The following is a 109342-nucleotide window of genomic DNA, read 5'->3' as shown; positions in this document are numbered from 1 at the left end:
TTTGAGAAAGGAAACAAGTATGGTGCGGTCCAAGTGGAGAGAATAGTAGGTGTGGTTGAAGAGGCAGACAGAAGCCAATCAGATAGGAACCTGTTTGCCATGGTTGGGAATTTGGGCTTCATTCAAAGTGCAATTCATGCGCCATTGGAGAATTTTAAACCCGGAAGTGTATATTTTTTAAAAAGATCATTCTATCCCCAGGCTCTGTACTGAATGTTGGGGAATATTGCAGTAACAAAGTTGTACCCCCTGCTTTTATGGAACTTGGAGAGTAGTTATAACAGAAATTTGATAGTCTTAAGAATAACATGAATATATTAATAAGTAAAGTCATAAACTATAACGAGATAAGGAAGAAGGGGAGCAGGATGCTAGCGCAATGCAAAAATCAGTCCTGGAGCTGATAGCTTTCTTGACCAGTGGGAGGAGCAGGTCTCCATTGGGAGATAGGATTGTGAAGGAATAGAGGCGCTCTCGTCCTTTGAGTCCTGCTCTGCCAAGCGTTGTGCCATACTTATAACACACGTTAGCTTATTTAGCCTGTACGACCTAGCTTCCTAAAGATGTAAGTGTGTAGGGTAAGCCCTGACATTTGTGTGCTTTTTTCTTTTTTATAACACAGGCACCTATCTTCAGCTTTGAGTGCAGAGGCTTCCACTTCAAAGGTGACTATCTAGAGTAAACACAGGGCCAGCCACACAACTACTATAGATAAAGAGCCAGCCTGCCTCCACCCACTGAGGCTCCTTTGTTTTAGAGATACTGGTTGATTTCAGTAACTTACCATTTGGGCTACTTGATTTTTTCTTCTCTTCTGGGGCTTTAAATTCCTGCTTTTTAAATTCACCAGTGTTCACCAGGTCAACACCCTTGACCCAATAAAAGCAGCATCCCAGGCCTGTGAATGCTCGCTCTCTCTCTCTCTCTCTCTCTCTCCTTAACCTTGCTGTGTGGCCCTAGGTGTGCTGTGTAATTTTCAGGTCTTGCAATAATAAACCTTATCTTTTCAAAGTTTCCTGGTGGTTATTGCTGAAGGGCATCTTGAAATCATAATAAGAACCACAAGGGCGGTCCAGCTACAACACTGGTTATGGATAGGCTGAGACCAGTACAAAACAAGTGACAAGAACTGGTATTTCCACCTGACCAGGCGGTGGCGCAGTGGATGGATCGTCAGATTGGGATGCGAAGGACCCAGGTTCGAGACCCCAAGGTCGCCAGCTTGAGTGAGGGCTCATCTGGTTTGAGCAAAGCTCACCAGCTTGGACCCAAGGTCGATGGCCCGAGCAAGGGGTTACTTGATCTGCTGAAGGCCCACGGTCAAGGCACATATGAAAAAGCAATCAATGAACAACTAAGGTGTTGCAATGAAAGAATTGGTATTTCCTTTTACATAAAAAGAGCAAACAGGTTACATCATCTTAGATTAAAGTATATTACATTATGAAAAATGGAGATTATAACACAAAGTGAAGATTGAACAAGATTATGTAATGTAAAAATACTTTGCGCATAGCAAGTGTTCGATTTACATTGTTAGCTGTTTAATTATTATTTGCATCATTCTAACAGATGACTTAAAAATTCTTCTTAGGGTGAATATGTCTTTGGAAAGAACAGTGATCAGCCATTATAGGTAGAAGATGTGCTTGACCTGTGGTGGCACAGTGGCTAGGGTGTCAACCTGGAACGTTGAAGTCGCAGGTTCAAAACCATAGGCTTGCCTGGTCAAGACACATACAGGAAGCAACTGCAAGTTGATGCTTTTTGCTCCTCCACCCCCTTTTCTCTCGCTCCTCTCTCTAAAATAATTTTTTAAAATTTTTTTTTGTATTTTTTTTTTCTGAAGTTGGAAACGAGGAGGCAGTCAGACAGACTCCCGCATGTGCCTGACCAGGATCCACCCGGCATGCCCACCAGGGGGCAACGCTCTGCCCATCTGGGGCATTGCTCCATTGCAACCAGAGCCATTCCAGCACCTGAGACAGAGGCCACGGAGCCATCCCCAGCACCCAGGCCAACCTTGCTCCAGTGGAGCCTCGGCTGTGGGAGGGGAAGAGAGAGACAGAGAGGAAGGAGAGAAGGAGGGGTGGAGCAGCAGATGGGCACCTCTCCTGTGTGCCCTGGCTGAGAATCGAACCTGGGACTCCTGCACGCCAGGCCGATGCTCTACCACTGAGCCAACCGGCCAGGGCCTCTCTAAAATAAATTTTAAAAATATTTTTTTAAAAAGGAAGAAGATGCAACCCAAACCAGTGATTCTTAAGCATGAGTGTGCATGGATCATAGATCTAAATATAAGAGCTAAAACTATAAGACTCCTAAAAGAAAACATAGGATTAAATCTCTATGACCTTGAGTTAGGTAGGCAGTGGTCTCTTAGCCATAACACTGAAAGCTCAGGCAGCAAAAGGAGAAATAAATTAAGTTTCATCAAAATAAAAAACTTTTATGCTCCAAAGGGCACCATCAGGAAACAAATCATTAGCCCTACCAGATACCATGGTTGGTTAGAGCATTGTCCCAAAGCACAGAAGTTGCTGGTTTGATCCCCGATCAGGGCACATACAAGAACAGATTGATGTTCCTGTCTCTTGTTCTCTGCCTTCCTTTCACACTAAAATCAATCAATAAAATATTTATCATGCTACAATATGGATGAACCTTGAAAATATGCTAAGTGAAATAAGCTGGTCACAAAAACCCATATATTGTATAATTCCATTTATATGAAATGTCCAGAACAGGCAAACCTATAGAGACAGAAAGTAAATTAGTGGTTGCCACGGGCTGAGGGGTGGGGGCAGGGAAGGTAATGGGAAATGACTGCTACAAGATTTCTTTTCATACCAGATTTATTTTCAGGTGATGAAAATGTCCTATATTATACTGTGGTAATGGTTTTACAACTCTGTGAATATGCCAAAAACCATTGAACTATATATACTTTAAACAGGAGCATTTTATGGTATGTGTATTATGTCTCAATATTTTTTGAAGATTTTACTTATTGATTTTACAGAGAGAGGTGGAAGTGGGGCAAGAAGTATCAACTCATAGTTGCTTCCCTTGAGTTGCTTGCTTCTCATACATGCCTTTACCTGGCAAGCCCAGGGCTTCAAACTGGCAGCCTCAGCATCCCAGGTTGATGCTCTATCCACTCACTGAGCCACCACAGGTCAAGCAGAAGATGGTTTGGGGTTTTTTTTTTACATTTTATTTATTCATTTTTAGAGAGAGAGGTGACAGAGAGAAAGGAGAGGAGCAGGAAGCATCAACTCTTATATGTGCCTTGACCAGGCAAGCCCAGGGTTTCAAACTGGCAACCTCAGTGTTCCGGGTCAATGCTTTATCTACTGCGCCACCACAGGTCAGGCATCAATGTCAATTCCTTAGCTCTACCCTAGAGACTGTGATTCACTAAGTCTGGGATGGAGCCCAGGAACCTGCATTCTTTTTTTTTTTGTATTTTTCCAAAGCTGGAAACGGGGAGGCAGTCAGACAGACTCCCGCATGCGCCTGACCGGGATCCACCTGGCATGCCCATCAGGGGGCGATGCTCTGCCCATCTGGGGCATTGCTCTGCTGCAGCCAGAGCCACTCTACCACCTGAGGCAGAGGCCACGGAGCCATCTTCAGCAACCGGGCCAACTTTGCTCCAATGGAGCCTTGGCTGCGAGAGGGGAAGAGAGAGACAGAGAGGAAGGAGAGGGGGAGGGGTGGAGAAGCAGATGGGCGCTTCTCCTGTGTGCCCTGGCCGGGAATCGAACCTGGGACTCCTGCACACCAGGCCAACGCTCTACCGCTGAGCCAACCAGCCAGGGCCGGAACCTGCATTCTTAATTTCTCCAATTTATTCAGATGCTGGTGGTTCAGGAGCCAATACTTTGGAAAACATGACCCTGGAGGCATGGCTAACCAGCAGCTTATGCAACAAAAAGATGAAAATATTAATAATAACTAGAGTGCTTACTAGGTGCTAAATGTTAATTTATGCAATGTATGTTTATCTCATTTAAAATATATACTATTATGGGTACTATAATTTCCCTATGACCATACATGTACATAAGGAAACTGAGACACAAAGAGATTTAGTCATTTGTCTAAGCTCACACAGCTAGTAAATGGCATGACAGGATCTGAATGGCAGCTCCTGACATTGTGGTTAAGCTGCTCTGCCTGAGAAAATGAGAGGAATTGGGGCTGGGTTGGGTTGGGTTGAGCTGGGTTGGGTTGTTTTGTCGTAGCTGAGAAGGAAGGGTAGAGAACTGAATGGAGCAAGATAATAAACAAGCAAGGTGATTTCTCTCCTGAGAAACCAGAGATCCCAGATGATATGTGGGTTACCTAGGAGGAAGAAATTGAGGCTCTGAGGTGTTAAGTAACCAGCTTCAAGCCACACACCTGGGTAGCTTTTCCTTCAGCACTTATTGAACACCTACTGTTGTCAGATCCTGCACCAGGCTGTGGACATATACCATATTTCCCATGTATAAGACACACCCTTTTCCAAAAAGTTTGGGGTCTAAACACTGGGTGCATCTTATACAGTGGTTGTAGATTTTTTTTTTAATATTTTATTTTTATTTTTTATTATTATTATTATTATTATTTTTAGAGAGGAGAGGGAGAGAGAGAGAGGAGAGACAGAGAGAGAGAAGGGGGGGAGGAGCTGGAAGCATCAACTCCCATATGTGCCTTGACCAGGCAAGCCCAGGGTTTCAAACCAGCGACCTCAGCATTTCCAGGTCGACGCTTTATCCCACTGCGCCACCACAGGTCAGGCTGTAGATTTTTTTTTATTGATTTTTAGAGGGGGAGAGAGAGAGAGAGAGAGAGAGAGAGAGAGAGAGAGAGAGAGAAAGGGGAGGAGCAGGAAGCATCAACTCCCATATGTGCCTTGACCAGGCAAGCCCAGGGTTTTGAACCGGCAACTTCAGCATTCCAGGTCGACGCTTTATCCCACTCCGCCACCATAGGTCAGGCAGTGGTTGTAGATTTTATACTTGCACTTCTCACTTTTTTGTGCTTGTTTTTGTGCTTGTTTTTGTGCTCATTGTTGAAGACAGTGATTCATCATCAGACACAATGAGGACAAGCTAATGGATGGGAGGTTTTTTTTGTTTTTGTTTTGTTTTTTACAGAAAGAGAGAGAGTCAGAGAGAGGGATATATAGAGACAGACAGGAACAGAGAGAGATGAGAAGCATCAATCATTAGTTTTTTGTTGTGACACTTTAGTTGTTCATTGATTGCTTTCTCATATGTGCCTTGACCATGGGGCTACAGCAGACTGAGTAACTCCTTGTCCAAGCTGGTGAGCTTTTGCTCAAACCAGATGAGCCCGCGCTCGAGCTGGTGACCTCGGGGTCTTGAATCTGGGTCCTCCGCATCCCAGTCCAATGCTCTATCCACTGCGCCATCGCCTGGTCAGGCTGGATGGGAGTTTTGACAGTGATGAGTTGTATGAATTTTATGATGAATAAAACTTGAGTTCAATAACTTTATGTAATACTTTTTTTTTTTTTCAAATTTCAGGCCCCCAAATATCAAGGTGCATCTTATACATGAAGAAATACAGTAGTTTATCTAGTATATTTTTTTTTATTCCAGATAGCAAACTGATTATGGCCATCTTTAATATAAAGGAAATTCACTCAGAGGTAGCTCACTGGGCCAAAAAGAAGACTGAGAACCAGACTTGGAATAGTCAGGTTTCAGGTAGGCAGCAACACAAGGCTGGGTAGTTTTGCTCAAACCAGATGAGCCCGTGCTCAAGCTGGTGACCTCAGGGTCTTGAACCTGGGTTTTCCGCATCCCAGTCCGACGCTCTATCCACTGTGCCACTGCCCGATCAGGCTCCAACTAGTTTTTAATGGTCTCACATCACCCATTCAGGGGTCAAAGTTCTTTATTTTTATTTATTTATTTTTGTGTGTGACAGAGACAGGGAGAGGAACAGACAGACTGGAAGGCAGAGAGATGAGAAGCATCAATTCTTTGTTGCGACACCTTAGTTTCTCAGTAATTGCTTTCTCATATGTGCCTTGACCGGGGAGCTACAGCAGACCAAGTGACCCCTTGCTCAAGCCAGCGACCTTGGGTTAAAGCTGGTGAGCTTTGCTCAAACCAGATGAGCTCGCGCTCAAACTGGCAACCTCCGGGTTTTGAACCTGGGTCCTCCCTGTCCCAGTTCACACTCTATCCACTGCACCACCGCCTGGTCAGGTGCATCAGTTCTTCATTGCAGCTCCTTAGTTGTTCATTGATTGCTTTATCCAGAGTCAAAGTTCTTTAAAGAGCATGAGATTGTTTGGGATAGGTCATATGTCTGCCATATCTGCTGTATGTAGGACAACTAGAGAAAAGAATCTGTGAGAAGTCGGATGATGAATATATTATGCTTGCCTTAACAGTGGTCGGCAAACTCATGAGTCAACAGAGCCAAATATCAACAGTACAACGATTGAAGTTTCTTTTGAGAGCCAAATTTTTTAAACTTAAACTATATAGGTAGATACATTCCTTATTGAGGTAGCGCCCGTACATAGTATTTTGTGGAAGAGCCACACTCAAGGGGCCAAAGAGCTGCATGTGGCTCGGGAGCTGCAGTTTGCTGACCACAGCCTTAGGACAACATACCCTGAGAGCAATTGAGTGAAGTCATTTGAGTGAAGACTAGGGTGATTAATCACTAGATGTAGGGGGGAAAAAAGGCAAAATCTACTCATAATGATGGTGATATAGTCATACAAAATAGAAGTAATCAGACAAATAAAATAATTAGAGGTTGTGATTAGACCTATGAGGGCAATGGACCAGGAATAGGATAATGAATAATGAAGGGCCTACTATAGCCTGGATTGGGTAGTCAATATCACTGCCTGAGGAGATGATATGCAAGCTGGACCATAAAGGATGAGAAGGAGTCACTGATATAAAGAATTGGCAATGGTGAATGGTGTGTATGGACAGGAGAGGAGTTAGGTTACAATGACCCTGCAATGTAGAAGGCCAACGTGCAGTGAAATGAGCAAGAGTTGGGACTGGAGAAGTAGGCAAGGGACAAATGGCATTTGAGGACTTTAACTCCATGTTGAATTTTTGTTCTAAGAGCAATGGGAAGTCCACTAATGGGTTTCAGGTAGAGTTGGAACATGCTCACCATTTAGAATTTAAAACTACCCCTCTGCCAACGGAGTGAAGAAGATTGGAGGAAGCGAAACTGGCAGCAAGGAAACCAGTGAAGGAGCTGCTTCAGTCAACCAGGAGAAAGACGATGGTAGCTTGGACCAGGGTGGCAGACAGTAGTGGATGAACTCGAGAGAGATTTTGTAGGGAGCACTGATCAATTGTTTCCCAAATCCTCCTATATCTTCTCCACAGCACTCAGACTTTAACTCCTGTAAGGTCTGATAGTTCTCTGAAACCTTCATTAACAAATGGGAGAGACAGAAACTCAGAGCAACAATCTCAGATTGATGAGTAAATAAAACCTTTAAACACAACCAAAGGTATTTTTACTTCCTGGTTGCCTGATAGCCAGCTGCCATTATGAATGACATGAGTAACCAGCCAGGAAAGAATGTTCATTACATACCAACTGTTTTTACAAAAACAAATGGCCATAGCCTGACCAGCTGGTGGTACAGTGGATAGAGCATCGGACTGGGATGCCAAGGACCCAGGTTCGAGACCCCGAGGTCACCAGCTTGAGCGCGGGCTCATCTGGTTTGAGCAAAAGCTCACCAGTTTGGACCCAAGGTCACTGGCTTGAGCAAGGGGTTACTCGGTCTGCTGAAGGCCCGCCGTCAAGGCACATATGAGAAAGCAATCAATGAACAACTAAGGTGTCGCAATGCGCAACGAAAAAATAATAATTGATGCTTCTCATCTCTCCATTTCTGTCTGTCTGTCCCTGTCTGATTCTCTCTCTGTAAAAACAACAACAAAAACAAATGATCATAGAAGTCCTTTACCCTGAGAACACAACATTACCTAAACCAGAAATTCAAGAAAAACTAACTAAAATGTACGAGAACACACCAGATAATTATCTTTGTCTTCAGAGTTGAACCCACTTCAGCAGTGGCAAAATAATAGACTTTGGTATTAACAATTTCTTGGATTTTATAAAGAGAAATCAATCCAGCCTGACCAGGCGGTGGCGCAGTGGATAGAGCGTTGGACTGGGATTCAGAGGACCCAGGTTTGAGACCCTGAGGTCGCCAGCTTGAGTGCGGGCTCATCTGGTTTGAGGAAAAGCCTACTAGCTTGAACCCAAGGTCGCTGACTCCAGCAAGGGGTTACTCGGTCTGCTGAAGGCCCGCAGTCAAGGCACATATGAGAAAGCAATCAATGAACAACTAAGATGTTGCAACGCACAATGAAAAACTAATAATTGATGTTTCTCATCTCTCTCCGTTCCTGTCTGTCTGTGTCTACCCCTCTCTCTGACTCACTCTCTGTCTCTGTAAAACATAAATTAAAAAAAAAAAAGTTAAAAGTTAAAAAAAAGGCCTGACCTGGGGTGGCGCAGTGGGATAAAGCGTCGACCTGGAACACTGAGGTCGCCGGTTCGAAACCTTGGGCTTGCCTGGTCAAGGCACATATGGGAGTTGATGCTTCCTGCTCCTCCCCCTTCTCTCTCTCTCTCTCTGTCTCTCTCTCTCACTCCTCTCTCTCTAAAAAAAAAAAAAATCAATAAATAAAATATTTAAAAAAAAAAAAAAAAAGTTAAAAAAAAGACCTGAAAAATATCAACTCAAGAAACATAAGAACAGAGTGGGGAAAAGTCAGGATTGTCTATAAAAGTTTTTAAAAAAAGGATTAAAGATACAGCATTGGCTTGATTTGTGTTTAATTCTACAGATTTTTTTTTATCAGAAGACAATAAATCATATAAAAACTTAAAAACAATAGCAAGTCAACAAATGAAGGTGAGTGGAAGTCAATAGCATGTAGGGGAAAATAATTAAAGGCATCCTTGAAAAAGTGAGAGAGGCCTGATCTAGTTCACTGTCCACATTGGGAAACTAAGGCTTAGAGAGGAGCAGCACCTGACCTAGGACCACAGCAAGTCAGTGGTGGCACGGGGCCCAGAAACCACCATCTGACTCCTATCCTGTCTGCCTCTTGTTCCTGGACTGTGTCTCTGATGAGGCCCGCTGGAGACCCACACAAGTTCCCGCCTCAACCCTTAGACCCAAGTATTGTAAGGTCCCAAAGGAACGAGAGATCTGGCCTTACATGATACTTTAAGGACAGGTGCCTTGGCAGCACCATTCCCCTGCTATCATGTGGACAGAGAGTCTGTCAAGAACTAGGCCACCTCCTAGTAAGTGTTCTGGAGAAATTAGAAAAGATTGGATCTTAGTTCCATATTTGAGCCACTGGACCAAGCATTTCAACCAAATTCCTTTTCTAGTTTAATTCAGTTTGAGTTGGGTCTTTAGATACTTGCAACCAAGAGTTCTTAACCAATACAACAGGAGATGGCACTCAGCCTCCCAAAGGACTCATAATACTTCTCTGGCTTCAATTACTATTTATATGTTGATGGCTCTCTCTCCTTTCTCTAAAATCAATAAATATAATCTTAAAAAACAAACAAACAAAAAAGAATCAAGTCCTTAAGGTGGCTTACAAGGGCCAGCATGATCTATCCCTCTTACCTTGCCTGAGAAAATAACCAATAGTCATTCCCTTGGTACATTTCTACTTTGTTCACCCCACCGGCTACTCCCAACAGTATCTGTCCACACTGGGCAAAGACCTACATATCCTTCAAAGCCCATTCTTAGAGTTTCCTTCTTTATGAAGACTCTTATTCCATTAGGGAGTCAGTTCTTTCTCGGTGCTCCCAAAGCGTTTAACAGCTACCTCTTTCCTGCACCTAATAATCACTATCTGATAATTCTGTTACCTGAAGTTAATGGAAGCCTGATTCTTCTGTTCAGTATGTCTACTGAATCTTTCTCTTGGTGGATTGTTTCCTTATGTATTTCATCAGACTTTTCCTAGTGAATTACCTAATGCATGGAAGGGCTTTATATATAGGAGTTCTAGCCTGCAATTTGTGGGGGAGGGGGGCTGGAGGGAGGGCAGAGACCCAGAGAGGATTTGCATTTGTGTCTGCTAGACATTTGAGAAAGAGTTTTGGAGTAGGTCTCCTTTTATGTTACTTTCTCAGCCTCAGGGATTGATATCTACGCAGGTGATGTAAATAGGAACCCTGGACACTCTGAGGACTGCCATGGGGTTTCAAATTCTCAGGAAATAGTTTCTTTCCCCCACCTAAACACTGGGTCAAGGTGGACACAGAGGACACAGAACTTTTTTGTCTCCTTTCCTAGAAGTCAGATGCTTGCTTGTTTCCCCCTAGTCTACTCTTGCACTGTGGGTGTAGACCCTCAAGGGTCCTAAATTTACCAAGGGTCTCAGTTCCAACCCCAAACTTCACGTAAGCCCGCAAGCCCAAGGCTTCATCCTCCCAGTTGTCTGTTAAAATCTTAACTATTGCAGATCCAGTTGTGCATAAAAAAGGATGTTTATTGTTTTTATTCCCAGCATGTCCATGTGTTACGTAGCAGGAAGTCCCAGATATTTTCAGAAAAGGAAGTCCAACTCAATATTGAGTAGACAGCATTGTCACTGTCTGTTTACTTATTTATGTTTTCCATGAGTAGCAAGCTTTGAAAGGACGGGATCTGGGTCTGACTCATCTCTGGGTCAAGGCACCCAGCCCTAGACCTGGCACGGAGTGAATGCTCAGTGCATTTGTTGATGCCAAACCTGCACTCAGACACCCCAAGAGACGGGGAGCTCACTTTCTCCCAAAGTAGCCTTTCCTTTGGAAAGGGTGGTGTTACCTGAGCGACCACCTAGCTAATGGGAGATACTCTGCCCCTTGTCTGTATTCATTCTTCCCAACACTCAGCTTGTCCACTCAGATTCTGCAGAGGTGGGGGTCTCAGGGTCTGGATGATCCCAGTCATAACTGGGGCTTTGGGCTTTGATTCAAGAGGAAGCATGTGGGCCAGTTCTAAATGTAAACCTGAAGCGCCACTAGTAAAAGTCGATACTGGCACAATACTTTGGGAGAGCAATTCAACAGCATCTATATAAATTTAATATATGTAGACTTATCATCTTGCAATTCACTTCTCTGAATCTATTGTATTCATACACAAATAGGCATTAGAGCATTGTTGTGATAGCAAAAAAATTGAAAACCAGTCAATGACCTATGAATAAGTGATCAACTAAATATGCTATGTACAGCATACAATGGGAAACTGTAAGACTTTATTTTTCCGTAGTGAGAAGCGGGGTGGGGGGGATGCCCATCTGGGGCGTTGCTCTGTTGCGACCAGATCCATCCTCAACACCTGAGGCGAAGGCCATGGAGCCATCCTCAGTGCCTGGACCAACTTTGTTCCAATGGAGCCTTGACTGTGGGAGGGGAAAAAAGAGATAGAGAGGAAGGAGAGGGGGAAGGGTGGAGAAGCAGATGGGTGCTTCTCCTGTGTGCCCTGGCCGTGAATCGAACCCGGGACTTCCACACACCAGGCCAATGCTCTACTGCTGAGCTAACCGGCCAGGGCAAGACATTTTTGTTATGAGGTAGATCTTCATGTACTGACATAGGTAGAACTCCAAGTCATGTTGTTGAGAGAAAAATGTAAGTCTGTAGGACAGAGTATATAATTTAATATATTTATGCAGGAACAAACAAACAAGCCTACAAGCAGTAAAAATTGTTACATTCTAGAAGCTATTTGGTGGTACCTGTCATCTTTTGCATTGCTACTTAAACTTTTTAGAGAACCTGACTGACTGATCCCCACTAATAGACATTCATATTACAAATAAATATGCAAAATCTTGCATAAAAATATCACTTGCAGCATGGTCTGTAGTAATAAAATATTGTAAAGAACCTTTCTTCATTAGGAGACTGGTAAATATTGTCCGTACACACACAGTGGAATACAATGCAGGTGTGAAAGAGAGTGAGGCTTTTCTCCAGACTGATAAGGAAAGGTCTGCAATATATGCTGAAAAGTGGGGGAGGGGGGAATTAGGGGCAGAACAGTGTGTCTATATACGTGCAAATATATATATATATATGTATACATGCATTGGATTTTCAATGCACAGAATATTTCTGGAAAGAATCATAGGAAACTAGAGTTGGCAGTTGCCTCTATCAGGGAGGAGACCGAATGGTTGGGAACGGGGGAAAGAGAGACACCTGCTTTTCACTGTTATTTCATATGGAACCTTTGGAATTTTGAACTATGTACCTGTAATTAAGTAAATAAAAAAATTTAAAGCATAATTCTAAACCTAGGTTGTGTACAAAAAGGAAAGAAGGGTGCGTTCCAAATTAGGGACAGTGGTGGAAGGTCTCAGGGGTGACCTTGACTTTATTTTGACTGTTTGAATTTTCTGTTTATATTATTTTAGAAATTATAAAGGTTTCTTGGATTTGATACAATATTTATGTACATGGTTGGATCATTTAAAATACATTTTAAGCCTGACCTGTGGTGGCGCAGTGGATAAACCGTCGACCTGGAAATGCCGAGGTTGCCGGTTCGAAACCCTGGGCTTGCCTGGTCAAGGCACATATGGGAGTTGATGCTTCCAGCTCCTCCCCCCTGTCTCTCTTTCCTCTCTCTCTCTCTCCCCCTCTTTCTCTCCTCTCTAAAATGAATAAATAAAAATTAAAAAAAAATTAAAAAAAATACATTTTAATTTTTAAAAATAGACTTCAGGTAGATAGAAGACAACCACACTCAGGCAAAGGAGTGAGGCTGACTCTCTTTCTTCTGAAAGAAGTATTCACGTCATGCCCTTTGGACCTGCTTTCCCCAAGGACACCCTGGCTCAGACGAGCAACAGAGGCCCATAGAGGGACAGAGAGAGTCACCCAAGGTCAAACAGCAAGTCAGAAGCAGAGCCAAGACAAGAATGCAGGGCTCCTGATTTGAAATCATATTCCAGGCCATTCAATACATTTTTCCCAAGGCAAGCTTTTATTCATCGTTCAAAGTCTCCTTCAGATGATCTCTCTTCCAGGAAGCCTTCCTTGAATTCCCCCCCCCATTTTTTATTCCTCTAGCACCTTTGCCTACCCACTGTTCTAGCTTTTATCTCCCTGTATTATAATGTCTCTAATTACGTTTCTGTTTACACTGAATGAGATTCTCAAGTACAGAAAAAGTATCTGTCTCCCAGAAAGTAACTAGGCATTCCTGAGTGTGAGGTGAACTAAGAGCATGCAGTGCTCAGACAGGCAGACAGTGTAGTTTGGGAAGCTCTGAGGAGGGAGAGGTTAATTCCTCTCAGAGAGATCTTGGAGACCTTCCTGGAAGAAGTGCTATTTGGCTAATAGATATCTTGGAGTTACATCCCACATATTCAAATTACTTAATTTCAATAATATGACTTTGGCAAAAGAAACAAGACAGAAAAAATAATTTTTCCCAATTACAACACTATTTTTATGAGCTTCACAAAAATATTTGCAGTAAAATTAGTAACTCAAGTTGCCTCTTAATTTTCATGCAAAAAACTTTTCCAACACATGTGCTGCAGTTTTCTATTGTGTCATAAACCTCCGCAAATGTAGGGGCTCAAGACAAGACCCATTGAATTGGCGTGATCACTTCATAAGGTATATAAATGTCTAATCACTGTGTTGTATACCTGAAACTAATATAACATTGTATGTCAACTGTAATTGAAAAATTGAATATTTTAAAATTTCTTTATAGCAAGAGAGACAGAGAGACAGATAGGACAGACAGACAGGAAGGGAGAGAGATGAGAAGCATCAATTCTTTGTTGCAGCATCTTAGTTGTTCACTGATTGCTTTCTCATATGTGCCTTGACTGAGAAGAGGGGGCTGCACCTGAGCCAGTGATCTCTTGCTCAAGCCAGCAACCTCTAGGCTCAAGCCAGCGACCTTGGGCTTCAAGCCAGCAACCTCTAGGCTCAAGCCAGCGACCTTGGGCTTCAAGCCAGCAACCTCTGGGCTCAAGCCAGCAACCATGGGGGCATATCTATGATCCCATGCTCAAGCCAGCAACCCCATGCTCAAGCTGGTGAGTCAGTGTTCAAGCCAGATGAGCCCACACACAAGCTGGCGACCTTGGGGTTTTGAACCTGGCTCCTCTGCATCCCAGACCAATGCTCTATTCACTATGCCACCACCTGGTCAGGTGGAATATTAAAATTCTTTTAATAAAAAAGACTACCCGCCTGACCAGGCGGTGGCGCAGTGGATGGAGCGTCGGACTGGGATGCGGAAGGACCCAGGTTCGAGACCCCGAGGTTGCCAGCTTGAGCGCGGGCTCATCTGGCTTGAGCAAAGAGCTCACCAGCTTGGACCCAAGGTCGCTGGCTCCAGCAAGGGGTTACTCGGTCTGCTGAAGGCCCGCGGTCAAGGCACATGTGAGAACGCAATCAATGAACAACTAAGAAGTCGCAACGCGCAATGAGAAACTGATGATTGATGCTTCTCATCTCTCTCCGTTCCTGTCTGTCTGTCCCTGTCTATCTCTGCCTCTGTAAAAAAATAAAAAAAAAAAAAGACTACCCATTTATTAGTTCACAGTTCCATAAGTCACAAGTCCAGGCTCAGCTTATCTGGGTTCTCTGCTCAGGGACCCATGAGGCTGAAATCAAGATGTTGGCCAGCTGTGTCCTCATCTGGAAAGTCAGCTAGGGAAAGTTTGACTTCCAGGCTTCCTCGGTTGTTGGCAGAACTCATTTTCTTGTGGCCATGTTACTGAGATCCCCATTTTCTTGCTGTTAGATGAGACCACTCTCGACTTCTAGTGACCCCTCTTGGTTCCTTGCTGTGTAGCCACCTCCACAGCATGGCAGTGGCTTCTTCAAGGCTACCATGGGAGTGTTAGGCAAAAATACTATTTTTCATATATAGGCTTTAGAACTTTTAGGCTAGTTATTATTGTACACATATGCACAGACAACATTTCTATACACAGCTGAATATACAGAAGCATGCACTGACACTTATCAGCTCAGTGATCTTGGGCCTCAGCAGTCTGAGCCCCTACTTTCCTCATCTGTAAAATGGGGATAACAACAGTGTCCTTCCTGGAGAGTTACAGGCACATAGTAAATGCTCGATAGACAAAAGCTGCTGATTAGTCCTGAAGAACAGAAAGGGCCTAGACCAGCGGTTCTCAACCTGTGGGTCACGACCCCGGCGGCTTTAGGCGACCCCTGTGTTTTGGTCGTTCGACCCCCGCCGGGGTCGCGACCCACAGGTTGAGAACCGCTGGCCTAGACACAGGGAGATGAGGTGTGTGAGTGGACAGGGTTCTGAAGGAGGAGGAAACTACGAGAGCAAAATCCTAGAAGCAGGAAGGCTGGTGGTGGTTTGCAGTGTGCTCAGTTGCACAAGGTGTGTGTGTGTGTTTATGTGTTGACAGGCTAAACAGTGTGGGCGAGGGCAGCTTCATTTGCACCTCCCATTAGTACTTACTGTTTCCTGTGTACCAGGTACCATGACAGGATGCCTGGCCAGCCAGCAGTGTGGGTTGCATCTGGAGGTGGGAGGGAGGCAAGGAAAGTCTGTGAGCAGGGAAGGGCAGCGCTCTGAGCTTCCGGGGACCCATCTGCTCCTAGGAGAGTCGCTGGGCACCATGCTGTGGAGGGAACCCCGCTGTCCATTCTCTCTTCCCCAGCCTCAGAGCTGGAGAGATGCAACCATTTCCCTTTAAAAGTCCTTAGTGTGGGAATTCGTGCAGGGTAGTCACCCCAGAGCAGCTTACGCAGGTCCTTGTCCACACTCACAAGCACACCCATGGAAAACCAAAGTCACCACCCCACCCTTACACCATGAGCAGACGTACTAAAACTAAACTAGCATTTGGCTTCCAGCCACCTGCCTCCTCTTCCTGAAATGAATCCTGACCATCACCTCCTCATCACCAGGGACATTAAGCACAGTTCACGCAAACAAATGCAGATGCTTGGGGCCAGCCATTTTGCAGATGGGAAACTGAGGCTCAGACAAGAAGGAGACTTGCCCAGGGACAGGGACAGGGCCAGGGCCAGGCAGTGAGCCCAGAATTGACAGAACAATGATTGAAATCTGGATTTACTACCAACGAGACTCCAGTTTTTCATGGGGTATATTCACACTCACAGAGTTACACAGAGTTAGCCTCAATTCAGATATCTCTGGGTTGAACAACAAAGCTTTTTTAATTTAATTTTTTTAAACAAACAGGCTTTTTTTGTGTATGTGTGTGAGAGAGAGAGAGACAGGGAGAGAGACAGTAACATTGAGCTGTTCCTGTATGTGCCCTGACTGGGGAATCGAACCAGCAACCTCTGCGCTCTGGGACAACGCTCCAACGGACCCAGCTATCTGACTGGGGCTACAAATAGGATTTTTTTAAAAACTGATTTTAGAGAGACAGAGAGAGAGAGAGAGAGAGAGAGAGAGAAGTATTCATTTGTTGTTCCACTTAGTTGTGCATTCATTGGATGCCTCCCATATGTGCCCTGACTGGGGATCACACCAGCAACCTTGTGATTTTGAGACAATGTTCTAACCAACTGAGCTAACTGGCCAGGGCTAACACCAAAGCCTTTGAGTAGGAGTTCAGGGTATATATGGTCCCTTGTTAAAATATAGGCTTATCTGTTGGGGGAATTTGGGAGTACGTCTACTTTAGTGGCTTAACCAATTCAATTTCTTCCCTTCTCTGTTTCCGTTTCTTCATCAGTAAAATGGGAAGAATAATATTACATATATTATGGGATTGTTGTGAACATTACATGAGTTATCAACACAGGTAAGGGCTTAGAATAAGTACCCAGTATATAGAAATCCCAATAGTGTCAACATTAGTGTTAACTCTGTAAATTTAGGGGGTGTGTAAGATGAGGGCTCTAGCGCTAGAGTGATAGGACCTTCCTGGTTTTGACTCATAGTCCAAGCCACTCACTGGGCTTCATCTCCACCTTGTCCTCTAACTAGAGGGAGGAGTGAGAAAAGAGGAGTGGTGAACCAGTTCTGCAGCAGGCTGGTACCTTTGAGTACATGCAAGGTCCTGTGAAGGACACCCCCAGGCTGACACATATCTGCCTTTTGAAGTGGGGGGGGCCTCAGGCCATCAGGGAGCTATCAGGATTTGGTGAGGGCCAGGGCAAGGCCCAAACAGGAATAAAAGGCTGGCTTCTTGACCTCTAATTCTGGGGTCCATAAAATTGGGGAAGCGCTTGCCTGACTAGGCGGTGGCGCAGTGGATAGAGTGTCGGACTGGGATGCGGAAGGTTCGAGACCCCGAGGTTGCCAGCTTGAGCACGGGCTCAACTGGTTTGAGCAAAAAGCTCACCAGCTTGGACCCAAGGTCGCTGGCTCAAGCAAGGGGTTACTCGGTCTGCTGTAGCCCCACGGTCAAGGCACATATGAGAAAGCAATCAGTGAACAACTAAGGTGTCGCAATGAAAAACTGCTGATTGATGCTTCTCATCTCTCTCCGTTCCTGTCTGTCTGTCCCCATTTATCCCTCTCTCTGACTCTCTGTCTCTGTTAAAAAAAAAAATTGGAAAAGTGCTTACATCTGGGCAGGGATTGAATGGACATGTGTGTATGTTGTATATGGAGGCTTTCAAGTGTATGTATGCATAGACACACATATCTATCCATGTATGTATATACACAGGGTGTATATACACCTGGCACCTTACATCTGATCAGAAATGAGCCTCCAGATTAGCCCCAGAAGGGTGCTTACTGCCTGGTTTTATAACCCCAGGCCTAGGGGAGGGACCCAGAATATTAAGCCCACTCCCTGGAGCCAGTGTCAGTATATGTGCCTGCTGCTCTGTAATTCTAAGCAAGTATTTTGATCTATATCTTAGTGTGCCTCAGTTTCTCCACCTATAAAGTAAGGAGCTTGGATGAATTGAGGTCTGAGGTTTTCTCCAGCCCTGATGACAAATCTCTGTAGTGGAGAGAGCTGGGTCCCAGGAGTTTCAGGAGGGGACTCTGCTGGGCTCCAGCCCCCTACTTTCATGGGTACCTTTGACTCTGCAGAGGAACTGTTGACTGGGGTCTGCCCTAGCAGCCTGTACAGGAGGTTAAGCTAAGGTTGGGAGCAGGTCACTATCGTTCAGGGTATCAGAGTATATGCCAGGAAACCCCTTTCCTGGGCCTGGGGAACCAGAACCCTGTCCCCAGTAGCATACTTCCTGGCCTAGGAAAGCCAAGTATAGACTTCTGTGCCAAGCCACCGTGTTGAGCTTTAGAGTCTACTCTGCCAGATCCAGCACAGGCCGGGTAGAGGGAGAACATGGACAGAGATTTTGCCCTTGAGATGCCAACTATCCACTTGGGCACACACACACACTTAATCATCATCACTTACTGTTTAGAGAACAAATAAATACCCATCAAGGTAGCTCTGGACACCTGGTGGGGACAGAGAAGGCTACCTAGAGGAAGAAGGGGTGAGAAGAATCTTGAAGACAGGATAGATCTGAATTCCAAAAGGCCTGAGAGGGCATTCCAGGCAGGGGGAAGAGCGTGAGCGAAAGTGTGGTTGTGGAGAGTGCCGAAGAGACAAGGAGGAGTTTGACTTTGGCACAAGGTGCAGGTAGGAGAAGAAGGGGTGGGGTGGGGGAGGCTGGAAAGAACGAGCTGGATCATGAAAGGACCCAAACACTGCGTTAAAAAGTGTGGTACTGGCCTGACTTGTGGTGGCGTAGTGGGTAGAGCATCGACCTGGAATGCTGAGGTCGCTGGTTCGAAACCCCTGGCTTGCCTGGTCAAGGCACATGTGGGAGTTGATGCTTTCTGCTCCTCCCCCTTCTCTCTCTCTCTCTGCCTCTCTCTCTCTCTCTCTCTCTCTCTCTCTCTCTCTCCCTGTGTACCTTCTCTCTAAAATGAATAAATAAAATCTAAAAACAAAAAAATTTAGAAAAAAAAAAGTGTGGTACTTTGGGAGTCACAGGAGGTTTTAGAAGAGGCAAGTGGTGTGACAGGAAAGGCATGCTCGGGATTATTTAGTTTCAGTCGGCTAGGAGGTTGAGAGAGAGAGCGTGAGGTTAACAGGAAGTAGATGTGGCAGGCAGGGCGTGCACAGAATGAGGACACTTTGGGAATACCACTCCAGGGGCCAAAACACTGCTCTCTCTCCTCCCCCTGGAAACCTCTGGGTATTATTTCCTGGCTCCTTCTCCTAGTTGCTGGGCTGAGGTGTCCCTCTGGGGTTTCAGACTAGGCGAGGACAGGATTTTCTCACCAGAAGATGAAGCTCTAGCTAGCTCACCCCGGGCCTCCTGTTGGGACAGATGGGCAGCTCTCAGACCCACCCCCGCCAGCCCTGTTTTCCTGAGGGAGAGCCCAGAACTCTGGCCCTGGAGATCCTGAGGTTGTGTATCTGTGGTCCTTCCCCAAGCATTTCCCAGGCCATTGGGAGACCTTGGGGGCCTAGAGCATAGATTTGGCAGAATGCTGAGGGTGGAAAGGTTGAAAGAACATATTAAGCTTACAGATAAGGAAACTGAAGCCTAGAGAGGTTACTCTTGGCTTCTTGCCGAGGCCACACAGCAAATTTGGGGCAGTCAGGACTAGGCCCAGGTCTGGAGGAGGTTGAAGCACTCTGGGATTTAGACAATCTGGTGCATATTAGAAAGTGGAAGGAGTCAAGTTCAGAGACTATGGGTTCAAATCCTGGCTCTGCTATTTACATGAACTTTGTGACTTTGGGAAGCCACTTGGGCTGAGTCTGTTTCCTCAATCTTTGGGGGTTGTTGTGGAAATCAAATGCTAGAGCACAAAAAGGAAAAAATACAATAATATAGCTCAGAGCCTGGCACTCAGTAACTTTTCAGTAAACGTCAGCTAATGGCCTGGCAGTGGCAACAGTAGGTCCTCAATAAATATTAAATGAATTATTGAATATGAATCCACATATATCAGTAAGATTTGTGAGCCTCACTTTCCCTGCGTGTAAATTGGGACTAATAATCAATCCTTGTCCTGTCACTTTTCTGTTCAGCCCCGGTAGCAACAGATTAAATAAGGTGTGTAAACTTCCAGTACAGAACAGCCTCTAGGTCAATGTTTATTCAGCCCAGAGCAATTCACCTCAAAGACCTAATCGGTAGCATTTCCCGTCAGCAAATCAACGCCTCTACACTCCCAGGTGCAGCCCCGGAATCAGGAAAAGGGGAAGACCCCCACCTCTCAAACCTACCCAGCTGAGGAAAAAGTGGAGAGGAAAGCAGAGAATGTGTCGAGGTGAGGAGAGACGGAAAAGGGAGGGCGAGCAGGCAGACAAGTGGTCGGGAGGAGGGCGGTGCATGGACGTGGTGTGGAGTTGAGTACAGATGGAGGGACGTGGATACAGGATGCAGGGAAAACGATCTGGGGGCACAGGGAGCGGTGAGGGCGCTGGGTTATGAGGAGGGAGTGTAGGAAGACAGGAATCCGGCAGAACGGAGTTGGACCCTTCTCACTAAGAGGTCCGGGGATCACCCTGGGGCAGGGGATCCAAGCTGCTAGCAATTGTTTCTCCGGGGGGCGCAAGGCGGCTCAGAGTTGGCCTCCCAAGCCCGAGCCACTCGCCAGCGGACCGTGGAGGAGGCGGGGACAGGGGATCCGCAGCCTGGGATTGGTCACCGCCCCGCCCGCCTGTGACTCGAGGCGGGCGGGCCCCTTTGTGACGTCACAATCAGCTGTTTGAACGTTCCAATTTGTGCTGCGAGTCTAGCAGCGGCCGCTGCACACACTCAAAGCCCGCGGGCGAGCGCAGCAGCTGCCAGCGCCCGACGCGTAGCCCCGCCGCCTCTCTGACCAGCCTCCGCGATGCAGCCGGGCCTCTGATCAGCCGCCTACCCCTGGCCGTTCAGCCGCACAACTACCTCAGCGCCACCCGGCCCGCCGCGCCGCCGGGGTACCCAGGTGAGTCCCGACCAGCTTTCGCCTGGGGGCTCCCCACACCCCCAGCTTCTGGGTCTTTGTCTGTCTTCGCTGGCGGCCGCCGGGGCCTCATTCCCGCCTCCCGATTGGCTGCAGCATGTCCGGTAAACCATGACGTCTCTCTATTTGCATTTGACATTGAGACGTCACCAAGGCCGGCACCGCCCCCCCCGCCCCCCCCCCCCCCCCGGTTCGGGTCGCGTGTCCTCCCTTGACCCGGTGGGCTCTGAGTTGGGGCTTGGCCCGTGGGTGAGGGACGCTGAAAGGCAGCGGGAACCGGAGGGGCCTTGGCAGTTTCTGGGCTAATCCAGGGGCTGGGGTCAGGCTTCTGATCCTCTACTTTCTCCTTGCGACTTCAGAGGGGTTTGGACAGTGCCGCTGGGTCTAGGTTAGGCGGGGGTGGGGGTGGGTGGAGGCGTCTTCAGGAGTGAAGGGAGGCCTAAAACTCCAGCTCCAGGTCGTTGGGTAAACGCCAGATGGTGGTGGAATCCCCTCCCTGTGGCTCCAGGCTCTCCTCCCCACCCCCGCTCCCGGGGACTAACATAATAACATCCTCCTAATCCTTGACGCGTGTGCAGTGCCTTATCTGACTTCATTCCCAGCCCCCAAGCTAAGGGTCTTATATCCCATTTCATGGAAGGGGAAACTGAGGCCCACAAAAGGGCTTACTCGTGGTCATGCAACCAATTCAAGTCATACTGAATAAGCAACAGATGCATTAGCCATGGGTGCATGCCTAGTAGGGACCTAATACAAGTAAGTTATATATCCTCCTGTCACTGTGGCCAGTATCATCTAAATTTTTTTTTTCAGTATCATCCAAATTTGATAGGGCTCCTAGGTCTCCGCACTTCTGAATCTTTTCCCAGTTCTTTGGAGATTGGGTCCCGTTTTACGGCCCTGACCCTCACTCACACTCTGAACCTTGGAGCCCCAGGGCCCAATAAAATTGCTGTCTCTCAGCTGTTTTGACCACAGCAGGGTGACTCATGGGCTGCATCACAGTGTCTCCAGGGCTGATGTTGGGGTGGGGTAGGGGTGAGAATTTGGTTCTTTTGTCACCTCCCCAGCCCCCAGAGTTGTTAGATAGAAGGACCTAACCTGGCCAGTGCTGGTGATTAGCAGGTTTGCACTGCCTCTCTCAGCTCACCCAGAGGGACGGGGAGAAAGGGTAGAAGAGAGCTGCTGACTTTCTAAGTGGATGGGCCTAGAAGCTGGATGGGCTTTGCTCAAGGATGGGCTTAGGGCTCACAAGTGCTATTCTGGGCACAGCTGCTGCAGTTATTAAAGGGAATGGTTCTCCTTGGAGCAGGGCTGGGAATGTGAGAACCAGGAAGCTGGCAGAGCTGGGAAAGAAAATCCGGGAGACTCCCCAGTGGTCATGCGAGGGGCGGGCACTGGCTGGCTGGTGCTGCTGCTACTCTTGGCTCTGTCACTGACTTGCTGTGTGACCTCTGGCAGGCAGCTCTGCCCCCACCCCTAGTCTGTTACTTCAGTCTGTCTATAATTTGAGGAGGCCCATACAGTGGGTGCTCTAGTAAATGCACGATGAATCTTGGTGTCTGAAACCACAGGCCCTTTTATAGCTGGGCAGAGGGGTTTGAGGGGATTAGTGACTTACTTGATCAAGGTCTGACTCCTGTCTGACTTCCCTATCTCCCCTGCATAATGAATATTTTGGGGGATTACTTGCTGAGATTTTTCTATGTACACTCTGGACTGGATGCTCAGTGACCTGCCCAGCTACCATTTAGCTGTCTGTCTTTAGATAGACTTATGTCCTCTGATCCTCAGGTTGTGAAATGGACTGGGTGAATATGATAGTCCCTGAGACAGCTCTTAACTTCTTTATCTTCTCAATGAAGTAGGAGGTCTTTGGAAAGAAGGGGTTCTTCATCAAGGCCCAATTTTCCCTTCCTTCTGGAAGGGCCAAACTTTCTGGATTTTTGGTAACTGAGTCACTAACTCCTCCCTGTGGCTGCAGATGGGTTGGGATATGTGGCTTGTACTGGGCAGATCCTAGTTGGGATTGCCCCAACCTTTCATATCCCCATAGATCTCCCACTAGGGAAGCCAGCACCCAGGGAGCATTTCCTTCTGGACCCACTGTGGGTCTGCAAATGTGGAACTACTCTGAGGGTATTGAGTTTAGGGGCTTCTTTGGCAAGTGTAAAAACATTCCCAGGAGATGGGAGGGGTAGCCACAAGCAGGTGTGTTAATGGTATGAGTAGAATGCCTTCAGGGAATCGAAATGTGGACATGTCTCCAGGGAGTTCTATAGGAAGTGTGGAAACATCCTTAAGGAAGGTGACAAGTGGCTCAGTTACAAAACTATTGACCATCTTCAGGGACCGATGTGGAGGGTCAAGCTTTAGGGACATCCAGGGGGCCCTGAACCCAGGTCTGAGTTAGATCAAGGAGGGGAGAGGAGCAGATCTGTAGCCACTGCCTTGGTGTCTCCTTCCTCATCTTCATGCAGGGAAGGGCTGATTGAGGCCTTAAGTCCTGGTCTAACCCTCTGTGCTGACCCGTAAGGGTTCCTGGGGCATGATAGCTCCCTCCCTCCACCATCACCTCCCACTGACCTGTTGTCTCCCTGGGGCTCAGTAACCTGATCTTCCTCCTAGCCAGGGGTGCTGCCCTTGAGCAGGAGCTTGGGAATGGGGGGTAAGGGGAGGGCCTGTGGGAATAGGATCTTCCAAGCTCATTTCACAGACAGGACTGAGGCCTGTGCAATCACAAGGTAGCGGCTCTGTGGAATTTTTGCTAGCCAGCACTTTTTAAGCCACACAGGCTCTAGCAGTGGTTCTCAATCTCTGGGCTCAAGTAGTATTGTTTGAGAAATCATCTTGAAAACCAAGATTCTTCTTCCCAGAAAAATACACATGGACCATGGCCCTTGGCTACCAAGTTAAAAAATGCCTAATCCAGACACCCAGCAAAAGTAATTGAATATAGTGATTATGGATGCTGTCTCTGACTGCATGGATTAAAATCCTACCACTTTGTTTTACAAACTGCGAAACTTTGGGCAAGTTACTCTACTTCTCTGAGCTTCAGTTTCTTCACCTGTAAAAGAGGGATAATAATTATACCCACTTCCTAGATTGTTGTGTGAGAATTATACGAAGTAATATAAATAAAGTGTTTAGTATAGTACCTGGCACAGGAACGTGAGCAATATTATGATGATGATAATTAATCACAACATTGAGCAATTTCTTCCTTGTTTGGAGAACTCCTATTTACCCTTCGAGGTCCAGCTTGGATGTCCAGTCCTCTGGAGCCCTTCCAGGACAGAGTCTGGTCATATATGCTACTCTTTCCGTGTCCCTAGAGCATGGAATCATATTAATAATAACTAGTTGATTAATTTATGGAATGCTGACCCTGCCCAGGTACTGTTCTAAACTCTTTGTGTTTGGCTCCTTTAATTCTTATTAGAGCCTAGAGGAAGATACTATTATTAGCTTATTTAATTCTTACAAGGGCCCAGAGGCGGGTACTGTTTTCATTGCCATTTGACAGATGAGACACCTAAAGTGCAGACAAGTTAAGTAACTTCCGAAGGTCACACAGAAAATAGAAAAGTCTGAGAGCAGGCTGGCCTACCGGAAAGCACACACGCCGCAAATATTCCCCACACCTCGCTGTAGTACTCTGATCTGGCACGGGGCTGGGGGGGGGGTGGTATCTCCAGCCAGGACGGGGGGGGGGGGGGGGGGGGGGGTAGGCTCCAGTCAGTGGTGGCTCTGACTCCTCTCTATGCCTCTCAGGTTTTTGCACTGCTATAGGGCGCCCCCCTGAGGCCGCTTCACTCCTCCACCATGTTCCAGCGCTTCACCAGCCTCTTCTTCAGCACCCCCCCGCCCCCCGAGGACCTCGACTGCCCCCGAGCCTTCATCAGTGAGAAGGAAGAAATGGATGGCTGGCTCATCATTGACCTGCCGGGTGAGGCCTAGGGCGGGTGCCAAGACTCTGACTCCTGGGCCTGTGAAGGTCAGGTGGCTAAGCAGCGGCGGGGAAGGGAGCTTCAAGGGGCCCGGGGAGTTCCCCCAGCCTACTAGGCAAACCAGGGCTGAGGCAGAACACTGGAAGTGGGGTAATAGGGCCCTATCCCATACAAGCCCGGAACGCCTTATGGCTGCGCAAATGGGTCCCACATCTCACGAGCCCTAGGGTAGGAGATCCAGACCCCAGGCCCGTGGGTGCCCTGTGGGTACGACAGGCGGGGCTGTGGGTCTGACTAACGATGCCCTTTCTCTCTCCGCCCCGCTGTGTCCGGTGTGTGTGTCCGTCTGTGTGTGTGTGTGTGTGTGTCCCTTCCCGCTGCGCCCCCACCCCGCATGGCCCCCCTCCTGCGCTTCGTAGACAGCTACGCGGCCCCTCCCAGTCCAGGGGCCGCCCCCGTCCCCGCCCCGGCTGGGCGCCCTCCGCCTGCGCCCTCCTTGATGGACGAGAGCTGGTTTGTTACCCCTCCCGCCTGTTTTACTGCAGAGGGGCCCGAACTCGGGCCCACCCGCCTCCAGAGCAGTCCCCTGGAGGACCTCCTCATCGAGCACCCCAGCATGTCCGTTTACGTCACCGGCAGCACCATAGTGCTGGAGCCTGGGCCCCCTTCCCCGCACCCCGATGCGGACCTGCCTGATGGCGACCTTAGCGATGGGTGAGCGGGCTGGGGCGGAGAGTGGAGTCCTAGAGAAGCTGTCTTGGAGGCCAGGGTCCAGGGTCCGGGCTTGGAGGCTGGGGAGAGAGCCCTGGTGCCCGCCCCCCACCCCCGCTCGGAGGGGCGGGGCCTTTAGAGGCGAAGGGTCCATCCAGCCTATGGGGGGGGGGGGTGAGGCCGGAGCCAGCCCAAAGGTAAAGGGGCAGGGCTTCGAGATGCGGAGAAGCCGGCTTAGCGCCTGGCGTTAGGAGTGTTAGGAGTAGAGGGTAGAGGGGCAAGGCCAGAGCGTCAGAGGGGTGCGGCTTCTGGAGGTTTGTAAGAAAGGAAGGGGCCGAATTAGAGGTTGCAAAGTCTTCCCTGGGGTCCGGTTTTTACCTATCACAGACTAAAACCGACGAGGTTTATGCCGCTTGGCTTGGAGGAAGGGCGTTGGGCGCCCCCTTGTGAGCAGAGACAGCACTGCGCCAGGCCAAGGGTGTGGTGTGGGGACACCGTGGGAAGTGTCAGTTCTCTCCTTCGCTCCGCACTGATCCGGCCCTGACCGAGCCCTGCTCTGTCCCCGCAGGGAGCTGGCGCCAGTCCGCCGCGAGCCCCGGGCTGTGCACCACGCAGCCGCTCCTCCTCTGCCGGCGCGGGCTGCACTGCTGGAGAAGGCCGGCCAGGTGCGGCGGCTGCAGCGGGCCCGGCAGCGGGCGGAGCGCCAGGCGCTGAGCGCCAAGGTGATGCAACGACAGAACCGTGCCCGCGACAACCGTCCGCGCCGGTCCAAGCACCAGGGCAGCTTCATCTACCAGCCGTGCCAGCGCCAGTTCAACTATTGAGCGTCCGCTGACCGAAACACAAATCCCTTGCCGACCCCTATCGGGGCCCCGCCACCGCAGCCAGTGTGTTGCTGGAGGGGCGCCCGCAGCCCACCCGGGGCTGGATACCACAACCTCCCTCCTTGAGTGTGTGAGGTGGGGTGATAGCCCCTTTTTCAATCCCCTCGATTTCCCCATCTCTGATTCTCTCATCCGCCTCTGAACCGCCTCCTTTCCTGCACCTCTTTCCTTCCGGCTCCCCGACCCAACACTTCCCCCTTTCTTCTCTGGTCCCAGTCCCCGTCTCAGCCCCGACTTGCTCCTTCATCCTTGCCCTCCTATCCGCTACCTCTGGCCCCCTCCTCCTCCTTCTCTGAGTCTCCTTTTCCAGTCCCAGATCTGGCCCTTTCCTCACCTTCAACTCCCACTTTACAAGCCTCGCCCTATCTCACGTTTGGCGCTACACTCGCTCCTGCTCTCTTATTATTCATTCCCAGCAATTTCTTCCCAGATAGCTGGGGTGGGGAGGAGGACTGAGACTAAAGGCTTCTGTGTTCAGTCTCAGCCTTGCCTCTCCCCTGGGGGCTGGGCTCCTTGTAGTTGCTTAGGCCTGGAAAGGTCAAGTATGTGGCAGAGGACTGTGAGATGTGAATTAGAGGGAGAAAGTAGAGGGAATGGAGCGAAAGAGACAGCCTATTGGAAATGTGGACAGGATAGACAGGTGGAGAAGCTGTAGGAAGCAGGGCATCATGGGAGCTGGTAAGTGTGCTTGCTCAGAGAGGCCAAACCCTGCTCACAGGCCGGAGCCCGGAGTCTGCCCCTACTTCTTTTTTTATAATTTCAGCTCCCAAATTCCTTCCTGAAATCTACCCCCTCTGCAGGCACCCTGAGTCTGAAAGGCTTAGTTAGTACCTTGCCACCCTACCCCCAACATGTCACCCCAAGGTGCTAGAAACTAGCTTAAGGAGAGGTGCAGGCCAGAGGGCTTCTAGGTGGGAAGAGGGCACACCCCAGAGTAAGAATGCAGAGGAACAATGCAGGGAGGACATTGTGGGTGAAGCCAAGCCGTCCAGGCACTGACAACTCGGCCAGCCGTCATCTTGCCTCTGGTTTTGTATTGCACACTCTGCCCAGGATGGCTAACAAACACTCCTGGGTAGGAGGCCAGGGGCTTCACTGTCCCAAGCCCCAAACAGTCCCCATCCAGGTTCAGGGCCTTCAGGGGGACTCTCATTTTCTCCCTGACTGTTCTCTTCCTTTCCAGGCTGCTGGGGAGAAACGGGTGCCCTGCTGTTCCCCTCCCCTTCTCCTCTAGTAAGCACCTGGAGGAGGAACCTGAATCCCTCCGGGGAGCGGGGGCAGCCCGCTTTCCTCTCCTCATGGTGGGACTGAATTTTGGGTTCAGACACCAGCAACAGCCTCTTGGGATGCCCAGAGTTGTCTCCCCTTTTCTCTAACCGTCCTTTTCTAGTCGTGCTCTTTCTTCTTTGAAACTTTGAAGATTTCCTGTTACATACTAACACCAGTCTTCCTCCTCACCCCAGTTCCAGGTCTCCAGGCCTCACAGTCAAGCAGAGGCTGGGAGATAACTCTGTATTCCTGTGAAGGCAAAGGCAGCTGCCCTGCCTCACCCTGTAGCCCCCCAAGCCTCATACGGGATCTGTGGGTAATAGACGGGATAGCCCCTTGGATGCTGGGATGGGGACAGAGGAAGCCTTTTTGGGGTCTCCTACCCAAGGGAATAAGCCCAGCCTACACTAGAACAGATCAAACTCTCCATGCTGGTTCACTACGGCCCCAGTAGCTGGCACCGTGCTCCTCTCCCCAAGGCTCTCCTTCAGTTATGATCTCATGATGATCTTTTCTCGTCCAGCCACCCCTTGGTCACTTCTCAGCCAGCTTAGGGTCCTCAGCACTTCTAAGAGCTGATACTCCCTCCAACTCTTCTTGCCTACTCCTTTGCTGCCAGCTGGGGTGTAGGCCCGGCCCAGTCCTGGACAGTGCCCATGATCCTTCTGGTGGGGGAAGAGTGCATAATAGGGCATTAGGTTCAAATTTCAAAAGGCCCCTCCCTTACCCATTATTTCTGGAGCTCCTGTAGTTCTAGAACCCTCTGATCTCATCACCTGGCTGGTTGCAAGGCTCATAGATTTTTGTACTTTCTTATAGATTCTGTAGCATTTGAGTGTGGCAATATTTTAATTGTGTATAGATTTCTAAGAATCAACACTACACTACTCAGTCTCCTGCTAGTCTGTCTGACTCCTGAAGCATCAGACCTCATCATACTGTATTGACTGTGTATGTGCCTTTCACCTTGAGCATGCTTCAGGACTTTTTTTTTTAAACCACAGAACTTGAATATAGGAGGGAACCAGAATTCACAAAGTCCTATGCAACCTTAGACAGGAAGCGGGTAGAGAGTGTCTTGACTGATGTTTTCAGAGACCCTGGAGAAGTTGGTTCCAGTTTGTGAGTATTAATGTCAATACTACCAGCACTTTGCCAAAACTGAGTATGTCAGAGGGACCCGTTTCTAGAGTGAGTCCCAATTACATCAAAGGGCAACTTACAGTAATCCCCCAATATGTCTGAGTGCTCTCTTCAAGCTGGGCGTCACTTTCCAGCCTTTGCCAGTCTGGCCCCAGCAGGGTGTCACGTGTGTATGAATGCAGTTTGCTGCTGTTTTGAAGTATGCCTGCTCCCCAGCGCCTGCCTGTCCCTGATCAATTTGCTCTGACTCATAATATCTTAGGTGCAATAAGGACCCCACCAGAGCTCTTGGATGCCTCCTCAGATCCACGTGGCTTTATGCGAGGGGACTGAATGCAGACACACTATAATCCCTTGTATCTTCCCACTTGCCCTGCCACCTAGTTCCAAATGGAACCACGTTGAGTGCATCCCTCTTGGGTGTTTTGTGTTGAGGCTGGCTGAAATGAGGAGGCTGGCTGGCCATGTTGTGACATGTCAACAGACTCAAGGACACAACCACCTCAACACAGTCATGTGGCATGCCTGTGAACGTGTGTAACAGGATTCTGATTGTTAGACTGTAATGTTATTACTCTATGGGAGAAAAAAATATCAAGAAAAGCAAATAAAAATCTATTTAAAGCACACTATGCTTTCTGCCTGAATAGTGCTAAAGTAGAGAAGCACTTTGCAAACTCAAGCACAGTATTGGCAAAGGGTATTATTACCTGGCTGGGTTTGGTGGTGGTTGTGTGTCAGAAGGGAAGGAAGAAGGTAGATAAGCTTGCTGGGAAAAGAGTGTGGGATCTGACTCATAACTAACTACGTTTAGAAGATCCTTATAATAAGACGGTTGAAAGAGAGATGAGAATAAGAGCATGACAGAATCTCTAACTCATCTTTTTGGTCTCAGGCATTGGATTATGGCACAGGTAAGGAGAAATTGCAGGGGAAGGAAGGAATATATGTCTGGCTGTAAGGAGACACAGCAGAAGGCTGAGACTCAGGCCAAGACAAGGACAGGGCCCCACACATCTAGTTCCTTGAAGGTAGCAGGGTAGGATGGGAGCAGAAGCAGCTGGTTTGAAGACTACAGATTTTTAGGTAGGAAATGAAGTCAGAAAGGGAAAAACCTGGCCATGTTGACAATCACTCCTAAGCCTGAGGCAGATGAGTTACAGGGTAGCCACAGAGTGGAATACAGTGCACAGCTTTGAACTGTATAGCACATACTGACTGCTTTTACTTGGGAACTGCCCATGGAACCACAGAACTGGACTGAAGGTGGAGAGCTGACCTAAACTGGGCTCGATTCTTGACACTGTTACAAAGAATTTTGCTGGTCAGGCTGGGCTTATCTCTTGAATGGAGGTATAAACAGTTGTTTTGGAGCAATCCATCGTTCGCCCAGAGAAGCAGTTGTATTGGGTTGGGGAATAAGTTCGTAGCGTTTTTACCGAAGACTTTTATTTAAACAAAAAATAATTATATCAATAAGTTAATCAATTATATATTCGCCATTGCTGTTTACAACCTCTTCCCACCTCTCGACCAATTTGTTGATGCCGTTCCGCCAAAAATCGCCTGGTCTGGTGTCAAAGAAGTTGTTGAGCCAGTTTTTAAGGACCTCTTTGTTATCGAAGGTAATGCCCTTCATATGGTTTGAAAGGGAGCGGAAAAGATGGTAATCGGTGGGTGCAAGGTCCGGAGAATTGCACCGGAGAATACGGCGGATGCTGAAGGACCTCCCATTCGAGCTCTTGGAGTGCGGCTTTGATGACTTGTGCAACATGGGGCCTGGCGTTGTCGTGAAGGACCATGTCGATCAGGTCTTTTCAGTCGAATAGCCTCATTCACGTGGTGTAGCTGGGCAATGTAGAGCTCCTTGTTGACCGTGGCATTCTTTTTGAGCATTTCCCAGTGCACCATGCCCTCCCAGTCCCACCAAACACATATCATGATCTTCTTTGGATGAAGGTCCGGCTTGACTCTCAGCTTTGGCGTATCTCCTGGAGCCACCCACTCCTTTCTTTGCTTCATATTGATGTATAGGCACAATTTCTCATCTCCCGTGACGATTCGGTACAAAAAGCGCTGTTTATGACCGCGTGTTGCTCAATGGCGGGCGAGATGCTGAGAAGCAATTTGAAGGCGACTTTCTTTGTTTTTTTCGTTGAGCTCGTGAGGCACCCAGGCTCCCAATTTTTCGGTAAATCCCATTGAATGAAGGTGATTGAGAATTGTTTTATGATCGCAGTTCATTTTTTCTGCCAATTCACGACTGGTTTGGCGACCGTTCTCCTTCAAAAGTGATTTGAGACGTTCTTCATCGAATTCAGAAGGCCTTCCGCTGCGGGACATGTCATCGACGTCAAAGTCGCCATTTTTGAACTTTGCAAACCATTTCCGTGCTGTAGACTCGCCTATGACACCTTCTCCATACACGTTGCAAATGTCCCGGGCTGCTTCGGTAGCTTTTTGACCTCGATGAAAAGCAAAGAAGAGCAGGTGTCGAAAATGTTGATTTTTGCCTCCTGGGTATTCCATTTCTAAGCCTCAAAAATAATAAAAAATTAAATAACTCAAAAATACAATTAACATAGTTTTGTAGAGCAGAAAGAGTTTTATCGAATGAATACTTACCCTTTGCCAAACAGCAAACAAATCGTTGTAAAATAAAGAAAATATAAAAACGCTACGAACTTATTCCCCAACCCAATATAAGGGGGGAAAAAGTGGTGTCTGGGTTGCTGATGACTTCCTGTCCCTAGAAAATCCTGGGTGGCCTTTGATCCTCTCTAAATTGGTATTTGCAATGAAAAGAAATGTGACCAACATGCAAAGCGCCCAGTATAGTGTTGCAAAGGGCTAGTTTCTTCAAGGCCATGGGTGAGTTGAGTGAGCAAGAATATGCATTTTCCTCAACTTGCCAGGTGCATCTCATGTGCAGTCAGGACAAGATGGGATTCTAATTCACAAAGAAGGCTGTTCCTGTTCCTTTATGACCCAAAGGAAAGAGCTTGCTTACCCAATAATCCCCTGCCAATAACATATATTTATGTTCTAAGACAATGACATTTATTTAACACATTCAGTATTTCACATTGTACAAATCCTTAGATTCTTTTTATTCACTGGTCCATTTCTACAACAAATACATCCAAAACACTATATAATAAAATTATTTACAACATTTTCAAAGAAGATTTCTTTTGCCCCCACTACTGCTATTCACACGGTACTTCCACAGCACAATACATCATTAGAAGATCTAAAAATGCTCACCCTGTACTCTAGGCTGCTTAGGAAATGTGAAAACTAATAACATAATCGCATTAGCTCCTCAATACATGGCAACATTTTAGAAACCTTGAACTTCATCAACACCAAAAGGGTTCAACAACTCTGCTTTCCTCATTGCACTTTACAAAACAGTCTGCAGGGACTAGGAAAGGGCCACATTATTAAAATGACTAGCTGTACAGAAATGGATTTTAAAAAGTCACAGCTCAAAATTGCTTTTTGTAAAATTCACACACATTTTACAAGTATCAAGTCGCTGTCCAGCTTGTTTACTTGGATTTTCTTCGCTTGGATTGCACCGCACTGGTCATGTCTGTGGGAGGAGAGGGAGGACATGTTCAGCCGAGGTCACTCTTCACAGCCACGTCTTTAGGCAGTCCGCGAGAACACGAGCTGACCTAAGTGGAGCACTACTGGGTCTGAGTCAGTCTAAGGGCCTCGGGAGGGGCTCTCGTGTGCAGAGGGTCTCAGGGCTTGTGTGCAAGGGCCTGGCAATTGGGGAAATGTGATACAGGCAGTGGCAGATGAAGCACACTTGCTTGGTTGGAAAAAGTGGCGGGATGGGGACAGCTGCTTTAGCTAGGCAATGAAGGCCACACACCTCATCACCAGTTTTCATCATGGAAGGACATGATGGAGAGACTGACCATGCTTTTTTTTTTCTTTTTTTTTTAAATTATTTTATTTTATTTTATTTATTCATTTTTAGAGAGGACAGAGAGAGGGAAAGAGAGAGACAAAGAGGGAGAGAGAGAGGAGAGAGAGAGAGACAGAGGGGGGGGGAGGAGCTGGAAGCATCAACTCCCATATGTGCCTTGACCAGGCAAGCCCAGGGTTTCGAACCAGCGACCTCAGCATTTCCAGGTCGACGCTTTATCCACTGCACCACCACAGGTCAGGCCTGACCATGCTTTTGATGAGAAATCAATGAGCAATGCTACAAGCAAGTGAGTAAATAAAGCCGGAGTGCAAAAACTAGCCTTTGGATCCCTCTGGAACCAAGTGATTGTTTTGCAATAGGGAACTCTTTTTGCCATGTTATAGTCTATATAAGTTTCTAAATAACATGACCATGACTCTTGGTCAACAAGTGTCTACTGTGGCCTACCCAAGTATATCATGGCTGTGGATACATACATGCATGAGAGCAATTCAGAGCAAGCCAGAGCCTGCTCTGAGTCCAGGTGAGCCCGAGAGTCCTGTTAGAGGTGCAGGAACTGAGCCATTTACACGTGGGGTAACAATGACATAAAGGGGAATGAGTGTGTTTTAATTCCTTTTATATTATAGCGCCTTGAATTAATCCAATCATCTCATATTTAAACCATGTCTCTAAAATACTTTCCACACAAGTTTCTTACAGCAGAGTACAATGAATAGTTTGCTCTCCAAATGTAAATGTTTAAAATCTTATATTGATCTTAAAAATTTACCCTCATTCTTCATGCTGTTCCATAGTAGATACTTTGGTTTTATTTTATTTTATTTTATTTATTTTTTATTTTTTTTATTTTTTCATTTTTCTGAAGCTGGAAACGGAGAGACAGTCAGGCAGACTCCCGCATGCGCCCGACCGGGATCCACCCGGCACGCCCACCAGGGGGTGATGCTCTGCCCACCAGGAGGCGATGCTCTGCCCCTCCGGGGCGTCGCCATGTTGCGACCAGAGCCACTCTAGCGCCTGAGGCAGAGGCCACAGAGCCATCCCCAGCGCCCGGGCCATCTTTGCTCCAATGGAGCCTTAGCTGCGGGAGGGGAAGAGAGAGACAGAGAGGAAAGCGCGGCGGAGGGGTGGAGAAGCAAATGGGCACTTCTCCTGTGTGCCCTGGCCGGGAATCGAACCCAGGTCCTCCGCATGCTAGGCCGACGCTCTACCGCTGAGCCAACCGGCCAGGGCCGATACTTTGGTTTTAATATGAAAACAGTATTTTAAAAATTACTTCCTATACAGGAGAAAAAAATCCTATCTAACACATTAAGTGTAAAATAAGTCAGATTTATCCACTTCAGGGAACAAGGCTGAATTTTCTGATGCCGTAGGTTAGATTCAGTGTTCTAAGTGATTTTCTTCTCTTGTATCAAAGTATTTTGAAAATCCAGACACAAAAGGTAGGTGCAAAAAGCAAAAATTCTGCCTGACCTGTGGTGGCACAGTGGATAAAGCGTCGACCTGGAAATGCTGAGGTTGCCGGTTCGAAACCCTGGGCTTGCCTGGTCAAGGCACATATGGGAGTTGATGCTTCCAGCTCCTCCCCCCTTCTCTCTCTCTCTCTCCTCTCTCTCTCTCCTCTCTCTCTCTCCTCTCTCTCTCTCCTCTCTAAAATGAATAAATAAAATAAAATAAAAATTAAAAAAAAAAAAAGCAAAAATTCTGCTGTTCTGTTAGCTATAATAATTGCTAAGAAGTGAGGCTTCCATGACTTACTCAGAAGTGACCTATGCAATGTTTTGGGGTTTCTGCTGTTGGAAATGTCAACATGTCACATTTTGAAATTATTTTCTTGCTAGTAGGTCATGTTGCTTGTGTCATTGGGTAGAATCTGTCTGATTTCTCATTAGTCTTTTGCTAATCAGAAAACAGTTAATCTGACAGGATGTTGATAATGGGGTTCATTTTAATTGCATGTAAATTAAGTCTCCCACAACCAAAACTCCTCATAATCAACTTTTACTTCTAATACTCAGCCTTGATTTTCCCTGTAGCAAATGTGTCATTTGCAGTAAAAATAAAGAGTTTTGTCTTGACTGTTTATCCTTAGAAAAATGTCGATTAATTAGGCCAACTTTGGAAGCTTCTCCTTTGTTTGGATATGAAGGATCAAGTGGTGTATCTGACATACACATATGTGGCTGGAAGAGAGGCGAAGAGTTGGGGGGGGATAAACAACCCTAGGCTTCCCCCCCCCTTCCATCTGTTACTGTTCCAGGATCTGGCAGGCTGCCTCACTTCTGAGGATGAATCAATGAGTGGGGCCATGAGTAAACACATGATCTGTGCTAGAAACTACAAAAACTCATCTTTTTCGTAGGAGGGTAGTGGATGGGAGTGGTGGGGCAGGGTACACCTTTATACTTCCATGAGGAAAAATAACATAGCAACCTGATTGTGCAGTCTTTTATAACCCTCCCTGGATAAATCTAGCCAATCTGGGTGATAGAACAAACTCACTTTGTGAGTGTGTGTGTGTGTCAGAGACAGAGAGAGGGACAGATAGGGACGGACAGACAGACAGGAAGGGTGAGAGATGAGAAGCATCAATTCTTCGTTGCAGCACCTTAGTTGTTCACTGACTGCTTTCTCATATGTGCCTTGACCGTGGGGCTCCAGCTGAGCCAGTGATCTTGGGTCCAAGCTGGTGAGCCTTGCTCAAACCAGATGAGCCCACACTCAAGCTGGTGACCTCAGGGTCTCAGACCTGGGTCCTCTGCATTCCAGTCTGATGCTCCATCCACTGTACCACCGCCTGGTCAGGCCAAACTCACTATTAATGTCTTTATAAATCTTCCTGAAAAGATGAGGTTTTTGTTTTGTGATTCAATTCTATACTTCCCCCAAATGTTACCACTTTTACTACTTCACTGAACACAGTAAGAGAACTAGAGGCAAACTCTATATGGTAAGGCATTCTAGGTGACTGCTGGTACATTTCAGGGCGTGCATCAGCCTTTTCCTAAAGGCTGCCAAGCTTACCTGCAGTCCCAAGCCCCCACGATATTGTATTGACAAAAAACCAACACATATATTGTTTAAAAATTCTCAGTTTTTTTTTTTAAAGACTTTATTTATTCATTTTAGACAGGAGAGAGAGAGAGAGAGAGAGAGAGAGAGAGAGAGAGAGAGAAGGGAGGAGCAGGAAGCATCAACTCCCATATGTGCCTTGACCAGGCAAGCCCAGGGTTTTGAACCGGAGACCTCAGCATTCCAGGTCGACGCTTTATCCAATGCGCCACCACAGGTCAGGCAAAAATTCTCAGTTTTTTTAAACCATCAAGGATCTTACAAATTAATGTAAAGGTAGATATACAAATAGTTCAAAAAACTAATAGTGGAGTTACATCATTTATATACTCATGTTTTAGAACCAACTATAATGGTAAAAAACTGGGTCAGTAGCAGTCTTTCAGGTGGTTGTCCAGTTAAATTTGTAATTTGATGAGGGCATTTTTTCAGCCTGGCTGCCTCATTTTGACTTTAATCAAATCTGGCCAAATCTAAAAGGTTCTATTAAATCTTCTAGTAGGTTGGCTTCACCTCTGAGGCATTTTAGAAATTGGCCTTGACTTGGCTCACTTCATTGTGCTTTTTACTATACTATTTCTAGCCAAGATTTCTATTTAATTGCAAAAAAAAATTCTGAAAATTTTCTTCCACAATTGCACGGCTGGTTTCTAAATGATGTCATAAGAGTGCAGTTTCAGGCAGTTATTGTTCAGGGTTTGCTCCGGTAAGATGTATCTAATTATGTCTGCTCATTTGCATTCTACAATAACAACACTTCTGTTTTAAGTATATCTCCATATTCTGTGTTTGGTTTTTTATTAATTGATTGCTTGTAGAGAGACAGAAGAAAGGAGAGAGGGATGGGGGGAGAGGAACATTCATTTGCTATTCTCCTTATTTGCGCATTCACTGGTTGCTTCCCGCATGCGCCCCGACCAGAGAAGCGTGTTGTTTCCGGATGACACTCTAACTGCACTAACCAGCGAAGGCATACACTCCATGTTTTTCATGCTTGCTTCTCAACTGGCTGGCTGTGGGTAGGGTAGGGCCCTCACCCCCCTTTGCTGTCAGAGGCATCTTAGCCTCCCCATACCAGGAACACCCACAGCTGATTACAGGTTGCTACAAACTTCCCTCATATTAGCCTATTTTCTCTGGTTTCTAACTTATTCATTGAACTTCATGTTTTTAACTACTGATCCTTTTCTCTAGTTGAAAATATAACACAATGCCTGACCTGTGTGGCGTAATGGATAAAACATCAATTAAATTTAATTAAAAAAAAAAAGAAAATATAACACAAAATTATCCACAGAATGCCTGATCTGTGGTGGCACAGTGGATAAAGTGTCGACCTGGAACGCTGAGGTCGTTGGTTCAAAACCCCGGGCTTATCGAGTCAAGGCACAAATGAGAAGCAACTACTAAGAGTTGATGCTTCCTGATCCTCTGCACCCCACCCCCCATTCTCTCTCTCTCCTCTTTCTAAAAAGTTAATAAATATAAAAAATTATACACAGGCTGACCAGGCGGTGGTGTAGTGAATAGAATGTGGGATTGGGATGTGGAGGACCCATGTTCGAAGCAGTCAATGAACAACTAAAGTGCTGCAACAAAGAATTGATGTTTCTCATCTCTCTCCCGTACTGTCTGTCTGTCCCTGTCTGTCCATGTCTCTGGCTCTCTCTCCCTGTCTCTGTAAAAAAAAAATTATACACAGAAGAGTAAATAAAAAATGAGAAAGCAAACTAAAAACAAATAATTTCTGTGTTAATGGAGAACTCATTATGCCAGGGTGGAACTACTCATTTGTGTATTTGTAAACAACACTTCTGATCAAGTATAATTTTAAAAAGAAGTTCACTGATTTGTGGGAGACAATTTCTGTGTTTGTAATTAGAAGTGTATGAGTGTATGAAAGCCAACCAATCAAAATCAAAACAACAGATTAGCAAGTGACCTATCAACCATGTGGGCCTCTCTGGTCTTGCCCAGAAATCATCCACCGCACCTGCTTCAATCTGGCAGTCTAGGAGGCCTTGGCCAGCATGACATAAGCAAACTCTGTCCTCATAGCAGGAACAAGATTAATGTCACCATTTCCCCAATAATTCAAAAATACCAATATTTCTCCTTATAAACTACTCATAATAGTTCTTAGCTTTCAAAATTCTTGTGAAAAATACTATTTCTGATTTTGTTTGTACATATATGACCAAAATCTTATGAGTAAAATAGGTAAGCCTGACCAGGTGGTGGCACAGGGAATAAAATGTCGGCCTGGGACACAGAGGACCCAGGTTCAAAACCCCAAGGTCGCCAGCTTGAGCACAGGGTCACTGGCTTGAGTGTGGCATCATAGATATAACCCCATGGTTGCTGGCTTGACCCCAAGGTCGCTGGCAAGGGGTCATTTGCTCAGCTGCAGCCTCCTGGTCAGGGCACATATGAGAAAGCAATCAATGAACAACTAAGATGTCATTGATGCTTCTCATCTCTTTCCCTTCCTATCTGCTCCTCTCTCTGTCTCACTTAAAAAAAAAAAGAGGCAAAACTCTTTTTCCCTTCAAAACTTTAAAAAGTGCCTGACTGGTGGTGGCGCAGAAGATAGAGTGTCGATCTGGGACTCTGAAGTTGCCAGCTTGAGCGCAGGCTCACCCGGCTTGAGCATGGGGTCATCAGAAGAGGGAAGAACACTTCCTGACATAGGGGTGCCATATACGCGGGTCTGTGATGAGAGGAATGAGGCTGATATGTCTGAGTTGCTGAGGGAAGTCAGATGAGGCTGAGGGAGGCTGACAGGAGCCAGGCCATAACAACTTGTGATCCATACTGACACTCTTAGATTTGACTCCTAAGGATAAAATGGCAAATCACTGAAGGGGTTTAGGCTATGGGAAAAGTGGGTGACTCTGGGCCACCTAAGATAAAATCAGAAGCTTCTTATGATGGGTATGAGGGTCAGGAAGAGAGGTGCCAAGGAGGACTTGCCTCAGAGCTAGATGGTGGTGCCATTTGCTGAGATGGGCAACAACGGCAGAGCACCTGACATTGGGGGTGAAAATCACAGGCCTAGTTTTAGACATGTTGAGTTTGAGGTCCTGTTAAGGATGTACATGCAGTTGTCTAAAATCTCTTGAGGTCTGTACTAGAAATAAATTCATGAGTGGTCTGGGAAAAGCTGTAACTAAAGAACCGGAGGCATAAATGGGGTAAGTTAGGGAGAAAATATTAAGTTGAAGAAGAAAGACAGCTCCGGATTAAAGTCAGAGGAAGGCCAACATCTAATGTCTGGGGGCAGAGATGGAGAAGGAGCAGTCACAACAGCCAGAAAACTATCGAGAGTCTGGGTCACAGAAGCCAAGGGCAGACTTAACTCAGAAAGAAGGTAACAGTAGACAGAGAAGAGAAAACCAGTCACAGAACGGTCTCGAGAGGGTCAGAGAAGATGGGATCAAAGGCACAAATGGAGGAATTGGCCGTGGACTTGAGGAGGGTCAGCTGCAAAGGAGGACACTGGGAGATTTATGTCTTGGTAGTGAGAGTTGAGGGAGTTGTATTTTCTCCATGAAGAAGTAGGAGTCTCTGCTGAGAATAAGGAGAGAAGGTAGGTGCTGGAGGTTTAAAAACAGCAGAGTGGGGCCTGACCTGTGGTGGCGCAGTGGATAAAGCGTCAACCTGGAAATGCTGAGGTCACCGGTTCGAAACCCTGGGCTTGCCTGGTCAAGGCACATATGGGAGTTGATACTTCCAGCTCCCCCCGCCCTTCTCTCTCTCTCTGTCTCTCCTCTCTCTCTCTCCCTCTGTCTCTCCCTCTCCTCTCTAAAATGAATAAATTAAAAAAAAAAAAAAGGCCCTGGCTGGTTGGCTCAGCGATAGAGCGTCGGCCTGGCATGTGGGGGACCCGGGTTCAATTCCCAGCCAGGGCACATAGGAGAAGCACCCATTTGGTTCTCCACCCCCCCTCCTTCCTCTCTGTCTCTCTCTTCCCCTCCCGCAGCCAAGGCTCCATTGGAGCAAAGATGGCCCGGGCGCTGGGGATGGCTCCTTGGCCTCTGCCCCAGGCGCTAGAGTGGCTCTGGTCGTGGCAGAGCGATGCCCCGGAGGGGCAAGAGCCTCGCCCCTGGTGGGCGTGCCGGGTGGATCCCGGTCGGGTGCATGCGGGAGTCTGTCTGACTGTCTCTCCCCATTTCCAGCTTCAGAAAAATACCAAAAAAAAAAAAAAAAAAAAAAAATTAAAAACAGCAGAGTGGGAAGAGAGTTGACTACGAAAACATAGGAAGATGGCGGGGCCGTATTACTGAGGACCTCTCTGAGACAGTGATAATGACTCAATCTGCCTTGTTATGTTCTTTTTTCCAGCAGCGCTTGTTGCTCTTGTGTACCCACACACAAAACACACAGTTAAATGAACTAATAAATAAAGGAAAGACCAAACAGAAGTCAAAGTAACTTGACAAATCTAAGGAACAGATGTAAAGATGAAGGACCAAGTCCTCTGCGCTTTGATAAGGCCCCGTTCTTCTATTTGCCCTCTAACAGCACCGCCCCCACTGCTAACCTTTAGTAGAGCTGGAGGCCGAGGCAGGCCGAGAGGACCTCTTCCGATGTCCGTTTTCCACACTTTCAGAAGCCACAATTGGCTCTTCAGTTCGGGAATTTCTCCGGCTTGGGGTTTTGGACTTCTCAATTATCTCTTTGGGCTCACTGCTGACAGACGGAAGCACAAAGTTTCCAAGGAGGTAAGGGAATCAAGTCACAGAAAACGGGCTCTTCACATAAAGTTTCATTCATAAGGCAGGAAAACTACATAGAAATTATTCCATCCTGGGACAGTGGGCATAATTACCTTCTAAATTACTGACAACTGAAAAATAAGTTTAGCTTGTTACATTAGTAGACATAAAGTACTAAAGCATGATGCCAGTGAAATTGTGGAAAACAGGTAAAAGACATGAGAACTTTACATAAAAATCCACTAACTCCCTCATCCATTTTCCTAAGATAATAATATTTCCCCTCAAAAGTTAACAGTACCTAAAATCTAGGAAATCACTAACATATACTGACGTTTACTATGAACCTCGTGTCATCAGATAATGGCTTATTACAAATCAAACTACACAAGCATGTATTCACAATACACTGATGGGGATACTGCTCGTCCCTAATTCAATCCTCTTTTTCAGTAGGCAAAGACCTTTTTTTTTTCTTTTTTTTTTAAGTAGGCCAAGATTTTAAATTGGTAATATCCAGTATTACGGAGGGTACAGGGAGAAAATCTCCTCCTGGAGTATAAACTGTGTGATCCAATGGTTCTCAACAAGGGGCAGTTTTGCCTCCTAGGAGACATTTAGCAATGTGTGGAGACATTTCTGATTGTGACTTAGGGGTGATGGTAGTGGTGGAATGCGACTAGGACTTTTAAGTGGCATCTACCAGGGATGCCACTAAACATCCTATAATGCAGAAGAGAGCCTTCCCTTCCCCCCAAGAGTTATTTGATCTAAACTGTCAATGATGCTGAGGTTGAAAAACCCCAGTGTAACTCTGGCTCAGCTATTCCACTTCTAGATGCTGGAGGAAACAAATATTTTTACAGATTCTAGTTACACACCAAGATGTCAAAGCATTTTATTCGTATTAATGAAAACAGATGACCTAAATGCTTAATAATAGGTTAATTAAATCATGGTACATCATATGTGGTCAGGAAAAATCATGTTGTAAAGGTTATATAATGACAAAAACTGTTCATGAGAATATGGTGAGTAAAAATGTTACCATATGAACTGTACAGTCCCATTTTCATAATGATATATAGTTTGTATATATGTAACCACATATGCATAAATGGGTGTGAGGTGTATATTTGTATGTACAATGCATAACATTTATATAAAAACATTACAGTGTACGTATTTAGATATAATACAACATACTAGCTGTATGTAAACGCTAGGTATCATGTTTATATATAAAATACTCTCTCTATCTGTGTGTATACTCTGTGAAGAGGACTAGGAGATGAACTGAAATACACAGAGTGAATATTACTGAGTCACAGGAATACTGCTTTACTGGTGAGTAACTTTTTCTTTGTAATTCTCTGATTCTGAATTTCAAGTATTTTTAATAAACCCTTTTCTTTTTTTTTTTAATTTATTCATTTTAGAGAAGAGAGACAGACAGAGAGAGACAGAGAGGAGAGAGAGACAGGGGGGAGGAGCTGGAAGCATCAACTCCCATATGTGCCTTGACCAGGCAAGCCCAGGGTTTTGAACCAGCGACCTCAGCATTTCCAGGTCGACGCTTTATCCACTGCAATAAACCCTTTTCTACTTTTATGGTATAAAGATGCATGTTAAAAATCATTACCAAAGCCTGATCAGGAGGTGGCGCAGTGGATAGAGCGTTGGACTGGGATGCAGAGGACCCCAGTTCGAGACCCTGAGGTCGCCAGCTTGAGCATGGGCTCATCTGGCTTGAGCAAGGGGTTGCTCGGTCTGCTGTAGCCCCCGGTCAAGGCACATATGAGAAAGCAATCAATGAACAACTAAGGTGTCGCAAGGAAGAATCGATGCTTTTCATCTCTCTTCCTTCCTGTCTCTTCCTATCTATCCCTCTCTCTGTCTCTGTAAATAAAAAAAAAAGAAATCAGGCCCTGGCCAGTTGGCTCAGTGGTAGAGCGTCGGCCTGGCGTGCAGAAGTCCTGGGTTCAATTCCCGGCCAGGGCACACAGGAGAGGCGCCCATCTGCTTCTCCACCCCTCCCCCTCTCCTTCCTCTCTGTCTCTCTCTTCCCCTCCCGCAGCCAAGGCTCCATTGGAGCAAAGATGGCCCGGGTGCTGGGGATGGCTCCTTGGTCTCTGCCCCAGGCGCTGGAGTGGCTCTGGTCGCGACAGAGCGAAACCCCCTGGTGGGCGTGCCGGGTAGATCCCGGTAGGGCGCATGCGGGAGTCTGTCTGTCTATCCCCGTTTCCAGCTTCAGAAAAATACAAAAAAAAAAAAAAAATCATTACCAAAAAAAGAAGAAGCTGATTAAATTTGCCTGTAAGGCATCAGAAGGGAAACAAAAGCAACAGGACAAAACAAGAAGAAGCCGGGTAAAAGGACCTCTGCTGGAAGCCTTCCCTGCCCCAGGCGGAGCTGTCTGTTCCGTGGTTTGGGCCCACTCTGTACCAGGCATCGGCCTGGAAGCATGTTTTATTTTGATGTCTGGTGCCATCCACCAGATTGTGAGCCCCTTAGGGCACGAACTCTGACCTATCAACTATCCCTACCCCCTCCACTGTCCACTCCTCCTGAGGACCCTTCGCTACTGGTACTACGGCTGGGAAGTCAGTAACGACGGCCCCAGAAGCTGAGGTAAGTCATGGAGTGGGGGCTGAAGCTGGGGTGGAACTATAAGGCAGGGAGACTTTCACATCCTTTTGGAAGCGGTGACAAGAGCCATCTGACTGGGAGGCCAAAGCCTCTGAGGAATCCATTAGGATTCCTAATGGAGGCACCTCTTTCTCCTGACAAAACAAGAGCCACAGCAATATTGTCCTGGGCTTTATATGGTCAGGTAGTTCTAGAAACAAATACCCACAGGATATTTTTGGTCTGAATATCTTCTTTCTCTAGTCATATAGTTCGTGTATATTTCAAAAATGCAAATGAATTCAATTATTAGCCCAATAAAAAACACAAAAAAACTAGACAAAGTAGTTTAGTAGACACTACACTTGATCTTAGCCAAAAGACTGAGAAGCGATTAAAGTAGTTTAGTAGAAATAGCAATGAATTTGGAGCCAGAGTAACAGGGGTCAAGTTTTAGCATGCATTCATTGGCCATGCTGTGTCATTCTTTCTAAGCATCAGATTCTTGATCTATAGCTCTCCACCTGTCTGCTGTAACATGCTGGTGACGTGGGAGAGCTCTGGACTCAGAAGGGCTGGTTTGAATCTCAGCTTTACCATGTACTAAGCCTATCACCTTGGGTAATTAGCTAAGCTTTGATCTGCAGGTTCCATAGCTGTAAGAGGAGATTTACTTTCCTAGTAGAATCTGTGAAAATTAAATAAATTAACACATCTAGGGAGATTGTAGCCTCATGCAGGGCATGGAATAGAGTTCAGTAAGTGCTGGCTATCATTGCCACTTCACAGGGTAGATGTGAGGATTCAATGAGAGAATGTGAACATGTTTTACAAATAAAGATGTACAAATATGAGAAATTCTTTTTTTCTTTTTCAGAGACAGAGAGTCAGAAAGAGGGATAAATAGGGACCAACAGGAACGGAGAGAGATGAGAAGCATCAATCATTAGTTTTTCATTGCGCGTTGCAACACCTTAGTTGTTCATTGATTGCTTTCTCATATGTGCCTTGACCGCGGGCCTTCAGCAGACCGAGTAACCCCTTGCTGGAGCCAGTGACTTTGGGTTCAAGTTGGTGAGCTTTTGCTCAAACCAGAGGAGCCCGCGACCTTGGGGTCTCGAACCTGGGTCGTCTACATCCCAGTCCGACACTCTATCCACTGCGCCACCGCCTGGTCAGGCATCATTTAGTTTTCAAAACTATCATGAAAGGTAGAAATTTAGCCACCAAGTTTTATTAAGAAAAATGTCTTAATATTTACCATTGAAAGGTTAGGACTAATGACAGCTCTCTACTTTAGAAGAGGTTTAAAGGCTGAAAAAGTAGATAATCTTCAAAGAGGCTTATGCCATATTCAGGCTAAGTCTGCAGAAATGATCATCTTACCTTTGTCCAGAGACTACGGCAGCATTTGCCTCGAGTTCTGTAAAAAACACAAAGGACAGAAATGAGATGTGGAGTGTCTGGTGTGTATGTTCACAGGGAGAGGCTAGGGGTCTAGGAGATTCTGACTGCCCTGTTGAGGCTAACATGTCTCTGTGCCTGGCAGGGTCCTCACCCTACATGGGACAGGGACAGAGCTGGCACAGATACAACTCGACTGTCTGGGCATAAGACACTTACTTGGTCTATATTTATTTCTACTCCACTGTGAAATAATGCTGTTTGGATCAACAGAACTAAAGTCACGCTGCCTGGTTCATATTTTACCCTGCTATAACTAGTTAGTAAAATAAGTGTCATCCCTCTCATGTAGAAGAGACTGTTTTCATTCTTAAAATATTCCCAATCCCTTGACCCGTGTTTTAAAGACAGTAATCTTTCAATATATCCTAAACCTCTGTTAAGAATGCATTCTCCTCCAAAGAACTTCATCACAGAACTTTAGAGGACAGACTGCTTTGCTTTTCTCCACCCCGCAGCTGTGACCTCCGGGAAAGGAAAAGCACCAACAGAAAACATCTTCCTCCACCCTATGCCGGGTTACGTAGCTCCATCTTTTTCTAAGACTTCCCTGGTGCACCAGACCACGGCGATCTCTCCTGACTCTGGTCTCACCCAGCCCTATACCTGTTTGTCCTGTGTGGGGGGCATTCAGCACCTCTGACTCAGTGTACACGTCTAACACACCCGACGGGTTACACGGGGACCTCCTGGATGGCAATGAAGCCAGAGCACCTAGGTCAAAATTCTGACCTCATGGCTTAGTAGCCATGTGACCTTCCAACAAATTACTTGACCTCTCTGTGCTTAATGCCTCATCTGATAACCACTTTACCCACTTCAATGTTAAAAAGATTAAGTGAAATAACACATCTAAAAATTCTAGCACAGCACCTGGTGCTTAGTAATAACTCAGAATTAGCTATTATTACTGTTGCCATACTGTTCATGTTGATGTAGTCTTCATGCGAGGAGGCTGGACTCCTAGACCTTTAATACAAGATGCTGGTAGAAGAGAATCCTTGCTTTTTTTTTTTTTTTGACAGAGACAGAGAGTCAGAGAGAGGGATAGACAGGGACAGACAGGAAGGGAGAGAGAGATGAGAAGCATCAACTATTCATTGTGGCACCTTAGTTGTTTATTAATTGCTTTCTCATATGTGCCTTGACAGGGGTGTGTGGGGGCTCCAGCAGACCGAGTGACCCCTTGCTCAAGCCAGTGAACCTTGCTCAAACAAGATGAGCCCGCACTCAAGCTGGCGACCTCAGGGTTTCAAATCTCGGTTCTCTGCGTCCCAGTCTGACGCTCCATCCACTGGACCATCACCTGGTCAGGCAAGAATCCTTGCTTCTTATTTGCTACTTAGTGCCCCATATCTGATCCATACAACATGGAAACTCCTCCCCAAGAAAGGCACCAACTCACTGAGTCTCAGATGCCTTGCTGGCCCTGCTGGAGCAAAGAAACTCGGGAGGTGTGCTCAAAATGAAAATGGTTTGTCAAAAGGGGGTGGCACAAAGAAGTCTTGCTTAGCTTGCTCTTTAGGAACAAAATTCAGTGCTTTTGAGGCTTTAACACTATCAGAGGTAATTCATGTACATTGAGATCAAAGGGGTTTGGTGGTGATAGTGAGTGGCTTTGGAGGTATTTTAAGGAGATTGATTGTAGTCAAACTTTCTTTTTAATTTATTTTTTTATTTTTGTATTTTTGTATTTTTCCGAAGCTGGAAATGGGGAGAGACAGACAGACTCCCGCATGCGACCGACCGGGATCCACCCAGCACACCCACCAGGGGGCAACGCTCTGCCCACCAGGGGGCGATGCTCTACCCCTCCGGGGCGTCGCTCTGCTGCGACCAGAGCCACTCTAGCACCTGGGGCAGAGGCCAAGGAGCCATCCCCAGCGCCCGCCCGGGCCATCTTTGCTCCAGTGGAGCCTCGCTGCGGGAGGGGAAGACAGAGACAGAGAGGAAGGAGAGGGGGAGGGGTGGAGAAGCAGATGGGCGCTTCTCCTGTGTGCCCTGGCCAGGAATCGAACCTGGGACCCCTTACACGCCAGGCTGATGCTCTACCACTGAGCCAACCGGCCAGGGCCTGTAGTCAAACTTTTGAAAGGAACAGGATTCTTGGACCAGTTATTCTGAGGAGGACACATATTTTGGAGTAAAAAGTTGGGATAGGAAACGGAATTCCCTTCCTTTTCCCTGTTGCTCCTTTTCTTACAAAAAATGAGCTTTACCATCTAATCCCTTCCCTGAATGATTTGTTCCATTCCCACCGATGTCAGGTATCATGTGGCCAGTTGGTAGCTAAGGAGCAGTCTGGGTAGCTGAAATGGTTTTGCTCATTCCTTTTTTCCAGAGGTCTGAGAGGTCTGATAGGACAGAGCATATAGGACATATAGGACAGAGCACCCTGAAGCAGGGTTTTTTTTTTTTTTTTTTAATTCATTTTTAGAGAGGAGAGAGAGAGGAGAGAGAAGGGGGGAGGAGCTGGAAGCATCAACTCCCATATGTGCCTTGACCAGGCAAGCCCAGGGTTTCGAACCGGTGACCTCAGCATTTCCAGGTTGATGCTTTATCCACTGCGCCACCACAGGTCAGGCCTGAAGCAGGTTTAAAATACAATCACAATACTTACTTTTACTGGCTTAGACTCACGAAATTAAATATGGTTGTGGTTTTCTGCTTATAAATTGTGTCAAGTGTACAAACTGCTGAAAATGAAACTCTAACCTACTTTGTGCAAAGTAGTCATACTTCACTCTTTTTTTCTGGAACCCTTCAAACGACCTATAGTGGCAATGACCCAGGCAAGTCTACCCTGTACCATATCTATGATACTTGGCCGGCTTTGCCTGTCTAATCTATGAAGGCAGTGTTGTTACTGCCATCAAGGTCCTCAGGCACTCAGAGCTGACCCAGCATCCCACAGCAATTATTATCTGTCAGATTACCATGGACTCTACCCTCCACAAACACCATCCCTAGCGCTATTTACAGCACGTTGGTCATGGGAAGAAACTTAATGCCACCCAGAAATGACTGAAATGACTGTCTCCCTGGAAGAATGGCTGCCTCACTATATAGCAGAGGTTCTCAAAACAAGCCTCGATTCCTGTCATGATAATGCAATTACTATCTTAGTGCAGTAACACTTCCCACCCCAGTGAATTACCATATTTCAGTCAGTCAGCTGCCAGATCTGTGTCAGGGTTATGGGACAGGGCAAACTCCGCAATGGAGACCCCCCAGCCGGGTGGCAGACAGACAGTGGGCACCAAGATGTTCTTCTTGAGTTCTCTGGCTGACACCAGGGAAAATAACCTCAAATACTACTCACATATCGCTCTGCCACTCAACCGAGGTCTGTGCTGAAGCAAACTGGTAAGAGAGCTCTAGCCACTTCCTGGCACAGTGAGGACAGCACCAGTTCACAGGTAACCCATCCCATTCCGAGAGTTCTTCTGAAGTGTGCCTTACCTGGTCTGGCAACAGACCCCTGCAGTGCTGTGGCTGGAGTTTCCTTTGGGATTAAACTCTGTGAAGGGGCTAAGGCAAGAAAAAAAAAATACAGTCCTTTTATTTTCTTTTCTAAACAAAACAGAAAGCATTGACTGTATCAAGGGCTAAGTAACTGCCAAAATACATCTACTCTTAGAGGGCAGTACTTGAAGTTGGCTTTGAAAGTACATTTCAAACCTTACTTAAAAAATTAACGGCTACAACACTCAGTAAGAGAGACTACCACTGGGAATACCCATTTTCCTTTTTGAGTATATGTAATCAAGGAAGGAGGTGGCCACGAGGACAAGAGCATTCATAATTTTTGTTTCTTGGGGTCAAGTTCTGTCCAATCTAAAAAAACACAAAAGCCCCCCTGAGTGGGCAACCCAAGCCACTTTCAGAGGAACAATCACACCATTCACTTTACCACTTTAAAAATTCTGTCTCATCCTCAAAAGTCTACACTCAAGACCTGAAATTAATCATATAATTTATTTTTTACTTTTCTACAGCACCTGGCAAGAGTGATGGGCAGGAAGCAGGTGGTCCACTCATATTTAATCAATCAATTTGATATGTCATTTGCTTATCTAATGGGTAGCAAGAACTTACTACGGGCAAAGCACTGTGCCAAGTACCCTTAGAAACCAAATTCCATCCTTTCTGCCCATTAGGAATTCAACATAGTATTAAAGATGAGATATACACATGGAGTACACTAGAGTGCCCTGTGATGTTATATGACGGAGATTCATAAAGTTATAAAGTGCTGCAGGAGTCCAAAACAGGAGATCAATTGTAAACTGAGAAATCTGGTAGTATACTAAAGGAAGAAATGTAAGAACTGGGTTTTGAAGGACAGAGAGAGCTTAGGCCCTTGAAGAGGACTGGAACAGAATCACCATATATTCTAGAATGAAAACTTCTTGGGTCATATAGTAAAGATTAAGGGAATAGATATGCCACAGTCACTCAAGGGTATGTCCTCTCATCCCTATACTTCAGTCTAACATCCTAGATACCCTCCTGTGAGAATTATTAATTTTGTAGATTCTCTCCCTACTTAGTAAAAAGATCAATAATGCATCTGTTTTAAGAATTTATTTCAGATGCTTATCCGATAAAGCTTAACATTATTAACTTCTACTTTTAACTCCAGTATTGCTTTCTCACATTTTCAAGATAAAAGCATATAGCAGCCCCTTGAAAAAGAATGGAAACAATCTTAACTAAAATTGAGAATTTTTTTCCAACTGCTGGCTCATCTTCCCAAGGCTCTCACATTTCTCTAGGATTATATATGATCCAGATAAAAATATTTTCTAATCACTTCATCATTATTCTCTTGGTACCAGAGGGAAAAGTTTCCTGAAAGGAAGTAGAATGGAAACATTTAATAGCAGAGAATATATTTAAGTCATATCAGGGTGCTTTTTAATTCTTAGGGCTTACCTGCCTCCCTAGAACTAGAACCAGAACCCTACAGCACCTAGTCCTGTGAAGTCTCTATCTCCTGCAAGGGCAGAGAGCTCCTGAAAAGCCTTGATCCCTCCCTGTATCTCGAGCACTGAAGCGAAAGGCAGAGAAAGGGAATTAACCTTCCCAGAGCTCTGTGAGGCAGAGTGCCGGCCACTTAGCGCTAGGCTCATTGCATCTTTGTTTAAAGTCTGGGAGGTAACCATTTTATAGGTGAAGTACATGGCTTACAAGAGGTTAAGAAGTTTATCTAACTGTGACTGGTAACCAGTGGAGCTAAAATTTGAACTCTGATCTTACCCTGAAGTGTGTGTTCTTTCTGCCCCTTCTCCTGGGTGCTTCCCACACAGAGGCAGGCACTTGAAGCATTTTGACTGCATAAACATGACAGGCACTATTAGCTGACCTAGGATATGCCAAAAGTCCTCCCTAGGGAAACAACTTCCGCAAAACTTGAGTCTCAGAAGGAAGAATGTGTGTGTGCACGCGCACATGCACACGGTGGGGGGGCAGTGAGGATGCGAAGGGGAGGAGGTGTAAGGACACCTATGCTCCCATTATTAGGCCACCTTAACGAGAAATAATCTGAACTAGACACCCATGAATGAAATTGTCTAGTTTACAAAGAGCCTGCATCAAAAAGAAAGTGGTAATTATTTTTTAAACCATTTACTAAATAACTACTATATTCTAATCTTGTGCTAAGCATATTATGTGCATTATCTCATCAAATTCTTACAATTATTCTTGTCCCTATATTACAAAGTTTTTCCTTTGTTCAGAGTAGTCAAGGAACTTGCCTAAGGCCACACAGCTGGTAAATACTGGTGCTGTGACACCAACCCAAGCCTAGCTGTCTCAACCACTTTGTTCTTCCCATCATGAAACTTGATTTTCTGGAAGGCTCTCCCTTGGAGCAGCCATTCAGGAAGGAACAGTGTGTGGGACAGAGTTGTGAGGAAGGGGCTACCTCAACCCTGCTCTGAAACTGTTGAGAGCAAGTCTACCATGATGAGAACCTGCAGAAGCTGCTCTGCATTTAAGGGATAATGTCCAACTGGAGGTTCACAATATACTGAACTCTGAGCTTTGAACAAATACTGAACTCTGAGCTTCAATCTACTCACTCCTAGATTGGGGTTAGGGCTCCGTGACATAGTTTGATATGAAGATTATGTAAAATAGTGTATGTAAAAAGGCTTTCTTGTAAAATGAAAAACTATATAAATGAAAGGTATATCATTATTTCAGATCATGTTAACAAGTAGCTTAACATGGGATTTTAAAAGCGTATTCTCCTAATACACTTCCAGTGAATGAAACACTACTATTGCCATTCAGCCCACGCTTCCTCCAAGGAGAAAAGGAGTCATGCTTTCTCTCTGGGATAGGCCATCAAAAAATGCACAGGAGGAGACGATGCCAGGCCCGAGTACATACCTATGCTGGGTAGTAGCTCTGGATGGGATCCCACCTTCTCCTCCACTAGGCCACCTGCAAGTGGGTCGGATGCTATGCCAACATGATTGTTTTTTGTGGTCGGCGCCATGGAGATGAGCTCAGAGGGTACCAGAGTGGTTACAATTGAGTGTACACTGGTGGGGAGCGTACTGCCCGGTAAGCTGGGTCCTGCTGAGGTGGAGCCCGAGCCCGCTGGGCTAGAGGTCATTTTTAGCAGAGTGGGTGCTGGGGGCGTTGGGGTCTTACTGTCCAGCTCTGTGGGTAACTGCTCTGTTCCCACGAGCCCTGGAGCTGTGGTCTCTAGCCCATGGGCTTCAGTCTCTCCATCTGCACCATGTTGCTCTTCCCCTTTCTCAAGAGAGCCTGTGACTTTCTTACATGCCTTGGTCAGCAAAATCTGGCCGATTTTGTCCACTTTTCCTTTGCCCTTACTAGATGAAACTGGGCTTCGCCGGTTGGCAGAGGAACCTGGACTATTGGTCAAAAGGGGAGAAACCATTGTCGTTGACTGTGAAGAGGGCAGAGTGCTATGATCTGCTGAGGCACTCACCTGAGGACTAGCCTCATCTGGATTCAGTTCTTTCACTTGCTGGACGGGGGGGTGAGGAGGGACAACTGGAGAAGCTGTACAAGGCGGGGAAGGAAGCTGAACAGTGGTGGCTCGTGAGTTAAGGACCAAGGGCCGACCTGTGTGTATGTTTGGAGCAGGACTACTGGAGGGAGCATTAGGCGGTACAGGAGCAGAAGAAAACTTTATGTTCTGAGGTATGTGTAAAGAGCCAACGACTGCAACGGAGGGAGGCATCAAGCCAGAGCTGGTTGTCAGTGGAGCTGCAGGAATTGTGCTTGGCTGTGATCCTTTCATAACCTGAATTATTGAGGATGAATTGATAAAGACAGGTGTAATGAACTGAGGCCGGGCGTTCGACTGAGCAGCGGACTGTCCCTCAGAAACCATAACCTTGCTGCCCACGTTGGGCATTGTGACGACTGTTGACATTAGTGCAGATTGCAGGTGAGTTGGCAGAGCTGCTGATGTGTTAGCTGAGGTTGTGATGGGGTTGGAAGTTACGAAAACAGTTATCTGATTTGGGGGCAAAGGAGCAGAAATGGAGGAAGAGCTGACAGGTCTTGAGATTACTGGAGGGATGCTTGGTGCAACATTAGAACTGACCTCACTCAATTCTGGATGCACAAGGTTTGAATACGGCTCATTACTGTGAGGTAAATTTAGGGAAGTTGAGGGTTCTTTAGAAGACGGATCCTGCAGTGTGGGAATGACAGATGCTTTTTTCAGGTCCTCCCCAGAAACTACTGGGGGTGTTACTTCCACATCTGTAAGCCCAGGGGGTTTAATGGTTACATTAGGAGCTCCAGAGTTGTCAAGAAGTTGACTTAGTGATGTTGGTGCTTCCCTCATAGCAGGAGACACCAAATTTTTGTTCTCTTCGACAGTGGGAAGTTTGTTAGACTCCGAAGGTTGCCCGTCCTTTTTGGATTGATCTTCAGGGGCAACCAGTTTAACTTCTTGGGCAGGTACTACTTTTAGCTCGACATTTACCTGCTCCTTCCTACCCTGGGAATTTTGGCAGTCGCTGTCCTGAGGGACAGCCAAGCCCTCCTTGTTGTCCTCGAGAGCGCCCCCCACAGCAGCCACAGGCATGGCAGGATTCTGAGGACTCAGTCCGCTGTTGTTGGGAAAGTTCCCAGGTGCCGGGGGATTGGCCAAAGGAGTGGGACTGACCAATACATTTCTTGGCAACTCCACATTCTGCAACAGGGCTGTATTTGTCTGAGGGGCCAGGGTAAGTTTAGGGGCCTTTGAATTTTGTCTCCCAGGACTTGGAGTGGTTTTCCTACTGGACCCAGGACTAGACCTCCGACTGTTGCTTGGGCTTGCCCGTTTTGTTGCTCCAGAATTGGGCTGCTTTCCAGAATTGACCACCACAGAATCTAATTTGTGAGTTTGTGGGGCAGCAAAGTTGGAAGGATTATTCATGGTAAGATTTGAAGGTGCCTGCCCAATGGCCTTCAAAGTTGTTGGATTGAGGCCCTGTTGATCAAAACCCCTGTTTAAATTTGGCCTAGGAGGTAAAGGAATATTAATCTGTGGGGGAAACAGTCCTGCTATAGAGGCATTGAGTCTTTCTGGCGATAGACTGATTTCTGAAGGTTCTGTGCTGGGAGGGCGGTTGTTGGGTGTTTGCGGGTAATAGGGTCTGGGGCTGGCTCTGTTTGGTGTTTTAGGCCTGGATGTTTGGGTGGGAACAGCCACATTCGGAAAGTGGTGGCCATGAGAGCTAGGCAGGGAATTTATAGGGGGTTGCTGCGGAGTTGCACCCTGAGCTGCCGGAAGAGGTGATGGTCCAGGTTTGGGGACTGTCATCATTAACTGATTCTGGGAAACTACTAAATGGGAAGGCATGTTATTTGGGCCTCCTGAAACAGATGGTGCTTCACTGCTACTCGCTTCAGGAAGTGTGGACATATCTCCCAGTGGTGAGCTAGAAGGATTCTGTGGGTTTTCCTGGTACACTATTTTCCTGGAATTGCTTCCCAAAGGAGTATTCACAGGCATTGGCATTCTCTGTTTGTCAGGTGATGGCGGCACGGAGGCAGGTCCTTGCAAACTGACCATGACAGGCATACTGCCGCTCTGCTGCACGGGCATCCTCTGGGCATCTGGGTTCAGCGGGCCTCTCGGGGGGTGGACGTTCTGGGGGACGGGAAGCCTAACTGATTTGGGGTCCTGCTGCATCATGAGCATCATCATCATCTGCTGCTGCTGCTGCTGCGACTGCGGCTGACTGGGAGGCGGCGGCGGCGGCTGCGGCGCTGGTGGCAGCTGTGGCGGTGGCTGTGGCGGCTGTGGCGGCTGTGGCGGGGGTGCCACATGCTGCATGAGCTGGGGAGGCATCTGCTGAAGCGGCCTCTGTTCAACTGGCTGAGAAGGATAACCTAAAACAAGCCCCCAAAATCAGGGAAGTTAGATTCTGAGCAAGAAAAGCTTTGCTACCTGTAGAGTACAGCCAAGCAATCCTCATTTAGGCGGCACAGACTGTGCACAAACAGCTCGGGCACGCCCGCTCCCGGGGCGCAGGGGCAGCCCCTCACTCCCTGACATAAGCAAAGGGCACACTGCTTAAGGAAGCAAAAAGCAAAGCATCATGGAATTGAGCTCTTCAGTCTGTAGGGTGTCAGGGAGGCACGACTATGCTAAGACTGACAGACTGACATTCTGTGCTATGTGCTGCAAGTGACTGAGTTTGTACCAGCCAAATGCTTAGATGAAACGAGAAAAACACCATCAGGAGCAAGGAGCTGACCACCCAGTACTGGGGTCTCATGCAGGCATAAATATTTCACTGCACTTGTGAATGAAGTAAAGCAATTAGGATTCACTTTTTCTGTTAGCACAAATTATTTTTAAGATTTGGTTCTATTGAAAACGCCAACATCGAAGATAGCCTTTTAACTCTTTCAATGGAAGTAAAATATAGCATTATAGGATTCAATTCCTTAAAAAAGAGGAATGTAAAATTACTCCAATCCACTGGCTTCAGAGAGCATGCTGCACCCCTCAGGTTCAACGCTCTGGGGGAACCCAACTGAATTAAACAGCCCATCCAATGCAACTCAGTTTAATACATAGTTGGAGCTAACAGAAGTTGATACATACATTGAAAATAAAATGAGGGCACAACATTTGTTTAAATGGATATTAATTTTAATTTACTTTCTTACATGTTAAATTTTATTTCCTATGAATCCACAATTGGAAGATAAGTAAACCAGAAGCACAGCCTTCAAGAATAAAAAAATTATTTCGAGTAAATAACTCTGAAGGACCATGCCCGATAGATTTGCAGAAGGCAACATCTCAAATGATTCTTTCTTTTGTGAAGATTTTACCTGGCATTTAGAACCGAAACCTTACATGATCAGAAAGGATGAAAAGATCATTAACCAAGAACAGAGGTGGTTTAGTAGGAAAAAATGGGCATATCACTGGTATACAATTTTATAAACTAGATTTATTCCACTGTTGTGTGCAAAATACATCCAGAAAGTTTTAATAGTTGCAGGAATAAGAACGGTTGGCTCTGGCAGTTGGAAGAATTGTTGGCTCAAGATTTTCACAGACAGCTACCAATGCTGCTGATCCACAGGGCCAGACCCTGTGCTCAAGAGTGAATTTATGACTTCCGGCAAAGATCTCCATGACACCAATGAGTACAATGTGCAGAATCCAGTTTTGAAGATTTTAAAAAACACCTTTTTTTTGTTTCAGGCTCAAGTAACTTCTTTATACTTATCAAGCCAATAACATGGCATTTCCATGGGCTTACCTCAAGTTTCCATGCTAACAAAATTGTAATTTCTGTAGAAGCCCTTTGATGTCAGGGCCATGACACAAATACCTTGTATTTTTAAAATGAGGCCCCCAGACAGTACAGTAAATATGAAAGAGAGCAGCACAGATAATACAGCAGACTCTCTAACATAAGGGCAGGGTTGCTAGAAAGTTCCAGAAGCTGGAGGCAGCAATCCAAAGGACACTATGATCAGACAGACTGGGGTTGCCATGACAGAAGGGTGGAGAGGAAAAGCCAGGACACACACAGCGCATGTAACGTAAGAACAAAATTTATTAATCAAGGGGTGCAAACTCATATGCCTTTAGCGGTCAGGCTGGGAGCGAAGAAGTGGGCTGATGTAGGACAGAAGCAGTCCTGTGGACAGAGCCAAATCTCAGAGCACATGCTCTGTCTAAAGACATTTAAATTCAGACTTTTGTTTGGTTTAAGACACTGCATGACAATTCAAAAACATAGGCCAAATTCAGCCTGTAGGCTCCAAGTTGGCAAACTGTAGAAAGGAAGCAATAATGCCAGGCATGCGAATCCCTGGACTCATGTAACAAGAACTCAGATATGTCCAAGGGAAGAAGGTACCTTCCTGTTTGTAATGCCCTCTAGACATATCGCCAAACTGGTGACCTCCCAGTCTCAACTGTGCTGCTGCCACTCTGTATGAGGAAATGGGGTGTGCCCAGTTTGTAGCAAATAACACAAACTATTGGCATCATAATGGTGGACTGTTTTTGATTCACTTTTTTTTTTGTTTTTTAGAGAGACAGAGAGAGAGAGAGAGAGGGATAGATAGGGACAGACAGGAACAGAGAGAGATGAGAAGCATCAATCATCAGTTTATCATTGTGACACCTTAGTTGTTCAATGATTGCTTTTGCATGTGTGCCTTGACCATGGACCTTCACCAGACCAAGTAACCCCTTGCTCGAGCCAGTGACCTTTGGGTCTAAGCCAGTGAGCTTTTTTTTTTTTTTTCTCAAGCCAGATGAGCCCGCGCTCAAGCTGGTGACCTTGGGGTCTCGAACCCGGGTCCTTCCGCATCCCAGTCCGACGCTCTATCCACTGCACCACCGCCTGGTCAGGCTGATTCACTTTTAACATAAGTAAATTAAAGGTAGACTAAAGTTTACCCCTGAAATAACACCACTCCCACTTATATGCCAAAAAGAAGTTGAAATAACTTGTGAGGAAGAAAAAATATATAACCCTTTGTACACATAGAGGGGTGTGTCCTAAATGTGACAGGCTTGTGTGTTTTCAACTGTCACAGGGAGTGAGGTTACAAATCACTGCTCAGGTACAGAGATACAGCTGGCCTTGGTTCTATAATACCTAGGTTGGAATAAATGAATTTTGGAAACTTTTCCCTTTTTTTCTTTAAATTTTTTATTATTGATTTTAGCGAGAGAGGAAGAGGGAGAGAGAGACAGACAGACAGAAACACTGGGCTGTTCCTGTATGTGCCCTGACCAGGGATCGAACTGGCAACCTCGGTTGCTTTGGGATGATGCTCTAATCAACTGAGCCATTCGGCCAGGGCGAATTTTTTCCCTTTTCAACATTTAGAAGGTAATATTATTTTGTAACCAGAGAGGGGTACAACAAAGGGGGCTTCAACAGTATTGTCCTAATTATTATCAAGGTAGGTGGTACACAGTGTTTTTTTAAATTACTCTTTACATGTTTTTTTTCTATCTAAAGATTCATAATAAAACTTCTATTAAATAAGCTTATTTTAAAGCCTGGCAGTTCTCTGCTCTGAGAAAGCCCAGTAGGAAAGGCTGCAGGAGAGTCGCAGGCAGGCAGGGTCATAGTGGTACCAACAGGAACCTTGACATTTCAGTCTGAGCTTATGAGGATTTAAAAGCTAATCTGAACATAGAGTCTATGTGCCTTTAGAAATTATATTTGAAATTTTTACTTACTATCAAGACAAAGTTTCCAAATACCAGACACATTAAACTGCTAGTGTAGTCAGGAGACAAAATATACCATTGTTTCCTTGAAGAGAAGTCTTGTAATGCTGTATAAATGATGAGAAGCATATAGTATTTAACATTTTATCACCTGGTGGTCGGTTTGAAAATTCTGGCAGTTTAGGGCCTGAGTTGTCCAAGTTAATTCCTTGTTCTCCAGGCAATGGCTGCTGATCGGCCTCCTCTAGACCAGCGGGGCGAGTATCTGGGGTGCTGAAAAGAAATCACACATTTGAGTAAACTGTACAGTTCATATAAGAAACTAGCTTAACTTCACTTTTCTTTTTAAGATTTATTGATTTTACAGAGAGAGGGGGAAGTGAGAAGTCTCAACTCATACTTGTTTCACTTTAGTTGTTCACTGCTTGCTTGTTGCTTCCTGTACGTGCCTTGACCGGGCAAGCCCAGGGTTTCGAACCACCGACTTCAGCGTTCCAGATCGACGCTCTATCCACTGAGCCACCACAGGCCGGCAACCCTCAGTTTATTTCTGAAGAACTAAAATCTGTTTGTGTGATCATCCCATTATTTACATCTCTCTAGTCCGATAAAATATTTAATATTTGGCATAAAAATAATCTGGCAATTTCATTATATTTTAAAATCTACTTAATCTAGTAGCATAGCTATTTACTCAAAGTGCTTTCTACAAATTTCTGAAATAATGAATTTCATGTAATCATTCACCTTTTAGATGTTTTGAGACTTGATCACAGTTTGGGCTATCAACATTTAAAGTACTATTCCTATGAAACCACACTGTCTCTGGGATATCAAATTCAGCTAGAGTCCAGGCTACCTCTTTTTTTGTGAATATTACAGTGGTGGCTCTCATAATTTATAAGACCCGGCAAGAAGTTGTAAGTTGCTGGTGAAAATGGTATTCGGAACACAGAAAGATGGAGAACACCATCACAAAGCTAATTCATTTTGCTTCAGAATGAGCATTTGCAGACATTCTCATTGACTTTGGGATGCTTTCATTTTTACTTGGGTGTAGTTGAAAATTTTTAGTGTGAAAGAAATGACACAAATGCTATCTACTAACATCCATGTTCCCAAAGGACCCAGGTGGTCGCATCTCTCATTTTGTTTGTAATCTTACCCCTAGCTGCACCTTTCCTTCCTCCCTTCAGGTGGCTTTGCCCTAATCTTGGTCACTATTTTATCTCATTGTATTGCGTGTGGTTTCTAGCCTTATCTTTAATCCGTTTAAAAAGCCACAGGACATGGAAATTTAGAACCTGAAGCAAGTTCTTCGCATACCCAGATAGATGCCTGTATCTATTTGTTCCTTATATGATGACTTCTCTCTTACTTGAAATTATAGGCAAGGATTCTATAGTATTCTTTACTTTCAAAGAACTGTATTGTCAAAAAAACCCACCAATCTCAGCTCTCTAGTCCAGGCACCTCATATTACGGATAAGAAAACAAAGGACTAGGGAGGTGTAAGAGACAGGCCGAAGGTTCCACAAGTGAGCTGGCAGAAGGGCTGGGAACAGGTGCTGTTCCCATTAAACCGAGTCTCCCTTTCCTAGGAGCGATGCCATGGGAGGTCCCTTCATAATCTGTAGCCCCAAGAAGGAAGCAATCTCTCTCAGGGCTGCTGAAGACAGCAAAAATGCATACCAAAGGCAACTGAATAACCTTGCAACTTGACTCCTAGATGGCTGGCAAGAATAATTATCACCACAAATAATATTATTCCCACAGGGTGATAGCAGTCAAGAATTCAACTTAGATCTACTGAAAAAATTATATAATTAAAGGACTTATTGAGTCTGAATTCAGGAAAGTACAGGTAGTTAATATACAATTATTTATCCGAGTCACGGCACCAAAAAAAAAAAAAAAAAAAAAAAAAGAAATATACAATTATTGGCTTTTGATTGATAAGATTTAAGAAGCAGCATGTGAGCATGATATATTAAGAGTACAACCAAAGAAATATTATGGGGAGGCTGGTAACTGGTTCTGTTTTGAACTGGCAACCTCAGCGTTTCAGGTCAATGCTTTATCCACTGCACAACCACAGGTCAGGCTTGGTTCTGTTTTGGACATTTATGCTTAACTAAAACTCCCCTATTCTTTGCTATAGTTCTAGCAATTTATGTCAGTCCATTTCACATTCATTTGTCACTATTCCTTGTTAGTTAACGTCTCCAAATTCCAGTTTTAAAATTAAAGGCAGAAAATTCAGTTTAATCAATATTCTTTCTGGAACTATTCTATCAGAGCCAAAAACATGACTTAAACTAACACTTAATTTCAGGAAGTGAAATATAAATTAATTGCCCTTCCTGCTGTAACCTTGCAAAAGAACTCACCTGGAGAACCTTTTACCAAATTGTAACTGATTTAAAGGTCCAATCATCTTAGCATGAGGTTTTAAGCTTCTGGGCATGATAAAGAGCCTTTAAAAGAAGGGCACCTGTACAAAAACCATTTCTATTTGAGACACAGCAGGGAGTGTCCATAAGTAATTTTCACTCCCAAAACAGATCTGGCCTCTTTGGCTCCCCGACAGCCATCATAAGCTGGAAGTACTTTGAGGAGTTGTAGTGTGGCAGCACCAGCTATTTTTCAGGCTCTGAGTGCTGCAGCCTCCCCACCCCCCAGACTATAGACATAAGAGACACATATCAGTCAAATGCAATGTATGAACCTTGTTTGATCCTTATCTGAATAAACTGTAAAAAAAAATTATTTGAGATAATCGGGGAAACTTGAATACTATGGATACCTGAGAATATGAAGGAAGTATTAGTTTTTCTAGGTATGCTAATGGTATTGTGTGGTCTTAAAATTTTTTGTCCCTTCTCTTTCAGAAGTACATACTGAAACATTTAAAATGAATTTGCTTTTAAATAATCCAAGAGGGCGAGCACGGGTTCATCTGGTTTGAGCAAAAGCTCACCAGCTTGAACCCAAGGTCGCTGGCTCCAACAAGAGGCTACTCGATCTGCTGAAGGCCCGCGGTCAAGGCACATATGAGAAAGCAATCAATGAACACCTAAGGTGTTGCAATGCACAATGAAAAACTAATGATTGATGCTTCTCATCTCTCTCCGTTCCTGTCTGTCTGTCCCTGTCTATCCCTCTCTCTGATTCACTCTCTGTCTCTGTAAAAAAAAAAAAAAAAAAAAAAAAAATAATCCAAGAGGGCAATGGGGAGAGCACAGATGAAGGAAAGATAGGCCATGAGTTGATAACTGTTGAAGCAGGGGAATTTCATTATACTCTAGTTTTAAATTTTTATGTAGTTTTAAAATTTTCCATCAAAAGAAGTCCATACAGAAATAAATAAGATTTGAGGCAAAACTTATCAAAACCTACTTTAGATCTTGCTGACTATTTTTCTTCTTCCGAGGAGGTTTCTTCTTCTTCGGTTTATTTGCATTGGTATTATTTTGCTTATTGTTTACCCCAAAATGGCCTGCAGAGATGTCACTCTGCAGTAAGTTGACCAACAATGGGCTTGTTAGTGTGACATCCTTATTGACTGGAAAGCCTGGATTCTGACCACAGGACATTTGATTTCCATTGGGTGCTCCGCTGAAAGGTGCATTGAAAGGCATCCCGTGGCCTGAGAAGTGGTTTCCCGAGGCACTGTTTCCCTGCATGGCCTGCACGTGGGGGGGGACCATGTTGGTTTGTTGCATGCTAACATCAGGCATCATTTGAGACAAGCTGACATCATTATTTGCAGTAGTAGCAGGATCACCATGCTGCTGGGCCATGTGTGAGCTGGGCCCTGGTGGCCGTAAGACCTGCCCCTGAATCCCCATAACCTGAGAAGGACTGTTGTTCACAGGCCCTTGCTGGGGCAGCATCTGTCCTGACATCTGTCCCGTAAACTGTACCATGTTTCCTTGCATGTTTGGAGTTGGTCCCCTCATGATCTGTGCTGGTCCCGGCATGACATTGGATTGGTTCTGAGTGTTAAACTGTTGCTTATTCCCCTGCATCTGATTGGTCATGATTTGCTCTATCATTGGGTTCTGCTGGAGCAAAACCTGCCCCTGAGGCCCCATCATCTGGTTATGCGGCGCCATCATTTGTGGGCCTTGCTGGGGAAGCATCTGCTTCGGTGGGGTCATCCTTTGGGGCGAGGGCCCAAGATTTTGGCTCTGAGGGTTCACCATCATCTGGCCCTGCGGCATAAGCGGAGTCCTTGAAAGAATCATAGGGTTCTGGGGGTTCAAGCTTCCTTGTTGCTGGACCATCTGGCCCTGGGAGGGGACGATCTGCTGGTGCATGCTCATCAGCTGAGATGGTGGGCCCTGCTGGGGCTGGCCTTGCATGTTGCCCAGGTTCACCTGAGGAACCCCAGAACTACCAGCCTGCTGGCTGTTCATGTTGCCATGAATTCCCATGAGATTGGGCTGCATCATATTTGGTGGCCCATGGGACACCTGCATCTGGTTTTGAGGAGGACCAGCTCCTTGACCACCTTAAAAAAAAAAAGCAGTTTCAAAAAGAAATACTATTATCTTATTAGTATCAAGATACTCAAATTACCTTAATTAGAAAAACACCCATCATGTATATATCTACTGACCAACATAAACAAATGTGCTGTGTTTGAGATACTTTCTATGGGTTTTTCTAAAGTAGGAGATTTGACTATAAAACAATTGTTACAGTCTCAACAACCATACAACAGAGAAGAATAATCCTTTTCATTACTCCTACTTGGTAACATAAAAATAACATTTCAAAGGGCAATAAAGTTTAATTTTTTTCAGGTTAAATCAAGAGCAAGGAAGCATCTCATTATTTTAAAATGACTTGTACCCCATAGCCCACTGAATCTGTTTCTAGCCAAAGGAATTTTTCCTATACCGATGGCTAGGGTCCATCCTCCAGGCCTGCTTGGGTCTCAGCCTCCAACTGTGGTGTCAAAGTGGGCTCCAGAGGGAATGTCGGGAGATTATGGAGTGGGGTTGACCAAAGTGATGGCCAACTTCAATTAGAATTTGTGCTGTTTCCTGGTGCTCTTTGGGTACAGCACAGCATCCTCCATGTGTGACCGGAATCCACCTGGTGACTCCTATGTGGGGCCAATGCTCTGCCCATTTGAAGCTGATGTCTGATGCTCTCAACTGAGCTATTTTTAGTGCCTTGAGATGATGGCTCCACAGAGCCATCCTCAGCACCCAGGGCCAACGCCCTTGAATCAACTGAGCCATGGCTATGGGGAGGGTGGGGGAGAGGTGGAGAAGTAGATGGTCGCTTCTCCTGTGTATCCTGACTGGAAATTGAACCCAGGATGTCACCACTCTGGGCCAACACTCTATCACTGAGCCAACCGGCCAGGGCCATGGAACTCAAGTTTCATCTCCTTTCCTTAGGTGTTTCTAGGTTCCTGAGACATTTTACCTATTTTTGATAGAATAATTCATATTTATTAGTTTGAAATAAAGGGGAGAGACCAGGACTTATATTTATCTATGTTGCTTATCACAATATTCATTAAATGTCTGCTTAATAAATCACAGAAAACAAACCTGCATGCTGGACATTTTGATTTGCTTGCAGCTGAGGGGCTCCTGAGTTCCCAGGGGCGGTGGCTGTGGTGGAAGGCACCTGACCTTGCATAAAGTTCGGATTGGCCTGTCCTGCTGAGAAGCCAGGTGGGAGGCGTTTAGGCATTCCTTAATAGAAAACAATGAGTAAGGCAGTTACCTAGCAAATTCATACTCTTGCTTAGATGTGGAATGAATAAGGAAGGATGAGCTGCATGAAGTCTCCACTGGCTTAGCTCTCTGTCACACTGGTAAGATCTTTAATAATAAGGTTGGGAAAGATGGTTAAAAAAATCAACACAATCTCTTACATGAGCATTGTCAAAATGAAAAAGAAATACTAAAAAATTTACACTTAGAACATGCCAAGGAAAAGATGGCAATCTGCTCCCTAAATGTGATCTGAGGCCACGTCACAGCAAGGTTTAGAGCTCTTTACTTTTCTCTGTAATAGAGTGAACCCCAAAACTTTACATTCTTTAACACCAGTACCAATGGAATAAATTCTCTCATAGTCAAACAAATTGATACAAAATACTATAAAACAAAAGCTGGGTCCTGATATTAAGCATAGATAGTGTTTTTTCTCCATTGAGGGAAATCGATGACAATCTCCTTTGTAGAAAAATTCCCCCCAATATTGTGCTTGTTTCTTGGGAAAAGACAAAAAATTAGACATGATTCATAGGAGCTTCAAAGTGAGGCTTTGTCATGCCGCCTTCCCCTCACAGCGCTTGCTGTAATTCCGACAGCCATGGTACCAAACACCATGCTCTAATGGGATCTCACTACAGTATCACTTCCTTTATAGGAAGGTTTAATTTCAAAATCTGTAATAAGGAGAATCTCAGAACCCACTCATTGTTTACAATGTAGGCCTTGATGTGGCCAGATCACCTAGGTGAGCACATCATCTGCTCAATGAAAGCATCAAGACCTAAAGCTCACTTAAATGCTTTTTTGTATTAGTCCATTTATTTTTTTAAGGGCCAAATTTTAAATGTCCTGAAAAACACTTTGTAGACAAATATGTATTTGTCCTTTCTTTAGCAGTGACACGTCCCCATTTGCATGCTTCCACTGTAATTAAATCAGAAATCACATTTGCAGGAGGGACAACCCAGCTTCCACTGACCCAGGGCTAGATGCCCAGAACAGTGAAGTTTGGAGCTGAAACATTCTAGTATTTTCTAAAAACTTCTTAGGATTCAAATATTAGAGCCTGCACGTCCATAAAATTAATTGCAAGAGAGTGAAAAGACTGATGAGCAACTTAATCTCACCAGAAACCATGGGAACATGCCTTTGCTATGTTGCACTAAAGATGCAAGGTTTTTTCTGGGTAGGCAATGGGTGTCTTTTGGTGGGGGTATGTTTACCAGATGACAGCATTACTGACCCTCTCTATTCCTTAGTGAAAAGCTCCAAGCACATTCATGTGCACTAGTCAATGATTAATAAGAATAAATAATAAACATGGAGATGGATAAGTTTTACTGTAATCGTTTTACCTCTCACACATTAAGCTCCATTGCTTTTTCTTCATACAAGAGGCACCTTACAAAATAAATAAATAAATGGCCTTTAGGTATAACTGGTGGAACTCCCTCTCTAAGGAGCAGGCATTGGCATTATAAAACTATAAGTCAATGATTTCTGAACTTACTCCCCTTTAATACTTCAATCAAACTTAACAGATACCATGCTATCTTACTAACTTAGGATTATTATCAAAACTGAAAACTAGAAGGGCCTTTTCCCCAATAAGACCCTCTATTTATTTTTTCATTTTTGCTCTATTGCATCATCTTATTTCTTTTCTACAGCTGAGCAGTATAAGTTGTTAATAAAATGCATGTTTCTTCTGGACATTTTAATTTACTAGTACAACATCAAGCAAAAATAATTTGAAAACAAAATGAACAACTCTATATTGAATTTTACCTGCATTTTTATCCAGAGGGCTAGCTTAAACATAACCAGTCAGGTGCTGCATAATGCATCAAGTTAACTAATTTATACCAAATGTCACCACTATACCCACAAAAGCAAATAATTACATCCTTATTTCACTCCCTCCGTTATCTCCACATTGAAGTTGCACTAAGATCTATCTCCAGTTCATTTACCAGCACACATAGCTGCAGGGCTCCTCACCTCCTAGGCCCGGATGTAAACTCTGCGGCCCCTGAGGCGGCGGCTGCTGCGGTGGCATCCCCAGGAAGTTAGGGGGCACGTTTCCCTGTTGAACCATGGGATTCCGACCCGGAGAGCTGACAGGCTGTTGAAATCCCTGGGGAAGCGGGTTATTCTGAGGTGGCCTTGGTCCCATCGGCTGCTGAGTTTGGTTAACCGTTGGGGAGGAGGCAGGGGATCCCTGCTGGAAGGAGGAGGGTGAGGAGGCCGGAGACTTGGTGGTGAGGTGGGGCTGCTGCAGGGGGGTCGGGACCCTGGAGGGCCCCCCCTGCATGCTCTTCATCTGAGGAGCTGTGAACTGGCCTGGGTTGCTCAGCTGAGGAAAGTTTGTGTGGGCTTGTGAGGCTTGCTGGCTGCCAAAGGGATACGGAGGGGGAGGGTGGGAAGGTGTCTGTACCGTGGCTAAGGATGGTCTTGCCTGGAGCTGCGCTTGCATTGGGCCAGGCAAGGGCGCCTTCTTCCACCCTTGGGTTGCAGTCATTGTGCCCAGAGAGCCCTGGGCTGGAGGAGGCTGAAGGGCCCCGGAAGGTAGCTGGTTCCAGCCCGGAGGAACAGGCACCTGAGTTGGGGCAGTAAACTGGGGTCGGATTCCCTGTGGCGGTTGCTGCTGATGTTGCTGTGGGGGTCTTGCTTGCAACTGTTGCTGCTGCTGCTGCTGCTGCTGCAGCTGGGGAAAGTTAGCTGGGCTCATTTGTCTGTTCACAGAGACAGGCTGCATCGGGTGGTGTGGGGGCGCTAAAGGTCCTGAGGGATGACTTTGCTGCTGCATATGGAGCCCAGAGAGGAGTGGATCCATTGCATCTGTTTAAACAGTCAACAAAGCAAAAATTAATTGCAACTTAGATTCTAGAGCAGTAGTCTTCGCAATTCTGCAAATACAGAGTAAAATCTACGGGTACTAGTCAATGAAATGTTTGTGAACATCTATATACAAAGCCATGCACCAAGACAACAAAGATAAATCTTGTCAAATAGAGCTTATGATTCAAAGTGGACAGAAGAACCAAACAAAATGTGGAGTGGTATTTTCAAAGCATATTCTGGGAACTAGTGTTATAAGAAAACAAAACATAGTCAGTTAGGTTTGGGAAACACTGGACCTAACAAGTTTATTTTTTAAATCATTCATTCACTCATTCATTCACTCATTCATTCATTCATTTATTTGATATTTTTCCGAAGTGAGAAGCGGGGAGGCAGAGACACAGACTCCTGCATGCGCCTGACCAGGATCCACCTGGCATGCCCACTAGGGGGCGATGCTCTGCCCATCTGGGGCATTGCTCCATTGCAACTGGAGCCATTCTAGTGCCTGAGGTGGAGGCCATGGAGCCATCCTCAGCACCCGGGCCAACTTTGCTCCAATGGAGCCTTGGCTGCAGGAGAGGAAGAGAGAGATAGAGAGGAAGAAGAGTGGAAAGGGTGGAGAAGCAGATGGGTGCTTCTCCTGTGTGCCCTGGCCAGGAACTGAACCTAGGACTTCCACATGCCGTGCCGACACTCTACTGCTGAGCCAACCAGCCAGGGCCTAAAATTATTTTTAAAAAATTTTATTGATTGATTTCTTTAGTAAGAGAAAAAGGGGGGAGGAGGGAAGATAAAAAAAGGGTGAAAGGGGAAGAGAGATTTGTTGTTCCACTTATGCATTACGAGTTAATTTCTTTTTAGTGAAAGAGAGACAGACAGGAAGGGAGAGAGATGAGAAGCATCAACTTGTACTGTGTCACTCTAGTTGTTCACTGATTGCTTCTCATATGTGTCTTTACTGGGGGGGGGGGCAGCAGAGCGAGTGACCCGTTGTTCAAACCAGCAACCTTGGGCTTCAAACCAGCGACCTTTGGGCTCATGTTTAATATTCCACACTCAAGCCAGCAACCTCAGGGTTTCAAATCTGGGTCCTCAGTGGTGTCCCACATCAACATTCTATCCACTGTGCCACCACCTGGTCAGACTCACTGGTTGCTTCTTTTATGTGCCCTGATCAGGGATTGAACCTGCAAACTTGATGTATTAGGATGATGCTCTAACCAACTGAGATACCCAGCTAGTGCCTAGACCTAACAACTTTAGACAGGTTTCTTCATTGTAGAACTTTCAGTGCTCCAATATATTAATTTTTAATCTCCAGGAGGATGATGCATTTACCAAATTTACTTCACCATTTAGAATTCTCTGCAGGACTAAGTAAGCCACGGAATGCATTCTTGGGAATAGTGGGGTAAAACTGATGAGAGAATAATGAGAAATTCTGAGAAGGAAATGATGGCTTTTAACTTGAAGAGATTAGGGCAGATTTTGTAAAGAAGGTAGCATTTGAATTGGGCAGTTAAGAATTACATCAGAGACAGCTAAATTTTATACTGATCTGTAGAGGGAGCTCTAACCTCTCTGGTCCTCAAAGACTGGAGGTCATTACCTGACTGAGAAGCAGGGCGAGGGGTCCTGGGCTGCAGCTCTGAATGGGGGCCTGGTGCCATCACGGTGGAGGACACATTTCCACCCTGGGGTATCCTAACAGTGGCCGGGCTGGTCAGTCTTAATCCTAGAGGAAAAAAAATCCCTAGAATAGAGTACTGGAATTGGCAAAATGTTTGTTTTAAATGACATATTTCAAGAATATGAAAAAGTATGAAAGATTTCTGTACCATCATCTACCTTGTATATAAGCATTCTGTCCTATCTCCTCGAGATACATATGCACATATACAGCAGAGCCCTATTCCTTCCCAGCCTCATTCCATTTCCTCTCTCTCATCTCAGGATTGTTCCCCTTAACAGTTCCATGCATGTTCTCTACATACGTAGGTAAACTGCTCTGTAGTTTTTGTATGCTTTTAATCTTCATATAAGTGGCACCATACTATATGTATTCTTCAGTTTCCTTTTTCACTTAATATTACTATTTGAGCTTTATCCATCTTGACTGCCATAATAGTGCTCCATTTTATGGAACCCATACACTCATTCTCCAGTTGATAAATATTAGGTTCCCACTCCCCTCTTACCATAACTGTTCATACTTAACATTTTGTAATGTCATGTATTCTTGTGGACATATGAGAGCATACTATATAATTAGAATTGCTAGGTTTTAAAGTATAAGCACCTTCATACTAGATATCGGTAAACTGCTCTCGAGTGGTTATATCAATTTATACTCCAAATAGATGGCTGGGAACCCCTCTTATTCCGTATCTTTCTTTTTTAAAAAATTTTATTTATTTATTCATTTATTTATTTTTTACAGAGACAGAGAGAGAGAGTCAGAGAGAGGGATAGACAGGGACAGACAGACAGGAACGGAGAGAGATGAGAAGCATCAATCGTTAGTTTTTAGTTGCGCGTTGCAACACCTTAGTTGTTCATTGATTGCTTTCTCATATGTGCCTTGACCGCGGGCCTTCAGCAGACCGAGTAACCCCTTGCTGGAGCCAGCGACCTTGGGTTCAAGCTGGTGGGCTTTTGCTCAAACCAGATGAGCCCGCGCTCAAGTTGGCGACCTCGGGGTCTCGAACCTGGGTCCTCGGCATCCCATTCCGACGCTCTATCCACTGTGCCACCGCCTGGTCAGGCTCCATATCTTTCTAATTTCTGATACTGTTAGACTTTTTAGGATTTAGCACCTATGTTCGTAAGTGATAACAGCCTATAATTATCTTCTCCTCTTGTTCTTTAACTTTGGAATGAAGATTAAAATAACTTCAAAATGAGTTGGAAAGCATCTTTCCTCTTTTTCTATGCTCTGGAAAAATGTCTATCTGTTCTCTAAATACTTAGTAAAACTCACCTGTAAAATCAGCTGGGCCTGTGGGTTATACTAATTGGTTCATAGGGAGACATTCTTAATTATTTCAATTTCTTAAGTAGACAAATTTTTCAAGTTTTCTACATCTTATTATATGTTTTGTTTAAATTATAGTTTTAAGAAAATTCTTAATTTGCCAATACTTCCAAATTTATTAGCATAAAGTTATTCATGGACTACCCTTTTTTCCCGTTCTTTTTAAAAATTCAGACATAATTCACATACTATACAATACATCCTTTTAAGGTGTGCGCACCCCCCCCCCCCATTATTTGCATTGCCTGAGCCTCTTTTTTTTCTTTACTTGTCTTATCAGGTTCATCATTTTAGTTGTCTTTCCAAAGACACATCTTTTGGTTTCGCTTCCCTAGTCTATTGGCTTTTTTTTTTTTTTTAATTTTTTACAGAGACAGAGGGAGAGTCAGAGAGAGAGATAGAAAGGGACAGACAGACAGAAACAGAGAGAGATGAAAAGCATCAATCATCAGTTTTTGTTGCGACACCTTGGTTGTTCATTGATTGCTTTCTCATATGTACCTTGACCGTGGGGCTACAGCAGACCAAGTAACCCCTTGCTCGAGCCAGTGACCTTGGGTCCAAGCTGGTGAGCTTTGCTCAAACCATGTGAGCCTGCACTCAAGATGGCAACCTCGGGGTCTTGAACCTGGATCGTCCGCATCCCAGTCCAATGCTCCATCCACTGCGCCACCACCCGGTCAGGCTCTATTGGCTTTTTTAATTGAGTTTACATATTTCTGCTCTTATCTTTATTATTCCCTTCCTCCTAAATTATTACTCTTCTGTTCTTTTTCTCAATTCGTAAGCCAGACACTTAGCTTGTTAATTTTCAGTTGATGTTTCACTCTACTATAAGGATCTGAAGAGGTTTCATATTCTTCCAAGTGCTATACTGGCCACATCTTACAAATTTTGTTATGTGCTATTCTCATTATTCCATTTTAAATATTTGCTAATGTCCACCATGATTGATTTCAAAAAAATATCATTGTATATTCAGAACGTATTTTTTTAATTTCTAAAAATATGGAATATTCTAGAGTTTTTTTAGTTTCTGACGTGACTTAATTGCTCTATGGGTTAGAGAACATAATCTGTGTGGTACCAATATTTGGCATTTACTAAAACTTGCTTTTGGAATAATACATGGTCAACTTATATAAATGTTCCATTTATGCTTGAAAAGATTAAGAATCCTTGAATTATTAGTGCATGATTTCTATACACAGTTGACCCTCAAACATGGTTTTGAACTACATAGAAGTACTTACATAAATATGTAGATTTTTTTCAATAAATATGTAAGTACTACAAATGTATTTTCTCTTCTTTATGATTTTCTTAATAACATTTTCTTTACCTAACTTATCATAAGAATATAGCATATAACAGACACAACATACAAATGTGTGTTAACCACTTATGTTAATGGTAAGGCTTCCAGTCAATAGAAGACGATTAGTAGTTAAGTTCTTGAGGTGGCAAAAGTTACACGCAGATTTTTGACTGCAGGGGTAGATGGTGCCCAACCCCTGAATTGTTCGAGGTCAACTGTATACCCATTATATCAAACCATGTTGATTGTGTTATTCAAACTTTTTTATCCTTACTAATTTTTTATAAGCTCAATACATCAATTACTGAGGTGTGTTACAATTTCCCCTAAGATTTGCTATCTCCATGTAATTCTTTCCACTTTTGTCTCACATATTTAGAGGCTAGGTTATTAAGAACATAAAAATTTAATTATCTTTCTGGTGAATTTTTCCTTTTACACCATACAGTGGTCCTATTTATCCTCCATAGAGCTTTTGATCTTTTCTTAATTTATTTTCTTTTTCTTGGTGAGAGAGTCAGAGAGAGAGAGGAAGGGAGAGAGATGAAAAGTATCAACTTGTAGTTGCATCACTTTAGTTGATCATTGATTGCTTCTCATGTTGCTAATCGGGCGCTCAAACCAGTGACCCCATAACTCAAGCTGGTGAGCCTGCACTCGAGTCAACAATCTTGGGGTTTTGAACCTGGGTCCTCAGTGTCTCAGGTTGACGCTTTAGCCACTGTGCCACCACCAGTCCGGCAAATTTATCTTAAATTGTTTTAGCTGATAAAAGTTATTTCAAAAAAAAAAAAAAGTTATTTCCCCTTTCCTTGGTCAATTTTCACTTTTTCCCATCCTTTTAACTATGAACTGAGTCCTTATAATTTGTGTTTTTTTGTAAGAGCACAAAGCTAAGTCTTATTTCTTTTTTTTAATTTTTTGTATTTATCTGAAGTGAGAAGCAGGGAGGCAGAAAGACTCCGCATGCACCCTACTGGGATCAACCCGGCATGCCCACCAGGGGGCGATGTTCTGCCCATCTGGGGCGTTGCTCCTTTGCAACCTGAGCCATTCTAGTGCCTGAGGCAGAGGCCATGGAGCCATCCTCAGCGCCCAGGCCAACTTTGTTCCAATGGAGCCTTGGCTGTGGGAGGGGAAGAGAGAGACAGAGAGGAAGGAGAGGGGGAGGGGCAGAGAAGCAGATGGGCGCTTCTCCTGTGTGTCCTGACCAAGAATTGAACCCAGGACTTCCACACGCAGGGCTGACACTCTACTGCTGAGCTAGCCGACCAGGGCCTAAGTCTGATTTCTTTACTGAATCTGATTACTTTCTTTTTATGAGTTCATAATCCATTTGACTTTATTATTGTTTTTAATTACTTTAGTGTTAATTAGTATTTCGGTTTATCATTTTATGATACCACTACTCTTTACCCTTCTTTTTCTGTGCAGTTTTCCTGAATTTTAGTGGATTGACTTTTTTCATCATGCCCTTTCTTTCTATCCCTCCACCAATAGCTTAGAAGTTCTACCCTCTATTTCAATTATTTTAGTGACTATATTTAAAATGCCAACAGACATATCTGACTTAAAGTCTAAGACAATATATAGTGATCATTATACTAAATAAGTCAATGCTTATTTAGAAATATTTACCCCAGGTTTACCAATTATTTAGCTCACCATTCCTTCTTAGCTCTTATTTCTTCCTTCTTAGGTTCAATTTTCTTCTTCCTGAAGTACATCCTTGAGTAGTTCAATTAGCAAGGGTCTGTTAATGGTAAATTCTCTTAGTCTCTTTGAAAAGGTCTTTATTTCATACTTTTGTTGATAATGTAGCTAGGTTTAAAACTCTAGGCTGTCAATAATTTTCTCATCACTTTAAGTATTATTCCAACGTTTCCTGGCTTCCAATGTTGCTGTTGAGAAATAGTTGTGGGCCTGACCGTCTTTCCTTTGTAAATAATTATCTTTTATTTTGACTTGCTTTTAACATTCTCTTTGCTTTTCATGTTCTGTAGCTTTATAATTTGGTGTCCTGATGTGGATTTATTTTTATTTGTAGTGCTCAGGATTAATGGGCTTCTGAATCTGAGGACTCCTTTCTTTCACCAGCTCTCAAAAAATTTTAGCCATTCTCTATTTGACTCTAGTCCCTCCTCAATGTCTTCATCTTCTTCTGGAACTCTTTTCAGACTTACGTTAAACCTTCTCATTTTATCCTTCATGTCTCTTGACCTTTTTCATATTCCATCTCTTTTGTTTTTTCTCTGCTGCATTCTGGGTAATTTCTTCAAATTCACCTTCTAATTCAGCTTCCAATTCTAATTTGCTGAATAAGTTATGATATTTACTTCAATAATTAAAAATTTTCTAGAAGTTCTGGTCCCCCACCCCCTCAGTTCTCTTTATGTTTTGATAGTGGGTTGAGAATGGTACCTCACCAGAGCTCCAACAATTATTATCAGTTTAGAACCATTTGATTAGTTAGTGTGGCCTTTTCTGGGTCATTTCAATAATACATATATTAAATGTCCAACATGCATGGTGGTAGAGGAAACAATTCCACAACCATATTTCCCTCACCCCCAACAAGGAGCCCAAGCCAAGAGAGACAAGTTTTGCATTTGTCTTCCTATGTCAGGGGATAAAAATTGTTGTCTGTCACTAAAAATTCTGGCTGCATGAGGGATTCTGAATTCTAACTTTCTATGTGGACCCAAGGCAAGGCTTCATATTTTATCCCTTCCTGGCCATTAAGATTCAGATCCCTGCAGAATATTCTCATTGGTTTACTGCTATCTAAATTTTCTTCTTAGACTTCTTTCTTGCCCTGGGGATTTTCTTTACATTCTTATAAGCTCAACTGTGCATTAAATGTTATATTTTTATCCAGCATTTTTAGGTGTTTTGTAGTTGAGGAGGTCAGTTCAGTAAATGTTTATCTGTTGAAACTGGATTTATTTCTTAGGAACCCCATCCATTTCTCAAAGATGGTAATTAGACAGTAAGAAAGTTCTTAGGAGGTAAGAAGTAGGTTTTCTTAGTCTACAATCTGCATCCTACACTCAGAAATGTTCAAGCACATGTTGGCTGCATGCTCAGTAGCAATATAGGGGGTCCTTGGGTTACGACAGTCTCAACATATGACGTTTTGAGTTTACAATGCTCATTCCCATAAAAACTAAAAAATTAAGACGCGAGTGTTTCAGCTTATGCTATTAAGCGTCCTACTTACGGACTACGTGGGTGAACTAGTTTGGTTGCGCCCAGCGGAAGAACATGCAGTAACACAGTGTATGAGTGAGGGAGTTGGCATCCCCCAGTACACCCACTCATGCTATTTTAGACTGTTAAAAGCGCAAGTGTTGTTTGTTAGGCTAGGGTATGTTTTGACTTACACCAAAATTTGGGTTATGTCACTATCGTAGGAACGGAACTGTGTCGTAACCTGAGGACTCCCTGTACTATAAAATGCATTCCAATAGTGGTGGGAATTTGGACTAGATCCATGGTTCACATCTTTGGGGGGAACAGAATTTTGCCCGTCAGGGGACATTTTAGCTATGTCTGGAGACAGTTTCATTGGCACTGCTGGAAAGAAGGGGTGGTAGTGCTACTAGCATCTGGAAGGTTGAGGCCAGGGATGCTGCTAAACATCCCACAATGCACTGGACAGCTCCCCACAGCAAAGAATTATCAGCTCAAAGCAGCAATAGTGACAAGGTTGAGAAACCACAACTCAATGACTACTATGATATCCTCACTAATCTTAAAATTCTCTAAAGCTATGGGTAAAAAACAGGCTATGAATATGGTTTTAATTACAAAAGACTTTAGCTCATCAGTTAGCTTTCTGTTGCCAATGCCAACAGAGAAAAGTTTACAATCTAAGACATTCTAGATACACAATTCCAAAGTCTTTTATTATTATTTTATAGGATGCTAAGGTACCTTTCCTCAGAAAGATTTCTCTGCTTAGTTTAACCTAATATTGAATCTAAGGTCCCCATGGACAACAGAAAAAAACATTCTTGAAGTATGCTTGGCAGTGAAAAACGATTAGAGGTAAAGATGTTACTGTGACTACAGATCATTACTAACTCCTTATTCCTGAAACTTTCTATTATATATCTTTTCACAATCAGTGGCCTTCACTAAATTAACCTCACTTCAAACTAAAGCGTCTAAATTTCCTATGACAACGAACTACATATATTGCTGTAATTCATACTCACTTTCCAGATGTGCTTAGTAAGTATGCCTGCTATTTGCCAGATACTAATCAGATATTAAAAGAGCTATTTGCCAGATAGTAGGAGAGCTTGCAATTAGTATGCTGATATCAGTTTAATGGGGTCTGAACATTTTAAGGCTGGAAGGGATCTATAGATAGCATTGTTTCTATGACATAATTAATTAAGTCCATTGACAGGAAACTAAGGCCAGTAAATATTGAGTCATTTGGCCAGGAATCGAGACTAGAACCCAGATTTCCTGACTCTCATCTTATGCTATTCATTCTTTCACTAACTACATGCAACCTTGCTGGGCTCTTCCCGCTCTTCTGACTCTGGTTTTTCACTAGTGGCAACAAGGCCGCCTGTAATCTCTCATCAAGCATTTGCCTTAACACCAAATGCTCAGACTTCTATGGAAAACTGTATCGACTGACTGTATCTACTGACTCCCTATCACAGGTACCAGGCTGGATATTTTCCGTCCACTGTATGGTACTCCATAATAGCTCAACAGCACAAGTCCTGATGTATAATAGGAACTCAGCAAATGTTTACCAGATGGCTTATCCACCTTCAAGCATGAGCTCAACAGGTTATAGGCACTATAATCTATACGCAATATCTCATGGTATAGGTGGTGAAACTGTTGCTTGAAGAGATGTAGTGTCCAGCTTGAGGTAACCACTAAATGGCAATGTCAAGATAAAAACCTAGTCTAGCCCTGGCCGGTTGGCTCAGCGGTAGAGCGTCGGCCTAGTGTGCGGAGGACCCGGGTTCGATTCCCGGCCAGGGCACACAGGAGAAGCGCCCATTTGCTTCTCCACCCCTCCGCTGCGCTTTCCTCTCTGTCTCTCTCTTCCCCTCCCGCAGCCAAGGCTCCATTGGAGCAGAGATGGCCCGGGCGCTGGGGATGGCTCTGTGGCCTCTGCCTCAGGCGCTAGAGTGGCTCTGGTCGCAATATGGCGATGCCCAGGATGGGCAGAGCATCGCCCCCTGGTGGGCAGAGCGTCGCCCCTGGTGGGCGTGCCGGGTGGATCCCGGTCGGGCGCATGCGGGAGTCTGTCTGACTGTCTCTCCCCGTTTCCAGCTTCAGAAAAATGAAAAAATGAAAAAAAAAAAAAAAAAAAAACCTAGTCTAATTCTATATGATCAAATTTTCAGCTACTGTTTAGAACAATGGCTTATAAATTGAGTTTCTCCAGTCTCTTGCATTTCAAGAGCTGCTGTGGTAGGTGGACAGGTGAATGACTGAGTCTGGTTTCAGGTGCTTACTCTGCTTTAACCACAGCACCTTTGCTTTTCTGGTTTATTTGAATAAAAGGTCCTGCAGCAGAAAAAGGATGAAATCCACTAGTGCAGTGGAAAGCGCCCAGAACTGGGAGTGAGAGCTGAGACGGTGAGCCTGCTGCTACTTGATCCTGGACAAGCTGCTTCCTTTCTGTGAGCTCCATGGGTCCCTCAATTTCAAACGAGAGAGCCAACTCAATTCTAATGTTCTGTGATTCACAAAGGTTGAAGGCATTCTCTAAAGAAATTTTGGGATTACTAGGAAGTTTAGCAAATAATGTGTAACTCTCATGTTCTACGTATATGAAAAGGCATATTTTCCTACATACTTTTAGATTTCACATAAGCATGCTAGAACTCATAGCTCACAAATTCTTGGCCTTACAGAAAGTGGGGGTCAAAAAGCTACATTCTCCAGTATGCTATAAACACCCAGAGAGTAGAAAATACTTTATTTCTAATACTTAGCATAAGTCCTACCACACAAGAACTTAATAACTGTTTGCTGCATTGTTCAGTGCTCATTTACCTACAAGATTGTAAAGACTACATGCTTCACGCTCTGAGTCTCTAGCCAGCTTCCCAAGAGCAATTTCATGTCTTGATTTCTTCAACTAGTAAACAGAAGTGTGCCAAGAACCCCTGCCTATCTTGCAGGACCCAAACGATCATACATTAGCAAATAAGCCATAAAAGGAAACTAGTAAAATGTCATACAATTGCATGGGATCTCACCTGGACCACCTGCCATGGGAAATCCCACCTCCATCCTAACTGAATTTCCAGCTCCCATAGGTCCGTTCATTCTCACATCTTGGCTTCGGTTCTGGGCCAAAGCCAGGTTGATAGCACCTTCTCCTGAAAATGACAGTCCAGTTATAAAAAGGAAATCATCAGAATAAATGCAAGCTTTGTTTAAAAACAGATACACAAGAGTTGTGGTTTTCTATTTTTGAAGAATTATGGTAAGTTTACCAGCACAAAAATGGTGGATTCAAAACTATATGGGTCTTTCTTCAACCTCATCTAAACAGGTTTACTTACACGAAGCACAAGAAGACAGTAACCAGTTCTCGTAATACAGCAGATGGGCAGGGATTAATGATGCAAAGCATCAGCAGAGAGCTCGGGTCTCTGAATATTTATTTTCAACCAGTTCAACAAAGGTGTGTGTGAAGGGAAAGAATGGGATAGGGACACTGTAATATTTGCGAGCAAAATCTTATTTTCCTTTCAGTAACTGCAATATAAACAGATATCCAAACGAGAAAGTCATGCAATAAAGAGTTGATAGGTCCCCCTCTCCTTCCTCTCTGTCTCTCTCTTCCCCTCCCGCAGCCGAGGCTCCATTGGAGCAAAGATAGCCCGGGCACTGGGGATGGCTCTGTGGCCTCTGCCTCAGGCACTAGAATGGCTCTGGATGCAACAGAGTGATGCCCCAGAGGGGCAGAACATCGCCCCCTGGTGGGCATGCCGGGTGGATCCCGGTCGGGTGCATGTGGGAGTCTGTCTGACTGCCTCCCCGTTTCCAGCTTCAGAAAAATGAAAAAAAAAAGGGGGGGGGAATAGTTAAAAAAAGAGTTGATAGGGCCTGACCAGGCAGTGGCACAGTGGATAGAGTGTCGGACTGGGATGCTGAGGACACAGGTTCAAGACCTCGAGGTCGCCAGTTTGAGCATGGGCTCATCTGGTTTGAGCAAAAGCTCACCAGCTTGGACCTGAGGTCTCTGGCTCAAGCAAGGGGTTACTTGGTCTGCTGAAGGCCCGTAGTCAAGGCACATATGAGAAAGCAATCAAGAACTAAGGTGTCACAACGAAAAACTGATGATTGATGCTTCTCATCTCTCTCCATTCCTATCCTATCTATCCCTCTCTCTCTGACTCTCTGTCTCTGTAAAAAAAAAAAAAAAAAAAAGAGTTGATAGGTTTTTAAGTGCTCACCAATAGACAGACATATAAAGATGTGATCATATATACAATGGCGTATACCTTAGCCATAAAAAAGTAGGGAATGAAATATGCGACAACACAGATGGACTTAGAGGATATGATGCTAAGTGAAAGAAGTCAGAGGGAGACAAATAACGTATGATTTCATTTATACGTAGAATCTAAAAAACAAAATAAAAGAACAAATGAAACAGAAACTAACTCATAGATACAGAGAACAAATAGGTGATTGCCAGGTGAGAGGGAGGTGGGGGGGATGGGTGAAAAAAAGGTGAAGAGGGTTAAGGAGTACAAATTTCCAGTTATAAAAATAGTCACAGGGATGTAAAGTACAGCGTAGAAATACAGTCAATAATATTGTGGTAACTATGTGTGGCATCAGGTGGGTACTAGACTTAGTGGGGTGATCACTTCGTAAGTTATATAAATGTCTAATCACTATGTTGCACACAAGAAACTAATATAATAGTTTATATTACCTTTAATTGAAAAAAATAAGTGTAGATAGGTTGTTACTAATCTACTTCTAAGACATCTGATGATTAGGCCAACATTTGCATAGAATTTTGTTTTTTTCAGTGCGCTTGCAGGTGAGAGAGAAAGAGAGAGAGACACACACACACACACATACACAGACAGGAAGGGAGAGAGATGTGAAGCATCAACTTGTAGTTGTAGCACTTTAAGTTGTTCATTGATTGCTTTCTCATACGTGCCTTGATGGGGTGGTCTCCAGCTTAACCAGTGACCCCTTGCTCAAGCCAGCAACCTTTGGGCTCAAGCCCGCGATCCTACGCTCAAGCTGGTGAGCCTGAGCTCAAGATGACGACTTTGGGATTTTGAACCTGGGTCCTCAGTGTCCCAGATTGATGCTCTATCTACTGCGCCACCACGTGGTCAGGCATGCATATGATTTTTAATGTTTATAAAATTTTGTCTCATTTGAAACTCACAATAGCCCGGTAGGTAATGTGTTCCAATTGAGTGTACCTTAAATTTAGACACAACTTAAATCTTACTTGGTCTAATGATAAAAAGGTCTTTGTAATAAGTTTTGGGATGCTTCCACCTTTAATCCAAACCTTTGACTCTTGTTACTCTGGAGAACACCACCATCTTGTGGACAAATAAAAGTATAGCTGGCCTGTGGCTGAGGAGTTGAGAGGTTGCATTCATTGAAGTCCTTCCTTACAGAACCAGATGATAAAGAAGGAAGCTAGGGAGAGCACAACAGTTTCCTGTGTCTTGTCACTGATGTACATCAGCTTTCTGTTTTAACCAGGCAAGTAGACTGGTCATAGGGGATCTACCATTAAGAGACTGATCACCAGGGGCTACAAGATGCTCTAAGTTGCCTATGGAGTCAGGAGTAAAAGAGAAATACAGATCTTGAGGGTTTCCACTAAAAGGAAAGAACTATTAATATACTGAACATGCTAAGACATTCTAAGTAGAAAAAGTATTGTTCTTAAAATGAACATCAGATCATGTCACTTCTCTGCTTAAAACTACTCCACTGCTTCCCACTGCTTTAGAAATGCAAGCCAAAATTCTTAATAGGGTATACAATGCCTTTAATTTATCTAGCCCAGTGCTGCTCAACAGAAATATAATACAAGCCACACATGTAATTTAAAGTTTTCTAGAAGCTGCAGTAAAAAAGTAAAAATAAACTGGTGAAATTAACTGTAATATCCTTTATTTATTAACTCAATACATCCAATGTATTATTTCACCATATAATGAATATAAAAATTATTTTATACTTGATCTTAGCCAAAAGGCTGAGAATCAATTTTATATAAAAAATTATTAATGAGATACATTATTTTTGGGAAGAGCTAAGTCTTCAAACTCCAGTATGTATTTTACACTTACAGCACATTCCAATGCTCAACATCCACATATGGCTTGTGGCTACTGTATAGGACAGCCCAGATGTGGTCCTTGCCTACCTCTCTAACCTCAACTCACACTATTTTCTCCTTCGATAGAAAGGATTCAGGGTTCATAGCATTTTTTTAAGTTTCTTAGGTAGACAAACCTGCTCCTTACCACAAGGCCTTCGCACATGTTGTTTCCTCTGTCTAGAACAGTCTCCTGCACTACTCACACATAAATTAATGCCTTACTTTCCACGTAATCTTAAATATCACATGCCCAGAACGGCTTCCTCTAACCATCTATCCAAGGTTAGGTCACCCTTTTCAGAACACTTGTTATTTCTCCAGAGCACATCCCATGCAAATACTTATTCATCACTTGCTTTCTTGCCTGCATCCCACATCACATACAAGGGTAACCATAGTCCTCTCTGTTGTCTCAGGGTAGTTATTAACAGTACCCTCTTTTATTCTCAAAAGCATCCTGACTTGGATGATAAGCTGTAAATCCACCCTGGTTATATCCTTTATACACAGAACAGTGCCTGGTACATGGTACGCACTCATAAGCTACTTAGCGAATATATGATGAATAGTCACCTCATAATAACCTCACAGAATTTTCCTACAGGACAAATGCATTCCTGAAAAACCTCACATTCTATAAAATCTCACACTGAAGACAATTGGTTTTTTGAGAAAAATGTTGTTGGGGCAAACTCAAAACGCAGGTGGCTCTGTAACCAGAGTTCTTGTAACAACAAAAATTGGTAGAGACAAGAGCCCAAAACGCTGGCGCGGACAGGGCTGGCCCAGGACATGCACTTTGTACCTGAGTGTACGTTCTCATTCTTAATTTCCTTCAAGTAAGTTCTAAATTTCAAGTAAAGTCAAAAAGACTTCCACCTATGTAGTTGCTGAATTAAAGGCTTTTATTTCTTATAATTATCCTTCCATTCCCACTATTCTAGCTTCCCCTGACCAGGAACAATCACATATGAATAAACACACTTTCCACATTATACTGCTATTATTCCCCTAATTGCCAACTACATATAAGCTAAGTGTTTAAAGAATAATACAAAACAAAAAAAGCAAAACACGTGTTAGACACTACCCGCTCCCAAACTTGTCGGGAGTAACCTGCAGCCCGAGAGCCAAATCGAGCCTGTTGATTTATTTATTTATTTATTTATTTAAATTTTTATTTATTTATTCATTTTAGAGAGGAGAGAGAGAGGGAGAGACAGAGAGAGAGAGAGAGAAAGAGAGAGAGAGAGAGAGTAGAGAGAGAGACAGGGGGGAGGAGCTGGAAGCATCAACTCCCATATGTGCCTTGACCAGGCAAGCCCAGGGTTTCAAACCGGCGACCTCAGCGTTTCCAGGTCGATGCTTTATCCACTGCGCCACCACAGGTCAGGCAAGAGCCTGTTGATTTAGATGAAGTGCTACTGGAGCACAGACACAGTTACTCACTCACACGCTGCCTATGGCGTTTCTGCGTTACAGACAGTTAAGTTGAGCTGTCGTGACAAAGCCAAAAAGATTTATTCTCTTGCCCTTCACAAAAAGTCTGTGGCCCTGGCATATAGCTTGGTTGGTTGGAGCATCACCCCAAAGTGCAGAGGCTGCCGGTTCGATCCCTGGTCTGGACACATGCAGAAACAGATCAATGCTCCTGTCCCTCTCTATCTCTCTACCTCCCTTCCTCTCTAGCTAAAATCAATAAATAAATGTTAAAAAAAATTTGTAGACTCTTACTTTAAATCACCATAACTTTATAGAACGGTCACAAAATGCCCTCAAAATAGATGTCTCCCCAACTCCCTGCCAATACTAAAAAAGGGAAAGTACAGGGAGTATGCTTCACTGGGGAACAGACTGGGGCACAGCCTCGCCTTGCACCCCTGCAGCAGACACCCGGCAGGGGCAACTCCTCCCCTTACAACTTACAAAGGAATCAACTTACTATTAATTTCACAAAAGCAACAGCTGCTGCCACCACTACTTTCCCTCTTGTCTGAATGCCCAGGGAATATGGAGAGACCCAGGGACACACACGTTACCTAAAAGTTAAAGAACTCCTTTCTGCTGTATGTGAATTTCTCAACTTCTAGAAATGAATATTCTCTATGTTGTCTCCTGCTGATACTTACGTTTTAATTTATGGCTGTCACAATGAAGAGGAGCCGGCAGCTCACCCTTTTAAGTCCTTGTAGGAAGTAGGTCTGATTAAGAGAAGAAACACATTTCCTCTCTCCAGGGAAAAACACTAACTACCAAAGCCCTTTTAACTCGGGTGATACTTACCACCCTCTCTAAATAACCTTTGTTGGTACTGTCCCTTCTGGGGTACAGCACCCTACAATCCTAACTGCACAAAATATTCATTTTTATATACAAAATGTCAGCCTTCTCAGCTGCTGATGTAGTGGGGTATTTAGGTTCTAAGCCAGCACAGGGTCAGGAGGGCGTGGCCCACCAGTGGGATGTAATGCTAGAATCCTGGGTTGCCACCTGCTGGATCAACATAAGAGGGCAGGAGAGGGTTTTAATTCACTGGGCACCCAAAGATAGAACCTTCCTTGTGCTCCCCCATACCTGGTACTTACACCTCTCACAGGTTAGTCTGCCCTACCAAGGTCATGAGCTCTTTTTAAGTTCAGAAAAACAAGGGCGCCATTTTACTTAGCAGTGTATTCGGAGTGCTGAAACAAAGTGGTGCTATTCTATCTGTGCTTCCCTTGCTTTGGTTCAACATATGGTCACTGAAGAACCTAAAACATGGCAGGCAAAGATACAACAGTAAGCAAAACAAGACATGGTGGCTACCCTACTCGAGCCTGCAGTCTATGAGGGAACAAAACAATAATCAAATAACTGCTCTAATAAAAGTGTGAGATAAATGGTCTGAGGGAAAAAAATCCAGACTTCTATGAGAACACATAACAAAAAACTCTGGTTGAGTCAAGTTTAGAAAATACATCAAGAAGATGTAAGCTGATACTGGAAGGCTGAATAGGTGTTAACTAAGGAAAGGGGAAATTCCATATAGAGAAGATATCAATGCAAAGGACCTGTGGCAGGAAGAAGAAATGCATATTCAAGGTTCCAAAAGAAAGCTGGAAAGGCTGGAACACAGACAGCAAGGTGAAGAGTTGTACAAGGTAAGGTTGGATTAAAAAGGTAGAAGTCAACCCCACAAAGCCTGAGGTCATGATAAAGACTTTGGTCTTGACTCTATGAACAATAGCAAGCCATCACAGGAAGTTAAGCTGTGTGTATGGGTAGTATATTTTCATTTTGAAAAGATCACTCTGGCAAAATATTTGAAAACTGAATACTGCTATAAAAGAACTGTTGAATTGTTTAGGGCCTCCTAATCTCTGTTAGATGAAAAAAGAAATAAAAACTAAGGCTTAGCTGGTAGAAGGAAGCAACTGAAATTAGATATTCTTCAAAAGATAAATGAGTTCCTGGTCAGGATGCCGGTACAATTGGAGCCTGAGAGGCTGACAGCCAAAGTCACCAGGGGGATGAAGACCGAGGCTACAGATGCTGAAACATCAGGACCCAACCAAAGCCTCTATCCCTCTTTATCTTAAGGTATCACAATGCGAAGCACAGATCACGTAAATTATGTGACACTCTGAAACTTAGGAGAAGAGGAACAGACAAAGCAGCACAGGAAATCATGCTACACTCTGCTGTTGTTAAGATTTGGGTCCGGATGGGCACCTTCAATCTGAACAGAGAGAATCCCCAGCTCCCGAAGCTGCTGGTTGTTGCTCTGAGCAAGGATCCGTAGCCGTTCCGCCGCCTCCCGGGGGATGTTGAATGTCACACGCACACTGTTCCATGGCTCCACCTTCTGTACCTTTAACTTGCTGGATTCTTGGTTTTGAAAGAAAGAGAATAATATTAGTAATCTCTTAGCCACCAGAAGACATGAAACAAACAAAACAACAACAAAAAAGTAAAAGAACAAGGCAGGGCACCAGCTTGGAGTAGCTGAGAAGCTCAGGCTTTGGTGTTAGATAGACTTCAAATCTAATCCCAGCTTTACCACTTAGCATCTGGGTGACCATGAACAAGTTATTTAATCTATCTGAAAATTACCTTTCTTTTTTCTAAAACCATGAAAAAGCTACTTCATGAGATTGTGAGTGCTAACTAAGATAATATATGCCAAAACCCCAATGCAGGACCTGCTACCCCATGGAAACTGAATAAATGGAAAGCAGGACAAATAAATGGAAAGAGTAAGAAATATATGAGAGGACACAGGTTAAGTTTAAATTAATAGAATAATGTCTACTTCTGGGCTCAGCTCAATGTATGTGAACTGAGAAGTCTCCAATTTCAAGTGAAATTCTATAAAAATTCAATTGACAGATATGCCAGTTATAGAATACTAGGGAATCTGTAGCTTATTTAAAGAAACAGGGTTATGAAGGATATTAGTAATTTATAGGTAAAAAATTAAGCAATTTTAATTCTTCAAATGAAATATTTGAAATTATAATACTCATTTAAATATTCACTGAGCATCCCTGTTGGAAGATAATTATAAAGACAGGGAGAAAACATTTCTTCCATTGTCCAAAAATATTTCAGTTTAAGGAGGGCTTAAGTCTTGATTCTTTATGTCTCTGATTTTTAAATCTTTTCCTAAACAAAAGTAGAATTTCCACTGAAGCACACCAAACTGAGGGGGAAAAACAACATAAATCTGACAACCAAACTTCAGTTAGCATATGAAAACATTACATTTCAGCAAGTCTGAAAGTCAATGCAAACTTCAGGACATGTTTTTTAAAATAGACACAAAAACTAATTGAGGAGGTAATGTTGTTTGTAATTATATTTTACAGATGGAAAGCAAATCCCAGGTCCAGTTAGCAATATAAAAACTTTTTTTTTTTTTTTTAATATAAAAACTTTTAAAAAAAGATTTTATTTATTGAGTTTAGAGAGAGGAGAGAGAGAGAAAGTAGTAGTTGATTCTTATATGTGCCTTGACAGGACAGGCTCAGGGTTTCAAACCAGCAACCCCAGTATTCCAGGTCAATGCTCTATCCACTGCACCACCACAGGCTAGGCTTTGTCTGACACTGTTAAAAAAAAAGTTTTTTTATTGTGCCTGACCTGTGATGGCGCAGTGGATAAAGCACTGACCTGGAATGCTGAGGTCACTGTTTGAAGCCCTGGGCTTGCCTGGTCAAGGCACATATGACAAGCAATCAATGAATAACTAAAGTAAGCAACTATGAGTTGATACTTCTCATCCCCCTTCCTCTCCTCCTCTTTCTGTAAAATCAATATATATGATCATTAAAAACAAAGATTTAAAAAATAAACAAGTCCAGACAAAATAATTTTGCCTTCTGTTAAAACTCAGTTAAATTAAATATTTTTGTATTCAGTTATACATTCCAATACTAAAATGGTCATATAGTCATATCTATTCTCAAAATATGGAATATTCACAGAGGGGGAAGTGCCTACATGTTGCCTAAAGCCCCTACCAACTCCAAAACCATCATACATTGAAAGTTAACTTACCCAGACTGACCAGTGGGGATGCAGTGGACAGAGCGTTGACCTGGGACGCTGAGGTCCCAGGCTTGAAACTTGGAGGCAGCAGCTTGAGCGTGGGCTCATCTGGCTTGAGCGCAGGGTCACCGGCTTGAGTGTGGAATCATCGACATGATCCCAAGTCACTGGCTTGAGCTCAAAGGTCGCTGGCTTGAGCAAGGGGTCACTGGCTCAGCTTGAGCCCTGCCCCCCTCATCAAGGCATATATGAGAAGCAATCAATGAATAACTAAAGTGACACAACTATGAGTTGATACTTCTCATCTCTCTCTTCCTGTCTCTCTTGCTCAAAAAAAAAAAAAAAAGTTACCCAGACATAAAGTTCACTTGTTCTAATATGGAAAAAAGAGATCGCTTGCTAAGAACAGTAAGATAATATAATCACAGACATTTAGAAAAAAATAGACAATATTCAGTCCAAGTCCACTTTACAGGCAAGGAAACTGAAGCCCAGAAGGGGTAAGTAATTGGCTCAGGATCCTATGGCTACCTGGAAGCATCAGAGATGGCATTAAAATCCAGCTCTGAGCCCTGGCTGGTTGGCTCAGCGGTAGAGCGTCGGCCTAGCGTGCGGAGGACCGGGGTTCGATTCCCGGCCAGGGCACACAGGAGAAGCGCCCATTTGCTTCTCCACCCCTCCACCGCGCTTTCCCTCTCTGTCTCTCTCTTCCCCTCCCGCAGCCAAGGCTCCATTGGAGCAAAGATGGCCCGGGCGCTGGGGATGGCTCTGTGGCCTCTGCCCCAGGCGCTAGAGTGGCTCTGGTCGCAACATGGCGACGCTCAGGATGGGCAGAGCATCACCCCCTGGTGGGCAGAGCATCGCCTCATGGTGGGCATGCCGGGTGGATCCCGGTTGGGCGCATGCGGGAGTCTGTCTGACTGTCTCTCCCTGTTTCCAGCTTCAGAAAAATGCAAAAAAAAAAAAAAAAAAATCCAGCTCTGATTCTCAGGTCAATTTCCATGACACACCTCCAAACAGCAAAAGACTGGAAGCTTGGAATCCTGGTTCCACACAGTACAGATGCTATAGGGTTTCCTCCCAATCTGAGAGTACTGGAATCTTGTATGTGGTCTAGACAAATATCAAATATGCTTATGGTACTATCTACTTGTCATATGGTTACAGAAAAATTCCTGTCTATAATGTAGTTATATATTATAAAAAAATTTTCTTAATTGATTTAAAAGAGAGAAAGACAGGAAGGGAGAGGGAGGGAGGAAAGAGATGAGAAGTATCAACTCATAGTTGCTTCATTTTAGCTGTTCATTGATTGCTTTTCATATGTGTCTTGACTGGGGACTCAAGCTCAGCCAGTGAGCCCTTGCTCAAGCTAGCGACCTTGGGCTTCAAGCCAATGACTTTTGGGTTCAAGCCAGGAACCCTGGGGTCATGTCGACGATCCTGTGGCTCAAGTGACCTTGCACTCAAGCTGGAGACCTAAGGGTTTCGAACTGAGGACCTTAGTGTCCTGGGTCAACACTCTATCCACTGCGCCACCACCAGTCAGGCTTATCAAAAAAATTTTAACTTCCATCATATCTGAGAAGATCTGACTTAAATACTTTTTGCACCAAGAATATAATCTGATAAAGCATAAGACTGGGTTTGGTAATTTATTTAAAAGCCATAAATAAACTGACTCAACAATTTGAAAACAAGGGGGGAAATGTGGGTAATTAAGAACAATGAACAATTCCAGGCCCAACTGGGTCCTTATAATATGATATGACTGTGATTATAGTGACAATGATAGTGATAACTGCAACTTTAACACATCAAGTTCTCTAATACTATATGCTAAATAATCCATAACTATAAAATGTCTTATATAACACAGTAAAAAAGTCCTTGAAAAAAACAGCAGCAGCTTCTCTCCTGATATCAAATCTCAAAGAAAATAAAAAGCCAAACCTAAAAAAACTAATGAGCACTTGATCAAATCAAGATTTGGTATAGAAGCATAAAACCTAGGCTTTGCACTATGTCTGAAGGGATTAGATAATTGTGCTAACCAGAAAAGATGGAGGACATGTAAACCAAGGTTCAAAAACACAAATGCCCACAAGATCAAAGCCGTAACGTAAGTGTGTGCAGAGACCGGACGGGAACTGCAGTGAGGTAAGGGCCTGCCCTCAGTGAAAGCTGCTTTTCAGCACTATTGGGGACAGAGGGAGAGCTCAATGTTATCAGAGCTTTCCATTTTTAAAGATAAACCCCAAATATGAATTTTTATGTAAAATATTTAAATTTTCAAAGCACTAGCAATAAAATTCAAACATAAAAAAAAAAAAAAATGAAAGGGCCATAACACATAGCTGATGGCTGGATCAAGCAATCTGTTGATTAGAAACCTCTGATTGAAATTTCAAGTATAGTTTAAGTAGAACCATGGAGTAAAAGATTTTTGTAAGCTTTAAGAAGCCTTAAAGATCCAGTCTACCCTCTTTATTTTACAGTTAAGGACACTAAAGACCAGAGAGTTAAAAACAATAAATATATTTTGGTTACGAGAATTACTCCTATCTACTAGAGCAGATTATTTAAGTATTACTATGTTGAGTTCCTCCATGTACTTAAAAGAAACATAATAATATTTCTATAAAGAAAAAAAATCCTAAAATTCCAACTTTGTAATTAAAATCAGTCTCTCAAACCAGTACAGCAAAATTTTTGTTTGTAAAACTCAAGATAACCATAAAAGAGCAAACACTTAGAAGGAAAAAAAATAATTAAAGCAAATTACCCATGTGTAACAAACTGGGCACATTCTCCAATATTGTGTCTAATTTCCATTTGAAGTCTTTATCATCTATATTTCCTTTGAAGGCCACGAAGATTGTGGAATCCTCCAAAATACTATCACTTTTTGTGTCATCATCTTCTAATCCAGAGTCAAAATCCATCTCTGAGTCTTCCACTGATGATGAACACAAGGAAGTATAGATATCTTCTAAGTTTGGAAGGTCATCCAAAACCATGGTGAATATTATTCCAGAAGCATGTGCCAAGTGGACAATAAGAAAACCTTTGAAAAGAGAAGACAGAAAAAGCATTGCAATGCATAATTATACAATCAGATATTTAAAATACAGTTAAGTTGTTACGATGTGCCTCTTGGGAGGGCTGTGGACTTCCCGAGAAAAAAGAGATTAACCAAAGCTCTTAACCCCAGAAGACAAGGTACTCAAACATAGTGCATTTTGGCGTCATTAAATGTGCCGATGTCTCCAATACCTGGCTGAAGGACTATCTTGTCTTTTGACACAACAGTAGATGATGAAGAAAACAGTTTTTTACTTGCTACGTAATGTTGGTAGCGTCATTCTATTGCCTGGAATTAAGCTGAGCCATAGCTACTCTCTCATATAAGGTTTCACTCACCAAAATGTCTTTCTTAATTTTTATCATTTATCCAGGTGATCTTCTACATCCAAACAAGCTGGCATTTTTAGGGCCTGTATTTCAAGCTAGCAGCCAAATAAAAATTCTAAAAAAAAAAAAAGGAAGTCACAATATTATATAGGAATTACACAGATCATCTATTTTTGCAACAGAAGTTCATGCAAATACCACAAGTTATCAAGTCAACTTAGACATCTCCAGACAATGTTAAAATAGGGTTTTCTTTAAGTCTACAAAAAGTATTTTTTCTGAGACCTTGAACCACTCATCAGTAAGCATTCAGAATACAGAATCAACGCAGGGACATACACCAGTTTCATTTAAGAATCATGAAACTGGGACCCTAAACATTACAGCCCATGATATACCTTCATTTTTAAATCTGTCAAATTAAAATAAATTAACACCATGCCTCACTGCTTATAGAACTTAGTGCCCAAACCAAAATATGCTGTGTACAAACTAAATAAGAGATGTCAACCTGAGGTTGCTCGTTTGAAAACCCGGGCTTGCCTGGTCAAGGCACATCTATGAGTTGATGCTTCCTGCTCCTCCCTGCCTTCTCTCTCTCTTCTCCTCTAAAATCAATAAATAAAACCTAAAAACAAAACAAAACACACTTCTTTTAACATCATTTCAAAATTCATGTTTAAGCTTCATAAAGTGTAGGTTTAAGTTCTTTCCTATTTTACCTATAGTTTTATATATTTTACTCATTAAATTTTCAGTTTAAGTTCTAAAATGTTCTTTATTATACACACAGGGATTATGCCTAGAAAGTACATAATATTGGCATGCTTCAGAAAAAATTTCCCACTTAATATCTATATACAATGTCTTTAACTTGACTGTCATAGTTTTACATAATTGATAAATATTGATTTTATAATCTCAAAATTTTACATGAGTAAATGCACTATATATTAATAAATAATTATTAGAGGAAAAACTATTCCTTAATTATTTTTTAACTCAAGAAAAGGCCATTTTTGGCCCTGGCCAGTTTGCTCAGTGGTAGAGCATCAGCCCAGCATGTGGATGTCCCAGGTTAAATTCTCAGTCAGGACACACAGGAGAAGAGACCATCTGCTTCTCCACCCCTTCTTTATCCCTTTCTCTCTCTTTTCCCCTCCTGCAGCCATGGCTCGATTGGTTAGAGCGCATCAGCCCCTGGGCACTGAGGATGGATCTGTGGAACCTCCAGCTGAGGTGCTAAAAATATATAACTCAGTTGTGAGCATGGCCCCAGATGGGCAGAGCACGGGCCCCAGACGGGGGTTGCTGGGTAGGTCCCAGTCAGGGCACATGCAGCAGTCTCTCTATCTCCCATCCTCTCACTTGGAAAAGAAGGGCGGGGGGGGGGGGGGGGAAGGCCATTCTTAAGTTTCCATGGAATGTTAATAAAAATTAACCTTCAGGAAAGGCCATAAAGAAAATTTCAATACATCCAAAAAGTAACAACAATAAGATAGGCCAAATACTCTGTTGACCATGCACTAAAATTATAAATTTAAAATAAAATAAAATAAAAAACAAAGGCCTTTCCACCTAAAACAACAACAAAATCTTGGACTTGGGTTAAAAATGAAATAAAAATTGCAAAATTTCTAGAAAAGGAAAATACTACATATTGGAACCTAAAGAATACAACCAAATCAGTAAAGAAGAAAAGTCATAGGCATAAATACCTTTATCAGAACAAACAAAGAATTAAACATCTGACTCAAATGGTTAGGGAAAAAACTGATAATGTGAACTGAAAGCAAAATGAAGGAATTAATACAAACGAAAGCTGAAATTAATCAGAAAGTAAAAAAACATTAGCAAAACTGACAAATAAATCCAAAAATTGGTACATTGGGAGAAAAATCAGTAAAATATTTAAACCACTACTTAATCTAGTGAGTAAAAAAGGAAGACAATCCAAATATATAAAGTAAGATAGCCACAGACACAAAGGAAATTAAAAGGAACACAGAGACTCTTGCTCAGGCTTTTGCTCAAACCTATGTCAGTGATTTTCAACCGGTGTGTCACAGGAGGCACACTGGTGTGCTGCAAGAATTTTTAAAACATGTAATACCTAACTAGTTAGGGGCACTGACCTCTTTTCCTTCAGACTGTCAAATTTAAAAAATGACAACAGCTAACACAACAATAGACATCTTGTGTGAATGAATCAATTATACTTTTTTTTTCCAGATTAGCAAAATATATATATTTTGGTGCACCACAAAATTTTACTAATTAGTTGATGTGTATCATGATACAAAAAAGAGGAAAATCTCTGGTCTATGTAAATATAATAATGCCCCCAAAAGTACCATGTACAGAATGAATGGAAACACTATTAACCTTGTAGAGAAGAGATAAGTCTAATGATCTGAAACTGTTCCAGAGTATATAAAAAGAAAGAAAACTTCCCAATTTTCTTGTGAAGCAAATATAACATGAGTATCTAAAACTGATACAGCCTGACCAGGCAGCAGTGGAGAGAGCGTCAGCCTGGGATGCTGAGGACCCAGGTCGAAGCCCCGAGGTTCGCTGGCTTGAGCGCAGGCTCATTAGCTTGAGCTCAAAGGTCACTGGATTGAAGCCCAAGGTCGCTGGCTTGAGCAAGGGGTCACTGGCTCAGCTGGAACCCCATGGTCAAGGCACAGATGAGAAAACAATCAATGAACAACTAAGATGCTGCAATGACGAATTGATGCTTCTCATCTCTCTCCTTTCCTGTCTGCCTGTCCCTATCTGTCCCTCTCTCGATGTCTTTCTCTCTCTCTCAAAAAAAGAGATGATACAAACTGCAGTATGGTGTCAGATGGGCACTAAATTTACCAGGGCTATCACTTCACAAGTTATATAAATGTCTAATTACTGTGTTGTACATCTGAAACTAATATAACAGTGTATGTCAATTGTAATTGAAAAAAAAAGGCCACAAAGAAATAGCACACCTACTATAATGGTTAAAATTTAAAAGAATGACAATATCAAATGTTGACAAGGATGTAGAACAACTAGAACTCTCATACTGGTGGGAACATTAAAAGGTACATACAATCTGGTAGTGTCTCATAAAGTTAAGTATATACTTATCATAGGATCCAGCAATCTCACCTCTAGGTTTTTACCCCAAATAAATGAAAACAGGTCTACATAAAGACTTGCCTATGAAAGTTAATAACAACTCTATTTATCATAGATTCAAACTGAAAGCAAACCAGAAATAACCCAAATGCCCATCAATTAGTAAATGGATAAAATATAGTATATCCCTACTATATTTGGAATACTGCCTATAGAGGTCAGGAATGCTGTTAAATGTCCTACAATGCATAGAGCAATCTCCAAAAAAAGAATTATCCAGACCAAAATGTCCATATTGTCAAAGTTGAAAATAAACTGTTGAAGCTAAGTGAAAGGTACATGAGGGTTTCAAGATAGTCTTCTGGTTTTGTATCTCTCTCAATTTCTATAACAAAATGCTTTTTAAAATACATATCTAGGCCCTGGCCGGTTGGCTCAGTGGTAGAGCGTCGGCCTGGCGTGCAGGAGTCTCGGGTTCGATTCCCGGCCAGGGCACACAGGAGAAGCGCCCATCTGCTTCTCCACCCCTCCCCCTCTCCTTCCTCTCTGTCTCTCTCTTCCCCTCCCGCAGCCAAGGCTCCATTGGAGCAAAGATGGCCCGGGCGCTGGGGATGGCTCTGTGGCCTCTGCCTCAGGCACTAGAATGGCTCTGGATGCAACAGAGCGACGCCCCAAAGGGGCAGAGCAACGCCCCCTGGTGGGCATGCCGGGTGGATCCCGGTCGGGCGCATGCGGGAGTCTGTCTGACTGCCTCCCTGTTTCCAGCTTTGGAAAAATGAAAAAAAAAAAATTAAATTAAATTAAATACATATCTAGCCCTGGCCATGTGATTCAGTTGGTTAGAGCTTCGTCCTGAAGCACAGAGGTTGCTAGTTCAATCCCTGGTCAGGGCACACACAGAAACAGATTGATGTTACTGTCTCTCTCTCTTTTCCTCCTTCTAAAAATCAATAAAATAAACATTAAAAAATATGTATCTATTCAAACTTTTGCCCTGGCCGGTTGGCTCAGCGATAGAGCGTCGGCCTAGCGTGCGGAGGACCCGGGTTCGATTCCCGGCCAGGGCACACAGGAGAAGCGCCCATTTGAAAAAACCAAATCATTCTGCACATATAACTCCTTCTTTGTGTCTTCTGCCCAAAATTACATTTGCAAAATTCAAAAAAATATATATATGTATCTAGCCTGACCTGTGGTGGCGCAGTGGATAAAGTGTCGACCTGGAATGCTGAGGTCGCTGGTTCGAAACCCTGGGCTTGCCTGGTAAAGGCACATATGGGAGTTGATGCTTCCTGCTCCTCCCCTCTTCTCTCTCTCTCTCTCTCTCTCTCCTTCTCTCTCTTTCTCTCTCTCTCTCCAATAAAAATGAATAAATAAAATCTAAAATAAAAAAAATATGTATCTAAACAATACCCAATTCAGGAAGTTCTTCACTGAATCTCTCAAAAACAGTACTACTCAAGATTAAAATCTTTTTGTGGGAATGACCTTTATGTCTCTTTTCTTGAAGGGGAGAGAGGCTAATGTGAAAGGTAGAGAGAAGACACAGTTTGATAGAGGGAAGGTAAGGAAAATTTCACATCCTCCCCTCCTCCCCACCCCTCTCTATGTCCTATCTAGTCCCAGCCTGGCACTAAGCCATGCCTTCTACGGTAGACAAACTTCTTAGATGAACACCAATTATTCCAGCCTCCTAGTATTCACCCCTTGCGTAATATCCTCTCTCGGAGTGTGGGCTGGCCTAGTGACTTGCTTCTAACCTATAGAGCAGTGGAAGTCAACCTGGTCCCTACCACCCACTAGTGGGCGTTCCAGCTTTCATGGTGGGCGGTAGCGGAACAACCAAAGTATAAATAAAAAGATAGATTTAACTATAGTAAGTTGTTTTTTAAAGATTGATTCTGCCAAACTTAGCAAAAATCCAACATAAAAGTACTTGGTAAGTAATTATTATTATATGCTTTAACTTGCTGTAACTCTGCTTTATAAATTTTATAAAGTAAAGTTACTTTCCTACTTTATAAATCACCATTACTGTGGAACCGGTGGGCGGTTAGAAAATTTTACTACTAACAGAGATACAAAAGTGGGCGGTAGGTATAAAAAGGTTGACTATCCCTGCTATAGAGTATGGCAAAGATGATGGGATGTCACTTCCATGATTAGGTTATAAAAGATTACGACTTCTATCTCCCTAGGAGACTCCCTATTGCCTTCCAGCATGCCATGCTGAAGAGGCCACACGACAAGGCACAGAGAGCAACCTGCAGCTAAGAGCCAGTGAGAAATCAAGATCCACTAGAGCAGCGGTTCTCAACCTGTGTTTTTTCAATATGTATTTTCCGATGGCTTTAGGCAACCCCTGTGTTTCGGTCGTTCGACCCCCGCCGGGGTCGCGACCCACAGGTTGAGAACCGCTGCTCTAGAGACTGACAGGTTCATTCACTCATTCAACAAATTATTTAAGCCTGACCAGGGAGTGGCGCAGTGGATAGAGCATCAGACTGGGATGCAGAGGACCCAAGGTTGCTGGCTCGAGCAAGGGGTCACTTGCTCTGCTGTAGCACATATGAGAAAGCAATCAATGAACAACTAAGGTGTCGCTACAAAAAACTAATGATTGATGCTTCTCATCTCTCTCCGTTCCTATCTGTCTGTCCCTCCCTATCTATCCCTCTCTCTGACTCTCTCTCTGTCTCTGTAAAAAAAAAAAAAATTATTTAAGCATATAATACATATAATATATGCCAGGTATTATTCTAAATGCTAAAGATATCATGGTGAAGAAAATACAGACATGGTCGTTGCTTTTAAGGAGTTTACATTCTAGTAAAAACTTGGGTTTTAAAGCACAGGATTCTTAAATCAAAATATTTATCCCCTTATTTATATGTTTATCTAAATATTTATGAAAAAAAAGTTACAAGTTGCATAGTGGCCAGATCTACAACTAGAGTAGGAGTCTCAAACTTGTCTGCACTCTAGAATCACCTAAAATTCTAAAGCTCAGGCCAATTAAATAAAATCCCAATTGGGGTGGAGGAGGGGGGAGACAAAGGTATCAGTAGTTTGCCAAGCTCCATAGGTGACTTGAAATGTGAAGACAAATTTGGGAAATCACTGAGTTAGAGTTTCTATTTCTGATTAATGATATAGTTCATTTATGGTGATGACAGAAGTAGATGAGTGAAAAGTAAAACTCAAAACCAACTATAAAAAGAACCCAAACCCAACTAGCCTGAACTGGCGCAGTGATAAGAGCACCAGGCTCAAAACCCCAAGGTCACCAGCTTGAGTCAGGCTCATCTGGCTTGAGCACAGGCTCACCAGCTTGAGTGCGGGGGTCATTGGCTTGAGTGTGGGATCATAGACATGAGACCCCATGGTGGCTGGCTTGAAGTCCAAGGTCACTGGCTTGAGCCCAAAGTCACTGGCTTGAGCAAGGCGTCACTGGCTTGGCTAGAGCCCCCTCCCCCTCAATCAAGGCACATATGAGAAAGCAATCAATGAACAACTAAGGTGACACAACTGAGTTGATGCTTCTCATCTCTCCTTTCCTGTCCGTCTGTCCCTGACTGCTGTCTATCACTCCTTCTCTCTCCTGTGCTAAAAACAAAAACCTAAATATATATACTTGCCCATTTCTGAATCAGAAATTCGCAAGATAGCTTTGATTATTTTTATTTTTTTATTTTTCTGAAGCTGGAAACGGGGAGAGACAGTCAGACTCCCGCATGCGCCCGACCGGGATCCACCCGGCACGCCCACCAGGGGGCGACGCTCTGCCCACCAGGGGGCGATGCTCTGCCCCTCCAGGGCGTCGCTCTGTTGCGACCAGAGCCACTCTAGCGCCTGGAGCAGAGGCCAAGGAGCCATCCCCAGCGGGCCATCTTTGCTCCAATGGAGCCTCGCTGCAGGAGGGGAAGAGAGAGACAGAGAGGAAGGAGAGGGGGAGGGGTGGAGAAGAGATGGGCGCTTCTCCTGTGTGCCCTGGCCGGGAATCGAACCCGGGACTTCTGCACACCAGGCCGACGCTCTACCACTGAGCCAACCGGCCAGGGCCTAGCTTTGATTTTTTTTGCAATGTTATGCATTCTGAGAACAACATAAAGAGAATCAAATAAATAATTATTTTCCTTTTTGGATTTATCCATGACTGCAATCCTCTCCAGAATCATGGACAACTAATATATTCACCTTTTCATCTTGGTACTTTCTATGAAACCAATAAAGAATTCTTCCATATTACATACAGCTGTATTTCCATCAGAACTGATACTCCAACTGCTTTGCTACATGCAGACCTTAACTCAGTCACTTTGGGTCTAATCCACAGGCCCAATGCAGCTTCCCAAAGTAAAACACTCTACAAACATTCAGATAAAAACGTCTTCTTTTCTAAAAAGTAAAGTCTATTTCTTTGTTGAAGTAGAAACTGTTTTTTATAAATCAAACTGGCGTTTGTATTCATAGAATCAACAGACCTGTGTAAGAACTCTGACCACTCTCAGAAAAGATAGAGGTTCAGTAGGACCCCTCTCCATTCTATCCAGGACCTAGACAGAAAGACAAAAGGGCAAAGAGGAAGAGAGACATCAGAAGAAAAAGACTAAAAATATAAGTCCAATATATCTCTTCAAAGTAAAATTTTTATGACTGCTCAAATTCATTCTCTCTACTACTGTTTCTGCTAATTTCATTCTAAAAAGTTGTAAACACATGAGATTATCTACAGTTTCAAGTCCAGGGTTTTTATTTGTTTGTTTTTAACAAGAAAAGCCTATCATAATCACCAAGGATGCTTTTCAAAATACATTAATAGTGACTACACTAAGGTGCTCATTTTATAATTCAATATCCTCATGATTTGTACATTTTGCATTATGCAAGTCTTGCTGCAATTAACAAATACTAAACAAAAACCAATACATTTGTCCTGGGGAGAACCCATGAAGGATTCTAATTAAGTAGGGAGCAGAAACAGAGCCCCATAGAGGTTACATGATTTGCCCTACGTCACATAATGTAGTTAGTTACAAACTTAAGTTTTTGTTGTCGCTTTCCTACTCTTTCTGTTGCAAAACTGTAAATATGCTGATTATACCTTTTAACTGAACATTTACTTATACTCTGAAATAAATTTATTACAGATGACAACTGTAAAAAACAAACAAGCAAACAAATGTGAAACACAGATGTCCTGGGTTCACAACTGTGCACCACCTCCACTGCTGTACCATTCATCTAAGGAAGTGAAAAAAAGCCAAAGCCCACACAACGATTTCCTAACCTCCATATTCACTTCTTAAAATGTTTTCATACAGAAAAATGTCAAATTATGAGTAGTAAAATCAACTGGGTATATTTTGAGAATAGACTAGCATTATTTATGATAATAGAACACAGGGTAACAGAACAGAAAGAGAGCTAGGCTGAACATAGCAGAGTGTGCCTGGAGTTCTAGTCATGACCTTCCCATAAAGCTGTATATTCCTAAATCATAAAATGAGAGGATGAATCACTAAGCTAGAGCTAAACAGAATCTCCCGGTTCTTTCTAGATTTAAGAAAATTCAAGAGCCTGACCAGGCAGTGGCGCAGTGGATAGAGCGTTAGACTGGGATGCGGACGACCCAGGTTCGAGACCCCGAGGTCGCCAGCTTGAGCGCGGGCTCATCTGGTTTGAGCAAAGCTCACTAGCTTGGACCCAAGGTCTCTGGCTTGAGCAAGGGGTCACTCAGTCTGCTGAAGGCACACATGAGAAAGCAATCAATGAACAACTAAGGTGTCGCAACAAAAAACTGATGATTGATGCTTCTCATCTCTCTCCGTTCCTATCTGTCTATCCCTACCTATCCCTCTCTCTGACTCTCTGTCTCTGTAAAAAAAAAAAAAGAAAAAAAATTCAAGGACTTTTTTTTTTTTGTATTTTTCTGAAGTGAGAAGTGGAGAGGCAGAGAGACAGACTTGCATTTGCTCGACCAGGATCCACCTGGCATGCCCACTAGGGGGCAATGCTCTGCCTATCTGGGGTGTTGCTCCTTTGCAACTGGAGCCATTCTAGCACCTCAGGCGGAGGCCATGGAACAATCCTCAGTGCCCCGGCCAACTGTGCTCCAGTGGAGCCTTGGCTGTGGGAGGGGAAGAGAGAGACAGACAGGAAGGAGAGGGGGAACGGTGGAGAAGCAGACGGGCGCTTCTCCTGTGTGCCCTGGCTGGGAATTGAACCCAGGACTTCCACACACCCGGCCGACACTCTACCACTGAGCCAAACAGCCAGGGCCAAGGACTACTTATAAAGAATGTTAATTCAGGCCCTGGCCGGTTGGCTCAGTGGTAGAGCATTGGCCTGGTGTGCGGGAGTCCCGGGTTCAATTCCCAGCCGGGGCACACAGGAGAAGCACCCATAAGCTTCTCCACCCCTCCCCCTCTCCTTCCTCTCTGTCTCTCTCTTCCCCTCCCGCAGCCGAGGCTCCATTGGAGCAAACTTTGCCCGGGCGCTGAGGATGGCTCTGTGGCCTCTGCCTCAAGCGCTAGAATGGCTCTGATTGCGGCAGAGCGACGCCCCAAATGGGCAGAGCATCCCCCCTGATGGGCATGCCGGGTGGATCCCAGTTGGGCGCATGTGGGAGTCTGTCTGACTGCCTCCCCGTTTCCAACTTAAGAAAAATACAAAAAAAAAAAAAAAAAAGAATGTTAATTCTATATGCTTTCACTTTAAGAAATATCTCTATTCAAATGTTCTAAGTAGCTCTGTAAAACAAGAATCCTAGAATTCTTACACTATCTGCCTTATAAACCTAAGTCTGGATATTACACTTAAAGTACTCAAGAAATTAAGTTGGTTTTTTAACCACTTAGGCTTAACTGTTTCAGGATAATTTGTGAGGCATTTTAAAAGTGTCTGAATAAACAGCTACCCATGAACTGTCAAAGACAATCTGCCATGGCACAACCACAGTAAGATCCTAGCCCATCCTGCCTCACCCTCTCATGAGGCTCTTATAAAACTAGCAGTAGTACATGCTTCCTGTTCCCAAGTCCAGGGCTCCAAGGGAAATTGTATGCAAACCTCCAGCCAAATAGTAGAAATGTACTTCCCTGAAAGGATCAACAAAATGCCTGTTAAGGAGATTAGCATTTCAATATGGTAACAACACTGGTGTGCACTTGGTAAGGATAATAGACAATTTAAGAGATTAGGGAATATTGACATTAACTCTTAAACTTCAGTCCTGACATTTTAGTATAAGAAACAAAAGATAAATTAGTGAAATATGAAATTTTAAGGCTCTGGCCTTGTTGTTCAGTGGATAGAGCATCATCCCGACACGCCAAGGTCACGGTTTGATCCCTGGTCAGGGCACCTGCAAAGAGCAACCAATGCCTGGCCTGTGGTGGTGCAGCAGATAAAGCAACCACTTGGAAAGCTGAGATTGCCAGTCTGAAACCCTGGGCTTGCCCAGTCAAGGCACATACAACAGGCAATCATTGAACAACTGAAGTGAAGCAACTATGAGTTGATACTTCTTTTTCCGCTCCCTCCCACCCCCGTCTCTCTGTAAAATCAATAAATACAAATCTTAAAAAAAAAAAAAAAGCAACCAGTGAGTGCAAAACTAGATGGAACAATTAAGTGGAACAAGTTGCTGCTTCCCTCTCTCTCTGTTTCTCCCTCCCTTCCCCCACTTTATCTCAAGTCAATGGGAAAAAAATTTTAAATTATGGCAAGGCACTTAACCTAATGAATAATTTCCCTTAGTAAAATCCAAAACAGGAATCTGATTCAAAAATCTGCAACTATTTCTTCCTGTGTCAGAAAGCTGGTGTTTGATCTCTGGAAAATGTACATAAATGGTATATGGAACTAATACCAATTCTATATTCAATGGTTCAATATCAGTAAAACAGCTGATTAATGGGAACTTCTGCCTCCTGTGTGTGGGAGTGGGGTGGGGTGGGAATTTGCAGCTCCTTAATGCTAAATACAAACCTAAATACCTATTTGAAATTTAAATACTCTCTGAATTTGGTGATCATTAACATTATTAACTGTCATCATTTCCCCCCCAGCTTTACTGAGATATAATGAATAGACATTGTGTAAGTTTAAAGTATATGAGACTGGTACACGTACATATTGAAAAATATATCACAAATGCAACAATAAGGTTACTTAACACATCCATCACCTCACATAGTTACCATTTTGTGTATGTGTTGAGAACATTTAAGATCTACTCTCTTAGCAACTTTCAAGTCTTGTTAGCTCTAGTCACAATGCTGTACATCAAATCCCCAGAACTTATTCATCTTATAACTGGAAGTTTGTACCCTTTGACCAACATCTCTCCATCTCCCCCACCTACTTGCCCCTAGCAACCACCATTCTACTGTTCCTATGAGCTTAGCTTTTTAACTGACATAGTTAATATTAATTAATCATTAATAGTCTAGCTGAAAAATATTCTAAGTGAGACAGAATATACCATTCTTCAAAAGTTAATGAAGATGTGGTTCTGGTTTTTTTGCCTAATAGGGTGTATATATAAAATAGCTTATCACCAAATTCTAGGGCTCCATTACTCCTTCCAACAAAGTCATAGTACTCCCTATATATACATATTTGTACATATATATCTACTCATTTATTTTTTATTTTTTTATTTTTTTCTACTCATTTATTAACTCAGCAAATGTTTATTGAGCTCCTAGGCAGCCACCTTGTCATTTTAGAACAAGGTTAAATAAGAAAGATTAAATTTTTTTAAATAAGTAAATGTGCCAGACAACACACTAGGTAGACACAGGGGCCACAGAGAGGGAGGAAGGGACAGACAGACACAGGTCCAGTCCTCAAGGAGCACCCAACCTAGTGAGGCAGGAGATAGCAAGCTAGTTCCGTATCTCTCCTTTCTCCCCATGCTGTTTCTCCTCTTCATGACCAGGCTTACTTTCCTAATGTACAGCTCTAATTATGCCACCATATGGCTAAAAACTTTTGATGACTCCCCATTACTAGTCAAGTCCAAACTTCTCAGCTTGGAAATGAAAAGGAGTCAAAGCCCTCCATGATTCAGTTGTATATTATGAAGAGACTTGGGTTGCCTGGACTTAAGTTCTTTCTTCATCAATTGTTAGCTTTATGTCTCAGTCTCTTTAACTAAAAAAAAAAAAAAAAGATTAAAAATAATGCCTATCTCACAATCTCACAGGGTTGTTGTGAGGTTTAAATGAAATTCTACTTATAGAATGCTTGGCACACTAGTTCTAGCAAACAATATACATGCAAAAAAAATCTGAGCTACTACTATTATTATTGCTGTTGTTCAATCTCCATTTTCAGCCTTAACTCCAACAGCAGCCCGGTTATAATCTTGTTCTCCAGCCAAACTGGATTCGTTACTATCTTCTAAACACCCATCTCCACAATCATGCTTTCACTCAGCCTGCAAAAAACTGCTTCTTTAAGTTTTAGGATCCTAACCATTCTTGGCAGCTCTACTCAAAGGCTACCTCTTTCAGGTACTATTCTTTGATACCCCAGGACCATCATACATTACATACAACCCTCATGACACCGAAACCCTGGCTCCATTCATCTTCATGTCCTACAGAGTTCTAGCCAAATGTACTGTGGTAGGGCTCAATGTCCAGTGAATGAATTCCTACATGTCCTCGCTCTCATCCACTGCTCCTTTGGAAAACAGCTCTACGTCACAAGTAAAGAGACCGCCTCTGCAGTATTTCATAAAGCTGGCCAGCTAATTTTCCTTTCTATCACCAGTGTGGTCATTTCTAATGTAGTAGCCAGCATATAGTAGATGCCTAAATATTCAGTGAGTTGAACTGAATTTCATCTCATCTTTTAATTTCAATTATCACTTTATTCATTATAATCAAGTATGAGTCAGCCTTAGAAATAGATTTTAGTTTTTACCTGCTCACAAACACATCTGTCAGTTTCTGGCCATTCTGACCCTATCCCAATATGTCATTTACTGGTTTAGGAAAGATAAATATTTAAAACCTCAGTAAAGTAAGAACCAGAAAATTAAATGCCTACAGTGTGATAAAAGGGAATGTGCAAAGCAAGTGAGTAGTGAGGACCATCTAGAAAACCAGGAAACACACATCCCAGCTAAAAGCTCCAGCTTTTATTGTATTACTATGACAGAAAATGGCCTTGGTGTTGATGGATCTTCCAATTTTTCAAGATAAGTCAGAAACTCTGAAATTTGTATAAAATTTTATGACATTAAAAATACTGTATGCCTGACCAGGCAGTGGCAATTAGTGGATAGAGCATCAGCCTGGGACACTGAGGACCCAAGTTCGAAACCCCAAGGTCTCCAACTTGAGCGTGGGCTCATCCAGCTTGAGCATGGGGTCCCTGGCTTGACCGTGGGATCATTGATATGATCCTATTGTTACTAGCTTGAGCCCAAAGGTCGCTGACTTGAAGTCCAAGGTTGCTGGCTTGAGCAAGGGGTCATTGGCTTGGCTGGAGCTAGCTGCCTGGTCAAGGCATATATGAGAAAGCAATCAATGAACAACTAAGGAGCCACAACTATGAGTTGATGTTTCTCACCCCTCTCCCTTACTGTCTGCCCCTCGATCTCTCTCTCTTTCTAAATAATAATAATAAAATAAAAATATTGTATGCACCAAACAAAAAGGTGTCTGTAGGTCAAATCCAACCACAAGCTGCCAGTCTGTATTTTCTGCTACAGAAGTACTCTGTAAAATAAGTGTCAGGGTAGAAGGACTTCCAGCTCAGCAGAGAGTCAAAGGCAGCAGCTAAAACTAAGAGACAACCTGGAGGCATCTCCTGCAACACTCAGCCCAGCTCTCAACCATTCTATATTGACTAGAAAACCAAACTAATTCTATAAATGTGTTGGGCATATCAAGCCTCTCCTCTGTGCTTACTGCTAGGATTCAGTTACAAACAATAGTGCAGAACAACAGGTAACATCACTGAGAACTTTCCAGGTGCCACACTGTTCTACACATTACATGAATTAACTCACTTAACCCGCATAATAATCCTATGAGATAAATACTATTATCCTATTTTAAAGACGAGGAAACTGGCCTGACCAGGCGGTGGCGCAGTGGATAGAGCCTCGGACTGGGATGCAGAGGACCCAGGTTCGAGACCCTGAGGTTGCCAGCTTGAGCACGGGCTCATCTGGTTTGAGCAAAGCTCACCAGCTTGGATCCAAGGTCGCTGGCTCGAGCAAGGGGTTACTCGGTCTGCTGAAGGCCCGTGGTCAAGGCATATATGAGAAAGCAATCAATGAACAACTAAGGTGTTGCAATGTGGAACGAAAAACTAATGATTGATGCTTCTCATCTCTCCGTTCCTGTCTCTCTGTCTATCCCTCTCTCTGACTCTCTCTGTCTCTGTAAAGAAGAGAAAAAAAAAAAAAGATGAGGAAACTGGCCTGACGTGTATGTATGTGGTGGCGCAGTGGATAAAGTGCCAACCTCGAATACTGAGGTCGCTGGTTCGAAACCCTGGGCTTGCCCAGTCAAGGCACATACAAGAAGCAACTACTACAAGTTGATGCTCCCCCCCTTTTCTCTCTCTCCTCTCTCTAAACTTATTAAATAAAATCTTTAAAATAACTAAAGATGAGGAAACTGAGGAAACCTGTTCAAGGTTACACAATTAGCAAGCAGTAGAGCTGGGATTAGAACTTCAGAGTCCACCAAAAGAACTCTCAATTTGAAAACAAAAGCCGTTCAATAAATGGTGCTGGAATAATTAACTGTACATAGGGAAAAATACGAAACTGGTCCCTTTCTCACACCACACACAAGTCAATTCCAGATGGATTAGAGGTCTAAACATCAAAGACAAATCAGTAGAGATTCAAGGTGATAATATAAAGAATAACTTCAAAATCTTGGGGGAGGAGGCCTGACCTGTGGTGGCGCAGTGGGATAAAGCGTCGACCTGGAAATGCTGAGGTCGCCGGTTCGAAACCCTGGGCTTGCCTGGTCAAGGCACATATGGGAGTTGATGCTTCCTGCTCCTCCCCTTTCTCTCTCTCTTTCTCTCTCTCTCCTCTCTGAAAATTGAATAAATAAAATCTTTAAAAAAAAAAAAAAAGTCACCCTGGCCGGGTTGGCTCAGCGGTAGAGCGTCGGCCTAGCGTGCGGAGGACCCGGGTTCGATTCCTGGCCAGGGCACACAGGAGAAGCGCCCATTTGCTTCTCCACCCCTCCGCCGCACTTTCCTCTCTGTCTCTCTCTTCCCCTCCCGCAGCCAAGAATCCATTGGAGCAAAGATGGCCCGGGCGCTGGGGATGGCTCTGTGGCCTCTGCCCCAGGCGCTAGAGTGGCTCTGGTCGCAACATGGCGACGCCCAGGATGGGCAGAGCATCGCCCCCTGGTGGGCAGAGCGTCGCCCCTGGTGGGCGTGCCGGGTGGATCCCGGTCGGGCGCATGCGGGAGTCTGTCTGACTGTCTCTCCCTGTTTCCAGCTTCAGAAAAATGAAAAAAGAAGGAAAAAAAAAAAAAAAAAAAAAAAAAAAAGTCATGGTGCACTTAAAAAAAAATCTTGGGGGAGGAGAAGATTGATAAATTCGACTTTATTAAAAATCAGAACTTCTTTTTAACAAAAGACAACTTAATGAGATTTAAAAGATTAGCAACAAACTGGAAAATGGCATCTGTAATACATATAACCAACAAAGGATTAACCAGAAAATATAAACAAATCTTTTGAAAAAGACAATCTAAGAGAAAAATGGCAAAACCAGCCCCAGCATAGTCTAAGCTGTAAATATTTGGCGTTACCACATTTGCCACAAAGCAGAACTGAGAACAGAAGACCCTGGCATCACTGACCAATATAAAACATTCAGGGATGTGCGTCATGCTGCAGGTACACAGAGCGTGGGGGACCCAGGCAGAAGGACAGAGCCAGGATGGTTATTCTCCATTGTTTAGGAACTAGATGACAAAATAGCAGTTGAACAGCCAACATTCAAACACACAGATCAAGGACTGGCAAATGTCTGTGGAGGACCACAGAGTAAATATTTCCAGCTTTGTGAGCTATATATTCTCTATCACAACCTCAACTCTGCCATTGATAGTGTGAAAGCAGCCAAAGACAGTATGTTAATAAGTGTGCCAGTATTCCAATAAAACTTTATTTACATCAGTAGGTAGTGGGCCATATTTGACCTATGGGCCATAACTTGTGGAACCCTGACATAGTTGTGATTTTCCTACACTCCAGGACTATTTCCCATCTCTCCCTGACTTTTATATCTGCTGACTCCTAATTTCCTGAAGCAAAAACGACATTTGACAGTTTTGGAGTGGTTCTCAAAAGTCTATCACTCTACCAAAGAGCATCTTCTCCCTTATTAACTGTGACAATTCTCACTTCATTTTACATTCATATTTTTAACCTCTTTGACAGCCACCATCCCAAACTATTCAATAGAAATCTAAAAAATTTCTTTTACCACTCACACACAATGTCAATTATCAACACCTGAAAATTCTAATGCTGTTCAATGCTCAAAGTCTCTGCCTGAGTTCAAGCCCTCATTACTTCTTCCCTGCTCTCTAGATCACCCTCCTTCTAAAGGAACATCCATTTAGCTCCTAAATATTAAACCTCATAATATGATCCCCTCCTTGAAGACTCTGAAATTAAACCTCATAACATATTTCTCTCCTCTAAGACCCTGAATGCCCCCCTATCAGCTAAGGATTTAGTCCAAAATCCTTAGTAAGGTCCTTCACAACCAAATGCTAATCAATATTCCCAGGCTCATCTCCATCTCTCTCTCTCTCTCTTTCTCTCTCTCTCTCTCACACACACACACACACACACTCACTCACACAAAATGCTCCAGCCACATTCAATTACTCTTCTCTCCAACTCTCCATGTGGCCAACTCCTCTACCTTTCAGGACACATCTCAAATGTCATCCTTTCACAAAACCTTCCCTGATTCCTAGAGCAGAGACATGCCCACTTCTGTGTCCTTACAAACTTTGATGACTCTCCTTTGGCATTTACCATCCTGAACTATCATTGTCTACTCTAAAGGGACTGAATATCAAAAGTAAAATTGACCCTGCTCTAAAGAAGTTTGAATTCTCAAAGCCCAGCTTAATGCTTGACATGCAGTTGATGTTTAGCACACAGCAAATGGATATTGAATGGCCTGACCTGTGGTGGCATAGTGGACAAGGTGTGGACCTGGAATGCTGAAGCTACCGGTTTGAAACCCAGGGCTTGCCTGGTCAAGGCACATATGAGAAACAACTAGTACAAGTTGATGCTTCCCACTCCCTCCCACCACCCTTTCTCTCTCTCCTTTCTTTAAAATCAATAAATTCTTTAAGAAAAAAACCATGTACATTGAATGGAAGACATGCTTTATGGTAGGATTAGGGTTTCTTTTTCTTTTTATTTTTTAATTTTTTTCTTCAATTTTTTATTTATTCATTTTAGAGAGGAGAGAGAGAGAGAGAGAGAGAGAAGGGGGGAGGAGCTGGAAGCATCAACTCCCATATGTGCCTTGACCAGGCAAGCCCAGGGTTTTGAACCTGCGACCTCAGCATTTCCAGGTGGACGCTTTATCCACTGCGCCACTACAGGTCAGGTAGGATTAGGGTTTCTTAACCTGGGATTCATAGACAGGTGTCCACAGATAGAATTTCTGGGGAGAAAGGAATCCATGAACTTGAATAAGAAATTACTTCTTTATTTTCACTATCCTCTCTGAGTTATCTTCTTCAAATATGAATTCAGGCAATAAACCATTCCAGTATTAGCAGGATCTGTGACTCTATCACAGTAATCACAAATATCTTTATATCATACTACAGTTGTAGATATCTTAAAATATTATTTGTGCTCATCACATCTTTAAAATTATAGTTATAAATTTTTATAACGTGCCGACAAAGAAGTGTATCTATATTACTATATCATAATCTGTGTATTTTGGTAACTGTATTTCAATATAACTGGTTTCCTTTGTAATCAAATGTATTGTTTTATGTAATTATAAATATTATTCTGAGAGCAGTCTATAAGCTTTACTAGATGCTAGAGGGGCCCATGGCACAGACAAGGTTCTTTCTTTGTTAGATCCACACAAAATGAATCACATTGCTTTATATACTTATAATACGTATGTATTGAATATATATTGGAAATCTTATTATTATAAAATGTCCTTACAACCTTTTTGTTTAAAGTCCTTTTTGATTATATGGGAACCCTAGAACTACTCTATCATGACTGATTTGCATTTTCCCTCACAACTCTCCCATAGCCCAATTGAACTTTCAACTCTTCCCTTTAATTCAAATTTGATCACGATATAGATCGTAGGTCTCTGCCATTGTTCAGTTTTTTTAAAAGGTTTTTTATGTCCTTTTGTTATATAGTAAACACCTAGAAGAAAAAGGGAGCATCTCTTAGAACTCTATAAAATTAGAAGTCAAAAGAGCCCTGAAAATAACTTTTTTGCACAAATGCAGGTGGGCTAGAAATGACCGCCTGGTTACCTATACATTTTGTATCCCCCTCAGTCTTTGAACTGACAAACTCATTACAAAAACAAGGTAAATTAATAGTTCTTTGACATAAGTTGCCATGCTTGATTTCTTAACATTTTTCTGCCCACCTGCAAATTCCTCAAGGGCAGTGTGTTGAATGAGGCAGCAGACCAGCATGCCAGTACCCTCTGTCACTAACTTCTGAGATGTTGAGAAGTCAACTTTACCTTTTAATGTATCAGCTAAAATCAATACTTCATCTGAAATTGTTACAGTATCTCTAAGACCTTTGTAGTCTTTATACATTCATTACCTCACTATTCTTACTGGCTTCAAAATTGCCTTTCCGATGACCTCCCCAGGTGACCCTGCTCTTAAAACAGTGGGCTGTCCCCTTCCTGGGAAGACACCTTAGGTCACCGCCCACAAACAGGCCGGTCCCTCCCTTTAAAGACACACACAAACTCCCTAAGTTGATGGAGCCTCTCTTCTTGCCAACCAGTTACATCCTGCACCCCTTTTGCTGGCCAGCTCCTGCTCCCAAACCTCATCCTTCTTTTTTTCTTTTCCTTATCGAACCTTTCCCTTTTTTTGTTGCTCTCCCCAAAAAGGAGTGGAGTATCTTGGGGGCACATATGTCCCCGGTCCCTTAGGAGTTAGTTATACGGTCTTGCAATTCAGCCCCGCGACTCCGAGGACTGCCCCGATCGGACACCCAAAGAGCCCCCATTTCTCATCAACCCCTTCCTCCTCGCCCAAAGAACTGCCACAGTCCTGACAGCCTGGGCTCGGACCCCACGCCCCTCCGGGTCCTACCGGCGCTGGGGTCTTGAACACCGCCCACGGTCTAACCCGGCTCCAGGTCTTGCCTCCCACGCTCCATGGACCCCGACCCCGGTTCCGTTTGGACCCAGAGTCCCTTGTCTGCGACCCGGCCACGACCTCACGTCCGGCTCCCGCCAGTTCCTCGGGCCTGGAACGCCACCCCGTGCAGACCCCGGCCCGCTCTGCACTCCCTCAGCGCCCCAGACCCCGTGCCCGGCACCCTCTCCAAGCCCGGCCGGGCCCCCACTCCTCCAGCGTCCCCGCCCGCAGGCCCGGGGCCCGCTCCCCAACATGGCGACGGGGACACGAGCACGGCGGGCAGGCAGGCGGGCGGGCGGGCGGGGCGGCTCCGGGCCGGGCCCGTACAGGGGCTGCGCTCCGCGATCGGCCGGCGCCATTTTCCCGCGCCGGCCCGGGCGGTGCCTGCTTCCAGCGGAGCCAGCGGCCCGGGACCCCGGACGGTCGGCGGGCCCACCCCTTACGTGTCCGCGTCGCCGTCACCTCACCTGAGCGCGGCCCCAGCGCTCCCGGCCGGGCTTCGGAGCACCGGCCCGGGCCGTGCGTGCCCGCGGCCCTCCGTGAGTTCGTCCGTCCGTCCTCGCGGGCGCCCGTCTGTCCGGCCCTCGGCGCCCGGCTGCCAGCAGCCCGACCCGGCAGGGCCTCAGGGAGCCGGCGGGGAGGGGGATGGGCCGGACCGGGCCGGGGAGGGAGGGGGAGGGAGGGGAGAGAGGGAGGGAGTGCGGGAGGGGGCGGGGCGGGGGCGGACCAGGGGTGGGTGGGGCTTGTTCACGTGACCAAACGTCCCCAAGCGCGCGAGGCGGAGCGCGCATCCGCTCACTTGGGTGCAGAGCTTGGTACCGGGACCCAATGGGTCTCTGTGTCTCCTGGCGCTGTGATATCCTCTGTGGCTCCTGCCCCACTTCAGAGTCACTGCACAGCTTTATGGGAGGCTTCTAGCTGTGTATTCTTGGACAACTCCGTTCTTCCTGCCTCAGTTTACCCATCTGAAGTATGGAGATAATGATAGTGCTTGTGGTTTCACAAAAGGTTAAACATAGAATTACCATCTGATTGATCCAGCAATTCCACTTCTGGATATTTACCCCA

General features: G+C 44.1%; 2 protein-coding genes across 15 annotated transcripts; one reads left to right on the top strand and one right to left on the bottom strand.

Moving 5' to 3' along the window:
• The first annotated feature begins 20207 nt into the window (after nucleotides 1-20207).
• Nucleotides 20208-29572, top strand: TP53INP2 (tumor protein p53 inducible nuclear protein 2). 2 transcript variants are annotated; one of them, XM_066234602.1, is made up of 5 exons: nucleotides 20208-20302; nucleotides 20775-20965; nucleotides 24761-24935; nucleotides 25482-25650; nucleotides 26216-29572. In XM_066234602.1, the coding sequence occupies exons 3-5, from the start codon at nucleotides 24812-24814 to the stop codon at nucleotides 26469-26471; spliced, it is 549 nt and encodes a 182-aa protein (XP_066090699.1). In that variant the 5' UTR covers nucleotides 20208-20302; nucleotides 20775-20965; nucleotides 24761-24811; the 3' UTR covers nucleotides 26472-29572. The 2 variants fall into 2 exon arrangements, with proteins under 2 accessions (XP_066090699.1, XP_066090698.1); XM_066234601.1 differs by having other exon boundaries at nucleotides 20209-20302; nucleotides 25356-25650.
• Nucleotides 26639-108941, bottom strand: NCOA6 (nuclear receptor coactivator 6). Of its 13 annotated transcripts, none has more exons than XM_066234588.1 (16): nucleotides 108742-108941; nucleotides 96350-96421; nucleotides 88758-88863; nucleotides 88120-88401; nucleotides 83517-83672; nucleotides 76681-76803; nucleotides 67693-67818; nucleotides 65238-66077; nucleotides 63063-63209; nucleotides 60889-62005; nucleotides 57641-57762; nucleotides 51180-54158; nucleotides 48240-48308; nucleotides 44700-44736; nucleotides 40511-40659; nucleotides 26639-31480 (listed from the first exon to the last, which is right to left on the bottom strand). In XM_066234588.1, exons 4-16 carry the CDS (start codon nucleotides 88352-88354, stop codon nucleotides 31041-31043), a joined length of 6540 nt encoding a protein of 2179 aa, XP_066090685.1. In that variant the 5' UTR covers nucleotides 88355-88401; nucleotides 88758-88863; nucleotides 96350-96421; nucleotides 108742-108941; the 3' UTR covers nucleotides 26639-31040. The 13 variants fall into 13 exon arrangements, with proteins under 13 accessions (XP_066090685.1, XP_066090686.1, XP_066090687.1 ...); XM_066234589.1 differs by lacking the exon at nucleotides 108742-108941 and adding an exon at nucleotides 108227-108352; XM_066234590.1 differs by lacking the exon at nucleotides 108742-108941 and adding an exon at nucleotides 103799-103899.
• Between the last annotated feature and the right edge of the window lie 401 nt (nucleotides 108942-109342).

The sequence above is a fragment of the Saccopteryx bilineata genome, chromosome 6 (genome assembly GCF_036850765.1).
Source record: "Saccopteryx bilineata isolate mSacBil1 chromosome 6, mSacBil1_pri_phased_curated, whole genome shotgun sequence".
In the NCBI taxonomy this organism is placed as follows: domain Eukaryota; kingdom Metazoa; phylum Chordata; class Mammalia; order Chiroptera; family Emballonuridae; genus Saccopteryx; species Saccopteryx bilineata.
The sequence above is the reverse complement of the archived record's forward strand: the minus strand, read 5'-3'. Positions and strand labels throughout refer to the sequence as shown.

What these genes read in the sequence shown, in the direction of transcription:
- NCOA6 (XM_066234588.1), bottom strand. Translation starts at nt 88,354, where the DNA reads ATGGTTTTGGATGACCTTCCAAACTTAGAAGATATCTATACTTCCTTG. An exon ending in GCCCAGTTTGTTACACATGG is followed by an intron (nt 83,673 to 88,119) that starts GTAATTTGCTTT and finishes TTCAAAACCAAG; the next exon opens with AATCCAGCAAGTTAAAGGTA. An exon ending in AGAGCTACTACCCAGCATAG is followed by an intron (nt 48,309 to 51,179) that starts GTATGTACTCGG and finishes TTCTTGCCTTAG; the next exon opens with CCCCTTCACAGAGTTTAATC.
- TP53INP2 (XM_066234601.1), top strand. Translation starts at nt 24,812, where the DNA reads ATGTTCCAGCGCTTCACCAGCCTCTTCTTCAGCACCCCCCCGCCCCCC. An exon ending in GCTCATCATTGACCTGCCGG is followed by an intron (nt 24,936 to 25,355) that starts GTGAGGCCTAGG and finishes TGCGCTTCGTAG; the next exon opens with ACAGCTACGCGGCCCCTCCC. An exon ending in GATGGCGACCTTAGCGATGG is followed by an intron (nt 25,651 to 26,215) that starts GTGAGCGGGCTG and finishes CTGTCCCCGCAG; the next exon opens with GGAGCTGGCGCCAGTCCGCC.